General features: G+C 37.7%; 1 protein-coding gene across 1 annotated transcript; it reads right to left on the minus strand.

The window, feature by feature from the left end:
• Positions 1-39,233: 39,233 nt before the first annotated feature.
• On the minus strand, positions 39,234-102,947 carry nop53 (NOP53 ribosome biogenesis factor). Its single transcript, XM_028807652.2, has 13 exons — positions 102,688-102,947; positions 72,786-72,850; positions 60,320-60,404; positions 60,037-60,239; positions 52,556-52,617; positions 51,218-51,313; positions 51,002-51,103; positions 50,639-50,800; positions 49,194-49,369; positions 48,982-49,048; positions 42,531-42,607; positions 41,162-41,218; positions 39,234-41,063 (listed from the first exon to the last, which is right to left on the minus strand). The coding sequence occupies exons 1-13, from the start codon at positions 102,930-102,932 to the stop codon at positions 41,057-41,059; spliced, it is 1,404 nt and encodes a 467-aa protein (XP_028663485.2). The 5' UTR covers positions 102,933-102,947; the 3' UTR covers positions 39,234-41,056.
• Between the last annotated feature and the right edge of the window lie 41,232 nt (positions 102,948-144,179).

Below are 144,179 nucleotides of genomic sequence, written 5' to 3' on the forward strand. Positions count from 1 at the left end.
TTTCTGCTCTGCTAGATCTTCACTGGTCAACTGTAAATACTATTAGTGTGAAGTGGTAGAGTCTAGGAGCAACAACAACTCAGGCCACAAACTGATTGTAATCTCACAGTGCAGGGCCACCGAGTACTGAAGTGCATAGTGCATAAAAATCTCCAGTCCTCCATCACATCACCCACACTGCCTTTGGAAAGAACATCAGCATAGGAACCGTGCATCAGGAGCTTTATAAAATGGGTTTCCATGGCTGAGTAGCTGCACACAAGCCTAAGATCACAATGCATAATTCCAAGTGTTGACTGGACAACAGCTCTGGACTCTGGATCAGTGAAATGTGTTCTCTGGAATGAGGAATCATGCTTTAGTATATCTGGCAGTCTGATAATAGAATCTTAGTTTGGCAGATGCCAGGAGAACGCTACATTCTGGACTGCGTAGTATCTACTGTAAAGTTTTGTGGAGGAGGAACAATGGTCTGGGCCTGTTTTTCAGGGTTTGGGTTAGGTCCCTTGGTTCCAGGTAAGGGTACTGTTAATGCTACAATTTACAATGACTTTTTAGACAATTGTTCACCTCCAACTTTGTGGCAACAGTTTGGGGAAGGCCCTTTTCTATTTGAGCATGACTATTTCCCTGTACACAAAGCCAGTCAATAACGACATGAAGGAACTTGAGTGGCCTGCACAAAGTCCGGGCCTCAACCCTATTAAACACTGTTGAGATGAACTGAAGTGTCAGGTGCAAGTCAGGTCTTCTTGTCCAACATCAGCACAAAACCTTACAAAGGCTACTGGGGCAGCTCAATGAGCAAATATTTCCACATATACACTCCACAACATGTATCCACAAATCCACAATTCTTGTGGAAAGACTTCCCAGAAAAGCTGCAAAGGGAGATCCAACTCCATATTAATGCCCATGGTTTTGGAATTTGGGCCCAACAAGTTCATATAGGTATGATTGTCAATTGTCAACAGTTTTTTTGGCCATATAGTGTACATATTGCTAGGAAGAGTAGTACAAGAGGAAATGATGTGACAGAATAGAGAAATAATGGAAGAAGGCGCACTATAGCAAGGGAAATATGGATGGTCAGTAGCAATCAACATCATAAAAGTAAGAAGTAGTTATAATAGAAACTTGAATAGATAAAATAATTGTGGACTATCCTTCATCAGTTCCTTCATTCATTCATGTTCTAAATGTCCATTCTTTACAGGGTGTTGGGGAGCTGGAGCCTATCATAGCAACAACAAAACTAGGCTCAACCCTGAATGCAATTTTTGTCAATCAGGGTGCACATTCAATACACATACACACAAGGCGATTATGTGGTGATGTCAACCAATCTAAAATAGAAGGCAGAAAATAGCCTTAAAATTAGAAAAGTGGCTGTATGTGAAAGGCTTTGAAGTATGGTCTGGATAATAGTCTGGATGTTATTCCTGTTATAAATAGAAGCCTAATTACATTAAAAGAAAACCAAAAAAACATTTCAGGTGTTATGTAAGGTATATAAATGTAATGAATTATTATATATTATTATTATTTATATTTTTTCACAGTTGGTGAAAAAACAAATATTTTTCATAGAAATTTCTTGTCATTTAAACTTACCTGTACATTAGTTTAATACACTTCCTTTCCAACTGGATCTTCTGATAAGAGTTACATTGGTTACCAGCTGAATACTTCAGACTAGACCTTTACATCTCAAGAAAGAGCCTTTGCTTCTTCTTGTGTATACACATTTGGTAGATCTTGAGTCTGCTTCCGGGTCAGCTTTTGCTGTGCCGTGCTCAGTACACCTGACTGGAGGTCTACATAATGAGTGTTAACATTAGCCACGATGCTGAGCGGAAAAAGATGTCTTAAATCCAGGCCATGCTAATGTGACTTTTTTATTTTTATTTTTTTTATTTTTTTTTTATTTTTTATTAAATCAAAGAAAACAACAGATTCAAACATATAAAATATAAGAAAGGCTCAATACCAAAGAATAAATCCAATAATTATTATTAAGTTTGCCAAAGTCTGCAATCCAAAACTCAAAATGCAAGCAAACATGGCCCAAAAAATTCTTAACCTCAAAAACCAAAACAAAAAGGTCAAAGATGACAAAACCACAGACAAGACAGAGACAGGGCCTATCATACCATCACCATCAAAAGCAATAAAACAATTCAACAAAAGAAAAGAAATATGAAATTAAATAGCCAGAGAAAATGATTAACAATTACAAAACAATGAAGTAAAGTAAAACATTACCATGAATGCAGTGAAAACAAGACAAAGCACCCGGTGTTAGGAAATACATAGTCTCCCAGAATTATTGCAAACAAGTATTGTAAATTAAAACAACCTGACCAGGAGATGAAAATGTACAGAAAATTGTTCAGAACCAGCACGAAAGGACTGCAAAAATTGAAGGTCAAAGTACCAAAAGGATTTCAAAAACCTGATACTAAGTCCTACTTAACTATTGTAATGTACTGTATATCCATGGAGGGACAGTTTGTGTTATGACTGCCAACATTATAGTGTCACCACCACTGATGCCAGAAATCTGACAGAAACAATCATGTTGCACTACTCAGAACACTCTGTAAATAAGAAAAAGAAGGCATTAAACAAAAATAAAATATAAAGCCACAAAATTAGAATAACTAATATATAAAACACAAACAAGGCACAAATATTTATATAAAATGCTAATAATGTTACACTAATGGGCCAGGACTGCAGTTTGACAGATTTCTAGTACTAGTAATTTGGAATTTTACATCTAGTTCTCAAACTAACAATAATACAGAAAGTCTGTATACAACAACATTAACAAATATAGACTCAAAGGTTTGGTCTATTTCTGTATAATTAACTATTATGATTAAATTTCCCTCTGATATCTTGGACATAAAATCTGTTACTGAACCTACTAGTCTGGTTGCTGATGTCCAATACTCTCTGCCATGCTGTAAATGTACAGTAACAACAATTTAATGTGATTGGAGTTCTAAGAGTATAATCAAGCCAGATTTCTACTATTTTTTGCACAGATCTCATAATCTTTTCTATGGGCTTTCTGTCCAGTGTGATTGTGTTACAAGGCCAATGCTGATACTGCCAGTCAGATAAAAGATTAAAATGATTCCATGGTTCACCCTGAATTTCCTTTGGTGAGTCTCAGGAAGTCGAAGCCCTTATGCCTTTTGTAAGGTCACTCTGATACTATAGGTCCAACTCAGGTTGTTGTGTATCTATAAGCAGATTTTGTTTTTTTTTTGCCTTCTTTGATGTTAACTGGCATATGTTTCTCTCTATGTCTTCTGCAGTCTACCAGGAGTTCTTTTATCTTACTGTTGTTAAGGGTCATGTTGTTGTCTTTAAACCATTTTCTTGGATTTGTCACCACATTCATTGAACGAGCAGTGGTACCATTGCTTCTGATTGCAGCTTTCAGTATGTAATAAAAAAAAAGCATTTAACTTGGCTGGCCACACTGGGGCACACAGGCAGCAACAAGTCTGGTGCCAAGCTTTACACTATACACGGATGAGGTTTTATTTCTGATCTTTACTAATTTTCGTCTGCTGGAAAACCTCCTAGCACAAAATATGTTGGTTCACTAAGAACCTTGAGGAAAGGCACTTTAAGTTTCTGGTAAGAAAAACATGTTCAATTCATCTGGCAATTTCACTAGCATTAACTTTTGAGTTAGTGTCGGCTTACAGTTCTTTCCATATATGAACTGAATCTGTATTTTGTAGTGAAAAACTTTCAGTATGCATTGAGAGACAACAACTACAGAAAATGGATGGCCAACCTTTGAAAATCAAAAACAAATTTTGGAAAACAAGCTTCAGTGCAAAATAAATGCCCTTGTTTTTCAAAACTAGCTTGTTATTGGTATATTGGGCAAGAAAACGTTTTATCATCTAATTTTGTTGTTCCATTTGTCACAATCCTCATATGTGCCAGAAGAAAATATAAATACTGTAATTCAGCATTTGCTGTTTGAGAATGAGATTTTAGGAAACTTCCAAAAGCAATGCACAAGGCATATAGGAGAAATACAGATGAACAGACGCAGATGTTTGCAGGGCCTAGTAAACCTCTGGGAAACATGAAGATGTTGTTCTTCATGCCACTGTCATCACAAAGAAACCCCTTTCTTAACTGAGATTAGTTGCTCCGAAGTGCAACAAATCATCTGAGAGTGATGATGGTTACATGTAAAAGTAGGTTTATGCTTGTAAAACACATACGTACATATGAGAGCTAGACAAACTGTGGAATAAAATTTAAATAAAAGCATTTCATGCAATAGACTATTTTTTCTCAGCAGACATTTCTAAGCACCATTACTCTGCTACTGTGGCAAAGATCCTCTTCAGGGTCACACTATTCCAGCATAGTCCCATTTTCTTAATTTAACGTGGTCCATCACATAACATTCACATACCTGCTTAATCTAATCCAAGTGTGTTACCGGTAGAGCCTACTATGGTGCAAAATACAAACCAACTCTGGATGGGGTGACAGTCTATTAATGGCACAGTCACGCATTCACACAAGGTTCATTTACAGCCAGTCTAACATGCACATCTTTGGGATAAGGAAGGAAAACCCAGGGGGTGGGATTCGAACCCAGGACACTGGATCCATGAAGTAGGAGGGCTAATCACTGTGTCTTCCTTAATTCAATTCAGTTCTGCTTATGTAGAAAAAACTTTTCTAAGAAGGAAGGTAAAGAGTCAATGCATATGTTTGAAAGATAAAACAATAAAAAACGGCAGCCAGTAAAACAAAATGTGAAAATAATTTGTTGCTACTGCAATAACTGTGTAAGCAGAGTAATATATTAGACTGGTACACTGATAACACTCTGGAATAGGGGCTTTCGAGTGCTCAGTATAGAGTTTTTATTAGTTACTTTTTGCTATGCAACACAAATCCTTTGTCGAGGTCTTGGAACACAGAGTAAGTGACAAATATAAAAATCCTCAATTTAAAAGTGTAAATACTTTATAAGTCTTATTAATACCAAGCAAAGTCATAGTTATGGTCTTAGTACACAGCAATAAATGATTATTAGTAGTGCTATGCCTAATGTGAAAAATTGCATTTCCAGTGCACTACAAATTGGGTTAAAGACCAATTTTTTTTTAAGGGAAACCCAGAAGGCAGCAAGGCAGTCTGTGAATCACTAATATAAATGAAAACCCAAAGCATCAAAATTCAAAACAAAAGCCCAAATTCATTGTCTATGTACAATCCCACAAGGTCCTAATCCCCGTCTGTTATCCTTCCTCTATCTAATTTTCACAAAACCAACTTTTATTTAAGCTGATCCAAAGTTGGGAAACATGCTATATTATGCCACTAGCAACACATCCAAAGGGAATAAATTCAGCCAAAAGAGTAGTCAGAGAATCACTGGGGGTTCAAACCAGTTAAAAGAAGCAATGTGAAAGATCCTAGCCACCTAACATCCTTTCTCTAAATAGCTACCAATGTGAACAATTTTTTCTTTAACACTAGAATCCCTGAAGCCTACGAAAAAAGTCGTAATCCCGGGCCACCTTAAATTCCTTTGCACCTCTCCTCATCAGTGTCTTTTGTTTTGCAAATGTGTCAATCAGCGCAAGCAGCCTGCTATCCTATCCCCCACCGACGGAGCTGAAGTTCTCCCAGCTCAAGTCTGTTTATCTGGGAGTAAGGTGCCTGGAGTTGTATTGAGTTAATAATATATCGTTATTTAGAATACATACATTTCATGTGTGTTTTGTGTCCACAGCGATCTGTGTAAATGTAGGAGATCAGGAAATGCGAGGCAAGAAATGCTGAACACATACCTAAAACAGAAACTTTTTCTATGTTATACTAATAACGACGTGTGAAGACTTTAGTCCAAATATCAATTAAACATGTGCACTTTTATTCAAGACTATAACCAAAGAAAAAAAATCATTCAATTTACATGTTTTACTTTTAGCTGAAGTTTGCATTCCTAAAGTACTGTGCCGCAGTTTTAAATAATACTTGCATTGTAGATAGTGACATCGGCAGTCAGAGTGGCTGGTAACAAAGCCAGTGCTATGAACACCATGTTATATCTCAGACAGGGTTCCTCCACTGACTGTGTTTCAAATTCATGTTTATTATCTATTTTGTTCATTTCTGATTTTTTTATTTATGTTCATTATGTGCTTCAGTTTTTTTTTAATTTTGTCTATGTATATAAGCTGCCTTTGTTATGCTCCATGTGTAGGTGGTCCAAAAGAGATAGGGCCACCTGACAATCACTGCCAGCAACTGCCCTCTGCCCTATAAATCCAGTGGGTTTGCCATAGTTCCTGATGGTTTGTTTTGAATGTGGTAAGGTGTTGGTGAATTTTCTTGTTTTCTGCTGTGCTATGTCTTTTTTGTCTGGATTCCTGACCATTTTGCTCTGTTTTTGACTTTGCCTTTGGATTGTGCATTGGGATTTTTTCTTTTAGCATTTCCCTTGCGGGCAACTTCTTTTGCCTTGTGTGCTCTACAAAGCTTCATGTACTTACAGACCATTTTGCATTAAAACAATCCTTTATTCTATAAAGACTCTACATTGCCCTTTTTGTGTCTAGCCCAGGTTTTTGATGGGATATCCACCACTAGTGGGCATGTTTGGAAGTGCTTTTGGGACTTGAATCCCACTGCACGCCCAACCTACCTGGAAAGGGGTCTCTATTTGAACTACCTTTCCCAAGGTTTCTTCCATTTTTCCCTACTAGGTTTTTTTGGGAGTTTTTCATTGTCTTCTTAGAGAGTCAAGGCTGGGGGGCTGTCAAGAGGCAGGGCCTGTTAAAGCCCATTGCGGCACTTCCTGTGTGATTTTGGGCTATACAAAAATAAACTGTATTGTATTGTATTGTATTGTACTTGCGTGCCATAGACAACATATCTATGGCCATAAAAATCAAGTCTAAAATGATGACACCCGCTGGGAAAAACACAAAATAACACGGTGATGACATCGAAAACATAGTGATAAAATTTAATAAAAATGAGGAATACAAAAGAAAGAACAACAAAACCAGTATAGACTGATTGTGGGGGCTCAAAAGCAGAATTCATGGTAACTATCTTCTTTTAAAGGGTTGCTGTAATGACACTACTGCGGTGGGTTGGCACCCTGCCCAGGATTGTTTCCTGCCTTGTGCCCTGTGTTGGCTGGGATTGGCTCCAGCAGACCCCCGTGACCCTGTGTTCGGATTCAGCGGGTTGGAAAATGGATGGATGGATGGATGTAATGACACTATGAGTCACTAATCATGTGACTAGCAATGGCAATTAAAATACAGTAGAAGATGGTGGTGCATGTGAAAAAAATGTTTATTAAATGGGATGTAGTAATGTGACTAAGTAACAACAGAAATAATCAAGAACAGAAATAACATACCAATAGCAAAATAATTTGGATGTGAGCATCAGTAGGATTTGCTCCCTAGGAACCAAGTTACCCGAACTATTCTGCAACATTGCAGTAACTATTTACTGCTCTGATGCTGATCTTTAAATAAAATACGTCATTACAATAGCAATTGACAAGAAGAATTTATAATTAATTGCAGAACTGCGGTATTTGAGGGTTCCTCTTAGAGTGCCTCTTTCTCTTGCACAATTTGGCCCAAAAACTAATCAGTACACCTTCATCTGATAACAGGCTTAAGTTTCAAGTTTGCTGTTTTTCCGTCCAGCCATTTTAGCTCTAAACCTTCCTCAAGAGACAGTGACACATAGACACACAAACAGACACACACCCATTATCAAGATACCAATTTTTTTGGTATCAGGGGACCCTGATCTGTCGAAAACTGGAGATTGAAATTTTTGACGAATCTAAAGCTTTTGCTCCTCTCCCGATATGTTATGGTCGGGGAGAGCGCAAAGCAAAAAAAATTAAAAATTTAACCAGCAATAAATGATTATTGAAATTCCAAAGGTGCTTATGACAATAGATGCCCTATAGGTATCTCCCATTTTAAAGCTGTTGGAGCTTTGTAAGTTTTATAGAACCAAACAAAAGGCCCTGTTACATGGCAGTAAGTGATTAACAAATGCACTAAGGTAGCCCCTTGTAAGGTGATACCAATATATGTAAGTTTTAAATATTAAGAAAGATGAAATGAAAAATAATGAAGGAGACAAGATGCTCTTTCTAATTGAAGAAAGGAACTAAAAAGAAAACATCAGATGACAACATTCATAGTAACAAAAAACAAACCATACTCTGGTAGTTAACAGTCCTATAGCATATGACAAGTTAAAGTGTAACTGTTAAATGGCGATCCAGACCTTACTATGGCATTGTACAGTACAATACACAAGTTTGTTAGAATCAGGTGATGATCTGACACCATTTTTGTCACCCATAATGGAATTAATTTGTAGCTACTCTGTTGTTTTCTTTCAAGGCCAAGAGGAGTAGCTTGGTCAAAGTTGTAGTGGCACTGTGTGTACAGAATACTAAAGAGAGAAAAAGAGAATCGGAAAGGGATTAAAGTAGCAGGTAATGATAATTACCACAATGTTGTTTTCAACAAATAACTAGCAAGATCTTTTTCAATTTGAACATTTAAGTCAGCAGTTTGAATTAGAGTAGACTGCGGCAGCATAACATGTCTTTAGTCTGCATTTAAATGTTGGGACTGATAAAGCATCCCTTGCAATAGCAGAGGTGACCTTTTCAAGTACTGTGTGGTGGTAAAGACTTTGCCTCCTATGGTATTTGTATTCTCGTAATTGTAAGAAGGGTGGATCTTGGTATAGTAGTATATATTTTGGAGCATAACGGTGGAAAGAAGTCATTGACAGTTCACCTCTCCTCCTGGTGAAATCCCCCCTGGGAATACAGTGAAGTACAATGTATAACCATACAAACAGACAAGGGACTTCAGATACCTCAAATTGTGTTCTGCTTCTTTTCAGAGCAAAACTGGTATTCTTCAAAAAACAGCACACTCATTAAAGGGCCCTGAAAACCTTAGAAGCAGAGACCACCCACTGAGGTCACATCTAGACAGCAAAGCCGTGACCCTTTCACTCACATGTGCCAGCACCCTCTATAGCTGAAGAAGAAAGATGGGAAATCAGGAGTTCACAACTGAATTAGCAAGAAGTGGGGTCTGTGCCCAATACTATCCATCCATCCATCCATTTTTCAACCTGCTGAATCCGAACACAGGGTCACGGGGGTCTGCTGGAGCCAATCCCAGCCAACACAGGGCACAAGGCAGGAATCAATCCCGGGCAGGGTGCCAACCCACCACAGTGCCCAATACTAGACATAAGATAAGAGGATTCCTAGTCCTGATACAGTGGCTAAGCTTTGGATTAGATAAGTGGGAAGATATAACGCTATGAGATGCCCAGAAAACCAATTTGACTCTATAAGCCCAAAATATGTTTAAGGAAATAATTAAACTGGAAATTTAAACAAACATTGGCTCTTAGTGGTACTGTTATGTGTTGAAATTTCTTGTTACTTACTGGTTTTTAGTGACAATAAATGAAATCCTAATCCTTTTTGTTGGAATGGAAAATATATAATTTTGTGTTGTAGTTGTGTGAGTGACCTCTAATGATCACCTAATGATAACTTCAAAAATTAAAATGATGATTCTGAATTTGTATCCATTGTAAAGATTGAATAATTGGATTGACTTCCTAACGCTAATTATGATATCTGTGGGTGAGACAGATTGCACCAAAGGGTCTGTGGCCAATGTATTGCAGTAGTCAATTAAATTTTAATCATATGAGATAATGTTTCTGGATCCTAATATTGACAGAATCATTTACGAGTACTGCACTTTCTGCAGAACTTCCACCCACTAACATAACTTCCAAATTTTCTTGGTTTGAAGATAAGGGGTGTCCACTCATTCATTTTTGACATAACAGGAGAAATACTAATTAGGATTTAACACATAATTATGAATTGTTGCTATTTGCTTATCACTGAATATTTTAAATTTTACGTTCTAATAGTAACATACATATAGATAAAAGATATGGTGGTTATATCTAAAGAGAATTAAAATGCTAATTTTGTTAAATGATTTATTTTTAAATCTTTCTTTTTTGAAGAATAGTCAAGACATTGCAAAGGTCAGTACACTAAATGTTAGGAGCGATTTTCAAAATCTGTGTTGCTAAACAAAGCTCAGAGTTTAAAAACCAAACTAAATCAATACTCAAATGTGAACCAAAGTTAATTTGTTGCTTGAGCACATTATCTCTCCTGAAGTCTCTCCTTTATTTTCATTAAGTTCAGATGCTTCTTAATATGCATTGCCATCATTTACGGTGTAACAGTCAGGAACATGGATTCAGTAGGTTTGACAGTGTTATGGTATGTTGAATCATTTAACTGTACTGACAGCCTTTTTATGCTAACCACTCATTTTTCATTTGAGCTATTTTACTTAAATCCTGGATGGGGTTGTTGTCATTTCGAAGCTGGCCTCAAAGATATTAAGGCATTTTTTATATACTATGAGGGTAATTTGAAAATTACACGGTAGTCGCAATGGATAGAAGCTGACACAATACAAAACATTTGTGATGGCTTATGGGTAGTTTTAACATGCACAACGCAGTGATGTGGCTTTAGTCTAGTTGAACATGGACACTCCACTCTAAGGTTGCACCATTATCGAACAATGCACTGTAGTGAGATTTCTTTGGTCAGAGAGAATGACACTTGCTGAAATACACTGAAGGATGCTTGTGCAGATGAATAAGCTGTTTGGTTACCCATCTTGCGCAAACTTTACAGTACCCCAAGTCATTATGCACCATGGCATGTGCAGTTCCATAGCTGATATTGAAATGTGCAACAACATCAGATAACATACTCTGTCGGTCTTCTCTAATGAAGGTATTTGCTATGTCGGGGTGGGCTTGTGTGTGCATTACTTATGGTTGAGAAGATCAAGTTTGGTTGGTTACACTTGTTCTTACCACTTTAAGCCTTTTTACCCATTTATAAACTTGTCATTGAATCAAGTTTTTACTTCTGTATTGAATCAACATCCTTTGGTGAATTTCAGCAGGTTTCACTCCCTGTGCCTGAAAAAATCCCACTAGTGCACGTTATTCAACAATGTTGCAATCCCACAGCCTAGCCTCCATGTTTATTTGACCTTGGCTTCAACAAGACTAACAGCAGAGAGCTGCATTGTGTGTATTTGAACTACCCATAAGCTATCTCAAATGTGTTGTATTGCATTGCCTTCTATCTGTTGCGGTTACTGCATCATTTTCAAATTGCCTTTACTTTTTGATTTACCTTCGTATTATCATTTAGACGTTGCACAGATTGTCTTTATTCTGGTTATTTATTGGCAATGACAAAAGAAGATCTCATGAAATTAAATAAAAATACAAAATGGCCTCATTATGATGTGAGATAATTATGTTTTGTATTTTAACACCATAAGTATCATAATGAAAGTGTGTTGGCTTTTTGACAATTTTGAAAATAAAGACAATGCAAAAGAACTAAAAATGTACTTTGCTCAACTGGTCTATTTTATGAAAATTAAAATTATCCTTTCATGCTACAAGAACATTTCCTTCAATCCTTCAATGCTAGCATGTTTTTTAAATGTAAAATAATAAGGTGAGTTTACAGCAAAGGGAATGGTTTCCATATTAAGTAAAACTGATGGTTTACTCTAATACGTTGAAATCTTTTGTAAGTCAATTTGGAAGAAAGTACCTTCTGAATGAATAAATGTAAATATCCACTTTGTCACTATTAAGAAGTTAAGGAGATACAGGGAACTACTGACTTCTGGGAGATGAGGCTGTGATTTGTGTAAAAGTGAATTCATGGCAGTACTTTAGAGATTCACTTTGTAGTAACTTTAGCAAAACAAATTGTGTTTTGTGACCCGAGAAATTGGTGTCATTTGACACAAGAAGACAGGTGTTTAGTCCCTGTCTGGAAACATTTTTCTGCACTGGTTCCAGAGATTTTGTTGAGCTGTGGGACACACATTAAGGAAGGACTGGTAGGACAATGCATGTTGTGTCAATTATAATGTCAGTCTTGGTTATTGCAGTTTAACAATGCTTCAAAGATAGCAGTAGTCCTCAGTATATTTCTGCATGGGATTTAGAGCATGCATGTATCTGCAAGAATCAAGAAACAGTGTGGTTGCTGGGTAACAGCAACGGAGTAATGTAACACTATAATGTGTATTATGGTGTAATGTGTATCATCTTTTTGCAGAAAATTTTCAGTATGTCACATTTTTGCATTGCGCAGTCCCCCACCATAAGCTTTTGTCTATGGGGGAGGAGTGAAAGCTTTAGATTCATCAAAAATTTTGAACTTCGGTTTTCGATGGATCTCGATGTTTTAGGATCCTCTGATACCAAAAACATCGATATCTCGATGGTGTGTGTGTGTCTAGAAGAACCCTCAAATACCGTAATACTGTGATTAATTATGAATTCTTCTCATCAATTGCTATCGTAATGAACTATTCTATGATCAGAAAGATCAGCATCAGAATGGTAATTACTGAAATGTTGCAGAATATTTCAGGTAACTTGGTTCCTAGGGCGCAAAGTCTACTGACACTCGTAAAAATTTTTAAAAAATGTATATTTGTTCTTACTGGCGTGCTGTGTATTACATGTGTTAAGCTGCTGCAGAAGAAACACAAATAAAGACCAAAGTGTGAATTAGTCTTTAAGAAGCTTTGTTTAACACCTCAGAAGACTCTTAAAAATTCCACAAACAAGTCCAAACAAGTCCTTGCTTTTGTGAAATCATAAAAAAATTACATTCATTTTATGAAACTATATGCAAAACAAAACTCTGTTTTGCTCATCAGTATTGACTGTATCACCTTAAATGTCATCTTAGTTAAATGTGTCTAATACCTAATTCCTAAATTAGATATCACTAAATGCAATGTGCATAAATAAAGTTTGAATCCATTGTTGAAAGAGTGTCCAATTTCCCTACAGTTTTGGAAGTTTTGGCTGTGTGGAAGCATTTCATTTTTACTTTTGTCTTATATTGCTAGCAATAGTTACATTCCAAACTGTGCAATAGACACGTTATGAGTAGAGACATGTTGCATGTTGTTTAGCACTTGCATGCAAGAATTTCACTGTACTCTGTAGATGTGACAGTAATGACCATATAAATCTACTTTTAGCAATATCAAACATGCTGCAAAGTTTTGAGTACTTTATGTCTGAATTTCACTTCTTGGAACTGCTTCTGAATACAACCCAATTGTTCTTTGTCAAAAATAGTGCCGCTGAGACTGAGATTGAATGAGAACTGACTGAGTGATCTAAACAAAATGCAATTTCTAATTTTCCAATGGTCCTCCAATTTCATGTTCATACCAAAAATTTTATAATTAAATTGCCAAGTGATACTGGAAGCTTGGTCTTACACAGGACACATAGCCTGCAAGTCAGTGCATTGCATGTCACATCTGAAACCTTTCCCTTTGTGGTTGGAGGATTTGTTTGACTAAATTTTTGGCTGCGTGACGCTGAAGGCCTAGCAGGATCTATGCCTGGACACTGCTACCAGGGACCTCGAGTTGAATACACCACAGACCTGAGATTAAGTAGCTCCCTAGCTGGAGGTGTTGCACTGATTTGTTGGTTAATCGAGCTAAGTGAGAGTGAGTAGCTGAAGCTCTCACCTATTCCATCCCTTGCTTGTCTGCTTTTGCTCTGTCACTTGTAAGAGACTGCGTTGTTAGTGTGAGTCCATGAAATCTTCTTGCTTTAATGCTTTTTCAGCAATTGTGATTTTGCCCATATACCATCTAAAATATATTACACAGAGAATTGTCTTCATTTTCTTTCTCATTTCTCCACAAAGTTGTTATGCTTATCTTTCCTCTTTTCTTTCTGCTATCCTCCTGATGCTGTCTCATTACATTTGCATTTTTTAGACTGATATCTCCAGGGAAATGCTCAATTAAATCTCCGGTGAAAACGAAATGAAACGATCCCTTGCCAATCAAATTCACTCTACAGAGAACCTAATTACTGCATTAGATCTAATAAGCAAATTTAACAGAAATACATCTAAGAGGGACAATTAAGACTGAAATAGAAAGGAAAGCAATAGCAGAGCCTGGACTTGAAATGAGTGGCAAAGTGCTCTCTTCCAGGTAGGCGAATATCTGGTCAGCTTCAACTATTAAATAAATCAGCCTTTGACACATACAGACAATGATAATTACTAATTTGGAAACAATTTGTTTAGAAAACAAAATTGTCAAGGTTAGTATATCATTAATTTTTTTTGTGCTTCGCTAAATAGAATGGTATTTAAAAAGGTCCTGATCCTGGGTAAAAATAAATATAACAGTCATCCCTTAATCTCAAATGCCATAGCAAGACGTGAAAAGAACCAGTTCAAAAGAGTTCAAAAACATTTAATTAATATGATCACACCTCATACATACTCACTAACCTCAGCTATAACTACATTTATTTCTTGTGGTCCTGCAATTAACCATAATAGATGCACACTTGGCTTCAAAATCTGAAAAATGCAGTTCCCTTGTTGGACAATTGGTAAAGTGACTGAATACTTTGCAAGGCATTATCTATCTATCTATCTATCTATCTATCTATCTATCTATCTATCTATCTATCTATCTATCTATCTATCTATCTATCTATCTATCTATCTATCTATCTATCTATCTATCTATCTATCTATCTATCTATACAGTGCCTTTAGAAAGTATTCAGGCCCACTCACTTTTTTCACAGTTTGTTATGTTGCAGCCTTAATGGTAAAATCATTTAAACTATTTCTTTTCTCATCAAACAATACTCAACACCCAAAACGTTAAAGTGAAAATGGAATTTTAGAGGTTTTTGCAAATTTATTGAAAATAAAGAACTGAAACATCACACTGACACAAGTATTCAGACCCTTTGCTGTGAAACATGAAGTTTAGTGTAGATGCCTCCCATTCTATTGATGATTGTTTAGGTGTTTCTACAGCTTGTTTAGTGTCCCTGTAGTCAATTCATTTGGTTGCAGATGACTAAGAAAGGCATGCATCTGTCTATGTAAGGTCACACAGTTGACAATGTGTATTAGAGCAAGAACCAAGCCATGAGGCCTGCTGAGCTTACAGACAAGATTGTGTCAAGGCACACATCTGGAGAAGGCTACAAAAAATCTCGGCATCACTGAAGATTCCCAAGAGCACAGTGCCTCCATAATTCTTAAGGATTAAGTGTGGAACAACTTGACAATCCACTGCATCCATTAAATAATGTCATCTCCAGACAGAAGAGCAGCTTCAGCGACAGACTGCTGTCACTGTCCTGCTCCACAGACAGATTGAGGAGATCGTTCCTCCCCCAAACTATGTGACTCTTTAATTCCACCAGGGGGGGTAAACGTTAATATTTAACATTATACATAGTTATTGTCTGTTTTTTTTTCACCTGTATTATTATCATTCTTTAATTTAATATTATTTATTGTATCAGTATGCTGCTGCTGAAGAATGTGAATTTCCCATTGGGATTAATAAAGTATCTATCTATCTATCTATCTATCTATCTCTCTTCCAAGAGGTGGCTGCCTGGACAAATTGAGCAATTGGGTGAAATGGAACTTGGTAAGAGAGGTAACCAAAAACCTAATGACCACTTTGGCTGAGCTCCACAGAACCTGTGGGGATGAGAGCAATTTTTAGAAGAATAACCACCATTGCAATATTCCACCTATTTGGGCTTTATGGCAAAGTGGCTAATGATAACAGAAACGCCACTTGTAGTTTGCAAAAAGACACCTAAAGGACTCTCGTCATATGAGAAACCAGATTCTCTTGATTGAACTGTCTGGCCTCAATTCTAAGTGTCACATCTGGAGGAAACCAAGCACCACTCATCATATGTGCAATAGTATTACAACGGTGAACCATGGCGGCAGTAGGATCATGCTGTGCTGTGACTGGGAGACTAATCAGAGAAAAGGGAAAGATCAACAGAGCAAAGTATAGAGATATCTTTAATAAACCTGCCAGAACACCCTGGACCTCAGACTGGGTGAGGGTTCACTTTCCAACAGAACAGGTGTGCTTAGGGACAACTCTGTGACTATTCTTAAGTAGCTCTGCCAACTTGAAATAATAATAATAATAATTCATTACATTTATATAGCGCTTTTCTCAGTACTCAAAGCCCTAAATCAATCGAACATCTCTGGAGAGACCTGAAAACAGCTGTCCACCGACAGCCTCTATTCAACCTGACAGAGCTTGAGAGGATCTGCAGAGGAAAATGGCAAAAATTCCTAAAATCTAGGTATGTTAAGCTTGTTGCTTCATACCCATGAAGACTCCAGGCTGCAATGGCTGGAAAAGGTAGTTCAATAAAGTACTGAGTAAATGGTCTGAATAGTTGTGTTAAGGTGATATTTCAGTTTTTGTTTTCATTAAATTTGCAATTTTCCGAAATACTGTTTTTGTTTTGTCAATCTGGGGTATTGGTTGTTGTTTGCTGAGGGAAAAAATTAAATGATTTTGCTGTAAGGCTGCAACATAACAAAACGTGAAATAGTGAAGGGGTCTGAATTCTGTCTGAAGGCAGTGTATATACTGTATTTGGTTTTTTTTTAACAAAATAATCTGGTTTGGGGCTGACCACTGGCTGTGGACCCTGAGCCTTTGTCACTAGGCTCCCTTATAACAAGTAAATCCACCTCCCCAGCCCGATGTGTTTAATATTTCTATCTGAATCTCACCCAGTGCATTGACAGCCAGTAAGAGATGCAGCTTTTGTATTGTTCAACCTCTTTATAGCACGGTTACTTAATACGGCAAGTTATGATCCATGTCATGTGACTTGTAGTTCTCCCAGAAAATATGATAAAAATAGAAAACACAAGATGGAATATATCAGTTGTCCATTATCTGTTTTAGCATACAGATTACTACTCCTCCCAGTGGGTGAGCTCCATTAAATTATAGCCAGGCCACAGATAGAAAAAAATAATTAGAAGATATGACTTTAAGAACGGGCAGGTTTATCATACAAAAGCTCAAAGGGTAAACTTGCAGAAACGTCCTTGTAACCCAGGAGTTTTACTCTGTGCTGCATTATTGTTATTGAGGCTGCCTAAGAACAAGAATGAGTGTTCCTTTCCATGGTACACTTGTGTAAGCATATCTGGAGTTTTAATGTGTGATGTGCCTATATAGAATATTCACCTTCTCAAAAAAAAATATAATAGACACTTGAATAGATCCAATTAGGGTGTAAACTTCACATTGACAAACTTGTCCACTTACTTTGAGATTAACCAAATTAAATGCAAGGTTTATTCAAGCTTTGACAATAGTCTGTGAGAAACATCTGTGCAGGAGCTCATTCAAGTTCAGTTGACAACACCATCTATAGAAGAAAATTGTCTGGGTTGGAAAAAAGCTTTTGTCCCTACACCTTTTAATTTGAATAAAGTGTGTCCCCAAAAACCCTCTTGCAGCTTTATTATATGGGACATTAGATAGACTTGTAGCCTTTTTTTGAAATTCCTTTCAAATAGGACAGCACTGGATGGTGTGAGTGCAGACATGAGTTGTGGGTGAACCCTAGTTTTAGTATGGTGTTATATTTATTTAAAACTAGGGCCCTGCTTGCTTCGCTTGCCAACCCCTGTGTTTTTTTTACCGGATATACAATACAATTTATTTTTTGTATAGCCCAAAATCACACAAGAAGTGCCGCAATGGGCTTTAACAGGCCCTGCCTCTTGACAGCCCCCCAGCCTTGACCCTCTAAGAAGACCAGGAAAAACTCCCAAAAAAAACCCTTGTAGGGAAAAAATGGAAGAAACCTTGGGAAAGGCAGTTCAGAGAGAGACCCCTTTCCAGGTAGGTTGGGCGTGCACTGGGTGTCAAAAAGAAGGGGGGTCAATACAATACAGTACAATACATAGAACAGAATAAATCCTCAATACAGTATAAAAATAAAAATTCTAGAAGTATGGAGTAGAATTTCACATTAGATGATATCACATAATATGATTTGGATTTGTTTTAAGTCCTGGAGACCTCATTCATCAAGCTGCCTCCCCCCATTTTGCCATTCAACATCTGAAATAGCGCTAATCCGATTAAAGGACCCCTCATTCCCATGTCCCCATTCATCAGGGATGACTTTACCTTAGGCAGGCAATCTACAATTTAAAGAGATTGCTATTTTCTTGTGAATTGTTACATATGCATTATTTTCACTTTTACTTTAAAAACCTTTGTAAAAAACAATAGTTGTTTCTTTATTTCCTGCCCTGCGCGTGGTTACACTTCTTTCTTCCCAGACGTATAATACTGCTCATGTTGTGAAGGGTGTTGCGGCTAAACGTACGCTAAGGATATGCCTTTGGATCATTTGCTATCTTTTTGCTGCTTGCTAGCTGCCTCTTCTGCCTGTCACATGTCGTTGTTTTAAGAGCTCAGAGCACATGATGCTTGCCTGCCAAAAGCAATCCAACAACTGCTAGATTAGAGGTCTGTTGACTTGTTTTAAATGATGGCACACTGCCTGGTCTCGCGTGACATTGTAAAAGCAATACCTGTCTTTTATTACTGGCCCCTGGCGTGGTTGAATTCTTTCTTGCAGGATGTATAATGCTGCTCGCGTTCAGTTGGGGTAGCTGTTGTCGTGCTGCCCTTCGATCTTTTTAAAGCCTGTACAGCCGCTGTGGCCCTGGGACAATCTCTTGGCACCAAGTCTCATATTTAAGGTCCCCGCGAGACACACCGTGGCAAGACTCCTTGGTCTTGCAGGTCTTTAAAATGTCATTTGAGATTATCATGTATCGTAGCCTAGCATTTGCTTTCCATTCCAGGATTTTCTTTTATATATAGAGAGATACCTAACCACCAGGTTTTGCCGCACCACTTTTCACTGGCTTGGTAGTTCAGTTATGCTAAGAACTAGCTGTGCTACCCATCTAATATGGGTTGAAATGTAAGTAATCAACTTAAGCATCAGCACTAACATTTTCAGTAAACCATGCAATGCATTTAATCTCTGTTATATGCTGTTTGGTATGGGATTTGTAAAAGCAGTGTTAAAAGTTGTGATCCGCCATCTAGTGGAATGACAGAGACATAGCAATTGGACGGACACACAGGCAAACACTTATCCTTTTATTAAGGTGGATGTTATCTTAAATCTTGAGCAGAAAACATCTCCTTCTTTTCTACTATTTTTGTGATGTGGAGACTTTACCCAGCTTTATTAAATTATAGACTTTCCTTTTTTCACTATGTTTCCCTCCACAGTAGCCTCTTGTTCAATCCTTTCATTGCAAGGTTTCATTTTATTTTAAAACAATTAAGCTGTAATTCACATTATCTTTTTTCCAGTTATCTTTTCTAGGCTCTCATGCTCAGTTGTGGGCATCATTTTCCCCAATCTGCACCTCATATCATTATTTCTACTATCACAACCTCATATTCAATGCCTGCTACACAAGCCATTTTTGAGGACAGGATTGCTTTTCCTGATGCTTCATTCAAAGAGACCACAAAAATTAAACAAACAAAACACCAAACAGGTATAACCCTGTAGATGCTTAGGAATTTATTTGGTAAAGAGAAGAAGTTGGGAGTTAGGATCACAGAATATTTTACTGCATTTTTATTCAGCATAGCCCATTTCCCGTGTTTTGTTTTGGTTCTTTCTTTTTTTTTGTGTTTGGACACGTATGGTGTTATGGCCTGATGACATCATGAAGTGCACATTCACACTGACAACAGATTTCGCTGGGGTCATTTTGTATAAGCAGTTAAAAAGCAAAGCAGGGAAAGATGATGTCTGGGAACAGAAAAAGAAAAAAACTGCTTGGCAGATATGAAAAGCACCAAGATATACAAATACACTGAATATGAAAGGCACTATTTAACAGGTATTTTTTTAGATTTTAAACAAACCTTTATTTACAAATATATTACAATTACAGTCATTTTTGAAGACGCCAGTCTATAACATATGTAAAACCACAACTTTTAGGCTTTTCTACTTATATTTTACCATTAGACCATAATTTGCTGCAGAATATATAACATCACTTATAGTCCACATTTCTTAAAATATGTCCATTTGATTAGTTTGTTTATAATATGCAAATTCAACCATCAATCTACTATGAATACCCAACTTAGGCATCAATAGAGCATTTGGGATTAGTCCAGTTTTACTCTTATTTCTTGTAGTTTTTAAAATAGGTCTTAGGTTGACACAACAAAAAGTTGCCAAGTAAGCACTTTTTATTTATCTTAGAGAAATTATAAAAAGACAGTTCAGTAGGAAAGGCACTATATAGTATATAAGAAATAACTAATCATAGATAAATAAAAATGAAAGACACTATATAATACAGGGGCATGCAAACGTTTGGGCACCTTTGCTTAAAATGTCTGTTACTGTGAATAGTTAAGTGAGCAGAAGATGAGCTGATTACCAAAAGTCAAGTGAAGTTGGGGAGCATGCACTGGTACAGCACGTTGCCGCACACACCACACAATGGAACAACTCGGGATCCCAGTTGGCAACCCCCCAGGCAGACGTGCAGTCCAGTCCCACCCTCAGGAAATGACCCTCTATCTGCCGCAGCCAGGTGTTATGTGGGCGACCCCTTGGCCTGATCCAGCCACTCAGGTCCCCAACAATGAGGATCTTATGAGCTGGATCACCCTCGGGGAAATGCGCCACGTGGCCGTAGTACCGTAACTGACGCTCTTTTACAATACAGGTAATGTGCATCATTTGGAACTCCATGAGCAACCGCTCATTCGACACAAAGTCAAGCCAACAGTATCCTAGGATTTTCCGGAGAGACACAGTACCAAAGGAGTCCAGTCTTCGTCTCAGGTCACTGGATAGCGTCCATGTCTCACAACCATATAGCAAGACAGGAAGCACCAGGACTCTAAAGACTTGGTCCTTCGTCCTTTTGCATAGATATCGGGAGCGGCACACACCCCTTTCCAGCGACCTCATGACCCCCCATGCTCTCCCAATCCGTCTACTGACTTCATAGGAAGAGTCACCAGAGATATAAATGTCACTGCCAAGGTAGGTAAACCTCTCAACAAGGTCAACACTCTCTCCGCAAACAGACACACTGCTGACGGCTGTGCCCAAGAGGTCATTAAAGGCCTGGATCTTGGTTTTTATCCAGGACACTCGCAAGCCCAGACACTTAGACTCCTCGCTCAGTCTCTCAAGCGCCCCGATCAGAGCCTCCATTGACTCCACGAAGATCACCACATCGTCAGCAAAGTCAAGATCCGTGAATCTTTACCAAATGGCATGAAGTTAAAGATGATGTTTTTGTTTCAGCGTTCTATGCAAGATTAGTGTATTGTTTTTGTTTTGTACAACTGTAGGGTGAAAAAAGGAAAGGAGCATCATGCAAACATTTGGACACCCCAAGATATCTGAGGTCTCTGATAACTTTTACCAAGGTCTCAGACCTTAATTAGCTCGTTAGGGCTATGGCTTGTTCACAATCATCATTAGGAAATCCAAGGAAAGGCATATTGGAAAACTGTTTAAATTCTCTGACTCCTCAAACCCTGTCCCAACATTCAACTGCCATGGGTTCCTGTAAGCAGCTGCCTAGCACTCTGAAAAATAAAATAATTAATGCTCACAAAGCAGGAGAAGGCTACAAGAAGATAGCAGTTTGTAATGTTATTAAGAAATGGCAGTTAATAGGAACAGTGGAGGTCAAGTTGAGATCTGGAAGACCAAGAAAACTTCCTGAAAAAAATCCTTGTTGGATTGCTAGAAAGGCAAATAAAAACCACCATCTGACCACAAAAGACTTTCAGGAAGATATAGCAGACTCTTAAGTGGTGGTGTACTGTTCTACTATACAGCTACACCAAAACAAATATGACCTTCATGGTACAGTCAGCAGAAGAAAACCTTTCCTGAGTCCTAGCCACAAAAGCACCTAAGCACCTACAGTTTGTAACTGAACTTCTAAACAAGCTTGATGCATTTTGGAAACAAGTCCTGTGGACTGATGAAGTCAAAATAGAACTTTTTGGGCACAGTGTGCAAACGTATGTTTGGCAAAAAAAAGGTGGCTGAATTCCAGGAAAAGATCAGCCTTTCCAACTGTTAAGCATGGGGGTGGATCGATCATGCTTTGGGCTTAAGTTGCAGCCAGTGGCATAGGGAACATGTTATTGGTAGAGGCAAGAATGAATTAAAATTCAGGAAGCAAACATCATCCATCCATCCATCCATTTTCCAACCCGCTGAATCCGAACACAGGGTCACGGGGGTCCGCCGGAGCCAACCCCAGCCAACACAGGGCACAAGGCAGGAACCAATCCTGGGCAGGGTGCCAACCCACCGCAGGACACACACAAACACCAAGCACACACTAGGGCCAATTTAGAATTGCCAATCCACCTAACGTGCATGTCTTTGGACTGTGGGAGGAAACCGGAGCGCCCGGAGGAAACCCACGCAGACACGGGGAGAACATGCAAACTCCACGCAGGGAGGACCTGGGAAGCGAACCCAGGTCCCCAGATCTCCCAACTGCGAGGCAGCAGCGCTACCCACTGCGCCACCGTGCCGCCAGCAAACATCATAGTATCTGTAAAAAAAAAGTTGAAGTTAAAAAGAGGATGAGACCTACAATCCGAAACACACCTCAAAATCTACAATGGAATACCTCAAGAGGAGCAAGCTGAAAGTTTTGCCATGGCCATCAAAGTCCACCGACCTAAACATTGAAAATTGGTGGATAGATCTCAGAAGAACAGTGCCTGCAAGATGGCCCAAGATTCTTGCAGAATTAGAAGCCTTTTGCAAGGATGAATGGATGAAAAACCCCAAGTAACAACTGAAAGACTCTTAGCCAGCTGCAAAAAGTGCCTACAAGCTGTGATACTTGCCAAAGGGGGTGTTACTAAGTACTGAACATGTCGGGTGCCCACATTTTTGCTTCAGGCCCTTTTCACTTTTTTGGTATTTTGTACCTGTGAATATTTTGTACCTTGCTTAAAATATTAAAGAAATGTGTTATCTTTATCTTTATGCTTTTTGTGGATCTGTTCACATAACTATTAACAGTAACACACACTTTAAGCAAGGGTGTCCAGAGTTTTGCATGCCACTTGTGAAGTCCGGGGTGCATGCAGCTGCCTTAACCCAACACAGACAGGCAGAGCACAAGTTTCACCACACAGCACATGATTTATTTACAGTTGGGGAAGCATTTCTTCTTTGCTCTTCCATCGTGCCCTGTGGGAATCCGTGGTGCCATAGCCACCCAGGAGGGCTGTTTTCTAGTGTCCCAGGGGAGGCATTGCCTCATTGACCCTCTCTCCACCGGTCCTTCCATTCTGTTGGTGTCCCGGACAGGTAATGGCTGTGGCCGCCTGTTACACTCTGTATACAAGAAACAACTAATCATAGGTAGAGATGAAGGGCATTATATAATAGACATAAATACAAAAAGCACTGTTAGACACACATAAAATGTCTATATAATAGATAGAGTGCATCCGGAAAGTATTCACAGCGCATCAATTTTTCCACATTTTGTTATGTTACAGCCTTATTCCAAAATGGATTAAATTCATTTTTTTCCTCAGAATTCTACACACAACACCCCATAATGACAACATGAAAAAAGTTTACTTGAGATTTTTGTAGATTTATTAAAAATAAAAAAATTGAGAAAGCACATGTACATAAGTATTCACAGCCTTTGCCATGAAGCTCAAAATTGAGCTCAGGTGCATCCTGTTTCCCCTGATCATCCTTGAGATGTTTCTGCAGCTTAATTGGAGTCCACCTGTGGTAAATTCAGTTGACTGGACATGATTTGGAAAGGCACACACCTGTCTATATAAGGCCCCACAGTTGACAGTTCATGTCAGAGCACAAACCAAGCATGAAGTCAAAGGAATTGTCTGTAGACCTCCGAGACAGGATTGTCTCGAGGCACAAATCTGGGGAAGGTTACAGAAAAATTTGTGCTGCTTTGAAGGTCCCAATGAGCACAGTGGCCTCCATCATCCGTAAGTGGAAGAAGTTTGAAATCACCAGGACTCTTCGTAGAGCTGGCCAGCCATCTAAACTGAGCGATCGGGGGAGAAGGGCCTTAGTCAGGGAGGTGACCAAGAACCTGATGGTCACTCTGTCAGAGCTCCAGAGGTCCTCTGTGGAGAGAGGAGAACCTTCCAGAAGGACAACCATCTCTGCAGCAATCCACCAATCAGGCCTGTATGGTAGAGTGGCCAGACGGAAGCCACTCCTTAGTAAAAGGCACATGGCAGCCCGCCTGGAGTTTGCCAAAAGGCACCTGAAGGACTCTCAGACCATGAGAAAGAAAATTCTCTGGTCTGATGAGACAAAGATCGAACTCTTTGGTGTGAATGCCAGGCGTCACGTTTGGAGGAAATCTGACACCATCCCTACAGTGAAGCATGGTGGTGGCAGCATCATGCTGTGGGGATGTTTTTCAGCAGCAGGGACTGGCAGACTAGTCAGGATAAAGGGAAAGATGACTGCAGCAATGTACAGAGACATCCTGGATGAAAACCTGCTCCAGAGTGCTCTTGACCTCAGATTGGGACGACGGTTCATCTTTCAGCAGGACAACGACCCTAAGCACACAGCCAAGATATCAAAGGAGTGGCTTCAGGACAACTCTGTGAATGTCCTTGAGTGGCCCAGCCAGAGCCCAGACTTGAATCCGATTGAACATCTCTGGAGAGATCTTAAAATGGCTGTGCACCGACGCTTCCCATCCAACCTGATGGAGCTTGAGAGGTGCTGCAAAGAGGAATGGGCAAAACTGGCCAAGGATAGGTGTGCCAAGCTTGTGGCATCATATTCAAAAAGACTTGAGGCTGTAATTGCTGCGAAAGGTGCATTGACAAAGTATTGAGCAAAGGCTGTGAATACTTATGTACATGTGATTTCTCAGTTTTTTTATTTTTAATAAATTTGCAAAAACCTCAAGTAAACTTTTTTCACGTTGTCATTATGGAGTGTTGTGTGTAGAATTCTGAGGAAAAAAATGAATTGAATCCATTTTGGAATAAGGCTGTAACATAACAAAAGATGGATAAAGTGATGTGCTGTGAATACTTTCCGGATGCACTGTACATAGCCAATAATGGGTGGATGGATAGATAGACATGAAGGACACTATAACAAATATAACAGGCACTATATAATGCATGGATAGTCACACCTTATCTATCAACTGATGATTAGATCTTTTGGCTTGTCTTTTATCTTCAGTCTCTCCATCTTTCTCTTTCTCTTTGTTCTCTCCTACAGTATACTGTTCAGATTTCATATTTTTTTCATTTCTATTTCAAGGTCCAACATGACTTCTACTTTTACTTCTTTAGTGCCCACCTACATTCATGTTGGGAAAAAATTAAGAGCAGAAAAAGGGAAAAAAATCTCAATGGCAGATTGCTTGTTTTCATTTGGGCAAAGACTTTAAAGAGTTTAAGGATGGACATCACAGTGGTTAGCACTGCTGCCTTACTGATTCACTCCCAGTGTGTAGTTTCTCTTGGGGTCCTCCACTTTTCTGTCCACACCCCAAGATGAATTGTTTGGTTGGCCAACTCTGAACCTGCCCTGAGTCAGTGTATCTTGGGTTTGCTCCTGCCTTGGGTCTAATGCTGCCTGGACAGGCTGTGGCCCACATAACACTGAATTGGATTAAGTGAGTTAGAGTATTCTGTTGTTATTAAGGTTACAGATGGACCTCTTTAATTCTGTAAACTCATCAGGGTCTCAGAGCTCCAAGTTAGCTTAGCCTAGCGATTTAATTTTTGCTTTTGACCTTCGCCTTGTTTCTGCCATAGTTGATTGTGTACCTCTCACCTCATTTTCTATCTTGAGCTCAAAGTATGGGGTTACGACAAGTTTACAACTGATGTTGGACAGGAGGTCCTGTGGCATCTTCTTGGACCTGTATGAACTCTGTCTCACCATAAGCATTATGGAGGAATCTCCTGTCTGTCTCCATTAGTGCCCATTAGTGGTCCCTGCCTTACCACACTGTAACGCCAGATTGCTCTTTTATGGGTTCTTGTCTCTTTTTAGAGCATTCCCAAGTGGTCTTTGGAGTGTGGAAAGAAATGTTGAGTATCTAGAGGAAAAACTCTACAAGGACCATGTCAAGGAGTGAGTTTCAAACTAAGGATCTGTGAGGCACTATGCCACTCATCCTACATTTTGCAGATCTTCTCATTTCTCCATAATACTGTTATTCTAAATTGCTTTGGACCAATTATTGAATGACAATTAAGCTTTTCAAAAGTACCAGTATATGTGAAAACTCCCACTCCATTAGATGACTTGCTCACAGCAGAATAGCAGTTCTTATTGTTTTTCAAAAATTGTAAACAGTTATCAAATGATTAAATACAATTGTCTTTGAATTGGCACAATCAAAATGGATTATATGCCAGCTCATTACAATAGTCTTACTCTGAAATACATGTAGGCATCTATTCATTGAATAAATCAGCACATGCAAAAATTGTAAATATATGTGAAGCATACATATAACAAATTGTGTTGATGTGGTATTGTTGTAATGGCTATTTACCATAAATGGATACATTGCTTGTCAGGTGAACCTTGAATTTCAGTTACTAAGGGGAGTCTGTAGCATTTTAGAATAACTAACGCCAAAAATGCCATTGTCAAAACTGTGCAACAAGAGTCTCACAGCAATAATGCATGTGGTCACAGCAGACTCATGTTTCTCTTTGTTTTTTTACAAGCTGCAAATGCTGAGGCACATATGACCAACTCTAAAATGCAGTCTTCATTTGTGTTGTGTATTTCTTGTTTGACTCTAAACGGTTAGAACATTCATCAGTCAATTCAAAAACCAACTCTGTCACACTGAAATAGCAGCTCATTGCTGTAACTGACAGCATATAAAACAATTTATTTATGCAGCTTTTGTATAATCACACAGGACAAGGCTGGTGAGAAGAAGCATAGAGAAAATGTTCAAAGTAGTGTTTCCTCTTTGTCAGACATAAAACTGCCCCTTTGTGAGTTATTGCAGTGTGTAGTACTACTGTACATGGACCAGCAAACTGTTACACAAGGACAAGACATGTTGAGTAACAGGTGTCCAAGAACACTTGGGGGGAGTGGGGGACAGGGAACAGAGAGGGGAAGAACTGTTCAAAGGAACCCAAGAGTAGGCCAGGAAGAGACACAATTGTTGATCATGTAATCAACCATTGTGTAAGCATGGCTGAGAAGGGAGATGTGTGCAACATCAGGTTAGCCAGTCTACTGTGGAATCCATACTACAAATGAGGACATCCATGTTCTGTGCTACACCCAAATTATTCCATACACTACTACAGTTGCACATAATTGCTTAGATCGATTTTGACTAAAGGCAACTGTGCATTTATGAAAGAGGATGAGGAGTAAAGGCTATGTCACATTACACAATTTTTCTAACAATTTTCAGTATTAGTCTCTCTATTATAAAAAAAAATCCTGGGAGAGAGACTAGGGAGACGAGATCTTCTCGGAAGACAATTTGACATCCTGCAAGAGACACTTTAACATCACGTGAAGACAATTTGACGTCCCACGAGAGACATTTTAACGTCACGTGAAGACAATTTAACGTCCCATGAGACACTTTAACGTCACGCGAGACAAGGCAGTGAGACAACATTTAAAACAAGTTCACAGACATCTAACCTAGCAGTTGTTAAAATGCTTTTGGCAGACAGACATCATGTGCTCCCAACTCTTAAAACAACGACAAGCAGAACACGCAGCTCGCCAGGAGCAGCAGCAGGAAGCCAGCAGATGATCCGACCGCATCTCCTTGGCGTGCGTTCAGCCATCAACCCCTACCCCCCCCACCTCCTTCACAATGCAAGCAGCAGAGATGCGAAGTGGCAAAAGGACAGTTGCTGTACAGGCTTTTAAATGATCGATGTGCAGCGCGACAAAAAGAACACACAGCTCGCCAGCAGCAGAAAGACAGCAGATGATCCGACAGCATCTCCTTAGCGTGTGTTCACCCGCCCGCCCTTCATAACATGAGCAGCGTTATACATCCTGCGATAAAGATTTAACCATGCACGGGCCTGGAAATAAAGGACAAGTATTGTTTTTACAAAAGTTTTAAAGTAAAAGTGAAAATAATGCATATGTAACAATTCCCATGAAAATAACAATCTCTTTACATTGTATATCTGGTAAATCAAACCCGTGGGTGGGCGAGTGAAGTGAGCAGGGGGCAGAGCCCCCTAGTTTTCATTAAAATAATCTTGGCGAGTTAGACCAACTCTCCTGTGTGGTAGGTTATATAATGTGACATAACCATTGACTCACTTTGTCTTTAGTTGTAGGAGCAGGCTCTGTGTGTGCATGGCAGTTGACAAACAACAAATGTTCATCTGGAAGTACAATTCATAAAATGCAGTCATGGAGAATAAGGAGTGCAGATATTTTGGACCTCGCAAACAGAAGAAAAACTCATCTGTTCAATGTCTCATGCTTTTGGTACCAGAGCAGAATGGAAAAAAGAGTGTGTCTGAACCTATTGTACCTGTTAACCCCTTCTACAGCTCCAACTCTGTCATGCAGCATGCTACTGGCTGTTAGAAAAAGAGGCAAGCAAAACTGTGCTGAAAAGTCATCTCTCAGTCACTAAATGTGACAGGCCCTGTAAAAAAATCAGCTGCTGCATTCCACATGTCTGACATGAAATTCAACCCATTCCTGTGTTCTTGGATGAGGCCAGATTTAGTCTGTTCAAGCACAAGAATCTTAAGTCAGAGAGCTACAGTGGATGTCCCAGGCCAGTGTGGAGAGTGTGTAATTGTTTGCCTTTGTATCTCTGTATTATTTGGGTAAATCAATATTATTCAGGGTAAATTTCCATCCATCCATCCATTTTCCAACCCGCTGAATCCGAACACAGGGTCACGGGGGTCTGCTGGAGCCAATCCCAGCCAACACAGGGCACAAGGCAGGGAACCAATCCCGGGCAGGGTGCCAACCCACCGCAGGACACACACAAACACACCCACACACCAAGCACACACTAGGGCCAATTTAGAATTGCCAATCCACCTAACCTGCATGTCTTTGGACTGTGGGAGGAAACCGGAGCGCCCGGAGGAAACCCACGCAGACACGGGGAGAACATGCAAACTCCATGCAGGGAGGACCCGGGAAGCGAACCCAGGTTCCCAGGTCTCCCAACTGCGAGGCAGCAGCGCTACCCACTGCGCCACCGTGCCTCCCTCAGGGTAAATTTTGCAAAAAAAATTATTAAGGTTTTCTTTACACAGAGAACCATAGACACATAGAATAAATTACTAAGTAGTGTGGTAGACAGTGAGACTTTAGAGACCTTCAAAACACAAGTTGATGTTATTTTAGAACAATCAAGTGGATAGGACTGGCAAGCTTTGTTGGGCTGAACGGCCTGTTCTGATCTTACTTGTTCTAATGTTTTAATGTTGTAGTGCATTTGGTTCTGGTAAAAGAAAACCATTGTTTGTAGACCTATCGATATTTTTAGTAATACAGTGTACAGTGCTGTGTAAGCTTTTCTTTTTTTTCACTTTTTGTTTCACTTGCATTATACTGTATTGCAAGAAACTTGCTTCAAACTAAAAAAAGCCACCTTTTATGTAAAAATATCATCCCAAGGCTGGTAATAGTGCTGCGGTTTTCATATAGCAATGGAACCTTGTACTATTTACAGTACTTTGTTGTCAGTACCACAAATACCTGAAGGTTTTCATTTTGTACACAATAACATTCAGTTAGAACTGCTAGTTAACGAATTACTATAAAGTGAGAAATCACTGATAAGACTTTAATTGCTCAAAATGCATCCTGCTACACTTACATATTGACAGTAGGTCTAAACATTTGGAATGGCTTGGCTCTATGCACTAATAAAGTGAAGTCACTTTGGTGCCTTTGATACAATTATTACATTTTGACAAATGATTTAAAAGTTTAGAGTGAAATACTTTGTTTTTTAGGTGAACCCAAGTGTTGCACTGCAGCATTTCGAGAAATGCATGTACAGTTGTGAGAACTTACAGACTATTTCAGGAAAAGTGCCAAAGCAACTGAGAAAAACTGTAATGTCAGCCATTTCAAAGAAGCCCACACTCATACAGACAGTGATTAATTTGTGGTTTTTTTACAGTAAGTGCATTTTATGTTTAACACCTTCTAGAAGACATTCTATAAAGCACATACAGCATTTACAGTACTTCACACACCTTAAAAATGAGATGGACAGAAGTAGCCCTGTGTGACCAACAATGAAATATGAGAAATGCTACATCTTTTATATTTTCATTTTTTTTTTTGGTCTTCTACTTCTTGGCCAGTTGCTTTGTTTATCAAGAATACAGTACAAAGCCTTCCAGGACCTTACAAACATATTTTTGTTGTCATTTCTTTTACAAAATCAAACTTTACACTTCTCCGGCACTGCTCTTATCATATGAGGTTAACATACTGAGCTTCTGACTTTGTAGTTTGTGCCTTTAATCTTCTCTGCTTGTTTGTGCATTGCTAATATTTTTTGTTTGCATTCTGCTCCTAATTTCCCAAGTTTCATTGTGTGAGCAAGTGACAGACACTACTAATGCCATTCTAAGATGATCAGGCAGAAAAGACCTACTACAGGAGCAAACCTTGCACATCTCATATTACTTGGAGCACATATTTCAGGTGTGCCTGTTCCTTATGGAAAGCACCACAAACCTTCTGGTGCTTCAGACTTGTTAATTCTTTGTGTTGTGGTATATTTCATGCTAACCTTTACTCTTCTATCATAAGCCCATCTGAAATCTACCTCTTCAACATGACAAAGGTTGTTCCTTGTGCTGCAGAAGTCACTGTGCAGTTCTGACAGCAACTGTGAGGCTGACGTCTGCAAGTGGAAATTCATACGAAAGTGGGTCCTGGGGTGCATTGTTATCCCAACCAAGTTGACTTCCTGGTCATTGTCCACTGCTGATGGGGTCTAGTATCTCCTGGATTCAAATTAGTATTCGTACATAGTATAGTATTAGTATATAGCCACACCCCAAAAATATAATAATGGACAATGTAGATTTTGCTTCTAAAAACTCTTGGGTGTATCATATGAATTTTGGCCTGCTGATCACAAAAATCAACTTTCCTTACACATATTTTATTACAATCATTTTTTTTTTTTTTTTTTTTTTTTTTTTTTGAATCTTGGATTCCTCTCATATTATAAATATACACTACAACAACTATAATTGGAACATCTGTGGTGATCCTATGTACTGTTGTTTCTTTGGCTTATAGGACAGCCATGCTAAACAGTCTCATTAAATTAAAAAGAAATGGCTGCTCCATAAGTATTTAAATGGCTGCAGGGCATAAAAAACACTTGTCAACCCAATAAAGATCTTTTTACATTCTCCTTATATAGAACTTGGATTTATGAAAAATATAATGAAAGCAATGTACAAGGAGGGTGAAGATTTTGATATTTGAGACAGATGGTCTATGAATAATTGATGCTAGGATTAAGGAAGACATTTTTGTTGGTCCACAAATCAGACACATCATTGATAAGCAGTGGAAAGACCTACTAGTATGGCTAGATGTCATTAAGAATTTTCTTGTTAAATACGGAACACCAAACTATATCCAGCTGGATGACAACATGCCTCACGGCTACACCAGCAAGTGCACCATGTCATTAAAGATTCATTTTCTGCATTCACACTTGGATGTCTTCTCTGTTTGTCTTGATGTAGTCAGTGGCAAACATGGTGAAAGGTATCACCAGGACATTGCAACAATGGAAATGTGGTATCAGGGCAAGTGGAATCCATCAATGCTGGTCAGCTAGTGTTGAAATTGAAATGAGAAACATCAGATACTAAGTACAAACAAAAATCAGCAGCAAAACATTTTAACTCAATTGAACTAACGCAGTGTGTCAGCATCATTAAGTGGTTAAACACAAATTCATTTAAAGTTAATTTAACATTTTTTTTTAATCTGTACATGACAAAGTCAAACTTAAATTATATTTGTGTTCAGATTGAAGCTGTCTATCATAGCCTCAAAATAATGTTTCAGGAAGCAAAACGTTTTGAAAATAAAAAAATTGGTGATGGGCGGTATACCGGTTCATACCGAAAACCATTTTTTATTTTTGTTATGATATGGATTTTTCTTATAACGCAACACCGGTTTAAATTGCCTAAACGACGTTTGGAACGTGGCGCAGCGGGAAACTGTTCAAGTTGGGACCTTTTTCACTGCTACACCGCTAATCACAGAGGTGTTACGCAGGGGCTCTTTTTCACTGCTACACCGCTAAATAGGTAGTGTAGGTATTGTGTGGTGAAAGTGGACACAGAACATTCAGAAACTGAAGCTGTAGCTGACGATAAAGTTGAACATGATGACACAGAAAAACTTTTGCCGAAAAAAAGGAGTCACGTCCGTTGCCTGGAGATACTTTGGTTTTAAAAGGTCGGATGTGGACCATTCCGTCCAAATGTGTAAATACTGTTTCTATACTACTGGATAATACTGCAAGCCAAGTTGTACTTGTTTTATTTTTTTCAATACTGTGTAATGTAACTGGATACTGTGTAATAATGTGATGACATGCTGACTTTATTCTCGACATTTCTACTTTATTCTTGCCATTGTAATTTGTCATTAAACTAGAACATCGTAAACTAAACTTCATCGTAAAATGAATATTTACTAGATTTTCTCAAACCCCATTATAAGTTATGTAGCACATTAATTGCTTTGTGTTAAGTGTTCCCCGAGCCATGTTAAATCAGTACGTGCTTCTTAAACTGACTTCCTCTTGTACTGAGGAGGCGCCGGCAGCGATCGCCGGATAGAATACATTGACTTCATGATATTCCTGCTCCCTGAACATTTAGAATGCTAAGATAAATACTTGATATCATTTTCATGATGAAATGCATTAAAGCAGGTATTAATCATGTGAGGGCACGGCGGCGTGGAAATTGCACTGCTGCCTCGTGGCAAGGGTGTCTCGGATGTACCCTGACTTGAATTTGCATGTTTTTCTGGTGGGTTTACTCGGCGTGCTTCAGTTTCCTTTCAAAGTCACGTAGGATGGCTGGTTTTGTTATGCTCAATTGACCCTGCTAGTGTATGTTTTGCTCGTGTTCACTCTACGATGTGCAAGCGACTCGTTCAGGATTTCCTCCTGCCTCACACACAATGCTTACTGGGATGGGCGCAACCCTGAATGGATGGCGTAATTAAACATGTATAACGAAGATTTTTTTAAAGTTCTGAACACTCCATGGGGTAAGTTTATAACTATTTTTAATTTCACAAAGACGTTTATTGTGTGGTGATTGGTTATGTGGAGAAAGAAAAAGGAAGGATAGGAACTGGGGGAGGGCGGGTTGGTACGTCAGACAGACAGCACGCGTGCAATGAAGAAAGCCCGCTCAGAAGAACATCCATTGAATTCTGTGTTCGTGTCTTCAACCACCAGATCACAAACCCAACATTTACACAATATTTAAGTTAAACCTGTGCGATACCCATTCATAAATCCAGTTTTTTGGAGCCTCGTCACACCTGCCATAAAGTTATTGTGAGGGAGCAGCACTACCGTGCATGTTTAATACCTGCTTTAATGCATTTCATCATGAAAATGATACCAAGTATTTATCTTAGCATTCTAAATTTTCAGAGAGCAGGAATATCATGAAGTGAATGGATTCTGTGCGGTGATCGCTGCCGGCGCCTCCTCAGTGCAAGAGGAAGTCAGTTTAAGAAGCATAGTGATTAACAAGTGGGTCGGGGAACTCAACACAAAGCATTTAATGTGCTGCATTAACTTATGATGGGGTTTGAGAAAATTAAACATTGATTTTAGGATAAAGTTTAGTTTATGACATTCTACTTTAATGACAAAATAAACTATGAGAATAAAGTGGAAATGTTGACTTTATTCTCGACATATAGTTTGTTTTTTACTTCTCTGTGTCCTTTTTTTTTTCTTCACCGTGGCCCTAATACGATTCCGTAGGGCTATACCACGAATAGCATTATAAATGCAAGTTACAGTTTTATTATTTATGTATATAGCTTAGCTTGAAGCAAGGTCCATATTAATGCAGTTTGCCTAAATGATAGTTCAGTTGGTAAAGATGTCATCACCAAGTTGCACTTGTTTTATTTTTAATTTGGTGAATACTGTGTAATGCACCTGGGCTTGAAGTCTTGAAGTAATAGTGCAACTATCAGTAATAATACTATTATTTATTTTATTGTTATTATTTATTAGTGTAAATATTATGCAGTTTATTGATGGTAAAGCTGTTTAAAAAGTCACTTTAATGTTTCAGTGGACAGAGATTGTTAACATTAACAGAAAGTGTAGTTGGTTTACAAAAAATATTTACTATTTATTACTTTTCTAAGACATGTTCAGTGCAATACACCTTTTGACAAGCACCTCTGGATATTTTACTAAGTCTAAATGCCTCTTTGGATGGTTGAAAATATGTTGTCAAAATTATAGTTTGTTTTTGCAAAATTTGTTCAATAAAAAGGTTCTATATTTTGACTGCATCTGTCATGCAATGTGATTCCTCCTCTTCATTAGTGCCACCCCCTTGAAAACTATCACTTTATGGGGCCATGCAAACCTGTATTAATACTTGTGTGCACATTAAAATGTTCTTTTGTACAATGTACAATTCTCATGACAGTGGAATAGGTCATTCTTAGCCAGTCTACTGCAGTAATTGCAGTGATAAATGCGGTTAGCATCCACTCATGCATGGGGAAAAAAATACCGTCGAATACCGTGATATAGAATTTTGGTCATACCGCCCACCCCCTAGTGTCCACTGTATCATGTTCCTTCATTTCCTAATGATAAAAATATATTTATGGTGAGAACATACACAGAAGACCTGCCTTTAATATAGTGACTACAATTCCTGTTTATATTATCATTGAATATACTTTTGTTATGAAGCATATTATGCTTTGCATGTTCAGCGTTCATCTGCTGTGGCCACCCTTCACCTCTGCTCGCTGGGTGTTACTGACCTTCTTGGTTTCTTCAACTGTTTGAATGCCAGCGCGTCTTACATGAGAATTACTGAAGCATACAACCAGCACCAAACTACACTTGATTGAGCTTTTCAGCATCTTAGTAAACAGATTTAGAATTACTAATGTTAAATGAATGCAACAGGAATACACCGCTAAAGCTTAAAATTTACCTCTAAAACTAAAAATTAAAAAAGCAAAATCCTACACCCACCCAACAAGAATTTTCTGCCTTTGGTCCATTTCCTTCTTCTTTAGATTCATCTTTGGCTGCTACTGTCAATCGGGGGAAGAGTTACAGTAGAGATGGTAGTTCAGAAAGGCATCATTCCAAAATATGTTCTTCAATGGCATGTTTAGGTTAATTTCATAAAATGTAAGTGCACCATCTATGACCAAAAGGGATTTATTACCCTGATTTTTGGGAATACCATTAATTTCAGTTGTGAATGCTGAGTGCCTGTTGTTAGAACATGTCACACATCTCTCAAAAGAGAAAAGTCCCTACGTTAGATTGGGAGAGACACTAGTGTTAATTTAATTTGTAATACAGAAAGCAGAACATAAGGAGAAAAGCACATGACATTGAGAGCCAACCAGGGTTCCATATGCAAGGTTTCAGATTCACAGTTTACTGTGTGATCCACTTGTGGTCTGAAGCAGATTACATCAATACAGGTAAGCAGGAACCTGGAGCTTATCCCACACGCGTTAGGAGTAAAGCAGGAACCAAGTTTAGTAGAAATGCACATCTAAACCTGCTTAAACGTAATTCATTTTGGGACACTTTAGTTACTAAACTGCACTCCTAGACAGTATTTTTGTTACATTTTATCTGTTTTGAACTTGTTACAGATTCCAGATGTACAATTTTTGGTATAGTTGTGTTAAGACATTTTAACTGTTTTCCATACAAGTAGCAGATTACTGTATTGCTCTCAAGTGAATGAGACTACAGAAACCAACTGACTAATAAATGACTGAGAATTTTATATTACAGAGGCATAGCGAACTTCAAAACAAATTATTTTATTTTATTACAAAAGCACAGTGAACTTCAAAATACCCTTTTGCTAAGAACAAGACCAAGCCTTAACTACAATTCAACTAGATCTTTTGTACAAATTTGGTGATACTCTGATGGAATTTGAGACTCCATGGTCCTGAATTCCTGCTGATTCACTTTTGCAAATGCCTTTAAGCATGTTAAAGGATGTTGTTATATTAAGTTTTTATACATTGTAAGGTTTCAGAACTCTTTTGGGACACCGCCCAACGGGATGACACGCCGAAAAGCATCCCAAAATGCGATTGCCGCATCTGTGGAAGACATCCCATTGGTTGTAGCAGCTTGACGTGAAAACAAATCCGAAAAGATCACGGTTGTGCTACGAGCACCTGCCATCAATGTGTGATGCAAGGAACATTATAACTGCAGGGAACAGTATTACTTGGCCACGACTCTGCCTGATTGCTGTGTCTGCATATAGAAGAGTGGTAGATCCTGTTACAATAAATAACCATGCTGTTCCTGTTTCAAGTTTAATAAAGCTGGTTTTGCTAAAGTACGGAGACCTCTTGTTTCGGGGTGCAAGACAGGGACTCACACATCACAATATGTGCTTGTTTGTATTTTATTTAATGCTGGATAGAGTTTACAAGATTTATTTTTCATTTTGATTTAGTTTTGCAAAGTTGGATTTTGTTCACTTGCAGGTTTGAAGCATCACTTGGCTTGTGTTCGTTGCAAAAGGTGATGCTATAAATTTGCAAAAGTGACAACTTTTATTATTCCTCAGACAATACACAAGGTGCTGAAAGTTCTCTTAATATAGTTAGTTTCTTTTCTAAGTACACCATAATGGTAGGCTTCTGTGTTGACCTTGTTTTGTATTTTTGAGTACTAATTAATGTTCATCACTTTGGTCCTTGCTGCTTCGTCCTATTTTTTTTTTAATTTAAACCTTTGCCTTGCCTAGCTACGTTTCTGTCTTTGTTACCATCTCCTAGTTAACTTTTATTTCTCATAATCTTCAGACACATTCTTCGTCTCAGTATAGCCATTAGTTTAGTGAATACATACATAAATGCACACCAAAATGTTGTGATGAGCATGTAGCTGTAATCCAGTTTCTTTATGCATAATCCATATTTCTGAACATTTATAAATGTGTGAAAATAAAGTATGATCAAATAACAAGTGCTTTGAAACACCTTTGAATCATATTAGGCCAAACTATTTTTTTGAAGTGTGGCTTTTCACTTCCACTAAACACTCTAAAAAGAAACATGCAAGTCCCATCCTCAAGAAGCGTGCTGTGCTGCACTGAAATAAAGGCACCTTAAGATAAACTGAAATTTCACATTTTCACTGACTAATCAATGTAAGATTTAATTTATAATATATCACTCAGATCTATGAGGTGTGACAATCTAATTCTAAAAATGAACCTGTAGAAAAAAGTGTCTATCCCGTGCACTAGCTGCTACTGTCACCTTTGAGGTCATCCCTTTTTGTAGAGCTGTGCATTCACAGTAGATATGATTTACACTTATGTGTTGAACTGAACCTGTGTTATTGCTATGTCATAGCCTCCATTGCCTACAGCACAGCTGGACATGCACCTCCTCAAAAGTAAGACTACATATCTTGTCAATGCAGATCCCTGCAATTCTGATTGGTCAGTTTGGTTACTACATACTTCCTGAAACGTGTTTCCATACATCTTCTGCTATTCTACAGCAAATATCGAGGAAAGCAAGGATAGACTTATCAAAGAAGTTACACAAAGTTACTTATGATATACCTATCAACAACACCACAAAGAAATTCAGATGGCATGTAACTTGTGGCGTGAAGTATCATCTAACAATGGTTTGGAAATTGGCGAAAGCATGAAAAATGGGAAAATGGTGAGGCACAAGTACGCTCACCTATTGAAGAAATTATGTAGCAAGAGCAGTGATCCTGCCTGCATTTTAAAAGATCATTTGCTTTTCTTAATTGTTACAAACACTGCCAACTAGTGTTCAGACAAGTGACTGCTGTATGGCACATTGCAGAAATAAAAACTGGTTTTAATGGCATTGTCTACATGTCAGCTTGATGCAGAAGTACAAATCAGCATTCAGACAGAGTTGCTGGAAACATACCTGGAATACCCTTGAGTTCCTTTGTCACGTTACAGTGGATGTCAGGAATGTCTGAAAATCTTCATCCTTTTGTTTTTTTATATTTAGGAAGAGTCAGAAATCACAAGGAGCTAAGTCAGGTGGACAGGGAAGATGATCCAATTTGGTAATTGGTTTCTTAGCCTAGAAGTCGTGAACACTGAGTGCATCATAGCTTGGGGCACAGTCATGATGGGCAACCCACTTGTCAGGCCACATTTCAGGTCTTATTCTTCATAGAAAATCCGGTGATCTTTTCAGCACTTCTAAATAGCATTGTTGGTTGACTGTTTGTTCCTGTTCAATGAATTTGTGATGGACTATCTCCCTTGTGGTTGGGTGACACTACACAGCTATTTTGGTAATTAAAATGTCACACCTCTAACATTAGCTTTCTAGTATGAAACAATATTATGATGGAAAAATAACAAATACTCTACAAAGATAGAACTGTGAAAAACATTCTGGCAATGTTAAAATAATGAGCAATAAATAAAATAAGTCACTTAAATGGTCAAATTGTATAAACAAAGATTTAGCCTTTTAAAGAGTTTAGTACCTGCTTCATACAACTCTTCTACATAATACAGTTATTACTAAAATGAACTTTTCTGTTGCAGGCAATGTGTATGTGCATATTTCTAACCTAAGTCCCAATATTATGTTCTATTCTTCTGTTTCCTTTACAGTTATGATGTATTTATCACTTCATGGCTGCACTGGAGAAATATAAGAAACAACATTAATTTAATGAGTATTCTGTGTGTGTTTTGGTCTTTCAAGCATAGTTTTGAAATACTGAAAAACAAGTAATTTGTGTTTAAAGTCTGAATTGAAAATAAGATCATGGACACTTTGATTTTTTTTGTTCTTTTAATCTGAAAATTTTAATACAAGGGAACATTAAAATACATATTTTTAACCATTCCGTTGTAACAAGTACAATTGCCAAACTACACTCTTTTCCACAGTCTTCCAACTATAGTATACAACTCTTCCCAGAAGGAATGGATTACGTTTTTCCTTCGTTTTTGTTCTTTAAAAGCTTATGACCAAAGAATCTTTACAGGGATGGGCAATATACTTCATATTTAGTTAGACAAAAAGTTGTGAGTCAATCTAATAATGCTTGTTTGTAAATACCTGTGATATGCAAATCTCAAGAATGAAGTGAGTTTTCAATCAAATGAACCTGCATCAGAAGTGACTGTGGGCTTTTGAAATAAATGAAACCTTAGCTGCTGTCATGACTGAGGAAATGATCAAGACGGCACTGTTCTGACTAACAGAGGTTGTACATATTAATCCATCAAACTAAGACACTAACCAAAAATGAAAATGACAAGCAGCTGCCAAGTCTTACCCTAACTGTCACTGACATTTGTACAAAAGCTCTTGTCCGGAACAAGCCTAAGACTTTTTCTTGTTTTCACAATGGTTAATAAACACGGTGTGTGTGCATGGGTGCTAGGTTCTCCATGCAAAAAACATAACATTAAGAATTTGTTGTAAGGAAAATGAGAATAGTAATAACTTTTTAAAAATTAACAGTGTCAATCGGGACATTCTCAAATGTGATTCTAATGAGTAAAAACAAAAAATAGCTGCAGTAAAACTGTACAAAAAAATTAAGCACAGCTATCTCAGCTACACCTGTACTTGGGGAATCCTGACACAAGCATGTCCTGGAAGCCGAAATTGAAACATATAAACATAAAAATACAAAGATGTATATTTTCAAAGAAGGCAGCTGGTCTCGATTCGAGACCACTGACCGTATTATTTGGCGAGACCAGTGGCCAAGTCCAAGTACAAATACCTTAAAGTCCAAGACAAATCCGAGATGACAGAAAAAAACACTGAGTCAGGTCTCACGTATTACAGCATATAGAATGGGGATAAACAAGAACTCTTTCCATGGGAAAAATTTCCAAACAAGCATATATAATGCTACACATAAAAAAAGAAATTATACACACAGTTGCAATGAATCCTCTACAGTTGAGCTAGCCATGGCAGGTTTGTTTTTATTTTATTTTCCTGTGAGCCTAATATCTAAGGTCATAAGGGTGTCTCATTTTTTGCTCTTCCCTAACACTGAACAAGTTGTTCCAAGTCCATTATTTTCACTAAAGCTGAAGCCAGCTGGAACTGTTCCTTCCCTTAGGTAATTCCTTCTCCCAAATTCCCCTCATGTTAAAGAAACATATTTTGTCTCACTTGCATTACACCTGAAAGAAAGTTGCCTTTTGAGTTTTCCCTTTAAGCTAAAGCTGGACATCCAAAAAAAAACATAAATCACAAGTACTGGTTTCCCTAACAAGGGGCAGAGAGAGAAAGTTAATCTTTATTTTTTTTTATCATATATTACATAATATAACAAAAAACAAGAAGTTTCCTCTGGTCCCCGTGTATTCAACACAGCCACTTTCCATTCATCATTTTGTCTGAAAAAGATCATTTGTCATTGGCATGAAAAGCCAAAACTTGCAAATAAAGAAAACTGCAGGCAAGGGGTAATTATGAAATCAGCCACTTCGGGGAAAATACAAGAAGTCACGTGTGCAGAAGAACTTCTATGTTGTATGGATCAGCAAACACCTTTTTACAAAACATTTATTTCTGTGGCTGCAGGGAGTCTTTCCGGGAGTGGTAAGTCATCTGTACACAATAAAAGTTACAACCTAGGAGAAACAAAAATAATTTTTTGAGGGCAAAATGCACAGGTAAGCATCCACTGTACTATATCAATCTGGCAGGGCCATAAGCACAATATACTTACTGTACTTCTTTGAATGCTCTCTTCTCTACATACTTCAACTTGTATTTTCGTTTGAACCTTAAAACATGACAAGAAAAACTAATGTAAGCAGGGATGTACTAAAGCATTGAGAAACTTGAACAACAGGGCATTTATCTAAAAGAGAAGGCAATCACAAAAAACAAGGAAATAATGCAAAAGAGATCAGAAAATTCCAACTCTTGATTTTCCTGCAGAATTAACTAGGTGCTACACATTTCACTTTGATTTTCTAATATAGTAAGGCTACTCACCCCCACCCCAAAGAAATGAAAAATCTATTAATATTTCCATGCCATGTTACTTCTTTTTTAAAAATGTGGGAATTACATGTAATTTTGGGTGAAGACCCCCTGTAAGTTGTACATAAAACTGAGCAGGGTACCCAGGGTGTGGATTTATTCTTATGATAATAGTGTCAGATAAAGGACAGACCTTCTAGAGGGGGCTGAGTATTAAAAGATCATGGATTTCTTCAAAGGCTATTCTAAAACCACTAGAAAAGAAAGCTACACACTGGTGATCAAGCTAATGGAGAGCAGCACCCTTATGGGTTACAAAATGAAAAAGGTTGATGATGAAATGTCATTCTGGACCTGAAATGGACCTCAAAGTTTGCAAGCAACAGAAGTTAATGAAAATTACATTTAGACATTTTTGTATTAAAAACAGCGTACAAATGTTGATGAGAAATCTTTTAGATGGAACAACAGGGGTTAACTACGAGTGACTATCTAATAAAACCAAAACTGACTGTAAGATTAAACTGTCCAAACAACCACTATCCAATCTCTTTAATCTAACAGAAAACAATGAGTAAAATCAGTTTTTAGGTTTTCATTTTTATATGTGGTTTTGATCTTTGAGGAATTGGCATTAGGGGGGCATTCTGGGCAGGATAAGTGTATGTTGTCTAAGACTTGCTATTTGAGTAAGTATGTGGTACATTACAAAAGATGTTACTGACTCAAAGAACATCTTGACTAGTTTTGCGTGCCCAAATAAATCACTGCGTAATAATGGGATTTTATTGCCACAAATGCCTTGTATTTTAATTATTTTCACTAAAGGCTACACCATAAATAACAGCAGGAATGTGATTTTTGTTTTCTGGTGATGTTCTTAAGTCTTCAACAATTTAAAAAAATTAAAATAACTAGTAACTATATGGCATAGAGATGAACTGTAAACACATTTTTACAGCTAGGTGACTTCAGACAAGACCAGCATGAATGACCAACACTGTTTTAGCCAGAATCAGACTGCGTTGTGCACTACATGAATGCAGTTCCACAAGCAAGGGTACAATGTTCCCAGCCCTTAAGAATCAACACCCCTAACCAGCTCTTACTTTGCTCTCTCTCTTGGCTCTATGAGGTTTCTCTTCTGCAGGCTCTTGAATCTCTCCTTTAAGATACTGCCCTCTGGCTGTCAAATGCAACAAGAAGTGACAAAAACTGTTCAGTCAATAGAACCTGATGAGAAGCTTACATTGCTAGATATACAGTAGACTAATAAGTAAGTAAAGGTGCAGCACAAAAACATATATAATGATTATGATAAAAGAACAGTTCATCCAAATTTCATGTCATTTTCTCTCTAAGGAATTTTTTTCTTTGAGACTAGGGGGCTTCACCCCCTGCTCGCTTCGCTCACCAACCCCCGTGTTTGGTTTTCTGGATACACACTTTTAAGATTTTTTTTTCTTTGAATTGTTGCTATTTCATTAGTTTCACTTTTATTTCAGAACTTCTGTAAAAACAATATTTGTAATCTTGCGAGTCCCAATATGCTGAATCTTTTTAATGAGGTCAGGACAGGTTTCTCTGTTTAGAATTTCAGCACAGACAAAACGATCTACATCATCAGCAGTGAATATTTTTTTTTTTACAAAGTAACAAAGTAAGTAGAGTTCTGCATTGGACTCCTGTCTGTAAAGTCATGCTATTTTCCTCTCTCAGTTCCAAAAGTACATGGGGTTACCAAGGTGATACCCCAGCTTTTGTCTAGGTTTTTGTACAAGGGCTAGACAGAACGTTTTTGACTCCTGGGGTAAATTTAGCTTTTTAAATAAGCAGACAGATCAATATGTATATATACATGAACAAAGTAACCAATAAATGCATGTGTGGTAAACTCCGTTTCTGAAATTCTCAAGATTCTTTATTTGTCACATGCATAGTTATACAGGACAACACGCAGTGAAATGCATCCTGATCCGCTTATCAAAAACTGTGCAAAGTTAGAAGAATATCAGTTAAATTAACAAAAAGTCATAGATTGAAAGATAACAGTACAGTAGAACATAATAAATAAGTAAAATTATGTGAATAAAGTAGAATTAAGTGTTAAGGTGCAATAGTGTAGTAATTATTGTGCAAAACCAAAGTCAGACTGGTGCATAGTTAAATGAGGCAGTTTGTTTGTTTGCGCTACTGCGATCTTTACTTTCTTTTTTATACAGTGGTGTGAAAAACTATTTGCCCCCTTCCTGATTTCTTATTCTTTTGCATGTTTGTCACACAAAATGTTTCTGATCATCAAACACATTTAACCATTAGTCAAATATAACACAAGTAAACACAAAATGCAGTTTGTAAATGGTGGTTTTTATTATTTAGGGAGAAAAAAAAATCCAAACCTACATGGCCCTGTGTGAAAAAGTAATTGCCCCCTGAACCTAATAACTGGTTGGGCCACCCTTAGCAGCAATAACTGCAATCAAGCGTTTGCGATAACTTGCAGTGAGTCTTTTACAGCGCTCTGGAGGAATTTTGGCCCACTCATCTTTGCAAAATTGTTGTAATTCAGCTTTATTTGAGGGTTTTCTAGCATGAACCGCCTTTTTAAGGTCATGCCATAGCATCTCAATTGGATTCAGGTCAGGACTTTGACTAGGCCACTCCAAAGTCTTCATTTTGTTTTTCTTCAGCCATTCAGAGGTGGATTTGCTGGTGTGTTTTGGGTCATTGTCCTGTTGCAGCACCCAAGATCGCTTCAGCTTGAGTTGACGAACAGATGGCCGGACATTCTCCTTCAGGATTTTTTGGTAGACAGTAGAATTCATGGTTCCATCTATCACAGCAAGCCTTCCAGGTCCTGAAGCAGCAAAACAACCCCAGACCATCACACTACCACCACCATATTTCACTGTTGGTATGATGTTCTTTTTCTGAAATGCTGTGTTCCTTTTACGCCAGATGTAACGGGACATTTGCTTTCCAAAAAGTTCAACTTTTGTCTCATCAGTCCACAAGGTATTTTCCCAAAAGTCTTGGCAATCATTGAGATGTTTCTTAGCAAAATTGAGACGAGCCCTAATGTTCTTTTTGCTTAACAGTGGTTTGCGTCTTGGAAATCTGCCATGCAGGCCGTTTTTGCCCAGTCTCTTTCTTATGGTGGAGTCGTGAACACTGACCTTAATTGAGGCAAGTGAGGCCTGCAGTTCTTTAGACGTTGTCCTGGGGTCTTTTGTGACCTCTCGGATGAGTCGTCTCTGCGCTCTTGGGGTAATTTTGGTCGGCCGGCCACTCCTGGGAAGGTTCACCACTGTTCCATGTTTTTGCCATTTGTGGATAATGGCTCTCACCGTGGTTCGCTGGAGTCCCAAAGCTTTAGAAATGGCTTTATAACCTTTACCAGACTGATAGATCTCAATTACTTCTGTTCTCATTTGTTCCTGAATTTCTTTGGATCTTGGCATGATGTCTAGCTTTTGAGGTGCTTTTGGTCTACTTCTCTGTGTCAGGCAGCTCCTATTTAAGTGATTTCTTGATTGAAACAGGTGTGGCAGTAATCAGGCCTGGGGGTGGCTACGGAAATTGAACTCAGGTGTGATACACCACAGTTAGGTTATTTTTTAACAAGGGGGCAATTACTTTTTCACACAGGGCCATGTAGGTTTGGATTTTTTTTCTCCCTAAATAATAAAAACCATCATTTAAAAACTGCATTTTGTGTTTACTTGTGTTATATTTGACTAATGGTTAAATGTGTTTGATGATCAGAAACATTTTGTGTGACAAACATGCAAAAGAATAAGAAATCAGGAAGGGGGCAAATAGTTTTTCACACCACTGTATTTTCTAATTTTCCTACTTTCATATCCTTTAACTTTCTCCACATGTGTATAGCGCCAAAGTTTTTTTTTTTTTTGAGCCTTTCTAATTTCCCTGGTTTCATAGTCTCTAACCTGCTCTGCATGTGTTTAGCGCCAACGTTTGTAAACGTCTTTATGAAGTTCTACTTTGTCTTTTACTCATTGTCATTTAATTAAGAGCCGGATTGGACATGCTTTTTTTTCAATTCCACTTGTTCCTGGCTGATAATTACTTTCCTTATTTTCTGAATTTGCACCTCGATTATTCTTTTTTGCTCTTTTTTCTGTCCAACGCATTTGAGTCTCTTTTCTCCACGCTGCTTTCTTCGCTTAGATGTCGACATTTAATTTATAACGTACTGTCCTTATACGCTTTATATGCGCTGAGAGCCCTGGATCTGTGTGTGCTCAAATCCTACACAAGACTGAATGTTTTGCTGCCTATTGTCCTATTTGATAGATTGTAAGTAGGGCATGTCGTTGGTCTCGCGGGTCTTTAAAATGTCTTACGAGAAGATCACATATCGTAGACTTGCTTTTTGCTTTCCAGGACAGGATTTCTTTTTATAATAGACAGACAACTTCCATCTATCCAGATATATGTACCTTCATTTTGGAAACCCAGCTGGGAGGGGAAAAAAAAAAAGCTAACCTTTACAAGTACCATACATTTACACCGGCTGTTACAGATTCAAATCAAATGTATATTTTTATTGTGTAATAGTAACAATAAGAGCAGCTCACTACTCAAAACGTTAATTCTGGGAAGCGGCCAGCATTGAACCCGTGACCTGTTGGCTATGAGTCAGCAGTTCTTACCACTGTACTACCAAAGCAATCGTGTCAACAAAGTACACTAACCCAATTTCTTTTTCTTTGGTTATAGTCTTGAATAAAAGCTCTCTTGTTTTGTTATACTTGTAACTTTTGTGAAAGTGTTTATTTGATAGTTGAACTTCAGTCAAAACTTTGTCATTAGTACTAAAACAGGTGGAGCTGGAGCCCATTTTGGAAGTGCCAGGCACACATACACTTACACACTCCCACACCTACTGGTACAAGAAAATTCAGAGTCACCAATTAACCCAAATGCATGAATGGAAACATGGAATGAAATTGAAGCACACAGAAGGAAAGAAAAAAAATATGAAACAATGACTTGGTCTGAATTTTGATCCTGAAAGCAAGCGCATAACCTTTCATTGAGTAATTTGCTAACAAATTCTGTGTCTGTCAGTATCATTATTCTCATGCATTTATTAACAGCCTGTTTCCTCTGTGATTACAGGATAGTGGTTCTCAAGTTTAATTTTGTAAGCCCACTATGGCTGCAGGTTTTAGTTTAACCAGTTTCACAGTCAGTTCATCAATTTACCTCTAATTAATCTTATTGTATAATCAGCTGGTCTTTAGTTTTATGCTAAACTCTAAATCTCACACTACTGTGCTTTTCTAAATAAAATAAAATTCAAAAATATTATTTCCATAGCTTTAAATTCTCTTTTGAAATATTTCGGTCTATTTTACCTTTTTTCTGTTGAGTTTGCTCCTTTAACTACATTGTAATAGAGACAATTAGTGATAAGTTGAGTAGGCAAGCAGGCAAACTACACAAAATTAATTCTGTACGGATACAACTACTTTGCCGCCAGACATATTAACATTTTAAATAGTACATAACATAACTTAAATTACCAGAAAGTCTGGAAAAATGCTAATTAAAAAATATCCAAATGAAATATACATAAACCCTAAATGTATTCCAATGAAAAAAAAATCAAGGCAGTCTTTTTGGCCTTGGAACCCCTCTACATTTTATTTTTTTCTCCAGCATTACTGTGGAGTTTTTTTTTTTTTCTCCTGTCTTCCCAGCCAACTGACCTTACTTTGCATTAGTTACTTATTCATTAATTTCAATGCCTAATCCTATTTGTTTTTCCTTTCATATAACTTTCTTTTTGTCATCTTGTAAAGCACTTTGAGCTACTTTACCTGTATGAAAATGTACTATATAAATAAATGTTTTTATAACTTTTTAAACTCCCCAAAACATAAAAACTAGCGAATAACAGCTTGTCTAATTAAGGCAGATGTCCCCATAAAAGCACACAATGGCTGTGATGAAACCCTGCAGCCGCATTGGGCTCTTAAAATTGTGCCCAATTCTTCCCTGTCTCCTGCCCCTTCACCTCCATCCACTGCCTTTATCTTTACCGCATTTACCTTGAGGCTTTCAATTCCAAACCAGCTTTCCATTTCAGTATCTTCTATTTCAAATTCACTTCATTTTTTGCCATAAATATAAATCATCAGTGTACTAAGGGCCCCATACCAATTTTACACGCACTTCTCTGGTAACAATTGCTATCACGATCATGAAAAGCAACAACACTTGGAAATGATCCCAGGTGCAGCTCCATCTTAACTTTCACTATGCTGTCCTGACCCATTATTCATACCTCCTTACCACAGACACTAATCATTCATCCACACCTAGCCTAACACTCTCCCAAAAGCTTTCTCTAGATCCACAAATGCATAATATAGATTCTTTCTCAACACTAGATCATTTCCTACATTTGCCTGACAACAAAGTTTGCATCTATGTTCACTTGTCAGGCATGAAACCAAACTGCATGCCACTTTGCTTTCATCTGATCCTTGGCTCTTTCTTTTACCACTCTCTCTCCCTCCTTCATTACTATGAAATGTCTAAAATTACATTTTTTTCTCTTGACCACTCTTCTAATCCAATTAAATGTGCTGTGTCTCAATAAAGGGAAAAAAACAAATTACTTTGGTGTAGTATTACCTTAGACATTTTTGTACAAGTCCCTGATTACACAATGTACTGAATAAGGATCCGAGTACTTGCATGGATGAGAAATGTTTGCTTATGATTTTTAATAAATGTACAAACATTTCTGTCAAAAACCTATTTTCACTTTGTCATTAAGGGTTATTTAGTGTAGATTGATGGGCAAAAAGGGCACATTTACCCATTTAAAATTAAATCTGCAACACAATAAAGAGTGAAGAAAGTGAAGGGGTCTAAATAGTTTCTGAATCCTCTGTATATGGCTGAATATCTTGTTTAAAAGAAAAAAAGAAAGCTAGGAACCCACCATGGATTTGGCAATAGTTTACCACAATAGATACTCATACAATTTGAGTTTGAAATCATCAATTAAGCTAAAATGACATCTTCGGGAACTGGACAGAAAACCAGAATCCTTAATTTAAAAACCAACAAAGGTATATGAAGAAAATTTTAAAAACTTCACAGACTTCAACAGAGCATGGTGGGACAACAGCAAAACAATTATGACATTTTTAATTTTACATGAACTCTTCCATTACAAAAATGGATTTGGCTGAAGGTCTGGCAAAATATAAGTGGGTTCACAGAAGCTGCTTTGTCACAAGTCACAACAATCCTCAGCCCTCAGTTCCCAAAGCTACACCCAACATGGTCATGCTCAGGAAAACCTGTGCATTCTTCACATTCCCAGCAGGAATCCACTAGGAATACTTTGTGCGCAAGGATGAGCTCATCATTGAGCAGAAATGGATTAGGTGGCAGGACAGCAGACTAACCCAAATCTATTTTTTTTTTGTTTTAACAAGAGTGCCAGACTTTAAAAGATAAAATGGATAAAGTACAGTCAATACGTTTAATATTATAAAACTTAGATATACTCACCTTTAATTTCCTGAGTGATCCTGCAATCTCATCACTTAGCTGGACATCCAAATCAGGATCCTGATATCTTAAAACATAAAAAAGTCATAAAAATAGAAAACCAACCTCAAAACCATAGTGTAAAACATTACAAACTAGTCATTAGAGCAGAGTTGCATACACAAAACTTGACACTCTGAAAGCAATACCTCCAGACACTTCATGACACTCACTTCAGTCTGCCAAGTCTTTTGGTCTTTGTGACTTCTGCATCCTTCTTATCCCTACGCTTTTGTTGCCTCTGTGCTGTAATCTCCTCAGATTTACGCAATTCAGCCTTGATTGAGCGAAGTCGAAAAAGCTCTTGCTTGTGATCCTTGGCTTTCCGTTGGGCGATACTGTGCATTTTCTTTAAAAAAAAAAAAAAAAAACACAAAGAAAAACAATATAACTGTGACACACCTGATCATATTAATATACAGTAAACACTCATATTCTGCCACAGCAAAAGGAGCAAATTGCTTATACACTGAAATAAGTAATAAATGCAAAAATCCACTACCACCAAGAGTTAGGCAAAACAAGGCTAAAAAACAGAACTAAGATGTTATTCCCAATAAAAGAGCGCTACTTACACCAACTATGCAAAAAAAAGTCAATTGTAAGACTGATTTTCAATCATTCCCATTATTTTTATGGTATTTTATTTTAACAGCCTTCTTTAAGCTTTCTGTTCTTTCTTCTCTGTGCATCAACAGGCGGAGCACAATGCCATTTTTTTTTACATTTCATTTGTGTTCAAGTACAAATACCTCATTAATATAAAACCTATATTAAAAAAAACTCAAAATAAATTATCTGGAACTGCTTCTTTAAAATGTGTGTAGCAGAACAATACATGACATCATAAATCCATGAATTTTGATATCATAGTCCACCTATATTACAGACATTAGTTTTTGCTCCTAAAACCCCAAGGCACCCCCATCTTTGCTCATCTTTATCATATTGAAAAAACGTTATATGGCTTATGGAAAGAGTGGATTCAGTGCCACGTTAAGTCTTGAAAGAATTATTGTTGTAATGTGCAACTCCAATTTGACAGCTTTTCTGAATATGGAGCTGATCCCATTGTTTCTCATCCTAGCCTTTCAGTTCTATTGGCTTTCCATTGCTTTTCACTCAGGAATGACTTGTATCTAATATAAACACAGGCACATAAGTGATTTCTGGTTTCTTTATTACAGTTAGAAAAGACATTCATTAAATGACTACTGTTTAAATTGAAAATGTATATCCCTATTATTTATACATTTATTAGAAATATATACCCTCAGCAAAGTTACAAGTAGTTATGACATTCAACATGTAATATAAGGTCACTCCATAGGAGTTTTTAACAAGCTGCACAATTCTAGGAAAAGATGGGAAAAACCTAGATACTCCTACCATTAAGTGTGTAGCAGCATTAAATTATTGGGCTATTAAAAATAAAAAAAATCATTTGTACAAGTAAGTGTAAAACCATGTGTCAAACCATCCACCTATTTTCAAATTATAAACTAAATGAGAAACATATCAATAAAGGTATAAAAACTATTGTGCAAAGTGTGAAGTTTATTTATTATCAGTATGTATTTTCTATATCCCGAAACTGATGTGCAGCCAAACTTCTTACCATTTCTCGTATTAGTCTTTCTCGTTTCCTTTCTTTTTCAGTTTTTTTCTCTTTTGCTTCAGCTTCAGCTACTGCCCCTTTCTCTGGTGCATCATCTTTTTCTACTTCAGATTCTTCATCTTCCTCTAGCAGTCCTTCAAGTTGCTCAGTGAATTTAGTTTCCTGGACAAGAAAAGGAAAAAAGTAAACTGAAAGATCAACAAAGGATTGATGTAGCCAAATAATGTAAAGAACAACATACTCTGTATTACTCATACACAGTAATGTAATAAGAAAAAAACCTTTATAAAAAATCATCTTCTTATAACTTATATGTCAATTTAATGATAGTGGAATGTTCTATCCACAACATAAATTGCTTACTTCAGTGGCAACAGCCTCGGCTGGCACAGCCAATTGTCGCCGTAGCCTCTCTTCTTCTTTCTGCCTCTTCACTTCCACTTCATGTGCCTGAAGCAGTAAGGACTGAAAATACAAAGTAACAATCAGAGGTCAGTAATGAAAGTCAGTTCTGTCCTACCTCTAATCACTTTGGTCTGCTTTTCCCAAAGCCAAGATAAAAGAACACAAAAACATTACCTGGTGAGAATCAAAATCTGGATTGTAAGATGCTCCCGCCACAGGAATTTCCACAGGTGGCAAAGCTGAAGGTTTGATATTAAGTCGGCGTGGACGCTGTGTAGGACAAGAGAAAGTTAGTTGTTAAACAAGTGAAGTCTTTTACCTAAGACTTTAATCCAGCTTGCACTGAAGTATGCAAATTGATAACTCTGAAGACCTGGATTCAAATCCTGGCCATGAAGGTTTCTATATACAGTTTGTGTTTTCACCATGTCTGTGCAGGAGTTCTCTTGATACTCTGTATTCCTGGAGAGGAGTCTATTGCAGAATAAATAGAAACAAGGGAATGCATAACCATGAACATACCAACACTTGAACAATTTAGAATTACCAATTAATTTAATGCAAAGATCTGCCTCCAAGAAGCAGGATTCTGGGTTTGAGACCTGCAATCAGTTGCCGCTGAACTTTTATTGCTTGTCTGTGCATATTTTCCTCCAGATACGCCAGGTGAATGCAAGGTCTAAACTGACTTTATACAACCCCTGGCCAAATTTATGGAACTGGAGGATGTTCATTCAGATGTTTTATTTTGAAGGAATCTTGGAGGATGTTCATTCAGCGGTTTTATTTTGTTGGTAAAAACAAATCATAGATATGACACAAAACTATTTTATTTAACCGATTGATGAAGAATGTTGTTTTTCATTAGAGAAGTCCATGCCCCAAAGAATTCAAGCTGTCATAAAAGCCAGAGGCGGTATAACAAAGTACCAATTGTAATTTTTTGGGTTAATGATTTTATAATTTTTTACTCATCGTTGAATGATTCCAAAATTTTTCTCCTCTACCTGGCCTTAACAAAAAATGTGCCATTAATTATAACAATTTCATTCAATTTTTTGAGGTATGTTTTACAATGCCAGAATATTGATATTTGCAAGCGTGGAGTGACATGGTGGAAGTTTTAATATATACTTCAGCCTGATCACTGTCTAAGTGGATTTTTCTTTGGCTAATCTCATTCTTTTCCCAGTTTTCAAAGATGGGAAGGTTAGGTTATTAAGGAATTCTAAAAAGGTGAGTGTTGTTGTATGCTTGATTTGGCCCTGTGACAGACTACCAACCTTGTCTGTGGTTGGTTCCTAAATCACACCAGAACTGGAGCAAAATGGAAAACAACTAAGAAGAATAATGCATCAATGCATTATTTGGCTCCACTTAATTAAATTCGGAGTCAAACTTGTTAAGAATAGCAACACTTCTCATTTAAATATCTCCTTTCATGGAGTGGGTAGAGATTCAGACTTTGTAAATAAATAAAGCTCATAAATTAGTGATGTAGGAAGTACTTACTGCAACTTGCTTCCTTTTTGTCTGTTCTAAGTAAAAGGGATCTTCCTTTGGTGCTTCACCCTCTGCAAAAAGGCAAAAGGATTAAAACAACATTGCCTGTACAGACATCAGAAGTGCTGGAAGTTTGGGATGCAACATTAATTGTGAAACAGTTCAACTAATGAACAGAAACACAAATACAGAGAGGGAAAGACTACACAACCACTTAGGCAAATACATTTCCTTCTAAAGATTCCTTACTGAGGTATGTGTTTGCATTTTGTACTCTCTCTCTCTCTATATTATATATATATATATATATATATATATATATATATATATATATATATATATATATATATATATATATATAAAATCCAACGTCTGTATGTCTGTCTGCTTTTCACGAGACAACTACTTAACAGATTTAGATAGGGTTTTTTTCTATAATTTGCTTAGACATTCTCGATGATTTTGCTACTTCTCTCATTGTGCTAAGTATTATACTTCAGTTGTGGCACCGATTTATTTGCGTGAATCTGAAAAAAGGCTGCGGGCTGAGGGGAGGGGGAACTCAAGAGTAGGGAGCCAGATGGGACCATCCTCACTCATGCACCTATCTCTGTTCGAGTCGCTGTACCTCTCCCCATGTGTTGGAGCGTACCTTGCTTCCGCTTAGCTGGCAATACCTGTTTGTTCAGCAGACATTATCATCTAGAGATTGTTAAGGAGTTAATGTTTGACGTTTTTAAGAGAGAGATCACAGCTACGTGTGCTTTAGAGGGTACCTGCTCATTGGCAGCGATATCATGGCCACGTGCTCTTCTCCCCATGTGGGGGGCGCTCTCCCGTCAGAGCTGAACACGATCAGATACAGTGCCAACATTTGATGTTGGAGTGTACCTACTTTCCACTTGGCCAGAGATACCTTGCCAACTTTTTACTTTCTTGGCAAAGAGATCACAGCTACATTCTCACCCCGATAGCAAAACCAAAAATATTGTATATCAAGAGGCACTCGGACACGAAAGCTATTTATTACATTTTTTTTTTTTTTTATTTATTTTTAAAGTTTGCCTTGCTTCACTACTACGCTGGCAGAGCCGTGGGGGACAGCTAGTATATAAATAAAAGTGAGAGGGGGCATATTTTGACAAAACTGACCACAGCATTCTAGCAGAAGAAAATTAAAATGTATAAACACAGTCAATTTACTTTCAGCTTCATCAAATCATTATCATTTCAATTATATAAAATTCTAAGGCACTTCTGTGCCAGATACAAGGCAGGTAATCATTCTTTACGACTGTACTTGAAATCAGCAAGATGAAAACTCAGTTCATACCTCCACTAGTTAGTTTTGCAAAGTGGAAGTACCCAGAACTTGCAAAGTGGAAGTACCCAGAAGCAAACAAGGTAACACACATCCTTAAAAGAAAAACTGTCCCCAGCAATGTATAAGGATAGACTTTTAGTGAGGTCCAAAAAGAGACTTCTCTTCTTTTGAGCTGAAGTGAGGATGGTTTTGTAGCATAGTAGTAGCAACATGCAAAACCCTCTTCATTCACTACTGGTGTCTGTGACACTGACAAGACCAATTGTGTTTTCTTTCTATATATAGCGGTTAGGGAATCTAATTCATAAGCATTAACTTTCATTTGCGTGTCAAAGAAACTTAACCGTGTTTTCCTAGTAAAACTGAATGATACATTTATTACCTAATTAATTAACTGTTTTAATGAGATGAAACAGTGGATGAGCCATTTCTTTTTCCCTTAAACAAGAAGGGGAAAAAAAAATCTCTTAAGCCGATTGAAACTCTGCAAATAGTACAATACTGACAACTCTTCTTAAGGCATAATTATAACCTTTAGTCATAACATTTATAGACTAAAGCCTGGTTTCTACAGCTTTGAAACACTGCAATTAAGATACTTTATTAATATAACATATATTCTAAAGCAAGTTCAGGGATTTGGAGTGGTGGTGGGGGCCACACATGATGGCTCTGCTGCCTCACATCTCCCGAGTGTTGGCTTCAAATACTGGGCCTGGCTCTGTGTGGAGCATGGATGTTCTCTCAGATTCTATGTAGGTTTTTCTATAGGCATTCTGAGTTTTCTCTAACGTCCTTGAGATCTCAATGTTAGGCCATTTGACATCTCTGAATTAGCCCAGTCTGACTGAATGTGCTCCATATTGGACTGATACCTCATGCAGGGTTGGTTCTTGCCGTGAGACCAATAGTGTTGGATCTGTACTAAAATTTTGACTTCAGAATCTATACCAGCTTTTGGACCACAGTAACTGTACCAAAATAGTTCCAAAGCAAGTAATGGGTAACTCTAAAATCACCCCCCTGGTACACAGCATAATTGAGCGCCTTTCTGTTGCACCACTTGCCTTTTCATAGAATGAAAACATTAAATGTGCAATCCCTGAATCAGTTTTAAGGGGGCTTGCTGTCCCTCCATGATGTCCTGATGGTGTTGAGAGGGAAGCTGACGCTTATTTCCAGTACTGAAAGTCACAAAATGCTGGTACTGTACTTTTTTAAAATTAGTTTTTTTTTGGTACATCACTCAACCCTAGTGCCCAATGCTTCCAGTAAATGCTCCTATGATACTGAACTTGATTATGTGGGTTAGATAATGGATGTATTCAAAATTTATTTGTAAGATGCACACTTTACTACTTCAGTGCTTTACTGTTAAGGTCTTACTGTTCTACTACCAAGATGACTTGGGCGCTAAAAGGAGGGAGACTAATTTACAAAGGATCTGCACTTGTGTGATTTTGTTGGTTTTGGGGGCTGGTGATGAAGTGTGTAAAATGATGTTTAGTTTTTGGGAAAAAATGCCAATGGTTTGCATATGTGGGACTAGGGCTGGAATTTGGACTTCTGTTGATTTACTGTGGCCAAACAGAAGCAGAAAGAAAGTTGCAATATTTAATTTGGCTCATAAACTGTTTTTTAAATTTGCCAGGTGTTATTTCAACTAAAAGTAAAAATATTAATATTAATACTGACATGCTTTTTAAAATACTAAATTAAACTATACTAATTGTTTTATTCTCTTGAACATTTAAAGTTAACCTAGTAACAGCATTTACAAGCAAAAAAAATTTACACCCAACCAAAAAAGAATACAGCTTATTTTTAAAGACAGTAAATAGGATATATTAACAGATGTGCAAATGTGAAATATGGTTAGGTGATATGCACGTGCTAAAGACACAGGGGTAATCATGGATAATTTGGAGCAGGCTGCTTCCATTAATAGAACACAAGTGGAAGAGGCAGCAGATGTACAAAGAGAGAGAGAGGAAAAAAAAGAAAAAATGGGGGCCCAGGCTATAACCAATCCTGGCAAACACTAGATAAGACAAGTGCTCATTAAAAGGTCCTTTGGGTTGGAGAGCTGTCATTAATGACATAATTTAAATTTATGGGAAAATTTGCATCACTCACAAAAGATGTGGCCATTCTAACATGGAGGAAATCAGCTGCATGCTTATTTGAACATTTATAGACTACCACTACTCATTTTTCTAGTTGTACAGTGTTAGGTAAGAAATACCCTTATATTTATAATTTTATACTTTAAAAAAATCAAGATGCAAATCAAGAGATAACTTTATGTTGTTAATAAAAATATTTTGTGATATCAAGAGGGTAAAATGTAGTTTACCACGAGTTGGCACACAATGATAATGAGACACAGCACCACACTATAGATAAAAACAACTTATAGGGACAGAACACTAAAGTTGGTTTTAAAAGACTGCTCTTCATCAGGCCAGGTGTATTCCCAGTGAACATAGTGCTTGCTTTAAATGTTCTTTTCAATTCCCAATTTTACTTGGACAAAACACACACAAATAGGCCAAAGGTCATTAGCTGAAAGCAGCTGTTTCATTTTACTTGGGTAACATGACAGAAGGAGAGGGTGCCAGCAGAGCAATTTTGTCTAGTGCTGAATTTAGATAAAATACTCCTACACTGCAATACCCAGGGAAATTAAGAAATTGATTTGGGAAGTGTAATTTGTTGTGGCTAAAACAAACAACCCTGCAAAAAAAAAAAAAAAAAAAAAATGACACCTTGGTGAATTGATGATGCAAATAATGTAAAGGCAGGTGTTTCAGAAAATTTAATACCAGTGCAAATAAATCTCATACTGTGACATGATTTGGACAAAAGCCCACAACTAGGGAGGAAAAAAAAACCCCACCATGAGTCTACTAGACAAGTTGACAGATTAAAATAATGACTCTTGAGCAAGACAACTATTTGACAGAAGTAGAAAATCTTTAGCCTCGAAATCCCTTTTTGCTTAACAACTCTAATTGCAGGCAGCCAGATAATAGAATGATTTTCTTTTATTTATAAATTAATTTGAGCCTATGGTCAAAAGTGGAAGTTTTAAAATGAGGCTTTGCTATTGTCTATGGCAGTGATGAAATTAAAATAAGCACTTCTTAGAATACTAGCCAACAAACTTTAGTGCAGCATAAAGCCAGTATTGAGTTTTAGTTTATCTGTTGTTTTTTTTTTTTGTCTGACAACCATGCAGAGGAACAAATTACAGCTCTACCAAATTAAAAGCAAATCCTAATTACTAATTCTGCTGAAATGTGGTGTGTAAAAAATTGCCAGTTTAGTTGTCTGCTGCAGAGGGAGTGGCATCCATATCATCTCTGTAAGGTTTAATTCTAGAACTCAACACATGGCTTCTGCTGCACACATTTGGGTGGAAACGTAATATTCTAGGCATGTGCAAAATTCTTTGAACAAAGAAAGTGAACTTCAGTTCCAAATAGTTGTTTCGCAAAACTTAATTTTACTTGGGGGCAGGTTTTGAAGCTGTGAATATATGTTGATACATTGCATTGAGGGCTAAGATCATTTAAACGTAATGTCAGCTTGTAAGTATGAGAAGCATTTAATTTTATGTCATATACGTTGCGGATAAATATTTTTGTACATATTTTATTAGTATGCATTTCAAAGAAATGTATTTATTTTAGTATTTTTCTTGTCACTGAACAATAAGCCTACAGAATTTCATTTTGTTAGTAAAAAATGAACAGTTAACAACTATGGTCTAGAGTTTAATTAGAAAAATACCAAATACCACTTTAATATAGGACATAAGGCTATGTCCTATGTTATGCTGGAGCTAACTGTAAAAAGTATTTCTAAAAGGAATAGAGGGAAAAAATAAATAAATCTGTATCAGCCAATCCAGTAAAATGAAATCGGTGATCAATACTGGCGTTAAAAAGACCTGATCGGAGCATCCCTACTAAAAAACAATAATAGTAATGTCCTGCAGTGGCAAACTTAAGAGTCCTGATCACAATCCAACAGAGACATTGTGCCTAGATTTGAAAAAAGGTTGTTCACTGACAAGACCTTTGACATTTGATGAATGAAAGAATGGGGGCAAAACTGCAATGTCCAGATGTCCATAGCTGACCTCTTCATACTGCCTGAAGGCTGCAATAGCTGTCAAAGGTTTTTCTACTAAATACTGGCTTGAAAAGGTTTAATACTCATTCAATTCACTATTTTGTTTTTATATTTTTAATTCATTTAAAGCACTTTGCAGCGATCTGTTTTTACTTTGCTATTAAACACACTTTTTTTTTGGTTGACCAGTGTTAAAAGTCAAAAATAAATCCACTATCTTTCTATGTTGCATAACAAAATGTGAAAACTTCCAAGGGTTTAGTTTTGTTTGCTGTACTATACAGAAACCTATTCTATATTCAACTCAATCCAAATGTCACAGGAATAGTACAAAAAATGAATTTAGAAATTAATACGATAACACACACTATGTGACCTCAGTGCCTCCTGTCTAAACAGTTGTTTCTTTCTAGCTGTCAAACGTCAATCTGACAGCATTCGATTGACTATATACATGAATATAGCAGAACATTAAGATAATTCCTTTAACTTGTTAGCATATAGGGAATAAACAATCTTCCAGTATCTATGTGAAAGCTACATTCTATTTAAATTAAACAAAAATGTTGGTAAATTTAACCTTTAGCATTGACTTAAAAGAGAACGGCTCTTACACAAAAATTATGCTTAGTTAATATGCATACACTGTGTATGTTATCATTACCATTACATAATTGTTACTGTTCATATGATCCTAGTATACTGGATAGCATATAGAAACTTAAAGAAATGTTTTTAGACACTTAAGCCTTAATGGAACATCATAGACAAGAAATTTTCTTTTTTCGTATTATCACACTTTTTTTTTTTTATTTGTTTGCTTTGAAATTCACTAACTTTTAAATGAATGAGTCTTTCTTAGGAATGAGTTATAATAGCTGCTGGAATACTGGTCCTAATACTGGTATCTGCATTTGGAATCATTTCGAACCATTTCTAGTACTTGAATCAAATTTTATTGGTGCATTTCTTAAGTAGTAGTGAAAAATGTATTGCCTTTGTGGCATGTATAAAAATATTTTTAAAAAATCACTAAAGGATTGGTTTGAAAATTAATGAAAAAATTAAGCTTATGTATACACAATATCTGAATCCAACAGTCCTGAGTAGCACTAAATGTCCTGTGCACTCCAACTTACCATACAAATAATGCTCATCAACATAGAATTATGATTTAAAACATTTACTGCAAATATTGTGTAACATTTTTATTGTAACAAACACATTTTTTTAGCTTTATACTTGACACCTCTAACTACTTCTTTCTGAATTCACAGCCTGTTCTATGTATTTCAATTTCAACACACTGCTCTTTAATGTCTTAAAAAAGAATTTAACAACAATAATAAAAGAGCAGCAGTACAAAGCACTCTGGTGATGCACAGAAATATGGGGTGTGGGGGGAAGAGGGGGAACCTGAAAACAGACCGCAAACTGCATAAAGATTTGTATTACATAACTGCGTATGTGGACTGTCACACAGCCTAAGATAACTAAGAGCATTTTACAGTTTCCTCCATGGCCCTGGCCCTCATCATAACCTCAATGGTAGCTTACACAACCAACAGACATCCCCCTTTTATCAAGGATGCATATGGGAAAAGTATAACCCTAGTACATTTATTTAAAATAAAGCCTTGCTTTTTGCCAAAACAGTTCTTTTTGAACTTTTCACATAATAAAAGGCATTCAAGTTAATACCATCTTACTACTGTTGCATACAAATAAAGAGGACAGAATAGTACAAATGTCAATAAACATACAGTTTCTCTATTAGAATAACTGCTGCTGTATTTCAAAAGTAGTATCTAGATTTTCAGTACTTAGAAGTTTGGAGTAGTAAGATAAATGGACAAGTTGTGAATGTCTTTAAAGGTCACCTTGTAGTTCTCTGTAATTCTGTCACACCTCGTTATAGTAAGAAAAATATTCTGGACAGGACTTTATTTTCTACTAGGGAAAACCATTACATCTTCTATCCAATATGCTAAACAGCTTTAAAATGTAACTTGAAGGGCCTCCTTACCCGTGTCACCCCAGAGATCAAAGAAGCTCCTCCCTGGATCATTGCCAGGCAGCTGTTTTCCAGCATTTCTTGTAGGAGAACTCTTGAGCCGTGCTAGTAGTAGCCTTTTTGATCTTGGCACCACTCCTTGGGCTTCTAATTTTTTTGCACGAATAGCAATCCGACGGAGCTTTTTTGCATTGGGTTGCTGGTAAGATAAAATACTGTAGAAAATTTAATGGTAAACCATATGTGAAACTCTATTATATAAAGAGTGACACAACTTAGAAAGAAAAAAGCTCACTCTTTGGGGGCAGGAATCTGAGAAGCAGGTTGCAGGATGAGATCTATCTTCAGTGGTTTGTTCTTTCTCTTGTTCAATCTCAAATCTAGATCAAAAATAAAACAACTCTGTGAAATTCTTTACAACCAAGTTAAGCAACTAATAATGAGCATCAGTTTCTGTGGGAGATAATATAAGCACTGACATGCATTCTTTTAGAATAAGATAGCATTTCATTTGAAAGACATTTTGGCACATTATACATCATAAAACTGCAGTTGCACATCCAAATGACAATATGTTCAACAGTGTAGAAGTGGCAGGATGACTTCAGTCAGACTACTGAATATTTCAGTTAAAACCACAAAGGTTTTAAGGGTGAGAAGCTCAGTCATCCGGGAGGGGCTCAGAGTAGAGCCGCTGCTCCTCCGCATCGAGAGGAGTCAGATGAGGTGGCTTGGGCATCTGATCAGGATGCCTCCTGGACGCCTCCCTGGTGAGGTGTTCCGGGCACGTCCAACGGGGAGGAGGCCCCGGGGAAGACTCAGGACACGCTGGAGGGACTATGTCTCCCGGCTGGCCTGAGAACGCTTTGGGATTCCCCCGGAAGAGCTAGAAGAAGTGGCCGGGGAGAGGGAAGTCTGGGCATCTCTGCTCAAGCTGCTGCCCCCGCGACCCGACCTCGGATAAGCGGAAGAGGATGGATGGATGAAAACCACAGACTGTAATTCTTATATTTACTTCTTAAAATAGGTTTAGGATGTTGATAAGGACATAATGTTTCTCAACTTTTGAAATTTGATACAATTATTCTCCCTGATCTAGATTTAGGTTGTTAGTACAGAACAACTATACTATGTTTAAAAATACAAATCCATTCTTAAGCCCTTCTGATCATGGTCAAGGTTGGAAACAACCCTAGATATGGTATAAATTCACACACTATATGTCCAAAAAAAAAAAAAAAAACACCTGCTCATCTAACATTTCATCTAAGACTGAGAAAATTAATATGAAGTTGGGTTATCCCTCATCCTTTGATGCAATAACAGCCTCTGCTGGTCTGGGGAAGGCTTTCCTCTAGATGCTGGAATGCTGTCATGGAAATTTCATTCCATTCAGCCACAAGAACATTAGTTGGGTCAAAAAGTTACAGGTATACAGTAATCCCTCACTATATCGCGCTTCGCCTTTCGCGGCTTCACTCCATCGCGGATTTTATATGTAAGCATATTTAAATATATATCGCGGATTTTTCGCTGCTTCGCGGGTTTCTGCGGACAATGGGTCTTTTAATTTCTGGTACATGCTTCCTCAGTTGGTTTGCCCAGTTGATTTCATACAAGGGACGCTATTGGCAGATGGCTGAGAAGCTACCCAGCTTACTTTTCTCTTTCTTTTGCGCTGACTGATCGTAGGGGGATTGAGCAGGGGGGCTGTTCGCACACCTAGACGATACGGACGCTCGTCTAAAAATGCTGAAAGATTATCTTCATGTTGTGATCTTTTGTGCAGCTGCTTCCTGAAACGACATGCTGCACGGAGCTTCGCATACTTAAAAGCTCGAAGGGCACGTATTGATTTTTGATTGAAAAACAAACTCTGTCTCACTTTGTCTGCTCCTGACGGAGGAGGTGTGAGCTGCCGCCTTCAACAGCTTTGTGCCTCGGTGCTTCACATACTTAAAAGAAAAACAGCCCTATTGATCTGTTTGCTTTTCTCTCTATCTCTATGACAGTCACTGCTCCTGACAAGCACTCCTTTGAAGAGGAAGATATGTTTGCATTCTTTTAATTGTGAGACGGAACTGTCATCTCTGTCTTGTCATGGAGCACAGTTTAAACTTTTGAAAAAGAGACAAATGTTTGTTTGCAGTGTTTGAATAACGTTCCTGTCTCTCTACAACCTCCTGTGTTTCTGCGCAAATCTGTGACCCAAGCATGACAATATAAAAATAACCATATAAACATATGGTTTCTACTTCGCGGATTTTCTTATTTCGCGGGTGGCTCTGGAACGCAACCCCCACGATGGAGGAGGGATTACTGTATTTAGCTATATCAGGCCTGTCTTACAAACAGCACCCCAATACTTCCCAAAAGGTGCTCAACTGGGTTAAAGGTAAGGACTATGTGAAGGACACTTAAGTTCTTCCATTCCATCCTCAACATACAATTTATCTATAGACTTTGCTTTGTGCAGAGGGTCACTGTTGCCAAAAAGCAGGAAGAATCTAAATTATACTGAAAGTCATTGTATGTTTTACTGTTAAGCATTTACTTTAATGAAACTAGAGGGCCTAGGCTGAACCATGAAAGACAGCCAAATATCATTACTCCTTCTTCTACTTCATAATTTGCAGTTGATATTGTACATTACAACCACCAAACACAGACTTGACCATCAGACTGAAAGACAGTGAAGCCTGATTTAACATTCTCTTTCAAGTGCTCCAGTGCCCAATGGTGGTTAGATTTGTGCTTAATTACTTGGCCCATGACACTGAACATGACTGAACATATGCTTGTTCTCAACTGCTCACCCACGAAAACCCATATTGTTCAACTTTCAAAGAAACAGTTCTTGTGCCAATATTGCTTCCAAAGGCCTGCCACCAACACAGTTCAGACACTTCCACTTAACAGTAAAATCACTTTCAGTTAACTGGCACACCTGCAGCAGTACAGAAATTTGAAATCCTGGTAGGGAGGCATCCATTGATTCTGCCAAATTGGAAGACACTGGGCTCTTTTTCTATGATGACGAAATGGTTGTGTGCGCACGTCTAACACTTGTGTAAGCCAGGGATATAACTTAAATAACCAAATCCACTCATTAGAGGGCATTTCTGGATACTTTTAAGACTACATTGTGTATTATAATCGTTTTTAATTAGCCAATAAAAGATGTCATTTTGCTTGACTTCCAACTACATCCATAATGGCAAAAATGGTAAAACACTCTAGTACTACAGACTTACAAGACAGTGAAATGTACCACTACTACATGGAATTGAAGGCTCAGTGGAAGAAACTGGCAAACCTGGACAGCAACATCTTCTTTTTAACAAAATGCAAAAAGGAAAATCTTATTCCGAAAGGCATCATGATAAGGAACCCAACCATACACACTTATAATACTCGGTTTGCTAAGCAACTTTGTTCTAGGACATCTATGAAGATCAGAATCTATCTAATCAAAATTTTCTTTAACATTGAGAAAAACACACATGGAGAGATCCAAGACCTCATCCTGTTCCTTGAAAATGATAGGCAGGATATGGTAAACGAGCAACATCGATATTATAAAAGACTCCAGAAACTTCTTATTGTCAACAAAAAGAAAAAGCCTTCATAGATTGAGAAAAAGCTGGACACTTAATAGCAAAAAACAAACAGCAACAGACCTGCATCGTTAATCTCTCCTCATATACACCAAATGAACCAAAGATTTCAGTACTTACAAAGGGACTCTCATATTGTCCTGCAAAGCCCATTGACAAAAATCAGACTCTGCAGTCTGCAGAAAACTCAGACTTCAAGAATGTTTCCGCAAGAAAAAAAATGGTGACACAAAGGAACCAACAACAAGCTGTTACAACAACCCACTAATAAATCTACATGGGACACCAGAACCTGGCAGAAACTCCACTCTGGACAATTATATAGATTGCTTCCAACAGAGAGTCAAAACAGGGATCCTAAACAGGCAGCAATATCAGATAGAAAACATTACTATTGATGAGTGGAGAACCATACATTCACTAAGGGAAAATACAGAGATCATTATCAAACCAGCAGACAAAGGGGGTGCCTTAGTTATCATGAACACGTGATTATATACAGAAGGCACAAAGACAATTGTCCAATACTATGCATTATTACAAACTACAGGAAGACCCCACAGATGTCTGCAAGAAGAAAAAAAAAAAAAGAGTAAGTAGCTTTCCTCTTGACATCAGGGATCGTGCAAGTAGTTTAATTCCTGAGAACCCCAAAATGGGTCACTTCTACATGCTTCCTAAAATCCACAAAGATGGGAACCCAGGAAGGCCCACAATCACAGGAATTGGTTCCCTTACAGAAAATGTTTCAGGATGGGTGAAGCACGTCCTTAAACTCCTCGCCCGAAATACAACCAGCTACACCACTGACTTCCTAAAAATACTGTCTGCTATAGGCAGAGAACCTTACTAGTCACAATGGATGTTGAGGCATTTTACACATACACAAACATCTCCCATGATGACGGAATATTGGAATGTGAAACGTACCTTAAACAACATTATTTAACCGCAGAGTTAGTTAAACAAATGATAAAATTCACTCTAACACACAATTTATGCTCATTTGGATAAGACTTCTACTTGCAACAAAAGGGGATTGCAATGGGCTGTTGGTTTGCACCTCACTATGCAAACCGATTTATGGCAAATTTGGAGGAAGTCTTAAAACCAATGTATCTCCATTACATAGATGACATCTTCATAACCTGGACTGCCAGCAGAAGGACCTCCTCCATTTTCATAACGAATATAATTCTTCCCACTCCAACATAAAGCTGAAGCTAATTACTCAAAAACTCAAAAACAGAAGTTAGCTTCCTTGACACCATGGTTCAACTGAAAGATAAAACCCTTGTAACTTCAGTTTTTCACAAACCGACGGACAGACTGAACTACCTGAGAAGTGACAGATTCAACCCAAGCATATAAGGTGCTCAATTATTTTCAGCCAAGCAATACGTTACAACCATATTTGTTCAGACCCGACAGACCAGGATAAATAACTGCAGGAGCTTAGACAAGATTTCTTCAGACAAGGTTATACCACCAAAATAACAGAAGAAGAAGAGCTACTGCCATACCCAGAAACAAACTTCTGGAATATAAAACAAAGACAACAAGAACTGCATCTCCCTTGTTGTCACCTATAACCCACATCTTGAAGCACTTTGAAAAATTATAAAAGAACTTCAGCCAATGCTAAATAATGATGAAATGCTGAAAAATGTATTTCCAGAACCACCCCTTCTGGCATACAGACACCATCCAAACCTGCAGTAAATAATTGTCCAAAGCTCCCTAGGTGAACCAACAGAAAATGGCACATCTCCCTGCCTACAGAAAAGATGTAAAACATGTCCTTACAGTTATGATACAGACTGTGTAGTTATACCACACTGCTGACTAGAACATTGCATAAAAGGATTGTTTTCTTGCAGATCATCTAATGCGGTCTATCTAATTCTCTGTATGAAATGTCCCAACACTGCACTCTATGTGGGAGAAACTGGACAAACACTCTGCTAAAGAATGAACTTATTAATAACCAACCAACCAACCAACCAACCAACCAACCAACCTACCTACCTACCTCTACCTACCTACCTACCTACCTACCTACCTACCTACCTACCTACCTACCTACCTACCTACCTACCTATACCTACCTAGGTTCCACATTAATCATAGCAACAAAGATGTTCCTGTAGCAACTCATGGACACTGAGAGAAGGTCTTTAAAGTCACAGTACTTATGGGAAACCTCAGAACAAAGCAAGATAGAATAGAATGGGAAGTTAAACTTGTGCTAAAATTTAACACATTACAATATGGTTTAAATAGAGACATGAGTTTAATGGCCAGATATGAGGATTGTTTGCATCTGTCAGACTGACCCAGACAACATGATCCACAGTGTATGGAAAAAACTCAAGAAAAACTTCAAAAGACACTATTGGACAGTTGTCTTATCAAAAGAGCTTGACTATAGATTTTTCTCCTTTCTTGCTAAATGAATCTTAGCCTGGAGAGGTTTATTAATTGTCTACATCTAAGATGTCTCACTTAAAGGTTTTCCCATGCTGCATCTGTTCTAGTGTCTATATAAATACAGGGAACTCCAGTTTCTGTATTACATCTTGCCTAAAGAAGGGGCCTGAGTTGCCTCAAAAACTTGTATATTGTAATCTTTTTAGTTAGCCAATAAAAGGTGACATTTTGTTTGACTTCTCACTACATCCATAAAGGCTAACACAGTACAACACTGTAGTATTACATTCTATAATATACTGTATGTGACAAATTAACTTTTCCATATATGAGTATTGCCCTGTAGCTGAAAGGAGAGGATGTTTAGATAATCTTCACCTTGTATGATCATTAAAAATTTAAAATTTACAACTGTTATTATAAAGATTATAAAGATAAAGCCCTTTTTTTCTTTTAATGTAACTAAGTTAACCAAACAATACAGAAAAAAATTAAAGTAAAGCAAAATATTTGGAGTTTGGGATGCTAGTTCAGTGTTGCAGTTGGAAGCACTTTGTCAAGGACTGGACTGAACTAAGCCAATTCTCTCCTTTTCTCCTTTATAGCAAAATTCTAATACAGGTGACCAGAATATTTCTATTTCGTTACATTTCATGATTAAAGGAAGTGAATATACTAAAGATAATGCAAGTTATCCAATCAAAAATACAAATAAGCTGATCCTGGATGTAATTTGCAATTAACAGATTTGTAAAAAACTTCAACATTACATAGGATGTAATGTAATGCCAAAATTATTAGTGCAGAGAAAAAAAAAACACAACCATTGATTTACATTCAAATTTTTGTTTTTACCTTCAAATAAAGTTATAAAAATGCACACACAAAACACAATGACATCAAAATTATATTCCAATAGTTAAATAGGATCTGATCACCCTAGTATATAATACACATGTGATGTATACTCGTATTTATTATAGTTATTGCCTGATGTTGGCAAAGTCATCTACCCATTTTCTAAAGCTTGAAAATTTTCAGGAAATTATTTTTTGGGTTAATATCTTTAAATACTGTTGAAATAACTACTTACACTGTCTTAAAAGGAGAAATATCAAAGTTTTTCCAAATATATTATATAATACATTTCTACAAAGATAATGAATCATATACTGTATGGGATATCGGCTAGAGCAGAATCTTAAATCATTCACTCAATAAGCAATATGAAAATGAGATACATGTATGCAAACAAGTTTGCTCTCCAAGATGTTTCTCAGACTACAGTGCCCTCCATAATGTTTGGGATAGAGACACACTTTCCCTTGATTTATCCCTCCACAATTGAAAATTACAAATCAAATATTTCTGGTGTGATTAAACTATACATTGCAGACTTTCACTTAAGGGTATTTGCATACATTTCGGTTACACCGTGCAGAAATGCCAACACTTTTATACATGGTCTCCCACTTCAGGGCACCATAATGTTTGGGAAAATTGGTGTCACAAATGTGTGTGATTACTCAGGTGATGTTTCATTGCTTCATTAATGCATGCATAAGATACCTAGGCTCGCATTTACCTACAAATTACCTTTGAAGTCTGTAGTTGCCATCGTTCAACATGAGGACAAGAGCTGTGTCAATAAAAGTCAAAGAAATGATTATGAGGCAGAAAAACAAGAATAAATTATTTTACCTACTGTAGGTGCTGTGCAAGCAGTAGCCTTTTTATAGAAGCTCTGTATTTTTCACTATTTTTCTTGTTGTTTCTGGAATTATTTACTAGTTACTAGTCTTATTTAAAGTTGGTATTGATCTGGCTTGTGGCTTGTCAATGACACTAGCCACTCAAAAATCGGATAAATGGATTTTAAATTTACAGACGAATTGCAATGCACGCAAATCCAGGCGCCAGTAAACTAGATGCGAACTTGCAAGGAGTAGCAAAGAGGACCCAAAGGCTGCTTTATGTCTGTAACACCTGGAACCATAAGAGACACTGAGAAAAATAAAAGTGGAGTATATTAAATACCCATGTAATCAGCTACTAGCCCTGTGATCGTGAATCACTATACTGAAGGAATTTGTCCACAGATGGAGAGGGGGATGTGCCAGCGCAAGAGTAAAAGGAAGGCAAAAAGGTTTTAGATCTGGTCTACCATCCATTGTAAGGAGCAATATTTGATCACTGTCAAATTAGATGGATGAACCAGCTGCACGTATAGGGAGTCATGGAGCATTCAAGTACAGTGGCATTTTGTGCTTTACGGAGAGCTGGCTTAAACCTGATATACCTGACACTGTTTTTATGTTGAACGGATTTCATCTTATTTGAGCAAATGGAGACCCAGGGCAGTGTGTAAAAAAGACCAGAGGGGGACTGGTCATCTATATGAATGAGGAATGGTGTAAAAGGGAGCATATTACAGTTTAAACTAAAGTTTGTAATTCAGACATTGAAATTCTGGCTGTCAGAATTCACGCACGTGGGACTTGGCAACAGAAATGATTAATTCTGTCACTTACACTTTAAGGATGACTCACTTCGACCCTGCTGTTATAATATGGGTTGACATGAAATGTGTGAAATTGGAAGGAGCAATGACACATTTCTATCAATTTGTGACTTGTTCCACTCAAGGAAATAACAAGCTGGACCTGCTATATTTAATTGTTAAAGATGTCTTTAAATGTAAACTACTGGCACCTTCAGGAAGATTTGACCACAACCTTGTTACTCTCAGAGACAGTACCTTGCTTTCCTAACAACAGGCTCTAGATTACTAAGGACCTAAAAAGGTCCATGTCAGGTCAGGTTGGGGAGCATGCACTGGTATCACACCCACCACATGACAAAACAGCTCGGGATCCTGGTCGGCAAACCCCCAGGCAGACACGCAGTCCAGTTACACCCTTCAGAAATGGCCATCTAGGTGTTAAGTGGGTGTTCCCTTGGCCTGGTCCAGCCGCTCAGGTCCTTGGTAATGAGGATCCTCCAAGCTAGATCACTCTCAGGGAATCGTGCCACATGTCCATAGAGCTGTAACTGACGCTCCCTCGCAATGCAGGTAATGTGCCTTATTTGGGACTCCATGAGCAACCACTCATTCGATACAAAGTCAAACCAGTGGAAGGTCCCCTGAATGATAAAAAGGGAGCATTCAAACCTGGTAACAAAGACGCTCTGAAGGACATACAGTGTGTGCTAAAGAAAAAGCTAAGTGAAAGAAAGGAAACTTACAAATTTCAAATACAAAACAAACTTGCTCACAATAACACAAAGCGTGTCTGGAATGGACTGGGCATTATTACTGGACTCTAGCAATCTAGAACATGTGCCATAAGGAGATAAGGACAAAGTTAACAGCTTGAACCAATTTTTTAATAGTTTCTCTCCCACTGCCACATTCTTCCAATGACCACTCTCTCCACACCATCCCTACTACATCAACAACTCCTACAATGCCACATGAAATAGCCAGTGATACGTTCACCTCTGACCATTAGTGTGGGCTATCCATAACTGAAGACCAAGTAAGGAGACAACTGAGAAAGCTACACATAGGAAAAGCTGCAGGACCAGATGGAGTCAGTCCTTGAGTTCTTAAGGTCTGTGCTGACCAACTTTGTGGTATCCTCTGTCACCTGTTCAGTCTGTCAACTAAGGCATCATACAGTGTCGCTGCTGTGGAAAATCATCCAGTATTGTTCCTGTTCTAAAGAAGGCAGGCACCTCTTCGCCTAATGACTACATATCAGTGGCACTTACGTCTCACATCATGAAGATTGGCCCTGGATTATTTGAGTCCTCTTGTGGTAGACCACCTGGTCCCACTCCTATATGTCTATTATAGAAAGATAGGAGTGGGGGATATTATTATCTATCTGCTCCAGAAGTCTTATTTTCACCTGGACAAAGCTGGCAGCACCATGAGGATTATGTTTTTGATTTCTCCAGTGTCTTCAAAACCATCCAGCCATTCCCGTTAAGGGGTAACCTTAGAGAAATGCAGGTGGACGAGTCTATGGTGTCCTGGATAATGAACTACCTGTTGGGCAGACTGCAGTTTGAGAGACTCAAGGACTGTGTATGTGATATGGCCATGTCACCTTTCCTTTTCACTCCGTACACCTAGAAATATAACACCAGGTCATGTCACTTCCAGAAATTCTCAGAAGATTCTGCTCCTATAGAGTGTATTGATAAAGAGGAAGAGACAAAGTATAGGAGTTAAGTGAAGAACTTTGATTCTTGGTGAAAAGAAAATTGTCTGCATCTTAACATCAGCAAAACCCAGGAACTGGTTATTGACTTTCACTGCACCGAAGAGCCTCAATGTCCAGTCACTATTGAAGAAGTGAAAGCAGAGGTGATACACTCCTACAAGTACTTGGGGGTCCACATTAATGACAAGCTGGACTGGTTTCAGAACACGAAGAAACTATATAAGGGTAGAGCAGGCTATTTTTCCTTAAGAGACTGTGTTCCTTTAATGTGGGAAGAGACATCCTTCACATCTTCTATAACTCTGTAATGGCCAGTGCGATTTTCTACACTTTGGTGTACTATGCCAGTAACATCACTTCAAGAGAGGCACACCAATTCAACAAGCTAATTAAAAGGGCAAGCTCAGTTATAAGACACACTCTGGACCCCACACCAATTCAACAAGCTAATTAAAAGGGCAACCTCAGTTATAGGACACACTCTGGATCCCATGTAGTAGCAAAGGAGAGAATGAAAACAAAATTGAGTGCAATTGTGAACAAGGCTGCTCATCCTCTCTCTGACACACTGAGTAATTTCAACCAACAAATTACTCAGCAGAAGTGTGTCAAGAAATGCTACTGGGGCTTCTTTATACCAACAGCAATATGTCTCCATAATGCCTCACAGTGACTGTCAGTTTTTTTCTTTTTAATTTTCTTGCTTTGTAGTTATTCTGGTGTGTGAATATATTTATTTTCTTTCTTACTTACTTATTATCTACCTATTTATATATTTATTTAAACAGCTTCAGTAAAAAAGCCAAATTTCTAACTTGGGATAAATTAAGTTCTATTTAATTTAATCTAAGAAACAACTACTGCATAATTAAAATGGTAATTCATATATATAATTACAAGTTCAGAATTAGGAATATCTAGCTGGTACACTGGGGGGAAAAAAACTGTATAAAAATAGTAAATGTATATTTTAACAACAAAAAAGCCGTGGTGCAATTAATGATTAAAATGTTTCAAAAGTTTAACTGCATGTATATTTAAACTTAAGCAGTGTTTATCTGCTAATGTGAGATAAAATATATAATTTTTTGTTAGTGAAAGCTACTTTTATAATTAAGCTTTGTTTCTAATAAATACATTGCAGAAGAAATTAAACAATATCACAGCTTGTAATTATTTATTTTAGTATTTTACTTTATTTAGTATTTTTATGACCACTGAACAATAAGCCTACAGAATTTCATTTTTCAATAAAAATTGAAAAGACCTATGTACACCTGTGGTCTACAGTTTAATTATGCTCTATATTAAAGTTAACACTTTAATACAGAACATAAGGCTTTTCTATATCTGGTTATGTTAAAAAAAACCAGTACCGGAATGGGTCAATCCAGTATCTTGGTGCCAGTGATGCGCATCAGCCCTAAAAAAAAAACGATCAGAGCATATATACTGTATTATGATCTGTAATTAGCTTGTTACGAAGTCAACAGCATGGTCTTTCCCTATATATAAAAAATAGAGAGAGATAGAGTGTTTATCAACTGGCAGACATAGGTAGATGTCAGCATGGCAGACAAAGGTGCTGAACACAATAAATACAATGGAAACTCAATGATATAAATAAGAAACATAAAACAAAAATGATTTTTAAAAAGTGTTATCTATGCCGACTAATTCTTTCAGGCACACCTGTTCATGAGATTGTTACATTTGGCGGGGGGTGGGTACTGTTTCTTTCACTGACATTTCATAATATTCTTGTGGGAAAATGTTTCATGGTCCATACATAATGGAAATAAAGAAGTTTATGATATAACAAAAGTCCATAGTGACTGTCTCTTAAAAAAACTAGAAAAGACATGAAAAACATCCATGGAGGAAAAAAAAGCACATTTCCTGTACTGTATCTCATAATTCATGACTGTTATTCAGTCACTTCCTAAAAATGTGTTAAAATTGATTTTTTTGCAAAAAATATTGATATTTACTTATTTAATAAAGAAATTAAAACCATGCACATAAACAGGAAATCTGAAGACTCATGGGAAGGACTTGAATTGAAAGCAGGACTCTTGATCAACAAATGAATGGGAGAGATGTTACTTGCATGGGCTGTCTTAACAGCATTATAAGTCCCCAGGCAAAGTAATGCGCTGGTGCCCCTGTTTTGATAGCAAAACAGAAACATACCGTAGGCGAACAGAAACATACCATATGGTGTTAACACCCATACGCTAAAACAACCATGTGCATGAGTCCTTAGAATTCTAATTTATGGGCATGCTTTACTTACACCAAAGCTTTAAAAATGCATTATTTTTAATCTCTCAGCAATTATAGAGTGTTTCCTGTTAACAATAATAAAGGTGGTCCTGAAAAAACAAGGTTGCATATTAAAAATAACACAAAAACAGACAATTACAGAAACAGCCTTTTGTCAGCTACTCAGTGGTTGTTCAGAAGGTTATTAGTGCTTTACCTTTCTTTTCATCTCCAGTGTCTAGGAAGAACAAGCTGTCATCTGGCTTTTCTGATAGTATGCCTCTGTGGAAAAAGAGAGAAAAAAGCACAACGGTTAACAGGAGAAGAGCACACAAATCTGTACTGCTCACTGCAGTGCTAGACAGGCTGCAAATATAACATTCTTTAATTAAAAGAATTAAATTAAAATTCTGCAAATCAGAAAACCTTTCGTAAGTCATGGCCTGTTAACTAACAGGATATTCGGCTACTCTTTTATAGTACAAAACTGCTTTTGCCCTAGACACTGATACAAAGATATTGGATATTTCAATATATGTTATTTGTTTTTTACAGAAGACATAAGACACAAACAGTTATGCATTTTTTACACAAGCACTGAAAATTAGGATGTAGGCAGACGTTTTGAAGTCCAGACACTAGCTTGAGTTGGTGTTAGTCACAGAAAATGTAAAAGACAAGCATGATAGGAAAAGTTGCACATAGCATAATTGAGTGAAAATCAATAAAGGCCTTCAGACTAACTTTCTTCAATTTGCTTCATACTTTAAACAGTGGTGGCTCTGAGACTAAGGATCTGTGCCAGCAATCACAAGGTTGCCAGTTCGAATCCCATAAACACCAGATGTTACTGTACCCCATTGGGCCCTCAGCCTGCAATTTCTTTGTCCTGGGTATAACATGAATCTGCATCCAGCCCTATAACTAGGTCCACCAACTTGCAGGGAAAACTTGGGGGTTGGTGGTAGGATTGGCACTCCAACCACCGTAAAAAGACCTCACACTGTTTCAATGTGGTGCTGAGGTGTCACCCGCTGCACTTGGATCTCAATCCTGGTGGTTCATCGTGTGGTGGGTGTGGCAGTGTACTATCAGCGCATGCTCTCGAAACTCCTCCTCATCCTACTTTAAGTCAGTGTTTCCCAACCTTTTTTTCCCATGATGGCACACTTTCTGTAACCAAAAACATCCCAAGGCACACCACTATTTCACTAACCACAAACTTGTTATATCTCATACATGTGCTCAACTGTCCAAAGGGGCGGGACAAGAGAAGCAGCTCCAGGATCAGCATTCGCAGACACAGCACTTAGTGAGCACTTTCCCAGCTGCTTCATTCCTTTGCCTGCCACTCTCTGCTTCAGAGGCAACTTGTACTGTATGCCAACTGTCCATTGGCCCTGTGAGACTTATTGGTGATTACACACCAGGGCAGATGGATTCTAGCAGCTAGGAGTCACATCCAAAATGCTCTAAGTGCTATGTCTGCAACATAGTAATTGCAAAGCTGCTTTTATGCCAGCTTTTCCAGGTAGTCCTGTCCTCCTCAGACAGGTGTCGACCTCCTGCAGAGGTTGTCCCTCTCAGGTTCAGACCCAAACGCGCTACTCTGCTATTTCCACAGCATACCACTGCACAAAATGCTGCTTTAAGGAAATAATGTTTTTGTGCTCAAAAACTAGGTGCCAGATTTTAGGCTTCATTCTTCATCAGTGTGTGAAATAAGGAGGTGCGGCCCTAATTTCATTGAAAAATGAGCACTACTGAAAAAATGACAATATTCTATAATTCTGTTCTTTTAAACTGTTAATGCTAGATACATGAAACTTCCAGGGTTTGTTATTTAATAGTAGATGTCTTTAACTTTTAAAATAGTTGATCCATAATTGTATGTTTGTCAATATATAGCTTGCTAAAATTGTATAAAGAAATTCTTTTGTGCTGTAGAGCAACTTTGGTCCTCTATATTACATGTTACAGTTCTTCTTTAGTAACTAGGGCCCGGTCTGAAAGAAATCAAACTTTCTGATTTATGAGGTGTTAAATATAGCAATTTCCAAAGCATATTGGTCATACATGACAAAGTCTGCATATAAAAAGAATCATATCACGGAAGAGAGCTTTTTTTAATGCACAAAATATAAATTTGGTACCTTTAACAAAACCATATTTGATAAGGTATCAAACATACTGTTTTGCTACAAAGAGAAATGCACAGAGTACGGAGGCATGCTACAACAAACATTTATTTATACAGTAATCCCTTGCTATATCGCGATTCGACTTTCGCGGCTTCACTCTATCGTGGATTTTATATGTAAGCAAATTTAAATATATATCGCGGATTTTTTGCTGGTTCACGGATTTCTGCGGACAATGGGTCTTTTAATTTCTGGTACATGCTTCCTCAGCTGGTTTGCCCAGATGATTTCATACAAGGGACGCTATTGGCAGATGGCTGAGAAGCTACCCAACTTACTTTTCTCTCTCTTGCTCTGACATTCTCTGCTCCTGACAGAGGGGGTGTGAGCAGGGGGTCTGTTCGCACCCCTAGACGATAGGGATGCTTGTCTAAAAATGCTGAAAGATTATCTTCATGTTGCTCCCTTCTGTGCAGCTGCTTCGTGAAGCGACATGCTGCACGGTGCTTCGCATACTTAAAAGCTCGAAGGGCACGTATTAATTTTTGATTGTTTGTTTTTATCTGTCTCTCTCTCTCTGACATTCTCTGCTCCTGACGGAGGGGGTGTGAGCTGCTGCCTTCCTTGCAACTGTTTTGTGCTGAGGCGCTTCGCATACTTAAAAGCCAAACAGCCCTATTGATTTGTTTGCTTTTCTCTTTCTCTCTGACATTCTCTGCTCCTGACGCGAATTCCTTTGAAGAGGAAGAAATGTTTGCATTCTTTTAATTGTGAGACAGAACTGTCATCTCTGTCTTGTCATGGAGCACAGTTTAAACTTTTGAAAAAGAGACAAATGTTTGTTTGCAGTGTTTGAATAAAGTTCCTGTCTCTCTACAACTTCCTGTGTTTCTGTTCAAATCTGTGACCCAAGCATGACAATATAAAAATAACCATATGAACATATGGTTTCTACTTCGCGGATTTTCACCTTTTGTGGGGGGTTCTGGAACGCAACCCCCGCGATAGAGGAGGGATTACTGTATAGCATATTTTCACACAAACAATGCAACTCAAAGTGCTTTAAAAAATTGTCAAAGTTACAAGAAAAGAAAAACAAATAACATTATGCAATAATAAAAAAGGAGAAGTAACAAAGAAAAAAATGAAATCTATATAATCTTAAAAAACAGATAAATATCAAGTAGAAGAGTAGCATTCTTATATACAATATCATGATGTAAGTTGCTAAAGATGAGTTCAGTGATAAGGTCAGATGGTCAGGAGGACAAAAAAAGCAAAAACACTCCACTTAAGCTGGGAAAAAAAAAAACAAAACAAAAAAAAAAAAAACTATATCTGCAGGGGTTCCAAGGCCCTGCAAGCCTTGACTGCAAGACTGCAAGCCCCAAATGGGCATTCTGCTCAACATATTTGTTCTTAATTCATTCCTCTTTGTTTCCATGCTTCATACGAGAGAATTTGATAAAATTGGTCATGTGTATAGCTGAGGCACCTGCCTTCACTCCAGCACCACAAAAGGCTGCATGGTGCCTTGACCAGATGATGGTGGTGCAAATCCACCACAGAAAAAAAAAAAAAACAAAACCATCAGAGAAAACAAAACACTAGAAAACAGAGATTATTAAAGTTTGCATATCCCTGAAGAATATGATAATTATATCCCTATATAGTCTATTAGGAGAACAACTAAAATGTAGCTATGAAGAAGAGAAATTAAAATAATGGGTTCTTAGCAGTTTTTTTTTAATGTTCCGAAGCATTTCTATTTGTAATGAATTTCAGACATTAGTTGCATAACAGCAAAAGGCCGCCTCACCACTTCTTTTAAGCTTAGGTCTTGGAATTATAAGCAGACCACCAAAAGAAGATCTAAGGTTACGATTTGGAGTGTATGGGGAAAGGCACTCAAAATTATTGGAAGCCGCAATATTATTTAAGGCTTTACACACCTTATACATTATACATACATTTATGTATATAAATAGTTGCATTTTAAAGTCAATTCTAAATGACACGGATAACCAATGTAACAACAAAATGGTCAGATGTGCTCAAATGTTCTCTTTCTAGTTAAGATATCCCTAAATTCTTTACCTCGTCTTGACTTTTAAACTTAAGGGATCACGTTTATTTCTAATACTCTATTTTCATATTTGCCAATCACTAAGATTTGTTTTTTTCCTTATTTAGTTTGACAAAGTTACTACTCTAATTCCAATTCTAAATGTCTCCTTTCCGGTCCCGGTTGAGTGAATGCTGGCGTGTTTGTCTGCTGCTGTTCGTCAGAATTTTTAAATGTGGGAATGTTTTCGTGTTTGGAACTGTATGGAGACCTATGAATGTTGGAGATGTGTCTGTTGGTGCTTTGTTGTCTTCATTAAGATCTCGTTACCCATCAAAACAATTGCATGAGCCCTCGCTAACTATTGACACCTCGGTCTGACCTGGGATCCCATGAGTAATTTGCCACTTTCTTTTAGCATTTGTTTAATAGTCTGTCCATTATGCCTGGCTAACCTGTTTAAACCTTATGTGGCTGCGTGGTGATTTTGGGATTAGATGGCAGCACTAAGAGTGCCCAGTTTTTGTTTACACCATTTTTTCTGGATATGGCACTTTATCTTCTGTTTCTCAACTAATGGACTAAGCTTCTACATTTCCATGGCTCTCGTTTTGGAGCGTGCCTTGCCTCCGCTTAGCTAGCGATATCTGTTTGTTTACTGATTTTTTTAAAAGTTTGTCCTGTTTCACATTTACGCGGGTGAACCGCAGGGGACAGCTAGTTTTAAAATAAATTTAAGGCCACACCCTCATGTTTAAGCCTTCATATCTCAGAAAATAATGAAGATACAAGCCTATAATTGTGCACACTAATTATTGGTTACAGCAAATTTATTTTCACCAAGTATGAAGCAAACTGGTAATGTTAGTTGGGAACATTTTCTAAAATCTCCTGATTTAACACTGATTAACACAATTTGTACGTAAACATCTGAATTTAAAATCCATACTCGTATACTGCTGTCAAAGTATGAAAAAAATTATTTACTCCATAGGTTTCCAGTAATTGTTTATTGTGACTGAAAAAGTGTCATGATAAACTGTAAGCAAACTGCAATAATAGCTCAAAGTGAAGTTAAAAACTGATTTTTGTTTCATTTTTCAAGACCTGTGATAATTTCTGTTTGCAGATATGATAAGCACTGCCATGTACTTGTGTGAAGCTAAGGAAATGGAAATTGACTACAAACTCTTCAGGCTCAGGTAGATGTTTTTACATTATATACAGAGTTACAATCTAAGATGAGTCAACATGAATTGTCACCTCAATGGAAGTGTTAGTGTGATAGGGGTTAAAAGTGCAAAATGAGCTGCAGTTCCAAAGTAACATTTTAGAAACTAGGTCACCCAAAAGAACTGTAGCAGCTAAAAACACTTTCTATAGACTCATAACACATGCAAGATAACTTCCTGACACACATCTTATTTTCATTAATATTACATTAAGTGCCACGGAAATTTAGAAGTTAAAATTCCTTGTTTTACTTCAGTGTACCCGTTTAGTGAACTGTATAGAACTTTAAATATAATATTAAACACAATGAAAAATTATGTCTTCATACCTTTTTCTGTACCTTCAATTGCTTATCTGAAAAACTTTACAAAGCCCACTGCTTACTTTTTTACTAATGAATGAATGACTTTCGGAAAAGTGTAAAAAAGGAATACATCCTTATTACTATACATCTAGCAACAATTTCAGTAATTAACTACTAATTGAAAAGTAAATAAGCATCAAATTGTGATTACTAACAATATCAATCAGATAGTATTTTATAAACCAGTACCCTGTTTAGGGCCGATTCCTGACTTATGGTCCATGCTGCAAGGATATGATCCAGGCTCACAAGACTTTCAGGGCTCCAGACTAAAAAATGTACTTAGAAGAAAATAAAACATTTAAGAGCCTAATGACTCTTTAGTCACCAAATTACATAAACAATATTCTCCTTAATAACATAAAAAATTACTGCTGATTGGTATTTTGTTCGAACTTTAAAATAATGTACTTATCAATTAGAATATCCAAACTACATAAAGTAAAAATGTGGGTGTCTACACATTAGATTTTGAGCAAGTGAAGGTATCACTGACTAACAGAATACCAGTGTCACATGGCCAACATATACTCCACTTCCTCTTATTTGAGCTGAGCCAGCATCATACACAGGGCTGAGTATTATACTGTTCAAGTGAAGGGCCTTCTGTGGTAGCCCTGATCAAATCCTCCAATGCTGAGACATTAGGTAAATTATACAGTTTTTATTTTACACTGTTTAGAGCAGAAAAGCTCCATTCACATTGTACAACTGATATAGGTAGCAAAAATGTGATCTCAACTAAATACAAAACATTCCCAAAATTTGTACAGTAAGGCTCTTTTGTCAAGATGACCTCACAAAATATACCATAAGACACCTGCAAATTGTCCTTTGATGAGCAATATCCTCTCAGCCTGGACAAAGTCTGTATCATAATAGTTAAATGAAAGTACATGTTCTCCACTTGATGCACCCATTTTAATCTTGATTCTGTCTGACCCATTGCACAGATTTTATCTTGCCAGCCATTATGCTGGTGTGCATTCTTAAATAAAAATTTTATTGTGTTTAGTATTCCCTAAACAAAGCAACTTTTAAGCTCAGTTCATCCAACAAGACTATTCACAGCTAGAAAAAGAAGAAATATGCATACAACAGTCACATTATCTCTTCCAGATGCAACAGTTGCACAGTCTGTAATGAATGAGATGTAGTTTTCCTTTGTAGTCCCACTCAGTGTTTGTACTTTAAGTTCATCAGCAAAGCACCCAGTAAATTCAGAACAAGCTATGTCATTTTCATACGTTTTCTATATATCAATTCTGTTATTTTTCATTAGCAAAGTTTTCAACATTTATTTTGTGTGGACTATAATTCCTCACATGCTATTATGAAGATTACATTGCATTATTTTCAGTTCTTTATTAACGTCAGCAGCCTATTTTACAGGTCCAGACTAAAGGTGTCTCCTTCAGAACACATTTCGCAATTATACAATCGGGAGCATTTTTCTGCTACAGACACATGCCATGTGTGTCTGTATGTGTTTTGAACCATTTCTTTGTTGAAGTGATTCATTGCCTTAAAAAGTTACAGTATGTTCTCCCTGCAACTAACAAAGAAGTCAGAATGCATCAATTGTTTAACTTAATCATACCTAAGTCAAGGATGTCCCCAAAGACACGCGCTTCTAAAATGATGTTTAAAGCTGTTAAATTAATTGCTTGATTTAGATGATCATTCATATGCACTGTTGTCAATACTCACAGTAAACTGAGGATCAATTACATTGGTCAAAGAGCAACTAGATGTGCACCTAACTCTTTAAAAAAAAAGTGTTCAATTTTACATTTTGCCATTATTAAAAAATGAGCTAGCATATAAAACCTTTGCAGAACCCTGTATTGTATAATAAGTAGCCTCTACACGTATTTATTTTTCACCAATTTACATTTTCGCATGCTGTGATAAAGGGACATAAGGGTGTGTACCTTTACCTCTTTACCACAGAAAAAAACATTTTAAATTTTATTTTGTCATTATCATTTATTTAAAGAAAAATCAGGCATATGCAGCACAGTGTAATGCTCAATGAAATCAAGGAGGCAAGAATGTTTTTGTGAGTTTTCTAACTAGCAGAATTATACCACAAAGGAGCTTCACTCAAACAAACTACTGCTTCTGCCACTGCCAAACGCACATACACCAGCTTTAAATTTAGCATACTGAATTTGCAGCAGTATAACTTTGCAGTAAAACAATCCCTTCACATTATAGATTGGGGGTTTTCATGTTAAGATTTCGTTAAACACACTTCGCAATAAGCCTTAATACATACATGCAAAAAAAAGCACAAAAGAAATTTCTTTATTCAGCTTGCAACTGGATTTCAGTGTCGGGTGCGGTTTATTTCCTGTGCATGTCTGTTTGTCTTAGTCACAATTAAATCTAACATCTTGTCAGTTATGAACAGATTTAAATACTGTAAGGCATAATCTAAACTAATTATCTGCTTTACTCCCTGGAAATTCATTGAGCAGCAGTAGATCTCACTACACAAATTTAGAAGTTATATCATTAAATATAGTTTGCTATTGTCACCTTTATCTATCTTGCTGTCACTATCTGAAGAACTGCACTGTGGCTGAAGCTATAAGAACAGATGCAATGTGGAACTTGACCACATATGAGGCACCGCTTAGGAAAAACAAAAAAACATGATTTCAGTATTGCTCTAGCACTATGTACATGATTATGTGCACTAGCACTGCTTATAAAGAAATTACTTGTGTACAAACGGCATATGAAAAAATATGATTTGAGTATGCATCTGCATTTCTGTTTCATGTAGCTAGCTAACTCGTGTGCCTTTAATGAGAAAACATACAGAAACACGCGCACAAACAGAGGCACGACTGGATTTCTACAAAGAATTGTGTTTGCTTGAAAAACAACAAATTAGAAAATAGTTCCTAAATTCTGCACATTTCTGTTTTTAAATCTAAAATCTGTTTTTATGTGTTAATTTCGTATCACGTAAATCATAGTGCTCTTCAAATAAATGCTGAAGCATTATTATACAGTGCAGCTGTATGAATGCCAAACTTTCCGTTTTTATAACTGAAAGAATGCCAACACTTTAATTGGAAATAAATGCAAACAAGGTACTGTGTGCCAAGTTTTTTTTTATTTTCACTCAGAATGTAAAAAAGATACAGATGCTACTCAGTGTAGAGTAATCGTTTATAGAACCCAAAAAAATGCATGGCAGTTCCACAATTAAAGTTCCTTGGAATTATGCAAACAGGGAATAACTTAAATGAAATAATATTAATTGACTATATTATATATTCAATACTGATCACATATTAGACTAAAACAGAACATAACAGAAGGGTCGTAAATGAGTCAATACATTTAGAAAGTCTAAGCATATAGAAAGTATAACCATTAGATTAAAGCTGACTCTTTAAAATCTTTCTAAATTATTTAAAGTTGAACACAATTACACCTAATAGGTAAAGAGTTAAAGAAATAACTAAAGACACTAGTATACACTTCTAAGCATAACTGAGATGAGCACAGGACATTTAGCCAAAGAAGCACCTTTTAATCTCCATTTGCATAAACAGAAAAGAATTTCTTCAATCCTTCCTGACAGCTCTTAGAACCAGCCTAGTAGCTATTCTCTGGACTTTTATTAGGACTGCTATGTCATTTTTGCAATATGGAGACCAAAACTGCACACAATACACCCAATAAGGACTCAAAAGTAAGTTAATTAACTTAAGCATAAACTTTCTTGACTTGTACTCCACACATTGTGCAATATAATCTAACATCTGATTAGATTTCTTGATCGCTTCTGTACCATTTGTATGTAGACAATGATGACTTCAAAATAACTCCTGGGTCTGCCTTGTGTACTTTCCATTGTGTATTCAAATCTAACATTTTTACTTTATATATGTAATATTGTACATTTACTTAAATTAAATTTCATCTGAAACACATCTGCCCAAGCCTGTATGCTATTCAAGTCCTTCTTAACTATTTATGTGATTCTACATTACCTGACCTTCCATCTAGTTTGGTATCATCTAAAAACTTAACCAGCTTGTTGTTTATATTCTTCTTCAGATATTCATATGCATTAAAAAGTACAGTGGCCCTGGCCCTTGCCCTGATCCCTGATAGAAACCACTTTCAACATCACCTAATACAGTACTGAAAAATTTCCTCTCACAATATCCCTTTGCTTCCTGTGATTTAGATCACCTACATACTGTGCCTTGAATACCTATTTTTTTCATTTGATCACTAACCATTCATGTGTTACCTTATCAAAAGTCTTCTGAAAGTCAATGTAAATTACATCTTAAGCACCAGTCTGGTCATATGCTTTTGTTGCTTTCTAATAGAATTCCAGTGTACTGACTATTCACTAATATGCCTATGCGTGCAGCACAATCCTTTCCTTAATAATTTCTTCTATTAACTTATATTTGATATAATGATTTAGTCATTACTAATTCAGTCCTCATCTCAGACCTCCAAGTACTTGATCTGGGTGTTTCTGATCACAAAATTGTCTCAATGGATTTACCCACAAATTCACTATACTCTAAACCACAGTGCTGTATCCACTTCAGGAACCCGAAAAAATAAATTTGACTGATTTAAATGCTGACATTAAGATCTTCTCCATTGCTCCCCACCTTTCTTCTGTCAGTGAATTAGTCGATTACTACAACAATAGGTTCCATAACATCCTTGACACCCATGACCCAGTTAAATCACAAGTGGTCTCTTTTATAAAATCTGCCCCGTGGTTTACAAGCGAGCTTCGTCAAATGAAAACAGCTGGGCGAGCCCTCGAGTGGCGTTTTGTTGCAACCAGTTCAACAGTCCACAAATTAGCTTATTGTGAACACCAAAAAAAAACTACTCCAGGGCACTGACCACTGCCAAATCTCAATACTATTCAAATTTAATCCACAACAGTCCTGGAAATTCCAAACAACTTTTTTCCGTGATAAACCATTTACTCAATCCTCACACCTACACCTGTAATAATTTCACAGAGGAGCAGTGCAATAATTTTATTGAATATTTCACCTCTAAAGTGGACAGCATCCGCTCCTCATTGTCTGCCTCCAGCCCTCCATCGCTGGATGTTTCTACATCAAAGCCAATGGGATGCCTCTCCCAGTTCCTCTGTACCACAGTTAAAGAAGTTGAGGACATCATACAGGGCATGCAACCTTCAACATGTTCATTGGACCCTTTTCCTACTCCTCTGGTAAAAGCTAATATATCACATATAAGCCCTCTTATTGCTGACATCATTAATCACTCTCTCCAGAGCGGCTTAGTCCCACTGGCCTTGAAAACCGCAAAAATTAGACCTAATTTAAAACAATCCTCTTTGGATTCTGAAGTGATAGCATACTATCGTCCGATTTCCAACCTTCCATTATTGTCTAAGGTTTTGGAAAAGGTTGTTTTGGTTCAGCTTCAGAATCACCTCAAAAAATTCAATCTGTTTGAAAAATTTCAGTCTGGTTTCCAAACTTCTCACAGCACAGAGACAGCCCTGATTAGAGTCACCAATGACCTCCTGATGGCTGCTGACCAGGGCTCTCCATCACTCCTTATCCTCCTGGACCTTACAGCTGCATTTGATACGGTAGATCATAATATTCTCCTTCATCATCTTCACTATACAATTGGACTTTCTGGCATTGCTTTCGAGTGGTTCAAGTCTTATCTTACAGACAGGACTGAGAATGTGGCTTTGGGGGATGCTAAATCTCATACACACACTGTCACCTGTGGAGTCCCACAAGGATCAGTCCTTGGCCGACCCTCTTTAATATCTATATACTAACCCGGGGTCACATCATCCGCAAGCATGGAGTTTCATTCCATTGCTATGCTGATGATACGCAGCTCTATGTGAGACTGGATTTGACTTCTCTTACACCTCCATCAACTTTTTCCTCTTGCTTGGATGAGATTGAGGCCTTGGATGTCCAAGAACTTCCTCAAGCTGAACAGCACCAAAACTGAAGCTCTTTTAATTGGCACCTCCCATCAACTTCGTTCCTCTGTAAATTGTATTTCCTTTTCTGACCGTACCATTACCCTCTTCTGTTACAAATCTGGGTGTCAACTTAAGACTCCCATCTGTCATTTGATATACATATCCATCACCTTTGTAAAATTGCATTCCTTCATCTCTGAAACATAGCCAAACTCTGTCCCTACCTCTCCCTCTGTGATGCTGAAAAGCTGGTTCATGCCTTTGTCTCATCCAGACTGGATTATTGTAATGCACTCCTCATCGGGATACCCAACAAGAGCCTTCAAAAGCTCCAACAAATTCAAAATAGTGCTGTAAGAATCCTGATGAGGGTGCGGAAATATGAACATATCTCACCAATCCTTCGGTCACTTCATTGGCTCCCTATCCATCTCCGTATCGAATACAAACTCTGTTTGTTCACTCACCAGTGTATCCATGGAAATGCTCCACAATATCTTAAAGAACTCCTTATATTACAATCCACTACAAGAAACCTCCGTTTTACAAATACTTACCGCCTTTGACCCCCTGTGACCAAACTTCATACAATGGGTGACTGAGCCTTTGTAGCCGCTGCTCCACGGCTCTGGAATGCCCTACCAGAGGGCCTAAGAACACAGCAGATTGTGGGCTGTTTTAAAACAGCTAAAGACTTTTCCATTTAGGAAAGCTTATTAACAAGAATGCTATAATTATTGTTGTTTTATCTCCGTTTTTATCTTGCCTTGCCTTTGTTTAATCTTTTTATGTTGCACTTTCAGATTTACTGCTAATGTAAAGTGCCCTATAAATAAAATGTATTATTATTATTTATTATTATTATTATTATAAATTAAGCATATAGGCCTATAGTTACTTGAATTGGCCCAATCACATTTTTACATAATATTGTATCTGGTAGCTTCGTCCTGGGTATGACGTTAAACTGCATCCGGTCCTGCAAGCAGCCCTCCAACTTACAGGGAAATCATGGGGGTTGCTGGCAGGATTGGCACTCCAGCCACCGATAGCCGGCAATAGACCTATTCAGGTCTGTGAGAATATTTGATCCACGACAGCTACCACTCTTATCGAAGATTTTGCTGATCATGCACAATCAGTGCCAACAATGATGGCTGCAGCAGATGAATGGCAAGCTTTCTGGACATAGCATCTCGTGAAGTAATTCCAGCTGATATCACTGCTTTTTGGTGTGCCTGAGAGGACAGACTGCCTCACTTAGCAGCACTTGCTAAAGTTTACAATGCGTTGCCGATCTCTTCTGTTGATGTGGAATGTTCGTTCTCAAAATATGAATTGATGTTTTCCATCCATCCATCCATTTTCCAACCCGCTGAATCCGAACACAGGGTCACGGGGGTCTGCTGGAGCCAATCCCAGCCAACACAGGGCACAAGGCAGGAACCAATCCCGGGCAGGGTGCCAACCCACCGCAGATTGATGTTTTCACTACTGTGATATACTCTGTCACAAAAAAAACTACGAGCTTACAGTGCTATTTTCTTCAACAATAAACAAACAATAACTTTAGAAACATTATTCGATAGTTTGTTGAGAATAATATTATGCCTACATATGTTTCAGCATCATTTGCCTAAAGCAAATCTGTAGATTAAAATGTGCGGATGTGAACGCTTTGACATACCTATTTGGTTAGTATTACGAATTATGATTGATTATTATTAAGGATTAAGAATAAGAAAAATTCCATTTATTTTGCTTGGGTTACGAATTAGTCTTATGGAGTACTGGTACTGCATTTGCCGCGGAATTTATAAAAAACATGCCGCGGATTTTACGATTTCTTGCCACGGTAAAATGTGGGCTTTAGTCATGAGGTTGCTGGAAAGGGGTGTGTGGCACTCCCAATATCTATACAAAAGGATGAAAGTCCAAGTATTTAGAGTCTTGGTGCTTCCTGTCTTGCTATATGGTTGCAAGACATGGACACAATCTAGTGACCTGAGATGAAGACTGGACTCCTTTGGTACTGTGTCTCTCCGGAAAATCCTTGGGTACTGTTGGTTTGACTTTGTGTCGAAATAAGCAGTTGCTCATGAAGTCCCAAATGAGGCACATTACCTGCATTGTGAGGGAGTGTCAGTTACGGCACTACAGCCATGTAGCGCGTTTCCCTGAGGGTGATCCAGCTCGTAAGATCCTCCTTGTTGGGGACCGTGTGGCTGGACCAGGCCAAGGGGTCGCCCACGTAACACCTGGCTGCAGCAGATACAGTGTCATTTCTGGAGGGTGGGAATGGACCGCACGTCTGCCTGGGGGGTTGCCAACCAGGATCCCAAGTTGTTTTGTCATGTAGTGGGTGTGGCAACGCACTGTACCAGTGCATGCTTCCCGACTTGACTTGTAGCTTCCAGTCTTTAGGAATTTTGTGGAGAAAGTTTTGATTAATATGCATCAAGGGTGTATTTACTGTGCACTGATACTGGTGATCTGTTAGATCTCAGCCTATTTAATCTAAGCAGCAGCTCTCCTTTTACAATTTCCAAATTACTATGTACCTTCTTAACAGTCCCTGCTATCTCTGAGAGGCCATTAACTTCTTCATGCATGTACAAGCAGTCCCCGGGTTACTTACTAGATAGGGACTGTAGGTTTGTACTTAAGTTGAATTTGTATGTAAGTCGGAACAGGTATATTATTTTAATAAATGCTATTGTTGACCAACTGTAACCAAGTGCTCTGCCAATGAATGATGGAGTTTTACCTCTCTCTGACCTTTATTATTTCTAGTTTATTTTCAATGGTGATGGTTTTTCTCTTCTTTACTGTATCACCAGCACTTGCATCAGATGTGTGTTTCAGAGCCATTCTTGAAGAGTGAAGACAAAAGGTTAAGATGAGCTCTTCTGCACAGCGCTATACAGTACATGCTATCACAGCAGGAAGGCACCCGTCAACACGTCTGATGTACTGACAAGAGACAACTTCCTGCTATGTGTGTAACAGTACAAGCAGGCTTGCTATTGAGAATGACTGGGGGCGGCGAGGGGTGGTTCATCACCAGCCCACCTCACAGTCACCTCCACTACAGTATGCTACCTACAGCATCCGCTCACCAAGAACGAACACGGTGCGGCCAAAGGCGGGTGAATCGCCCAACCCCAATTCAACAGGCAGCCATCCGAGGCACACTACAATGCTACCCCTGCCGCCCCGTTCAGACACAACCGGGTCACCGCTTGCAGCATTACCAGCCGTGTGTGCTGGGCGGGCAGTGAAACGCCCCCCTCCGCTCCATCCAGCCTGCATCCAGTCAGAAGCAGTAGCTGCTGCAGCATAGTGGGCGGGCAGCAAATCATCGTCCTGCACACAAGCGATAGCTGTGGCCCCGGTGACTATGGACCACGGGTTACCGCTTGCCACCGGGAGCTGCCCGAAGGACACTACACTGCGCGAGCAGTGAAATCGCCCCCCTCCAGCCACCGCTTGCAGCATCCCCAGGCTGAAGATGATGGAGCGGCAGTTACTGAGGCGCATGCATCATAGCTGCGTCCTCGTTCGTACGTCGGATGTCCGTAACCTGGGGACTACCTGTACATGTTAGAAAAATACAAGCTCAGAGCATTTACTGTTTTACTATATTCTAGCTCCCCTACTTGACTAGTCCTGTTTGTGTCATCTTTCCCCTTTTTCTACAATGTTTCTCAAAAACTGCTTCATCTTTTATATAAAGAACTTTTAAGCTTGATGTACAACATAATCATCTTTATTTATGATCTTTATTTAGATTTGTTAAGAGGGTCACTGCATTTCAAATCAACCAATGGACCACACACACTGGACTCAAAAAATTCTGGAAAAATTGCAAGGTGTTATTCAGGAGACACCCTGTAATTTTTTTTTTGATATAAGATCAATACTTTCCAAGAAAGAGCCAGTTTACTGATGGGAGGGTGGGGTGTCGATTTTTTTCATCTAATTTCACAAGCCCATAACTCAAGAACTAAACCACGGAGCAGGCTCTGACTTTGCATGCTGGTATATGAGCTGGTATACGAGCTGGTATACTATGTGATGAAATTAAAACATTCAGTCCAGATAACTCTGCATGGTCAAAGCAGCCCCTTGAAATTGACCAAAGTTTAATCTGAGTTTTTGGATAGCCATGTTTAGGCCTCAAAAACACGTATTTGTAACCAACCAAGACTTTTGATTTTTTTTCCTTATTCAGTAACTATATAGGCTTTCTGAAAAACAAAAAAGTGAGTGTATCAGGGTTTGAACAGCAGACATCTTAAATCCAAGATGCATTTTGGATTTCATTTTCAGAGTAACCTAACAGCATGTGGGAATGTGCAGATAATTTTAAAAATATTTTTTATTTATTCTACATTATCCCTTCTTTCACAAAACACAAACCTTACTTTTGTTATGCAAATCTTTTCATGTTTATTTTCCATCCTACACATAGGCTGAAAGTGCCATGTATCAATAATAGTAATCATTGAGTTTTCAATCAGTAAATTATCAAAAAGTCAAACTTTTTTCATATAAAATGACAAAGTCCTATCTCATGTTGCTGAACAGAGAATGTGATTCTCCATGGCCAAAAGAGTACCTGGTACTTGAGAATACCACTGTTACATCCTTACAGAAGATGGCAAACTCAGAGTCAGTCGGGTGTCTGGTGAAGACAGTCAATTGACTGTCTGAATATTCACCACTGAAGCAGCAGCTGAGATCCTGCTCTCTCACAATCACACTCCTGATGGTTCTCACATTAGACCACTGTCCTATTGGAGGCTATTTTAGGTTCATGTATTATGAAATATTTTGATTTGTTGTGATTTGTGACAAGAGTGAAGTATAATCAGACATCCTGATATGTTTCATGCATCCAAACTATCCTGCAGTCTTTCCATTGGCCACCAAGACAATTGTTGGGTGCCATTATAGTGTGTTATTGCACTGCTTAGTGCATCTACAGCGGTTAGTTGGAGGCAGTACCATCTTGATCTCAGGGACACTCTGCACTACATGGACTCTGCATGGAAAAAGAAATGAAATGGGTCACATTCCTGCTTCCACAATACCAAGATGCTAACATTTCATTATAACTAGTGTTATTTTTAAAGATAAATCAAGCAGCTGTTGTTAATGTGTTGTGCTTAATGTGCCTTTGGCAATTAATTTTTTTCCATTAATCCTATACCCAAGTTAGTGATGAAGAACTTGATGATTATCATTACTGACAAATGGTGAAATGATTAGAATGGAAAGTAAAAATGAAAGATTCACATAAGAAAAGTAAGACTTGTTTTTTGAGAAAGAAGTGACCATGTAGGACACTGGAAAAATAATTTTCAAAATGTCTGGACATTCCCACAGTGCATTCAGCTGGTCTGAAAATTAGACCCAAAATGATTTTTCACATTTGAGAGGTCTGCTGGTGAAACCCTGATGCAGTTTCTTGTTTGTTTAATACCTTTTGAAAAGCCCTGTGAAGGCATTTAAATATGACAAAAACATTAGCATGCTGTATCAGTTAGAAGTAAGCTTTCTGAAAGCCTAAACATGGCAAAGCCAAAGATGCAAAATATTTTTTCCATTTTTGAAGTTCTGCTCTTACCAAGTGGACTAAACTTTTTGATATGGTTGTGAACTATATCTATAAAAGTACCAGTATGCAAAACTTGAGCCTGCTAGGTGGTTTAGTTCTTGAGATGTGGTCTTGTGAAACTGATGAAAAAATAAAACTGTCAAATTTGACACCTCTCTCCCTCTGTGGTGAACTGGCTGTGTCTTGGAAATGATTGATCTTACATCAAATTTTACAGGGTGTCTCCTGAATTACATAGGCACACCAGGTATTTTTCAGAAGTTTTTGAGACCAAAGTATGTGAGATTCATTATACATTGGTAGACACTTTCATTTTACATTTTGCAGAGTAGCTTTAGCTGGATTTGCTGCTTACTCAATATAAAAAAACTTTGACATTATGCACCTGAATTCATTAGAAAGAGCATCACAAAGTCAAACAATGGACATAGGTGCATTCTGTGTGCAAAAATCCTTGTAGCACTCACTGTGGTTCCTATTAAAGTGACTCCTTCTGCCGTTATTAATAACATATTATCTCATACTGAGGGTTTTGTTAAAGTGACACCATCTGCCATTCTTAATTTGCTCATATTTGGACCTGCGTCCATATTGCAAAAAGTGTGCAGAAACCCTTGCAGCACACACTGTGTGTATACTGAATATCCAACAGGCTCCCACTTTCCCACTCAAAAGTCTTATTCATAGGTATTATTAATTTTTTCCAAAATTTTTACCAACATGAGTAAAAAATTGTTCAGAAAACAACACCGCTCAGTTATTTCAGAAAAGAGACGCCACAAACTAATGAAGGTGCAGTGTCAACTCCTGATGTGGCAATTTCAGACAAAGACATTGCAGAGGCTGGTCCATCAGGGGAAATCTCTTCAGCGCACACTCTGCCAATTGATAAATCTAAGCACTGCTTATCCGGCATAATCAAACAATGGTTTAAAGATTTTGATTGGCCAATGGTCAAAGAAAATGGTATTTCATTGTGCATGAAATATTCAAACAAACACCCCCCAAGGAGGGAGTTACCATGGGTAAATGTGCCATGCACAAGGATTCGAAAAGAAAGCTTGCTGGACCATGAAAAAAGTAAAACGCACATTGAGTCTTCTGCTGACCTTTTAGGAAAGCATGTACTAGAGCAAACTGGAATCGGTCAAATTGAAAGATCTGTATCGGTGTTAAATAACTTTGTGGGAGCTTTAAGATCCATGTATTGGTTGGCAAAAAATGAGTTGTCACATACAACATTATTTGAAAAGCTGTTGGAACATTGTAAAGAAATGGGTTGTTCTTTTTTACAACATCTCAATGTTGGTTAAAAATGCACATTACACCTCTGAAAGAATAATGCAAAAGCTGATGGATGTCTTAGCATCAGAAATAAAGTCTAAAATACTGAAAAATATACACATTGAAAAAGTTTTCAGTTCTCTGTGTGATGAAACCACAACATCTCAGTTGTAAAACAATTAATTATTTACAATAAATGTTTGCCGGGTCACTAAAGAGGTCAGAATTAGTTTTCTATCAACCCCCAATATGATTGATGGCAAAGCGGAGATTATAACCAACACACTGAGTGAGACTATGGACACTCTAGGCTTGAAAACTGCTAATCTGGTTGGACTAGGGTCAGATGTAGTGACAGTTATGATTTGGAAACAGAAAGGTGTGGCAAAACTGTTTAAAGATAAAACATCTGGACTCATGGTCAACTGCCACTGTTTAAACCACCTATTGGCCCTTGCAAGTGCCCAAGCAGCAGCTGCTGTACCTTATTTAACAAAACTGAACAACACCTTAAGGCAGATGTGATATTTCTTCCAAAATTCTTCAGTTAGGATGGCTGGTTTAACGGAAATCCAAAATATTCTGAACATTCCCCAGATTAAGTTGAAAATGGCCAGTGACACTAGATAGCTGTATCATGACTCTGCAATACAGTCACTACGACGGTGTATGATGAGTGTCATAGCTGCGCTGGAAAGAGAAGCCACTGAACGAAATGACATCACAGCTGAAGGATTAAGCAGATGTATTAAAATGTACAATTTTGTTTCCACTCTGATGGTGCTTTCAGACATATTACCTTTGTTGTTCACCTTATCTCAATAATATCCACTTGCAGAGCCACAGTACCATACGTCACCGCATTCTAGACCCACAGCTGTAGACCCGCAAGTGACGTCTCCGTTGTTTCAGGACTGACTAAAATTACTTTTGGAAGTTTTCGGCAGGTCTCGGCAAATCCCGGAATGTAACGCTGGGTGAAGGACCCATTGAGAAATTAAGCGATAAAAATGAGAAGGAAAAAAAGTACATTAAACCAAATAATTCACATCATTGTGAAGTTCAGACGGTTTCTGCCATCACGTCGTGTCAAATATCAAACTAAACAATGCGGATCGTTTCTGTGAAATACACTACTATAAACATTTATGTTGTGTTCGGGTCTGTGGGAACCATTTAACATGTCGACAAAACTAAAATCATCAAGATCTGTGTTAATTGAAAATAGTTTTTCGTTAACATTCATGAAACGAAGTATACAATATAATTATAATGTTTACACCACGTTAAGAGTTTAGTAAAACGTTAATAATAAAAGTGATTACGTTTTTTAAAATGTACTATGCATGTGTGCAATATTGTTCTAAACCAATTTAGAATAAACATTTAAGCCAATCTAATATTTTTAAGCATGTGAAGAAAATGGCAATACATATTCTACACTGAATTATGCTATATAGTAATTGCCTTATATAGAACTGCTCTAGTTTTTGTCACTTATTATTATAAACGATGGGCCACCAAAAGAAAAAAAAAACAAAAAAAAAAACGAATAAGAACACAATTTATTTATATAGCACCCTGCCCAAAATTCATAAAGAACAACAGGACCTATATAACATTGGCTACAAATTATATCTTCACTAAATAAAGATAAATACAGGATATATAAAACATTCAAATAGAATAAAAGACAATAATGCAGACTAAAATACAACATATAATATTACAAAAAATTTTTGAACAAATAAATTGTGATAAAAATGCAAACCCTGAGTACCTGGACAGAGAGAGGGGGTAAACTGAAAGAAGGGGCAGAATGTCAGGTCTGTTTAATGTCTTCCTAAACAAATGAGTTAAAAACAAATGAATGGAGTCAGCTGATATCATTAATTTCAGGAGGTCATTCCACAGTCTGGGCGCTATACAGCTGAAGGCCCTGCTGTCACCCACAGAGTGCAGGTTAGTGTGGGGGACAGAATGAAAGGACCTTAGTGGGCAGGTTAATAACAGAATTTGATATTCAATCCTGTAAGACACAGGGATCAGTGAAGGTGCAGCAGGATGGCCGTGATGTGCTCGCTGTTGCTGGTCCGTGTCAGGACTCTTGCAGTTGAGTTTTGAATCAGCTGGAGCTGTGATACAAGATTAGATGTGGCACCTGCCAGCAGTGACTTACAATAATCAATGTGGGGTATGATAAAAACAGGGACAAGATTCTCAGCATTATTAGAAAAGGAGTGGAATGAGCAAACATAAGAAATGTGACAAAGGTGGAAGTTTCTTAATGTGGCTTACATGGGTGAAATAAGAAAAGGAGGAATCAAAGTGACACCAACATTCTTTGAAGTAAAAGAAGGTCTGATGAGATCATCACCAAGAATGGTTGAAGAGGAGCTTGTTTCCTGAAGTTGCACTTTAGTGTCACTTTGCAGGAATTCAGTTATGTTGCAATTTAATTTTAAAGAGTTTTGCTCTGTTCAAGTTTTAATTTTAATTTAATTTCACTGAGGTAAGTTGTGAGCTGATAAAGCTGTGATGAAGTGTCACTTTTAACACTGAAATAGATCTAAGCATCATCTGCATAAAAATATAACCCAGTCCAAAGCTATGAATATCATGCTCAAGGGGAAGCATTGAGATACAGAAGAGCAGAGGGTGTCATTTCATTAACAAAGGGAAGTCAGACGGAGGAACTCCTGTGAGAAATTAAGGCTTGAGGGTTGTCTTGGACACGACATAAGCTGTACACAACACCATATGCAATAACTTTTACACAAACTGGGACAGTAGCTCCTCAAGAGGAAGGTAACAATGCTTAGCACAACAAGGAAAAATAAGCCAGAGCTCCCATCTCAACTGTTGGCCACACAGAATAGGCCAGTGAAGACATTAAAGTTTGTCTAACCAAATGACACATACTTGGTGCACAATGTGATCTGCACAGGGGTAGGAGATTCCATGGCCAGAAATGATAATGGACTATAATGCTACAAAAAGAGGAGTAGAGAATTTAGACAAAACATTACACTGGATGCTGGCCACATGCAATTTTTCCAACATATTGAACATCTCAGAAAAAAATACTTTTGTCATCTCGACAACCTTGAACTGAGACTGGAACACGGAGAAGGAGACAGAGCCTTCTTGAGAAGTAGAGCAAACCATTGGTGACACCTCGCATGCTACTGGGACGACAAGTGCCAAAGACCCCAGCATGCACAGTAGTGATGGGCGGTATACCGGTTCACACCGAAAACTGTTTTTTATTTTTGTTATGATATGGATTTTTCTTATAACGCAACACCGGTTTAAATTGCCTAAACGATGTTTGGAACGTGGCGCGGCGGGAAACTGTTCAAGTTGGGACCTCTTTCACTGCTACACCGCTAATCACAGAGGTGTTACACAGGGGCTCTTTTTCACTGCTACACCGCTAAATAGGTAGTGTAGGTATTGCGTGGTGAAAGTGGACACAGAACATTCAGAAACTGAAGCTGTAGCTGACGATAAAGTTGAACATGATGACACAGAAGAACTTTTGCCGAAAAAAAGGAGTCACATCCGTTGCCCGGAGATACTTTGGTTTTAAAAGGTCGGATGTGGACCATTACGTCCAAATGTGTAAATACTGTTTCTATACTACTGGATAATACTGCAAGCCAAGTTGTACTTGTTTTATTTTTTTTCAATACTGCGTAATGTAACTGGATACTGTGTAATAATGTGATGACATGTTGACTTTATTCTCAACATTTCTACTTTATTCTCGCCATTTATGTCAAGATTAAAGTCGACATGTTGACCTCATTCTCGTAATTTGTCATTAAACTAGAACATCGTAAACTAAACTTCATCGTAAAATGAATATTTACTAGATTTTCTCAAACCCCATCATAAGTTATGTAGCACATTAATTGCTTTGTGTTAAGTGTTCCCCAAGCCATGTTAAATCAGTACGTGCTTCTTAAACTGACTTCCTCTGGTACTGAGGAGGCGCCGGCAGCGATCGCCGGATAGAATACATTGACTTCATGATATTCCTGCTCCCTGAACATTTAGAATGCTAAGATAAATACTTGATATCATTTTCATGATGAAATGCATTAAAGCAGGTATTAATCATGTGAGGGCACGGCGGCGTGGAAATTGCACTGCTGCCTCGCGGGAAAGGTGTCTCGGATGTACCCTGACTTGAATTTGTATGTTTTTCTGGTGGGTTTACTCAGCGTGCTTCAGTTTCCTTTCAAAGTCATGTAGGATGGCTGGTTTTGTTATGCTCAATTGACCCTGCTAGTGTATGTTTTGCTTGTGTTCACTCTACGATGAGCAGGCGACTCGTTCAGGATTTCCTCCTGCCTCACACACAATGCTTACTGGGATGGGCGCAACCCTGAATGGATGGCGTAATTAAACATGTATAACGAAGATTTTTTTAAAGTTCTGAACACTCCATGGGGTAAGTTTATAACTATTTTTAATTTCACAAAGACATTTATCTTGTGTTGATTGGTTATGTGGAGAAAGAAAAAGGAAGGATACAAACTTCGGGGGGCGGATTGGTACGTCAGACAGACAGCACGCGTGCAATACAGAAAGCCCGCTCAGAAGAACATCCATTGAATTCTGTGTTCGTGTCTTCAACCACCAGATCACAAACCCAACATTTACACAATATTTAAGTTAAACCTGTGCGATACCCATTCATAAATCCAGTTTTTTGGAGCCTCGTCACACCTGCCATAAAGTTATTGTGAGGAAGCAGCACTACCGCCACACTACCGTGCATGTTTAATACCTGCTTTAATGCATTTCATCATGAAAATGATACCAAGTATTTATCTTAGCATTCTAAATTTTCAGAGAGCAGGAATATCATGAAGTGAATGGATTCTGTGTGGTGATCGCTGCCGGCGCCTCCTCAATGCAAGAGGAAGTCAGTTTAAGAAGTGTAGCGGTTAACAACTGGGTTGGGGAACACTTAACACAAAGCATTTAATTTGCTGCATTAACTTATGATGGGGTTTGAGAAAATCTAGTAAATTAAACATTGATTTTAGGATGAAGATTAGTTTATGACATTCTGCTTTAATGACAAAATAAACTATGAGAATAAAGTGGAAATGTTTACTTTATTCTCGACAGTTTTTTTTTTTTTTCTCTTCACTGTGGCCCTAATTCGATTCCGCAGGGCTATACCACAAATAGCATTATAAATGCAAGTTACAGTTTTATTATTTATGTATATAGCATAGCTTGAAGCAAGGTCCATATTAATGCAGTTTGCCTAAATGATGGTTCAGTTGGTAAAGAAGTCATCACCAAGTTGCACTTGTTTTATTTTTAATTTGGTGAATACTGTGTAATGCACCTGGGCTTGAAGTCTTGAAGTAATAGTGCAACTATCCATCCATTATCCAACCCGCTATAGCCTAACTACAGGGTCACGGGGGTCTGCTGGAGCCAATCCCAGGAAGCAAACCCCGGGCAGAGCGCCAGCCCACCGCAGGTAATAGTGCAACTATCAGTAATAATACTATTATTTATTTTATTGTTATTATTTATTAGTTTAACTATTATGCAGTTTAATGATAGTAAAGCTGTTTAAAAAGTCACTTTAATGTTTCAGTGGACAGAGATGGTTAACATTAACAGAAAGTGTAGTTGGTTTACATAAAATGCTTTCTATTTATTCCTTTTCTAAGACATGTTCAGTGCAATACACATTTTGACAAGCACCTCTGGATATTTTACTAAGTCTAAATGCCTCTTTGGGATGGTTGAAAATATGTTGTCAAAATTATAGTTTAAGTTTTAGCAAAATTTGTTCAATAAAAAGGTTCTATATTTTGACTGCAACTGTCATGCAATGTGATTCCTCCTCTTCATTAGTGCCACCTGTAGTATGTATGCATGTTTGTGTGTCTCACTGTGTTATTTTAGCCTGCTGAACTGTACAGTAATTACAGTATTGTGTAGAAAATGAATATATTCAGTTCTGCTTGATAAACAAATAGAATGTGATCTGAGGGTAAAGAGTAAACAGGTTATTTACATTGATTGATAAAATAAAGTGACCATCTGATTAAAAAAAAAAGTCCCTCAATAGTACATACGTAGCAAAAATGTAATCATAAGTTGAGATGCAACACAATTACCTTTCATGCTTCTCAAAGAAAAATTAAAATACAATGTTTGTAAACTACTGCATTTGTGAAGGACTGAAGTGTGGGGCTATCCAAAACTATCATTGAGTGTATTTCAGTAATTTGTGTAGTGACTTATAAAACCACAATATTACATTAAAATATACTGCTCAAAAAAATTAAAGGAACACTTTTGAATCCGAGTATAGCATCAAGTCAGTGAAACTTGTGGGCTATTGATCTGCTCAGTTAAGTAGCAGAGGGGCTTGTTCATATCAGTTTCAGCAGCTTTGGTGCTCTAGAGGGGCAACAATGAGACGACACCCAAAACAGGAATGAATGGTTTAACAGGTGGAGGGAGGCCACTGACATTTTTCCTTCCTCATCTGTTTTTTCACTCGTTTTGCATTTGGCTACGGTCAGTGTCACTACTGGTAGCCTAAGGCGATACCTGGACCCTATAGAGTTGGCACAGGTAGTCCAACTTCTCCAGGATGGCACATCAATACGTGCCATTGCCAGAAGGTTTGCTGTGTCTCCCAGCACAGTCTCAAGGGCATTGAGGAGATTCCAGGTGACAGGCAGTTACTCTAGGAAAGCTGGACAGGGCCAGAGAAGGTCCTTATCCCATCAGGAGGACCGGAGGAACAGAATGAGCACTGGCAGAGCCCTACACAATTACCTCCAGCAGGCCACTGGTGTGAATGTCTCAGACCTCTGACAAAAAGTAACAGACTTCATGAGGGTGGCCTGAGGGCCCGAAGTTCTCTAGTGGGCCCCGTGGAGCTTGATTGGCATTTACCATATAATACCAGAATTGGCAGGTCCATCACTGGCGCCCTGTGCTTTTCACAGTTGAGAGAAGATTCACCCTGAGCAAATGTGATAGATGTGAAAGGGTCTGGAGAAGCCGTGGAGAATGTTATGCTGCCTGTAACATTGCTCAGCATGACCGGTTTGGTGGTGGGTCAGTGATGGTTAGTCTGGCGAGGCATATCCATGGAGGGACACACAGACCTCTACAGGCTAGACAACGACACCTTGACTGCCATTAGGTATCAAGATGAAATCCTTGGACCCACTGTCAGACACTATGTAGCATATGTCATGTCCAGGGCAACCCTAATAACTTAATTATTATATTATAAATTAAGGTATCTTAATTTTATAATAATATAATCTTATATCACAGCTCCAGCTGATTCAAAACTCAACTGCAAGATCCTGACACGAACCAACAACAGTGAGCACATCACAGCCACCCTGCTACACCTTCACTGCTCCCTGTGTCTTGCAGGATTGAATATCAAATTCTGTTATTAACCTGCCCACTAAGGTCCTCTGATTCTGGCCATCTTGTTGTGCCCCACACTAATCTGCACGCTCTGGGTGACAGCAGGGCCTTCAGCTGTATAGCGCCCAGACCGTGGAATGACCTCCCTAAATTAATGAGATCAGCTGACTCCATTCATTTGTTTTTAACTCATTTGTTTAGGAAGACATTAAACAGACCTGACATTCTGCCCCTTCTTTCAGTTTACCCCCTCCATCTGTCCAGGTACTCAGGGTTTGTATTTTTATCACAATTTGTTATTTGTTCAAGATTTTTTTGTAATAGTATATGTTGTATTTTAGTCTTCATTATTGTCTTTTATTCTATTTGAATGTTTTGTATATCCTGTATTTATCTTTATTTAGTGAAGATATAATTTGTAGCCAATGTCATATAGGTCCTGTTGTTCTTTCTGAATTTTGGGCATAGGAAGGGTGCTATATAAATAGTGTTCTTATTAGTATTTTTATTTTTTTTCTTTTGATGGCCCATCATTTATTATAATAAGTGACAAAAACTAGAGCAGTTCTATATAAGGCAATTAATATATAGCATAATTCAGTGTAGAATATGTACTGCCGTTTTCTTCACATACATGTTTAAAAATATTAGATTGGCTTAAATGTTTATTCTAAATTGGTTTGGAACAATATTGCACACATGCATAGTACATTTTAAAAAAACGTAATCACTTTTATTATTAATGTTTTACTAAACTCTAACGTGGTGCAAACATTGCAATTATATTGTATATTTCATTTCATGAATGTAAACAAAAAATTTTTTTCAATTAACATAGATCTTGATGATTTTAATTTTGTCGACATGTTAAATGGTTCCCACAGACACGAACACAACGTAAATGTTAACAGTGTATTTCACAGAAACGATCCGTATTGTTTAGTTTGATGTATGACATGATGTGATGGCAGAAACCCTCTGAACTTCAAAATGATGTATATTATTTGGTTTCTGAACGGGTCTTTGACCCGATGTTAGTTTCCGAGCTTTGCTGAGACCCGCCGAAACCTTCCGAAAGTAATTTTACGAAGTCAGTCCTGAAACGACGGAGATGTCACTTCCGGGTCTACAGCTGCGGTGATGTATGGTGCTGTGGCTCTGCAAGTGGATGCTACTCCCTTATCTAAGGCTTGGCAAAGGCAAGATGTCAATCTTACCAAAATTGAGGCAATTTTGCTCTCCACAAAATTGTCCATCGTGGAGTTGAAAGACACTTCTGGGAGATATTTTCAAAGCCTTCATCATTGTCTGGCAGAAAAATGGTCAGATCTCTGCATTGTTTATACACAGAATGATGCAATGTCATTCAAAACTGCAATATATGATAAATACCTAGAGACAATTGTCAAGCACCTAGATGCAAGATTCCCTGACATGCCAATTATTTCTAGCTTTTCAAAAGTTTTCAATGCAGACTCGCACGATTCAAGTGAGGCTGCTGAAATTCTTTTTGATCATTACTCCAAAAATGGTAGTCCTCCAATTTTAAAATATGAAAGTAGCAGGCAAGAATAGACAGTTGCGTCAAAAATGATCAGAATTCAATCATACAAAGACTTCAGCCCAAAACAGATTTTACTAAAAATGACAACGATATCAGAGCTCAAAGAGTTGTTTCCAAATTTAGCCAAACTAGCTAATATTGGGCTAGTGATCCCAGTGAGCACAGTTGAATGTGAAAGGGGGTTTTCTGCCCTTAAAAGGATCAAGACATGTTTGAGAAATCGCATGAATCAAAGCACGCTAAATAATCTCATGCTGATCTCCTTGGAGGGACCAGATCCTGGGGACTTTGATTATGGGAAAGCAGCAGACAACTGGGCCTCTAGGAAGAAAAGAAGAATAAATATTTAACTGAAGACACCTTCTGCATATACAAGTTGGCTTTGAAGAATATTTTTTAAATTTTTCTTCATTAGGTTTCCCATACTTTTTTTCCCCCATTGTTTTCACTTTTCTTCCCGACAGTGACAATACTAGTGCCTCTTGGTTTATGTCATAACAACAATTTTAAATAACAATTGTTAGGTTTGCAGGATCCCGAATTGGATACTTCTTAAATTTAATAAAAATATTCTGGCACAAGTGTCAAACCTTAAAAAAGGAAGTCATATTGAGCATTGGAAAATAATTAATAATAATTAACTAATAAAAATAGTGCACATTTAATTTATCCCCACCACCAAATTTCCCCGTCCCGCCCCACCCAGCTACTTTTTCATGCCACCCGGCTGGAAAAAAGTTCTGGGGAGAACACTGTATGTTGACAGATTCTACACAAGTCCGTCTTTTTTTAAAGACTTACTGAAATTCAAAATGGACACATGTGGGACAATTTATAGAAAAAGAGAAGGTGTTCCACAAACCAACCAATCTTCCAAAAAAGCAGAGAGAAGAATCATATGGTGGATCAGGGATGGGCTGCTGTTGTTTGTAAAATGAACACTAGTGAAGTAACTGTACGTTCCACCATCTAAAATACTTATGCTGGTGATACTGTATCCCAAAGAATAAAGGATAGTCTGGGTGCTTAAAACAGAGAGAGGGTATAGAGTAGCAATTCCAGTGGTTGTTGAGGACTACAACAAATATAATGGAGGTGTTGATCTTTCAGATGCACTGATTAGGTATTACAACATACTGTATAAAGCTAATAAAAAAAAGGTATAAAACATTTGTCCATCTTCTGGAAATTCCAATTGTGAACAGTTTTCTGATACACAAACAGCAAGCTAAGACAAAGCAGTAGCTACCACTTTCCCAGGGAGCAGCTGATGAAAGAATTGGTGGAGCTTGCTAAACTCCAGGGTGAATCTTTAGAGTTTTCAACCAAGTACATGCCATCATTTTAGGAGGCAACTGCAACAGAAGGTAGGAGATGTGTGAATTGTGGTACAAAGACCCCAATCTATTATACAAAATGTAGTATTTCTTTGTGTCTGGTAGTTAACAGAAATTGCTTTGGGAGCTGAAATTAAAAATGATAGGATGAGTACATAATTATAAGTACATTGTTACAAATATTTAGTTGTTGCTTCAGTGTGGTAACGAGTGTGTGTGTATATATATTTGTTTACATATTTTCGCCTGTGAAATAGTGCTTTGTGTGTTTTTTCTGATAGCCGTAACACTGCAATACTTGTTCTGAGAGAGCATTTTGGTGCACTTACCTATTTGTGCCAAATGTCCAAAAACATTCCCAAAAAGGGACACCTGTATGATATAATTTCTTAGATGTATATGGTTTAGTTACAAGCATGGGTGTTGTAGTGGGGAGAAAAGAGGGTAATAATAACCTTGGGTCCCTCAAAGCCTAGAATGAAAACTTTGTTTTCAAGGGGCCAACTGAGACTAGTTATGTATTGGACCCAGGGTTCAGTTCTACACCCCTGGGTACAAAAGGTTATTTGTTGCTAAAGTGTCCAAAATGGGACACCTTGTGCCAAATTGTGTAATTTTGCAATGATATTGGATATAAAATCAATACTTGGTACAGCGATGGCTGACAGGCTGACGCACAAAAAACAAACCGAATCTAAGGTTGTGTGCCACTTATATACTGTAAAAATCCAGACAGATGATAGGTTGCACACAGTACAACGTAAAAAGAAACTGCTTGTTGCTGCGCCACAAACCCTTAAAACTGATTTTGTATGTCCCTTTAACATCCAGTGTGTACAGGTCAGCTAGTCAGTATTTCAACAAATGCCAAAGATGTTTAAGCTTGAACAAATGCCACGCGATTATTACATACCATATGCAGAGTGTTTGTGACTTCGCATGGTCACAAGAACTCTACCTCGGCCCCTTAAATTAGCAGAAAGAGAGCGCTAGGCGGATAATCGACCTTAATTAAGATCTTTAGAAAAAAGCACCATGACAGACCCACACTTTACACGCAGGTACGAGTACATATTTACCCCAGAGTCCGTTGCTGAAGGCGCACATCATCGAGGAATTCCTCTACGTCGTTAATATCACTGTGCTTATTCCAGCTTTTCTTTTTATTTTTGTTGACTCGTTTCCTTTTCGTGCTACCTGGATTCAATCCGTTCCGTGCCCCATTAAAACTCAAAAAGTTTCCAGCCACGCTGCTTTCGCCCTGGGCCGCCATGTTGGAAATGGCAGACTGAACTTCACAAACGCACTTTCCATAGCTCAGCATCGTCAATATTCTTTTACAACGCATTTTTCTTTGATAAAATATATCAATAAATTGAAAGGTATTTTAATGTTATGAACTGTAATATGAATATTGTGTATCTTAAGAATGTTTAGATTAAAATCAAAACTCTGATTATCATCAGCAGATTCCAAACTTTGAGGAAGACGAGTACTAATAAATGACGTACGCTTCAGCCGTATAACTCGAAGTGTTTTTGCTAAACCCAGCTACTGTCACGTAAAACGGTCATTTTAAATATTATGCTGTTCGTTTTCAACTCAGTTTTTCCTTCCAAGTAAACTCTGGAAAATTATTTTTTCATTTTAACTTTCACATTTTTATTGTATCGATATTCAAAAACATTAGTAATACATTTTGTCCATTAACATAGTAGTCACAACAGCTAAACCATCGAGTAAAAGTGGGATTCAGAGATTAACATTAGAAACTATTCAGAAAAGAAAATGGACATGTTTCTCATTTTATTGCCTTGGTGTTTTTACTAGTTTTTCTTAATGCTACTTGTAATTTTAATGTCCATTCAGAAAAATGCAATGAAAGGTCTAACATTCTGAATTTTGGATTATGTGTATGGTATTTACTATATTTTCTATCACTTTATAAACAGAAAAAAGAAGTACATTTAAACAGACTGGGATTGATTTTTTGGTTATTCTAGAAAGTAATACAAAAAGTCTGAATTACCCGAAGCCTTTCTAATTAGGGTGGTCATAAGAAATGTAATGCTTTACTTCATGAGGTAGAAGTACGTAATAAACAAGAACAGTTGCATCAAATATTTGAAATATTAAAATGTGTGCTTCTGTTTACATACTTATAAAGTCTAAGTATTCCCGATTGTAATAGAAATGATCTTTTTCATCATCAGCTAGAGGTCCATAGAAGGCTAGATCCCTTGTAAAGGATTAAGAAATCTTCTTCTTTCAGCTGCTCCCGTTAGGGGTTGCCACAGCGGATCATCTTCTTCCATATCTTTCTGTCCTCTGCATCTTGCTCTGTTACACCCATCACCTGCATGTCCTTTCTCACCACATCCATAAACCTCCACTTAGGCCTTCCTCTTTTCCTCTTCCCTGGCAGCTCTATTCTTAGCATCCTTCTCCCAATATACCCAGCATCTCTCCTCTGCACATGTCCAAACCAACGCAATCTCGCCTCTCTGACTTTGTCTCCTAACCGTCCAACTTGAGATGAGCCTTTAATGTACTCATTTCTAATCCTATCCATCCTCGTCACACCCAGTGCAAATCTTAGCATCTTTAAATCTGCTACCTCCAGCTCTGTCTCCTGCTTTCTGGTCAGTGCCACCGTCTCCACCTCATATAACATAGCTGGCCTCACTACCGTCCTGTAGACCTTCCCTTTCACTCTTGCTGATACCCATCTGTCACAAATTACTCCTGACACTCTTCTCCACCCATTCTACCCTGCCTGCACTCTCTTTTTCACCTCAATAAATAAAAAAAATCATAATTGTAATCACTTACCTCGAATTAGTCTAAAGTGATATTCCACATGCTTATAGTTGAAACTGGTAATTTTTAGCCTTCTGGCAGTGGCTCTTAGAGTGCTAGGATCAATGGTAAATGATCAAGATTTTTGCACAAATTATTGAAAGAGTTAGAACCTTTTTCTCAATTTGAAAATATAAGCAATGTAGTTTTATAAATTAAAAATAACTTATGGGGAATTGCAGAAATAATCTTAATGAAATCTTTAAGATTAACTACAATATTCTGTGGTCTATACATTTTTAGAAAGGGTATAAAAGAAATTCTTTATTAAAAAAAGGTCAGACACAAAGCATATCCCATTATCATATCATTCTTTTATGAAAATAGATTTATTCCCAAATAAAATGTATTCCATTCTTCCAGTAAGATTTACTACAGGTTGTTCAGTTAACATGCACCACGATTTTCAAACAGTGTCCCATATTCTCTGTCGGATTGCGAGCAGGGCTTTACCTGGACCATCATAGGACCTTCACCTGATTGTCCTTGGGTCATTTCAAGATTGTTTTGGCCATTGTTTGGGACAACTGTCCCGTCCAAAGACAAACTTTTGCATGTGCTTAATTTTTTCAACAGAATGAAACAGATCTTCTTGTAATATATGCTTCTATTTTCCACCATCCATGACTCCTTCAATCTGGACCAGGGGTCCAATCTCTGCTGATGAAATCGAGCCCCACAAATGAAGCAGCGGTAGAGAAACTCAAGAAGAGAGTGACTGGGCTGATTCCAGGATGGAGAGGTATGAGCTATGTGGAAAGAATGGTGGAGCCAAACATTTTTATGTTAAGAAGACAGAGATTAAGAGAGGATAAGACTAGCATAGTGGGTATCAGCTGTAACCTTAAAATAAATTCTTCAACAAGAACAAAGTGACACCATTGTAAACTTTCTAAAGGCAGATTTTGTACAAATTTTAGAAAGTTTTTCTTTGCACAAAGAACCATAGACACATAGAATATTGGATTGGTGCGCCTGTTGGGCTGAATGGTGTGTTCTCATCATAATTGTTCTAATGTTCTGTTGTAGCTTAGAAGTGCATGCCAACATAATGCTACCACCACAATCTTGAAGATGAGATTAGTGTTATATTTGTGCCACACACATCAGATTGACATCCAAATGAATTATCATTTATTGTAGTGTTTTGATCTAGACAATGTGGCAGTTGTATAAACTTTAAACTTCCACAACACAGTTATTAAATTCTTGTGGAGACAGCATATTTCATTTATTCCCACTTATGATATTTTTATTACATAAACAGTGACACTCTGAAACACACTTCAGTGCTTTGAAATATAAATATCACAGAGAATAAAATGTCACAATGGGATATGGTATTCAGCAAAATTAGAGAATTGTTTGAATTACCTAGCACTTTTGCAAGGCATGGTGCCTTTGTCTCCATTACTCCATCCATTTTTGTTTCCTAGTCATTCAGCTGAACCACGAATTTCAAAAAACTCATGATGGCACAGAAATTAATGTTGTTCACTCACATCTCCAGAGACCTGGGTTTGAATGCAGATGTTGACTCTGAGACATTTGCTTGTTGATCCTGTGTCTCTGTGGATTTTTCACAGGGTACTTTATTCTTCTCCAGTATTTGACTAAAACTCTAAATTGGCTCATGGGGTGACCTATGATGGACCAATGCTATATTTTGAGTTCACTTGTGAGCAGTACTGCTGGGATAGGTACTGGTTACCCATTAACCCAGAACTGGGTAAGTGGGTCAGAGAATTGATAGATTGGTGGACTCATTGAAGTGAGCTCAATTTAGAAAATGATAGATCAACTTTATTCCTTTTCTTTGGGATATTCTTATGACTCAAGTTCAGTGTTAATGAATTTGCTTTGTGACTTTTACCCTTTTATATACCTGCAAAAACATTGAGATAATAAGTGTTTAATACTGTCTCTGAAGCATGGACTTAAAAGTATTGTTGATCTTTGCTCTTCAGTTTTACTTTGCAGACAGTCAGAGTCTACTCATATGCTGACAGATTATAAATGATTCAGTAAAAGATGTTCAAAGGATGGCCTACACAATTTCCAATGCCCCTTAGTAAGAAAGGAACTAATTTAGGATTGAATGCCATATGTGTTGGGACACCTTGATACAGAATCCAACACTCACTTTTGCATGGCTAATTTACAATTTGCAATTCAGTAGTAGTAGTAATAGTACTTGTAGTCATGTGTGAAGAATACAGTGATATTCCAGAATTCAAGAAGTGACCATCTATATATTAGGCTCTGGTCACTGTAAAAACTGAACATGGAGTAGGCAGGTTTAGAAAATGTATTAATGGGTTAATAAATAAGTGTAATTGTGGACTAGTTTGGAGCACCATCAGGATCCAGAATAATTCAGATATTTCCAAAAAATGCAATTAGCTTCAAATTAGTAAAATATGAATGTGAAGAACATGGTGAATCATTCATTCATTTTTTAAAGAATCTTAATTTCACACATGGTAGTCTGGAATTAGACAATCTTTATTTTATTTAATACTCTTCAAAATGAGCACCACAACAAATTACCTTACAAAGTTATGGTGTGAAGTTATGGTCAGAGAGCCCGGAGAACTTACTGCTTTTTTGTGCTTCTTTTTGTGTTCTTTCCCTTGTACAGTTTATCATTAATAAGTTGATTATATTGTATTATTTTCGTCATTATTCTCTCGAAGAGTGGCCCTCTTACAAAAATGTAGTACATGTGTTCAGGCAGTGTAAAATGAGAAAAGAGATGTGGAGCATAATTAATGAGGAGTGAACTGGGAAATTTTATGGTCAAAAATAACCAGAGTTAAAGTTATAAATGGAGTGCAAAATTAAGTAATACTCACTTAAAGAGGAAAGGAGCACTGTAATGTGCAAGGAATAATGAATGTAAGAAAGTGATACTAATGTATGGAATCTTCTACAAAAGTAAAGACAAGTTAAGGGATTACATGAAAAGGGGAAAAAGGAAGGTCAATCATGGGAGGTAATGTGGCCTATAAAGAAAGTGTGGTTAATGGGAAAGAGGCCACCATAAGAATGAAAAAGGCAATAAAAGATAAGACTTGGCTTTAAAAATGTGATAATTTGGGATAAGATGGTGCAAGCCTGGGAACGGGGTGTTGTATTTATTACTGTGATCTCAACAGCTTTGTGAAAATATTCCATAATTAATGAGAATACAGTATTGTATAAAAGTAAACTTCAATCTAGTGAAAGAAAACCAAACAGAACTATGTTGTGTATTAAGCAATGCTTTCAGACACAGAAGGAAAACAGTTTTGCCTCTTCATAATCAAGAAATTAATATGTCAACATGTTTCTATTATTCTGCAGCATCAGATAACCTTACAAACATTTGAAATCTTAACAAATCTGTCAGTTTCAAAGACTGGGGATTAGCTGTGGTAGGTAAATGCATCATTTGTCAAGACTAATGATCATTACTTGTTGTAGCCTAATTTCTTTAGCAATTTAATTTCAGTTTTCTTCAGTCTCTCAGAGCAATAACAAATAACATGGTGAGTAGAGGAGGGCAATAAAACTGTGGAAAATGTTTGCCTTTGGAATATTTAAAAGGAGGCAGATAGATAGATAGATAGATAGATAGATAGATAGATAGATAGATAGATAGATAGATAGATAGATAGATAGATAGATAGATAGATAGATAGATAGATAGATAGATAGATAGATAGATAGATAGATCATCCACAATCCTGCATCCTGTAGAATTCAAAAATGAGTGAATATAAATATTATTTTAATTCCCAAAATATTTATTATGACAGGCGTCATGCATGCAGGCTTCAACCTGTCAATAATCACCATAAACAAAACGTGATAACTGTTTTATAGATAGATACATAGATCATCCACAATCCTGCATCCTGTAGAATTCAAAAATGAGTGAATATAAATATTATTTTAATTCCCAAAATATTTATTATGACAGGCTTCATGCATGCAGGCTTCAACCTGTCAATAATCACCATAAACAAAATGTGATAACTGTTTTACTGTCTGCCATAGTGTTTGCTATAACCAGCAACTCTGGACAGCTTGTAGATGAGTTTCTTTTCAAGCTCACACAATCAAAAGCATCCCAGACTGAAGATCTTATTTAGATAATAACATCCTAAAATATTCTAAAAGTTTCTTTTGAAATGTTTCTAGATTTGTACCATTCACAAACTCAGGAGCTCTGTTAATGTTTCCTTAGAGAATTATTCTGTCCTGCACAAAAGCTTCTGTTCAGAGTCTTTATGCAAATTAGTAAGTAGAAAGGAATTGTGGGTCATTAGAAGCAGCACTCTAAGGATTGCTCCTTTGCTGCTTTGCAGATTTATTTTGTTGCAATGAATACTGCAGATGTTACAAGGGGAGGATTTGATTTTCAAAAACATCTTTATTTTATGCATTTCAAAGCAACATTTTGGGCTTCATACTAGCACCACTCAGAAGAGTGCCTTCCTCTATCACCAATTCTGCCTTTATTGTGTTCCTTAATCATGTGTAATGTGTGCTAAATGTAGAACGTGTGAGATTATGAAATATGTGTATCTGTAAATTAGGTATTTATGTTAGCAATTTATTCACAGAAAATGTTGCTAAAGCAACATATTACATGTAGTACAGAATTATGATGAGAAATTGGAATCTGTTAATTCACTTATGTGTATCCTGGAAACAGTTACATGAGGTAATCGTCATTATTATATTTTTGATTTAATGCTATTATTATGATGTGTTTGGTAACTCAAAATATGGAGTCCTCTACTGGTTTCAGTGTGTATTATTCTTACTCTTCTGCCTTGAATGAGGCTTTGAAGTTTCAAAGGCTTTATTTTTACAAGCAGTAATTTATCTCATAAAAGCACTAGTATTCAGAGTAATGTATGCAAAATTTGTGCGTTTACATTTTTTTCAATGAAGTAAGATTAAGCATTTCTTAAAATATATGTCAAGAGCAGAATATGCAGGCCAATTAAAACACCTTTGAGAAATGAATGACTTTTTTGGTGGCATCCAAAATGACAAGTGTTTTTGGTTAACACTATTCTACCTGGTGACAATAAGAAGAAAGAATGGTTATTCATACGGAATTCCGTTATGTTACTTCAATGACATGTAAAAATACAATTTTATTTTTGTAAAATATTGTGCTACCTGTTTTTGAAATGACAACCATTGTCCTGAGAATGAAAATAGTGGCAACAGCTATTTTATCAATTAGCATTGGTTTGTGTGGGGCAGGAACAGTGCGAGTACTAGGTTATTTTGCACCCTAGGCCAAGCTAATTAGGTCAAGCTTATTAGGGTGCCAACCAGCTGTTTGGTAGCTAACCTGTGTGGCTTGGTTTGTGCCCCCCTGTGATCTGCACCCTAGGCAAATGCCTAATTTGCCTTAATGGTGTTACCAGGCCTGGGCAGGAAATCATCTCATTGGCATTAGATGCAAAGCTGAAACCAAGACGCCCTGAATGAACACAACAGCATACATACACTCACTCACTTACTGGTATGGGGCTGATTTAAGAGTCACTAATTCACCTAATACACACACCTTTTAGGATGTGTGATGAAAACGCACACGGACGCAGGGAGAACGTGCAAACTCCACAAGGAAAGTGTCAAGGCCTGGATTTGAACAGAGCATTCTACAGCCTAAGGCTCACATTGCAAGTAACACTAATCACTGCAATGGTAACAGTAACAATAATTGTAGTGGATCTTTTTGAAGTCTCGGAATCTCTCCCCACCTTAGAAACACCTTCAACAAAAAATGCCAATCGGATAGACCCAACTATTGGGCAGCTGAGGTAGTACATTACTTCAGTTTCCTTAAGAGTTTCCATCTTTAAATCGGTATTGTGCTAACGCACGTCGTCATGGAGAAAACACATTCAACCCTGCAATGTTCTTCGTTCTGACAAATAACAACATAATCTGCAAAATCTACTCCTTTCTTACATCGTTGAGCAATGGGGGCAGGACAAAACGTTTTTCCTTTTGCTTCAGTATCACAAATCGTTGGAGCCACCTTGCGCTTAATTTGACGAATTTCAGCTTTGTGTGCACAATTTACTCTCCTTTCACCAATTTCAGTCTCCACCGACGTGTACGAACGATTGTTGTAGGTAAGTTCTTCAGTGTTGCTAACATTTTTCCGGACTGTCAGAAAGACTTGGCCTCCGAGCGTGAGACTCATTCACAACACGATCTCGTCAGTCTCTAAATGTTTTTTGGCCAACGCTGAGGCAAAACTTCTTTGCCAAATTGAGTTTTAAAGCTTGGTAAAAATGACCTTTCCTCTAAATTTTAGAATTTTTAAGATCTGCTAAACGTCTATGTACTTCTTGCTCTGATACTTTCTGATGGACTGGAAAGTTGAGGGGTCGTTATGAACGTAACGTTGTCTCTGGGAAGTAAGTTCCGTCTTCGATCTAGCGCGCCTCTACTTGTCCGTGAAAGTTGATTTGAGCTCAGTGATCTTGTTTTTATTTGAAAGTCCCCTAGGCAGGAAACGATGGGACTCTTCTCATCAACTCTGAGCAGAGTGATATCACAGTCAATGTAGCAGCAAAATGATCCGAAATTTTCAAAAGCATGTGCAGAGATTTTAGAGTTGAAATAGATTACTCACGAGAAGTATTTGTTTACAAAATATTTCGAGTCAGTATATTAAAGCTGTGACAATTCCGCGTGATGATAGAATTTCTACGGAACCAGAACTGATAAAAAGTCAGCAGAACAGTGCCATTAGAAATGACATAAAATGAAGATCTATCAACATTACTTTCTAATACAGTACAATCACAAGTGCTCAGTATGAAAAGATATCTTTACAACAATATAGAGAAAAGCCAAGCAAAATGACACCTTTTATTGGTTAACTAAAAAGATTACAATATGCAAGCTTTCGAGGCAACTCAGGCCCCTTCTTCAGGCAAGATGCTTTTCTCTACATTCATAATGGCTAACACGTACAACACCCTAGTATTACAACAATATCAAATACGCAATACCGAAAACAGAAATAGAAATGAATATTAATAAATCTAATAATGTTCCGACAGTGGTTAATTTTCGCAGTGCTGAAAAAAAACTTTCATAGTCCTAACACACAAGTTTAGTAGAAGTTTATTCGCAAGTACTTGATTTTGATATGTGCTGAAAAAAAACTTTCATAGTCCTAACACACAAGTTTAGTAGAAGTTTATTCGCAAGTACTTGATTTTGATATCTTTCTGGTGAAGTGCTTGGTGCGCGAAAACGTGCTACTAAGTTACCTGAAATTCAGAAATTAGCCAGCAGAGGGCAGTCTTGCCCTATTCAGATAGCCCAGAAGTGAACAAGGGTTGTTGGGTGGGTCGCGTTGATCGAGAAGGAACAAGCGATTGGCTAAAGGAAAATGACTGACGTGGTGTTTTGAACGTGTACTGCGCAATACAGTAGTGAACGAACGGGCTCCTGTAGGGGGCAGTACGAAATTTTACATTGCGTGTAATGGGCGGAACTGAAGAATGCCTGCATCGCGTTACAGGCATAATGATATGTACAGTTTATTTTGGATGCAGCAGCAATGGTAACTGGAAGGTCAAAAAATAAAATCAAGTTGCTAAACGACTATTTCTATCGATCAAATTTTATTTTACATAGCATATCCTCTAAAGGTTCATTACAAAGCAGACTGAATTTTAAGACGATATTTGAGTACAAAATAAGGTAATTGTTGACTACACGCATTATTTAAAATAATTTCTTAAGCAGCGTATTTTACACAATGCTTTACAAAGCAGACAACAGAATTCAACACAACACTGAAAAACTGCAACACATCAGAGACTATGTGAAATTCTTTAACAGTAAAAGGGCATTTGTGTGGTAAAAATTAGAACTTAGCACATTTTTGGAACCAGCAATGACCCAACCTCTTTACTTCAGCCGGAGCTAGCTAAGGAGCAAGGGTTCATGTGGGGTGAGCAGCAGAAGGGGGTCCTCGGCTAGGGCCAGATGGGAAAGGTGTTTTTGTGAGTAGATGTGACAGAGGACAGGCTAATTTTGCTAGTCCCAAGAATAGGTACCGTTGCCATCGCCCATTTTCCAGCCATTTAATTACTTGAGCAGCTTTATGTCAAGAGTAGTTATTGTCACCCTTTACCCTCCAGAGGATTCAGCTTTGACAAGAACAGAGGGAGGGATGGATGGACTGACCTATAACAGAAAAAAGGAGATGGACAGACTTGAATCATTATCAGGAGGACAGCGTGGCATTGGCAGTATGGGGTAATAAATGAATACATGGAACTCAGAAAGGCAATTTGCTATGATTACTCTATGACAGGTGTGGTGGGCAAATGGAGTGGTCCACGCTGGCTACAACGCAACCAAATAATTGAAGAAAATACAAGTTAGAGAATAGATGTACAGGGCCTACTGAGTGTACACATTGAAAATAAAACTGCAAAGTACAAAGAAAGATTGGTGTGAGTGGCAAGTATATTTAGTTGGCCAGACAGACAAAAAAATGTATGTGAAGTCTTAGGCAGTGAAAGACACATTTTTGAAAGAGGGTGACAATTAGGGTACAAAGAGCATAAAGTATAATGGTAAAGAATAAGAAAAAGAACAACGAAGTGGAGGAATATGATAGGGCAGGCTGTTATGCTCAACTTGTAGCAGAATACATAAGGGTCAGGTCAGCTGCTTCCTCTCTGATAGCTTGCTATGGAAGTCCTACATAAAATAGAGTGCATTGAAGTGCAGCATGGCATTTCATGCCCTTTGAACTCAGACTCATGCCATCAGAGGTTGGTGTTATGTCCTTGCTAAGATATTAAGCCCAATACAAACAAGAGCTGCTCATTATAAATTTCCCTCGGGATCAATAACGTCTATCTATCTATCTATCTATCTATCTATCTATCTATCTATCTATCTATCTATCTATCTATCTATCTATCTATCTATCTATCTATCTATCTATCTATCTATCTATCTATCTATCTATCTATCTATCTATCTCCTTTTAAATATTCCAAAGGCAAACATTTTCCACAGTTTTATTGCCCTCCTCTACTCACCATGTTATTTGTTATTGCTCTGAGAGACTGAAGAAAACTAAAATTAAATTGCTAAAGAAATTAGGCTACAACAAGTAATGATCATTAGTCTTGACAAATGATGCATTTACCTACCACAGCTAATCCCCAGTCTTTGAAACTGACAGATTTGTTAAGATTTCAAATGTTTGTAAGGTTATCTGATGCTGCAGAATAATAGAAACATGTTGACATATTCATTTCTTGATTATCTGTCTGTCTGTCTGTCTGTCTGTCTGTCTGTCTGTCTGTCTGTCTGTCTGTCTGTCTGTCTGTCTGTCTGTCTGTCTGTCTGTCTGTCTATCATGGGTGATATCTTTGTGCCCTAGGAAGTATGCATAAGCTTCAGTTTTATGGTTAGTGCTGCAATTTGCCAGAAGAAGGTAAACAATGCTACTGTGATGCTACTGACCAACTGAGTATCTCTCTTGCCCTTAACGAGTATCTGGCAAGTCTCCCTGGGTGCTAGTGGTCTGTAAGCAGGTGATTACCAGGCTGACTGATTCACTGTGACAGGAGGCATTAAATTAGAGATGCGCTGACAGCTCGTATGGCTTGTTTTAGCCTCTTCTAATCTGGATTAGAGTGCTAGTGTGTCAGCATGATACTGGCCTGCACTCACTCAAGCAAAGGTGTCCTGAAGGACATAAGAAGCCCTTCACAATTGCACCCCTTAAAGAGATATGTAACATACATCCCACCTCATTTAAATGTGACCAAGACTCCTATGGCTGCACTGTCCTCCAGTTATATTACTGTTAACCTGGGAGATGCTAGTATGTGTGTCTACACTAGCAGAATTTCCATTTACAGAATGAAAATTGTTTTTGACGTTATGGTGTAGTCAATTTGGATGATGTGCAATTTAAATGATGGTGTCCAGTTCACACCCATTCTACTCAAGAAGAATAAAATTGCATTGGGACATTGCTAAACCAGTCTGTAGTGCAGCTCAACTAAGGTGCAATGCTTCCATTTTATGTGTGAAAGTTATACAAAACTCAGACTTAGTATCTGTATAAATGTCAATGATGTGTGTTAGGTACCACATGAATTTAACCTAAAGCAAAGAATAATGGCATAAGAAACTGTATTTCACACTGGACAAGAGCACCATTACATTTTGGAGCCCTCTAAACCACTCCATTTGATTTACGTGGATGACTTCACTTAAGTCTTCCAACCCTAGTCTCCATGGACCAATTTGCTCCAAATGAGTACTTAATCATAAACAAACACCTTTAGGGCTGGAATCAGTGAGCCCTGTCTATTGCTGAATGAATGAAAATCTTTACATGTGACATCCTCATTTTGGTGTTTGAACTTTATCATTGCAGGTTGGCAGGAAGGAACTAGTCCATCACAACCATATTCAACACTCACATGGGTCCGATTTGGAATTGTCAAATGTTGCATCTGAAATCTTGAGCACTGACAGTCACATACTTAAAAGAAATGTGGGGGGACAACTAAAGCACCAGGGTAAATATTACAATGACATAACTAGAACTAGAAAGTATTAAACATAATTTTAAAATGATTAAAACGGAAATGGGGGTTGGAGTAATTGTTCAAAGAAATGCCTGATTGTAAAATGGGGTGTCAAACTCAAATCCTGGAATAACTGCAGGTTTTCAGTCCAGTCATATCCTTAACTAGTAACCCATTGCATCTGATGATGAAACACTAATTTTTGTTTTTCCTTTGAGATGCAAAATATGCCAAGAGATGACTGACTAACTCAGGGGTTGCAAAATAACCTCCTGAGCTACATTCACATTCTTACTTGATTTTATGGCTTGTTGGTGATGCCATTCTAGCACATCAGACATTTACAAAACTTTTGATTTTCTTTTTTTCTGAGAACAGCATCCAAATATTTTGTGGAGCAGTGTAGATCAACATTTTTCAGACCTTCACATTTTTTTCCTTTTAAATATTTTATGGAAACATTCATTGTATATTGAAGACATGGTTGCAAATGGAATTATAGTAATCTTGTTGTCTGTTGGCTAGATTTGCATGTCACAATTGTTTGGTTGCAGTTTATGGAAAAAGAACCAAATAAGGTTTGTGAATCTTAAAAATCATATAAGTTAAAATTAGAGCAAAAGATGCAATAGTTGATTATTACAAAGGTGAAAAGAAAATCAACAAGTACTGCAGTTCCTCCTGGTTCTGAGTTTGATCAGCTGCAGTATTGGCCTCTACCATAGAAGAAGGGCAGCAAGCCATAGAGAATGTTTAGAGCAGTGGTCCTCCGCCTTTTGGCCCCAGGACACAGTTTTATCTATTTTTGTTCAGTGTATTAAACCCTTTAATAACAGTAATTTTAATGTATATTAAGCAACCTTTTCCCCTGTATGGTGCACATTACCAAATAAGAGTAAATAAATATTTAACATTTAAATACAGTGTACATAATACAGAAGTACATAGTACAGAAGGAACTCTGAGTCCAGCTCAGAGTGGCGAAGGAGCAGTACAGGAGAAAACTGGAGCAAAAGTTGCAGAATAACAGCATGAAGGAAATGTGGGATGGGATGATGATCATCACTGGCTGCAGCTTGAAGCGGGGTGCCACCATCGAAAGACACAGGGAGAAAGCAAACCTGATGAACACCTTTTTTAGTAGGTTTGACCTCCCTAACCCACTCTCACTCTCACCTCAGAGTACTGCATCCTCCACCCATCCTTCTGCTGATACCAGCATAGGAGAGAGTTTTCTCCCACCCACAATTACAGCAGCCCAGGTAAGTAGAAAGCAGAGGAGACTTCATGCCAGCAAAGCAGTGGGTCCAGATGGAGTATCGCCATGACTGTTGAAGGCCTGTGAGTTGGAGCTGGAGAGTCCTCTACAGCGCATCTTCAATATCATGCATCACCCCAATCCCAACGGTATCACTTCCTAGTTAGCTGAATGACTTCAGGCCTGACATCACATGTGATGAAGACCATGGAGCGGCTGCTGCTTCACCACCTGAGGCCACAGGTCCGCCACGCCCTCGACCCTCTGCTGTTCACATACCAGGAGAAGGTGGGAGCGCCTGCTACACTTATCCCTCTCCCACTTGAACGGAGGCAGTGGTGCAGTAAGAATTATGTTTCTGGACTTCTCTAGCGCCTTCAACACCATCCAACCTCTGCTCCTTAGGGACAAGCTGACAGAGATGGGAATAGATTCATACCTGGTGGTGGATTTTAGGAGGCACAGGCCCCTCACGGACCCCGTGATTATCAGAGGTGACTGTGTGCAGAGTGTACAGACCTATAAATACCCGGGAGTGCAGCTGGATGATAAACTGGACTGGACTGCCAATACTGATGCTCTGTGCAAGAGAGGACAGAGCTGACTATACTTCCCTAGAAGGCTGGCGTCTTTCAACATCTGCAATAAGATGCTGCAAAACGGTTGTGGCGAGCGCCCTTTTCTACACGGTGGTGTGCTGGGGAGGCAGCATAAAGAAGAGGACGCCTCACGCCTGGACAAACTGGTGAGGAAGGCAGGCTCTATTGTAGGCACGGAGCTGGACAGTTTTACATCTGTTGTGGAGCGACAGGTGCTGAGCAGGCTCCTGTCAATCATGGAGAATCCACTGCATCCACTGAACAGTATCATCTCCAGACAGAGGAGCAGCTTCAGCGACAGACTGCTGTCACTGTCCTGCTCCACTGACAGACTGAGGAGTTCATTCCTCCCCCACACTATGCGACTCTTCAGTTCCACCTGGGGTGGTAAACGTTAACATTATACAATGTTGTTGACTGTTATACCTGCCTGGCACTCTCCACCTTGCATTTTTTATCTTGCACTGTGTTTTTATCACTCTTTAATTAATATTGTTTTTATCAGTATGCTGCTGCTGGAGTATGTGAATTTCTGCTTGGGGATTAATAAAGTATCTATCTATCTATCTATCTATCTATCTATCTATCTATCTTTCTATCTATCTATCTATCTATCTATCTATCTATCTATCTATCTATCTATCTATCTATCTATCTATCTATCTATCTATCTATCTATCTATCTATCTATCTATCTATCTATCTATCTATCTAATAGATGAAATATGCATAGTACACTTTAAAATAAAGGTTCTAAAATGGCAGCATCTTTCTTATTTTTGTGAATCTTAGTGGGAGACCTTTTCAACTGAATATGGATGTATGCCCGAGCTCAAAGCTTCATGAGGAATATTCCTTGATCGAATGTCACTGTATCACCATTAAAAAATAATGCCAGTAATAGTTTCCACTTCTAGCACTGGATATTATGTTCCTAAATCTGCATTTTGTAAAAGGCGAGGAGTTAAATATAAACTAAAGACAAGGTAGGCTTACAAATTCTTAAAATCACTTTATGAAGGGTTCACTATGAAAGCTGGTATTATGCTAAATAAAATACAGAAGGTACAATTGACTTGTTACTTAGCACATCTTCAGTTACGATTTCAGAAACTCCTGTGAGAATATTTATCTGATGTGAAAAGGAAAAGAATTCCTGAATATTGAAACATTCTGTAGTAACTAAAGTAATAATGTTAAAAAAATCATACATGTGGGGTATACCAAGGTATCAAATCTTTGTATTAATGTTGATGATGTGATTGTAAATCCTCCACAAACTGTTCTTAATGTTGGTGCATTATTGGATGCATCACTTACCTTTGTGCTTCATATAAGCTCACTTACTAAACTGCATTTTTCCATTTTGGCTATATTTCTCACCTTCATCCTTCACTAAACAAGAAAGATGCTAAAATGCTGGTTCATGCTTTTGTTACTTCCCAGTTTGATTATTGCAATTCCCTGCTCAGTGGTCTTAAAGTTGAAACACTCAATAGACTACAATTTGTTCAGAACTCATCTACAAGAGGTCTTACTTAGACTAAGCACACAGAGCCCATCACCTCTGTTCTTTTACATTGGTTACTCATTTCTTTAGGTATTCAATATAAACCACTACATACTACCTTATGAGTTTTTCATGGTCTTAACCCCACTTATCTAGCTGAGCACCTTTACCCTTACAATCTTTCCACGTTTGTTCATTTCCTTTGGCATTGGACTGCTGGTTGTCTCTCACAGCAAAATATCTTCATGATGCAGGTTATTCAATGCCATGGCCCCCAGACTTTGAAATGCATTGGCCCAATGCATTGCAACATAAGAAAACATAAGATTTTTATTATGTTATAAGAACATGAGAAATTTGACTAACGAAAGGAGACCATTCAGTGCATTTAACCTGTTTGTTTAGCTAATGAATAAGCTGTCCCAATATCTCATCTAGATATTCTTTAAAGGTTATCAAGGTTTCTGGAACTTTCTGCTTCAACTAAATGTCTCAGTAGTTTGCTCCAGAGAACCACAATTTGTGTAAAGAAGTGCATCCTGGCTTCAGTGTTAAATGTGTGTCCCCTTAGCTTCTACTGGTGTCCTTGAGTACGTGATTCACAGTTAAGCTGAAAGAATATTGTTGGATCAGCTTTATCAATGGCTTTGAGAATTTTAATTACCTGGATTAGGTCCCCATGTAGTTTCCTCTGCTCAAGACTAAACAGATTTAATTCTCTGGGTCTGTCAGAATAGGACATGTCCTTAAGTCCTGGGATGCACTTGGGTGCTCTCCTCTGCACAGCTTCAAGTGCTGCTATGTCTTTCTTGTACCATAGTGACCAGAACTACACACAATACTCCAGATGTGGTCTTAGTAGTGCAGTTTATAGATTGAGCATAACATCCCCCTATTTACATTCAGCAGTTTAACCTAAGATTTTATTCACCTTTTTAATTGTTTCTATGCATTGCTTAGTCGATGAAAATGTTGTCTCAACATATACACCTTTTCAGAGGTTGCTTCTTGTATGACAGTGTCTCTTATCTTGTATAATCCTTTTGCCCATGTGTAGCACTTTGCACTTTTCTACATTAAACTGCATTTTCCAGATGTTCTCCCTGTTCTGAAGATTGTTCAGGTCTTTTTGAATTTTTTTTGCTGCCTCCTCAATGTCTGCCATCACTCTAACATTAGTGTCATCTGCAAATTTCACAAGTTTACCCACTATACCAGAATCAATATCATTAATATAAATCAGAAAACGTAATGGTCCAAGTACATACCCCCAAGGGACTTGTCTGATGACCTTGCTCCATGTCCCCTACCAGTTATCCAACTAGAGATACAGTTTTGTAGGCTACCCCTGATGCCTTTTGAAGAATATTAGAAGTAGCAGCATGAAAACTTTAAAGTGTCTTAGGGATTTAATGCATATCAGGAAATTAATTAACAGCAGTATGTAACAGTAGAAAACTGCCAGGAATGCAGGCATTTTTAACTTTTGGTACTTTTATTTTGTTTAGATATTGTTATAATCTATAATTTCTATTTATTTTTTGTACCTGTAATTAATATATTATTAACAACATGTATATTGAACAAGGATTCTGAGTTTGAAGTCTATTTTGCTGTATATTGCTTCTGTCAGCCGATAATTTTTGTTTTCATTTTGTTGCAATACCATTTTTTTATTGGCAGTTGTCTTGAGGCATTCTGTTTCAGTCATTGACATGGAAACAACTTTCAGAATTCTCCATGATTTGCTCATTTTTGACATAATTTGAGCAATGATATAAAGATTACCCACATTAGTCTTTTAGTGTCCAAACTTGACAGATACATTTTCTAATCACTTTGTTAAAAATGCTTATTTTGATTTTGTCCCAATAAATTGTTGCTTTGAACCTTAGCATTGACATTTTGATTGCACTCTTGTTTAACGCAAAGTCGGTTTAGAATTTTGGTGTTGACCTTGGCCTGTCTCTGACCTCCACATCTCCTAGTCATATTAATATTGTTTTATTATGTCTCTTCTGAGTAAGAACAAATGTTATTTGTTGTTGTTTTGAAAGTTTTATTGTTCTCCGTGTTTTTCAATAGTACTTTGCCACACCTGAGACAGTCTGATAGGTTCAATTGTTTCACTTTTTAAAATTCCATTATTAAAAAATGTGAATTTGTCATTATCTCAAACAGTTACCATTTTGTCATTTGGTTTCATGGATACAACCATCTTCTTTAGGGTTTTCATTGCTGTTACCAATTATCTCACTGGATGTAACACCATGATGATGTCTTATCATTTGTCCTATAAAAAGATGGTGGCACCAAAGAGTCATGTCCAAGGTTTGGATTTTATAAACACATTTTGTTATGGAAAGGCGCCTTTGCTTACAGATTTTGATCTCTTGGCTCTATCTTAAAGTGATTGATTTTGTCTAATATTTTGGTTTTTGGCCTTGGGCCTTTTGTTTTTGATCAGACCCCCCCTAGTTTGTAAAAATGACAATTCTGTTGGATTTTCTCCCCTGGTCTTTTAGCTACTGTCCTGTTGGACTGGCCATTTTCCTCATCCAATATGAGCATAAAAATGATAATAGGAAAGGCCTTGCAGGAGAATAGCACTCGAGCAAATGATAAAACAAGCACTTCTTTAGGAGAGGCTTCTACTCGTAATCTACGACTTCAGTTTTGGTTAGGGTCTTTATAACTTAGACAAAAGACTAACAACTCTTGCATTTTTACATTGCTTATAACAAAGACAACTCCACTGTTTTTCTGCTCCCCTCTGCCCCACTCCCCCACAAGTAAACACATCAATAATCTCAGCTGTTCACACTTTTTAAATTCCCATTATGATGTACATATTCATTGCACAAACCATTACAAACCCTCTTGTGTGTCTCTACAACCCGAGAATAATGGCAAGAAATCATAGAGGTGTAAAAGGTGGGATGGCTGGCCCACTTGTTAAAAACTCAAGACCCAATACTAAAGGGCATTCCCTTCACATCTTACTTCCACTAGTCATCCAGCCCCTCATCTTCCCCACTACTGAGCCTTTATCTCAACACTATTCCCAACTCTAGATTCATCATTGTAATGTTTAAACCTTATACTGGGCTTATCTCTGGGCTGTGAGCTGAAACACTTTTGGGTGTCATGGATTGGGATCAGTATGCACTGCTCTGTCTTTAATGAGCCAGTTTTATAAAAGAGTTCCTGAAGTGCTCTTCCTCTGTAGGGGGATATTCTGTGGGCCTTTGCCATTTGCTTGTAGTCATCTATGCGACTTTCAACAATGGACTGTTTCTGAAAGTTTGCTATTACTGGTGGTGATTTTAAGTGACGGCATGGATAATTAGACTAGCTTGGTATTTACCAGAATGCAGAATGGGGAAAAAGAGACCATATAACAGTGTATAACTATGCAATGACATTTAATATAACTGTAAGTAGCCTATCATAGAGAGAAACCTGGCACTGTACACATGAATATTGTAGGCTCAGTGAGCAAATCCAGCAGATTTATATGACTAAAGCTCTTTTGGTGGAAGTAATTACACCGAAGTCACTCATTCATATCTGTATGTGTATTTGTTTGCATGTTGTTTTTTCTATCAGTGTTTCAGTGTTGTTTTTGTTGCCATGTTGTGTTTTTTTTTTCAAACAACAGGCACTCTAGTGTTTAATAGCCTAAGTTAGCCCCAATGGAACTGTGGGTGAATGTGTGCTCAGTGATGGCTTAGTACCCTGTGCACATTGTTTTCTACCTTGCACCAATGCCACCAGAATAGTATTTATTTAGCCTACTGACAAACGTAAATTGGACTAAGTGGGTCTGAAGATATATGGTTGTATTTCTGTGGAGTTCAGTTGCATCCAGACCTTAATGGATAAGAAACAGACCAATGAGCAGTAAAGAAAAATAGCTCTTTCACTGTTATTGTCACAATGGTGGTCATTGGCAAGTGATGACTCCATTAACCAAAATTAAAAAGGGTATCAAATTCTAATGTAAAGCATCCAAACAAATGTGTCTGGCATGGGCAAAAACACAAGTATATGTTAAAAGACTATAAAAATTAAACAAACAATGTTAGGAATTTTTGTTTTTTTTTTAAGTGAGAAAGAGCTGTATATGAAGGCAAGTTCATTTTAAAAAATAGGGTTTAATTTGAATGAAAAACTTAAGTTCCACTGGTCACTCAGGACCAATATAAAGTCTGCCAAATGTTTCACAGTAAACATAGGATTTGAAATCTCTTAATAACCAACAGTTCAGGCAACATCTGTTCAAATGTTGTGATCAACTTTACTGACACCTTTGCAACTTTTAATCACACTTTTTTGAATACACAAAGGCAAAAGAAAATCTCAGCATTTTGCTATTATGTGTTTTGCTAATAAATACTTTTGTCCAAACTGATTTTTCACACCTTCGACACACAGTATATGTATGCAAGCAGATACGTATCACAAATTAGGGCAAAAACAAACTACATGAAAATGTAGACCTCTTGGGTTTATACCAGACAAATTCCACTTCCAATGCACAGCTAATTGTACTCAAACTGCTGCAGCTTCTTTGAGGGTTTGATTGGCACAATGTGACTGGCAGTTTTGACTTTGGAGAGCTTCTTTTTGTATATTGTTGCTGTATATTTTCAGGTGTCTGATTGACCCAATGAGCTAGTGTAGCTCTGTGATACTGTCAGCAGTTTGAAACAATGCTCTTGTGTTTTTTGATGGTTTTATTTGTTCATCTTTGCTGACACATTGTGAATGTGTAGGAGTGCAGTTTATTAGACATATTAGAGTATATGGAGCAACATGGAGGAAGCCATGGAAGATTGAGATGGCAGCGGAGTGTGGCCGAGGAAGGAGACAGTTGTTTTGGCCATAGAATAACCCCTAGGGACTAACTTGCTTTCCACTCAATAAAAAATAAAAAAAACCTGAAAACCTCATTTTAGTGAATTCCACAATTGTGAAATCACAGGCAAAACTAACATTAAGGTCAAATTCATGAAACTGTATGTGAAATGAAACTTTTCTGTTTTACTTGTCACTAGTCATGAATAGCCATAGCCTATACTGGAAAAAGTGGGTGCAGAGCAGGAACTCAGTCAGAATGGGATGTCCTTCTATTGCATAGCACACTCAGGCAAACACCCACACACCCACACAAAGAGCCACTTTTCAGTCAGTAATCAGTTCAAGCAATAAATGTGACAATATCCCAATAGCATTGAAGAAACTTCACAAAGTCTGTGATTGTGGACTTTATCTTCAGCTCCTGAAGCTGTGAGACAGCAGAACTAACTACTGCTATTGAGTAATCCTTAGTAACAGACTTGTGTAATTCCTTAAAATCATTAGCAATATTAAAAGTCAAATTCACATGCACTCTAGAGTCACTGCTGGAGCAGCCAATCAGACATATCACAAGTATGAAAAAACCACACTCATGGCAGTGGCTTGAACATATGTATTCATTCAGATAGAAGAGATAAGTTCCTTGTATTTACTAGCTCATTTGACACAGCAGATTGTCATTTTGTAGTAGAGAGTTATCTTTCTGGTTATGTTTTTCATTCATGAATAACAATTGATTGTGCTAATCTTCTGGTTCCTGATCTAAGCTTGATGCTTTCACCCTATAATGAAAGAGCAAGGGAAATTAAACAAAAGAAATAAAAGCCAGTTGGATCAAGTAATAGGGATCAAGTTATACCATAGCCTCCTCCTTGACACCCCTTTGAGGGTGGTAACCCCCCTCTTTAATAGTTAATATTTTTTTAGATTTGTTAATTGAAAGAAAGCAAAACAAAATGAAGGTAAAGTATAGTAATGTTATTACAGAACTTTCAAACATTTTAAGAGCCAACCACATGAATTTCGAACCAGATAGACAACTGGCTACTAAATCTTAACCAGACACTAATGTGGAACATTTGACTAATGCAAAAGGGAGAGAAAGAAACATGTAACAATTAATTATCATATCTTCAGTAGTATCAATATGGAAGATAAAATCATTAATTGTTCACTTCTCATCTGCTCATCTAGAGGTGGTCCTTTCTATGTACTGTAAGCTGCCATGACAGATACCAGCTCCTGTAACCCTGAAGTGGATATCCAGGTGAGAAGATGAATGTATTGATAGATACATGAGTGGATGAGCAAATGGATGGAAGGATAGTGTTGCTGACTGCACTATACCATTGATTCTTACCATTAATCAAAATTTATTTGAGTTCAGATCATCTGTTATATGTTTTGGGTCCTTGCCAGGATATTTACAGGCTTTTCATTTCTTTATTTCACCTTATACAATTTCTATTAGGAATTTGTTAGTTTTCACATACCCCTTGGGGTCAGAGCACAGGGTCAGCCATTGTACAGCACCCCTGGAGCAATTACAGGTTAAGGGTCTTGCTCAAGGCCCCAGCAGAGTAGGATCTCTTTTGGCAGTGATGGGGATTCGAACCGGCAACCTTCTGGATACCAGCACAGATCCTTAGCCTCAGAGCCACCACTTAGTGATTTGCATGCTATCTAACCTGACTGATGTGTTTTTTTCTGTGTGTGGTATTCTTCTTTGTTAAGCACTACAGTAAAAGATGTTAACAGTACCTGCTTCATCAAAGCTTCATTGGCAGACACTTCCACATAATGTCATTTGCAAATGATGAGGTATTTTCAGGTAGCTGTTACCTGGGCATGAAGATAGTTTTGAAGCGAAGAAAACTCCTTGATTGCTGCACGAGGGTTTGATGCTACAAGCTTTCCTTCCTATTTGATTTAAGAAATCTGAATATTAGGGCATTTAGAGAATCTGAACATTTCACTTGGGTTTTGTTTGTATCGGAATGTAAGCAGTTTCAGCTTAACCAGTCCAAAGCAATATGAAAACACTAATAATCTGCATGTAGTTTCCACTTTCATATAATTTAGGGTCATTAGTTTGAGTGTTATATTCCTATGTAAGTGTATCAGTGCTGCTTCAATGTAGACCCAAACATCCAAAATACATGTTCATGCACTCAAGCACACAATCAGATTTAGATTTGCCACTTATCCTGACCTGCTCACCATTGGAATCAAGATAAAGCCACTTAGACACAAAGGCAGATTGGGTATCAGTCCAGGGTCCCCTGGCATTGTGAGCAGAAGGGCTAAAAATATGAAAAGCTAAAATGAAACAAACATTTGCCGATAGAACTATAGGAGCACTGCAGATTATACATCTAGACCTGGTATAAAGAGCTGTAGCAGAATATCAAGATATTCAGTATATGTTGTTTGACTTTCAAGCCATATTTCTGTATAAAGTCACATGCTGGATAGAAACCCTCATACCTTCCATTATCTTACAGTCTGAATATGTGTCAAACACAAGCAGCTGATTTTTTTAAACATTACCAGAGTTTACCTACATGCATGTAGATTTTTCATACAACAAACACTTCTGAGTGGAAAAACACTCAAGAAAGAGAAAAAATAAACACAGAGGAGTAAAGCAGTCATTATGCTTGCCGACATTATGCTTTCGTCCTGACAGTTCAAGGAGGCCAGGCTTCCTGCTTTTCAGCTAGCCTTTCATTGCAAATGGTGGACATTTCTAGTTGTGCCCACACATAGGTTCATACTGGCTGGATGGAACTAATGTAATAACTTAGTGTTATAACAAACTCTGTTTTGTTTAGTACCCTTTTGCCTAGATGCACTTAATAGAGACAAAGTTGTATGTTTTTTTTCATATTTATAGACTTAGAACCCTAGAAATATTGGGTTTAGTATTATACAGAGTCGAGCAAAACTGGTGATTTAACCAGAAATTTTGTAAATTATAATGTGAAACAAAAAGCAAGTCTACCATGAGTCTGGAGACTAGAGATTCAATTAAATGCTGGTATTATGAAGTGTTGTATGATTATGGAAAAGGGTCTGGAATTTGTTGATCAAAACTGATGTAGGAGTATCTTGTGAGGTCTAACAAAAGAAAGTCAAAAATTGAAAATGAAAGTCTAAAACCAAATACACACATGGAATTTTAGTTTTTTGTTTTCCATCATCTTATTGATAATAGGGCATTTTTGTGTTACTAGATATTTTTCAAGGCAAGTTTGATAACATTGGTCTACAAACATTTTTTTTCGCTCCCATCAAAACTTTTTGGTATTCTTTATAGATCTGAGTGTTCTATATCCAAATTGCAACAGAATTACTCTATCTCATATAGTTTTTAATGGATGAAGGTTTAAAATGAAAAATAAACCCAATTTTAGACAAAAAAATATATTTTTGAAACTAATTACTTAGATTTGAAAAAATTACAAATTATAATTGTTTTAAATATAATTATTACATACAAATAGTAGTCAGTTGGTAGTTTTTTCCTCTTATATTCTCTGAAGGTATTTGTTTCACAGTTTAATGACCAATAGATGTCCACTAACATAGACTCACTCCACTTTCCACTATCAAGTCTCTGTATTTGAATCTATTCCAAAATTCATCAAAGACCACTCCAATGTTCTTAGGGAAAAAAACTAAATAAGTGTAAGAAATGGATTTTTAAAGAAAAGTTTAAGTAACAGCTTTCTCTCTTCTGGATGATACAAAGACATCTTTCTAAACTTCTAAAGATAAATTATTGGCCATTCTGAAGGAATAAGAAGACAGAAAAAATAATACTGATAGCAAAAAATATGTAGCAAATACTTGATCCTGAATTGTTTGCACCTCAACTAGCATTAAGAATGACTTAGACTGACATTTTTCAGTTCAAAATTTACTTTGAATAATATTCTCACCATGATAAATACTTTTGCAATTAGTCAAATGTAACTTATTTAAAAAAAAAGAATACTTTTTTTCAAAACTGATTTTTTTACCGAATCTCATGTCTTGTGGAAACAGTTTATTGTAGAGAAATTCCAGTTTCAGAAATGAATTTAGCACACTGAAATCTAAATGTATAGAGCACATTGATTTTTTGTGTGAGAATATTTTAGTGCAGACCAGTATAATATGGTAATTTTTAATTGTGCTCTGTACAGTGACAATGATGATCCTATAAACCTATTTCATCTACGATCTGTGAGAATTCTGCTCTACCCACACAATTTTTGAATGTTAGTAGTTAAGCCCTTGGTCTGAAAGTACAAGTGAGTTTTCCACATTTATTCTTTTTTTCCAAAATGATCTCCAGCCCTACTTGAATTGTGTCATTACAATGCACCCTAAGGGAATAAAGACAATCCCTTCAAATATCCACGCCCGGTCTCCTCCCAAGGCATCTAAGGGAGGCCCAGACAGCTTCATGGGAGGAATGTCACTGTCTGTCAGCTGGTGAAATGTGTTTACTCATTCAATCAAAACTTCCACACCCACCAATGAAGCTAAAGGTGCATCATGACATGAATAAAAATCTTGACAAAAGTGAGACAGAGGATATTGGTGTGCTTTTGTTGGACATGGCACATTAATATGATTTGAGATCCTCCTATTTATTTATACAGCTTTACAAATGTTTGTTAGTAAATAAACTTAGTCTGAACTGCAAACTAAAGGAAAATGTAGCCCAAACTGAGCCCAAGTGAAAATATATTTAGAAATAAAATCTATAAAATTTTAGCACTTGGTATAAATAAAGTGTGCATGGTCAAATGGTTTTAAGTCATCAGTGATTGTTAGCAGGTAAATCTGCTTATTTATTCATTAAATCAATCAATAAAACAAACACACAATCCATTAAGCAACTAATCAATTAGTCAATCAATTAGCTAACTAAATTTCACTGAAGTGATTTCAGAAAATGAATTAATGAATGAATGACACCTCAAGAATTTCTTTTAAATGCTAAAGACCACATATGAAGATACAGTCATATGAAAAAGTTTGGGAAGCCCTCTTAATTCTTTGGATTTTTGTTTATCATTGGCTGAGCTTTTAAAGTAGCAACTTTCTTTTAATATATGACATGCCTTATGGAAACAGTAGTATTTCATCAGTGACATTAAGTTTATTGGATTAACAGAACATATGCAATATGCATTATAACAAAATTAGACAGGTGCATAAATGTGGGCACCCTAATAGAGATATTACATCGATACTTAGTTGAGCCTTCTTTTGCAAATATAACAGCCTCTAGATGCCTCCTATAGCCTTTGATGGGTGTCTGGATTCCTGGTGGAGGTATTTTTGACCATTCTTCCATACAAAATCTCTTCATTTCAGTTAAATTTGATGGCTGCTGAGCATGGACAGCCTTCTTCAAATCATCCCATAGATTTTCGATGATATTCAAGTCAGGGGACTGTGGTGGCCATTCCAGAACATTGTACTTCTCCCTCTACATGAATGCCTTTGTACATTTCGAACTGTGTTTTGGGTCATTGTCTGTCAATGAAAGACATACCACTATTATGTTTTTTGTTGAAAGTAGCGTAAATTATTATGCAGACTGAGAGGGGTTCACAAACTTTTTCATATGACTGTATATCCACCAATCCAACAGCTTTTCAGCAGGTCACATGCTACTTGGGGATTGATGGCTTATTCTGTAGTTATAAGCTCCAAAAACATTTTAAAATGCCTAAGAGATGAAGGGAGACCAGTTAGCTCAGACAAGCAGGGCTATGATTTCACTTGTTCCAAGGGATTATGCACCCCTATTGGGTTTATTTTCTCAAGGAATGATGCAATGCAAAACTCAGATAGCTTGATTTTGGTTCCAATTTAGGACAACTTTACATATTTTTCTAAATACAGAATGTTTGTGCTTATTACTATATGTAAATAGTAAATGGCTATGTATATTTCAATGATGCTTTGTGTATCCACTTAGAGCCTGGCTTCACTTAAGAGCACTATATACGAATTCATCAAAGTGAATTATCAATCAATTAGCTTCTTTAGAAATAATTTGGATGCATTTTTAATTAACTTCCAATTTAGGCTTTTTCAAACCCACGCAATCAAATTCAGAACCTTTTGAACTAGATCCTGCCCTGGCACCTTTAATTGGAAAGCAAGATGCAGCCCTGGATTGGGTGCCAGTAAACTCTGTTGACCAATTTAAAACTGTCCTCTACATAACAAAAAGTACCAAGAGGAAAACCGCATGCAGACACAAGGAGAAAACATTACCACCTAGAAAAAGTAGGTAGGGGATTTGAACCCAGGACTGTGTGAGAGTAACTAACCAATGCTAACCATTGCCTCACCTCCTCTGTTCTATCAATTTATTTTTACTTGTGTTGGCTTTTCCTATTTATTTCCTTGTGATTTATCAGATTTTGAATGGCCACTTACTGTACTTTATGTTATTACTTTGAGTAGTACTTTTTAATGATGGTGTGCTGTTTGAATGGCACTTCATGTAATAAATAATGATTGATTAATTGACCTAAGGTGGCACACTGGTTACATGCAGGTTAGTTGCATTGGCGATCCTAAAAATTGTCCCTAGTGTGTGTGTGTGTGTGCCCTACAGTGGGCTGGCTCCCTGCTTGGGATTTGTTCCTGCCTTGTGCCCTGTGCTGGCTCGGATTGGCTCCAGCAGACCCCTGTGACCCTGTGTTAGGATATAGCGGGTTGGCCAATGACTGACTGACTAATTGACCTAATATACACATCTCTGCAATCTTGTTTAGAGCTACACAAATGTTTTTCTCCTCTCTAAATATAGCCTGTTACATATTTCAGGATGTAAGCTATATGACCCTATTTTAATATAAGAAGTTTCAGAAAACAAATCAATAAACTAAAAAGATCCACAATGTGGTTTTGCTGGCTTAAAATTTGTAAATTATTGAAGATTTTTAAATTTCAGACTATATTAATATAGAACCCTTATCAATGACTAAATCAAAATGCTGCACATATAACTGGGCTCAATAACTATATATTTGTCAACTGAAGTTAAGTTTAGGAAATAAGGACAAGTTGTTGTCTTTATGTATAGTATGAGGAGAAGCTAATGTGGTTGTTTAGTTAGTGTAAGGTTAAAATGAGACCACTGAAGGGTTTTGCAGAGAGTGGGACTTATAGAGGAAAAAGGAGATGGTGTGGTGAATTATATGTACTGTAGCTGCTACCTTACTTTTTATTCCCATCTACTATGAATTGGCCTACCAGGACATCTCCTTGACTTAACGGAGTAAGTTTCAACATTTAGTGTTCATTTCTATTTGCATTTGGGGGCCATTTCTGGATTATCAGTATTAGCTTGACTGCCAGAAAATATAAAACAGGCCTCTCTGGAAGCAAAATGTGAACAGATTAGTTGCAGTCATGTGCAGGCAGGCTGGCAGCCAAGAAGTCCTCTCACATAAGATCCAAAAGCCACTTCTTTATTCACCCTTTTTTAAATTTTCTCCTCTTTTGCCATTTTGATTTCTTTAGTGTCCCGTTATCTCATGAAGCACAGTTGAGGAGCAAGAGGAGTAACAGGTGTCATGAGGACTCTGGGGGACAGAAAGAGAGTATTTGGAGAGAGTGCTTAACACAAATAAAGTGAAGGATGCAATGAGTGATGAAAATGATGTAGAAGTTTGTAGGGTGCAAAAAGGAAAGCGAGAACCTGGTGAAATATGAGGTAGGTCTGATTATATTCAGGTATCTCGATGGTTTGAGTGATAAAGGACACTGAGGAAGTCACTTGAGTAGTACATGAGCTATTGGAGGACTTGTTTGTTTAGAGATTACCAGGCCAATGTTAGGGACTCTGTATTATGACAATGAGGACTGATAGCAGCAGTATGAAGTACAAAAGAAACAATAAAATAGATAAATGATGATCATTTGGAGACCGCCGAAAAAGTAAGTGTCATTAGACAGGAAGAGAAGCTTGAACAGTTGTACACATTCGTTAATTGGTTCATTCATTTTAGAGAACAGGAGATGCAAAGATGAAATCCAGGTCAAATGCACAATAAATAAGGAATGAGACATGAAGGATTTGGTGGGGAGATTTTAATTACTAAGTCAGAGAACTCAAGGTCTGTGGTTGACTGATGCACTGCCCAGAGTTGGTTCCTGCCTTGTCCCAATGTCTGGATAGGATCTGGTGGTACCATGACTGGATTAAGCAGCTCTGAGAATGGTATGTCACGGAGATCTCAAAGTCATGAAAAGCAGAGTCATAAGGCCTGAGACATGGATGATGAAAAAGGAAAAACGTAGGTTTTTGTAAGGTGGGTATAAAAAATCATGCATGGAATCAAGTGGCAAGATTGTATGAGGAATTAATATATCTTGCAAAAAGTAGGAGAAAACAGAATGCTTTTAGATAGCATCCTCTAACTAAAATTTTACTTGTATGTTCATTCATTAATTAGTTGAATTGGCTTTTCCAATAAAAGGTCACAAGGCACCAAGGACCAACCTGGGAGTTGCTGTTAGGCAGTAAATACCCATGAAATGTCCATGTTAATCAGGGAGTCCCATTACTGTTCCAGTGTTGAATGAACACTGAAATTTTACTCTGGTATTTTGGAGTATACAATAAATTTGTAATGTAGAATTATCTTACCCTGGTGCTTTGGAAAAAGCAAATCAATCACATCATACTCAGATACACAATCTTTAAACAAAATCCACATCCCTTTGTATTTCTGAACAGCATCACACATAAATATAAACATGTAGACACTGTGTGTACAGCACTAAAATGGCTATTTTATTATGTAGATTAAAATAATTACATGCTACTCTACTACAGACCAGCACTCAAATTCTAGATAGTTAAGTGCATGTAAAGCTGAATCAAGCCATCATTTTGGGTAGAGCAATGGTCCCCTTCAAAATAAGCACTGCATCAGCAATCTTCATCACTCTCTTATTCACCATTACACTCTTCAATATCCTCTCTGGGACCAAAAGAAACACCATTGGCTTTGTCGAGTTTAAATATACACTTTTTGTCTAAACATCTTTACTCTGTTTAATGAATCCTCAAAGGATTGGCTTGCTGCCAGCCACAAATTGAACTCCATCCAACTTTTGAGGTGCTCACAGACAGCTGTCTTTCTGCTTAGACATCCACTGGTTACCAAAATACTTTCTTATAAATCTAGTAGTGGGCACTGAGTAATTTCTAACAACATAGCATGATTTAAAAATGTATTGGAAACCCCCGACAAATTTGGATTTTCAGGCGTTCAGGGCCTCCAAATGTTAATTAGGATGTCCCAGGTCCCAATATTTTTTACATCTTTGCATTAGATGTGTCAGGCAGCGGAAAGAGTTTTAATGCTTATTTGGAAGACAATAAATGTGACTAATACTTCTCATGATGGCATGGCCATGTGAACCAGCAACCATTTTTTCTCCAACAAATACAGGGTTGAAATCATGGAAAGATGTCAGCACTTACTAGCTTTTTAGAAAGCAAGACTCTGATATTATTTGTTGCTTTTTAGAATTGTATCCTTTATTTGCTTGTGTATTTAAACCTATATGCACTAGTTTTGATGCTTTTTTATTGTTAAATTTCAATACAATGATGTTTCTTGTGTGGGCCTTGGCAGCTAATTTAAATAGGCAGTCATTTACCTAATGATGCTGGATAATTTCAAAGTTGTGGGCTTAATAAGGATGCCATTGTTTATTGCATATTTATTTATTTGCTAGGGGGCTTTGCCCCCTGCTCACTTCGCTCACAAACAGCCACCCCCCGCCCGCCAGCCTGCACTACGCGCCAGCCTCTTTGTTTTGTGAGGAGGGGGGCTGAATGCTCCTCCAAAACCCCCAAACAACATCAAACAACAAATCTTTTAATTTTCGTGGATACGCCTCTTCATTGGGAAGAAACACTACTTTTTTTCCCCTGATGGTAACACGAATTAGACAATCTACAAATCTCTGACTTAAAGTTTAAAATCTGAACAATGTATTCGATCTCTTTTCGCTGTTCCGTTGTTTCACTGAGTAATAATTTCCATGTGTTTGCGCAAATGCAATTTTTCTATCCTTTTTTTGAGACTTTCGAATTTTCATACTTCCATAATCTCTAACCTGCTCTGCATGTGTACCATGGCAATGTTTTTGAATTCTTTACAAATTCTTTATCATCTATTCATATTTCTAGCAGCGGGCGTGGTTAAATCTCATGGCACAAAGACTCGTCTCGCGGGACGTGAAAGTGTCTCTGTGAGAAAATCACGTCTCGTCTCCTTCCTTCCAAGATTTTTTTTTACAATAGAGAGATTTATTTATTTATTTATTTCTGCCAGCCTGGTTGTGATACACTAAATACCATGATCTGCACATTTGCGGCTTGTTGAAGGAAAATGAAAAAAAATCAGAAATACTAGTGGTTTAGTTTCCTAAGATTTCCTAAACTTTCATAATTTGTTTCAACTTGAGTCACAAGGAAATTTTTCTATTAGAAATATCCCAGCTTCCTCTGACTGTTACGTGTTCTTCTTTCCTGTCATTTGAGCATTGATTAACTGAGTGGCTATAACTATTGTGAAAACAGAAACCAATGCAGCATTCAGGACACCATACTGATAGATTGGGTCAGATTTGTTTAAATGTTGTTTGAAATAAACTCCAACCACCCAAACAGATTTAAAATGAAACAGTGATCAAACTCAACCAGGTCTGAACCCACTCCATTAGAATTTGCGTCCAATGATACTCGAACATTAATTTGATCCACAATCTTTGAAACAGCATATCCAGATTTCTTGCTTTAAACCAACTAATGCACCTAATTGTATTAGACTATGTAACATATTATTCTGATAAAGCAATAGGATAAAATCTGTTAAAGTTTTCACTTTGAGATTTTTAAAACAGAAACAAGAAAAACATATAAGACTAGTCTTATCTCTCGCCATTCTTAGCCTTCCAGTTGCATCAGTTATTAGTGTCTTAAAACTGAAAATTATCCTAGCCTTTCTTTCAATAGCCTGAACAGCTTCAGCACATTTAATGTGAGCTTTCAGAAGCTTTGTTGAAGAATAAAGTTAAAGATTATGTCCAGACTATTCCTATGCTATATCAGGACTCAGTTGTTCTGTGTTGTTCCATCCTGTTTCTATAACACAACTACCACACTGAAATAGCACTCACTACTAGCACTACTGCTTGGATGTGAAGAATTGTCTTTGTACTGATGAGCTCAATAAACATTTCCTACAACTGGCTATTGCACCACTGTATTTTCTTTATTTTAAGCTTACTGTTTCATAGCCTGAAGTGATTTAACAAGGTTGCTGCTATGCTTAGTATTTTTTCCCCACTCAGTGTTGTGAAACAACCAATCAGGGCTTACCTGCAGTTAAACATCAATTATTTTAATTCAAAATATAAATGATCAATTGGTTTTCCACAATATTTCGCTTTTGGTACTTATGAATTTTTTTCTCTCTAACTGAGTTTAATAAACATTTGGGGGCACTTGTTATTTTGTTTTTAGGGTTTTTAAACTTGTTGAACTTAGTTCCACTTTTAGGTTTTACTTTTTGTTTTGAGTGGAGTCTTTTTATCATCTTTACCATTCTGTTTTGGATTTGACCCATCAATATTTTGTTTTGTTTATGGGTCCCACCATTTTGTGTACCTTTCTCCTAGACATGGCTGTCTGTCGTCAGTGCTATACTATTTAAGTTGGCTTTGCAGGTCAAACAATCTAAGATTGTAGATACTTTCTAAATACTTTAGATACCCTAGAATTTTGACATATTGCTAGGTTCTTGATTACATTTTTGAGTTTTGCTGTTTGCTCATTTGACTTCCTGGCTTTGAACCTGCTTGTGTTCCTTACTAAAGTTTTCATTTACTGGTCCTTTTCTATTGCCCAAGTGACTGCCTACCTTGCCTGGTGAAAACAAAATCCCAGCCTGCACATTCTCAACCCAATCTAAATTCTTTTTGTTTTAACAAAAGTTTGCCCAAATCATTATAAACTTTCACAAGTCTGTGGGTGTGATATGACCTGCACATCACTACTACACAAGCAGCCACAGCCCTCCAGTTTTCCAGGAAAATGGTGCTTAATATATTGTGCACAGTGTTCCTCGATTTACATTTAGTTATTTGGCTGACACCTTTACCCAAGGCGACTTCAACATTTATGACACAATTGCTTACATTTCCTTCTAGTTTTCCAAATGGATCATAGGCAGGTCAAGTGACTTGCTCATGATCACACAGTGTCAGTAGCAGGATTTGAACTAATAACCGCAGGGATTGGAGTCCAAAGCCTTAACCACTATGCCACATTGTATGCAATTAGATTGTAAACTTTGATTTGATTGTAAAAAAGTACCATTTGATCAAGCAGAATGTTTAGCAGTTACAAAAAATATGACACACATACAATGAATGAAGAAAACATGAACATCCTGTTTAGTGCTAGTTATTATTGCTTTGTACCTGATGCTGATTGAAAAAGACTATGGCCTTCTGTGAATTGGTGTGAGCAGGTTCAGAAAATGGAAAGATGTTAAATGTGACTATGGAGGCATGCCATGTAGGGCTGGTCCAGACTCAGAGCATTACCTCCAAAGGAATCCATGTCGTCTTTGGGTTTTTTAAGTTAAAAATTGTACTTTTCTGGGTGCCACAGTGGTTGAAAGTATATTTCTTGAGAGAAGACGGTGAGAGTTCAAGAATAAAGAAGTGTTCCCTACAGATTATCTCTGAAAGAGTTGCAAGGTAAAGAAGAATGAAAAAATGAAGGCAGAAAAGGGGGTTACATGAGAAATGTGTAGGTGGTAAAGAAAGCCACTGAGTTGAGTGAAGGTAAGCTGAAAAAAATGGAGAGGCAGAAAAATGAACCCCAAGTGGTATTGATGCACATTTTACACACAAACACTTTGTGTCTGTGATGTCCTGGAGAAGTTCAGCCTATTGAATCCCTTAAGAATTTGCTTGTCCATACTTTTTCACCCCAACCCTCCATCCCCCATCCAGTCATCCATACCATTCCTTCTCCATCAAGATTAGAGCTGACTCCTCAGCAACTTGCTGATTAGTACACCGTTAATTAGTGAGTCAGCTCTGGCTGGTGGGGGTCATGTGGTCAACTTGACCCCCCCCGCCCCATTGGTGAGGAGCCAGGGGCGCGTTCCCCATCACTGGTGACTTGAAACCTTGCCCCAGTCCTCTTTATATAAGCCCTTGTTAGAGAAACAACACTCTGCTTTGTTCTTTGTTGCCGAGGCTCACGGCAACGCGTTTGTGGCCATGTCACATGGCTCTAGTGGATGGGGGTGCACAGGGATTAGCACAGGGAGGATTAGCGCAATGCGCGGACGTGCGCCGGGCAGGCGGGCCTTCTTTTGTTTTGCTATTAAGGACAGTCTCTAATTGAAATTGTTCTCAAGCTGCTGGGGACCTTGCTTACCATCGATATGCCATTGCCAGTGGGGGGTGCCGGCAGAAGTTGGCCAATATGGAGACTGTAGTGCCCACCCCTTCATCTGCCACCTTCTGTGCTTAATCATGCCATATCAGTGGGCTTCTGTCTCCATGCAAAAGACTGATGCTGTTAGATGATGCCCTCGCTCACCAGCAGGGTGCTTGGTTACACTTGTCATTTTAAAAATGATGGATTTAAGCAAGAGAAAATTTAACCAAATCAAGCACAGCATAGTAAGCTAGTGAACTTCATGCAGCCCTCCCTAGCTCTTCATGTGGCCTTCCTGTCTCTATTGAGGTGGCTCATGTGCCACCAGAGGGCAAATGCTGGTAGTATAGAAATGCCAGGCATCCATCTTGAGGCTTTGTGAAACAAAATGTCACTGTTCTGATTTGTGATGGGAAACTCTAATCTGGTTCTCATGTTGTGGTAGTGAATTGCACCCAAGATGGTAACTGGCTCCTTTATCTTTTAAAGAGTGAAGCCATTTCCTTCACATACTGATGTTGGTTAAGTTTGATAGAGAAGTGACGGCTCAGGAGACAATCACTTAAGATAAAACAAGCTAAAACAAGTAGTAGGAAACCTTGGTGGCTTGGCATAGTGTTTAAAAGGTAACAGAAGTTCCAATATCTCTTTTTGGCGCGAAAGGCTATGCCTGACAGTACGTAGGCTGTGCCAGTGTGCCCAATGCGTGTTTCATTAGTTTTAGGGCTCCATTTTGGTGTTGCAGGTGTTATTGCTATAGAAGTAGCTGTGCCTTATTGTTTTGGGCATTATAAAAGTGTGGCAGAGATGTTGCTATGAAGGTTATGTCATTATGGCACAAATGTTTCTTATTGCAATGAAAGTTATGCCAGCATGAGACAGGCTTGTCTTATTGCAACAGAGGCCTTTACTGTGTGGCATGGGTGCACCTATTACCATGGAGGCTAAACATTATTCACAAAATAACAGAAGTGTGACACTGTGGTCTCATATTCTGTTGATATTAAGGTAAACTTCACAGAGTTTCTTTATTGAATCATTAAGTTTTCACATTGATAAGGAGAGGGCAAGGAGCCCTGCAAAGAAATTCTGAATTCTTAGTGGATTTTGTAATTGATACACCACAATCTTACAGCTCTGGCAGTTTGGTAACTTATTGTAAGGAACAGCTACTGTGGAACATGGCAGTATAGGTATGTATCCATGGTATGGCTCCTAGAGTTCTGCTAGTGAGTTGTGGTGGTCTATTGCTATTGCTAAAATGCCCTTTTGATCCTATTATCATGTTATGAATTTCCCATTGGGATTAATAAAGTATCTATCTATCTATCTATCTATCTATCTATCTATCTATCTATCTATCTATCTATCTATCTATCTATCTATCTATCTATCTATCTATCTATCTATCTATCTATCTATCTATCTATCTATCTATCTATCTATCTATCTATCTATCTATCTATCTATCTATTAAAGTGGGCATAAAGCTCATCAACAACAAGAACCCCTGCTAAAGAGTTAATCTTAATAGCAATATAACGGTCATATTGGGATCTCTAACTTATACCTGGTCTAAATATCTGTGTTAAATTGATACGGAAAGTATACACAGTTGTTTTACTAGTGAGGATGTGCTTATACCTAAATGGCACAGACACCTCATACAGATAGGAAGGAGATATAAAACTTACCAGTGCTGAGGTTGAAAATGAGCTCCAACAATATGGAGATCACGGAGTAGTCATAGTTATATAGAATGGTTGTCATAATGGAAAACCATCTGTGTAAGGGGCTGTGGAGAACAGTCTTGTACTGATTAGATAGATAGATAGATAGATAGATAGATAGATAGATAGATAGATAGATAGATAGATAGATAGATAGATAGATAGATAGATAGATAGATAGATAGATAGATAGATAGATAGATAGATAGATAGATAGATAGATAGATAGATAGATAGATAGATAGATTATTAATCCCAAGGGGAAATTCACATACTCCAGCAGCAGCATACAGATAAAGAAACAATATTAAATTAAAGAGTGATAAAAAATGCAGGTAAAACAGACAATAACTTTGTATAATGTTAACGTTTAACCCCCAGGTGGAATTGAAGAGTCTCATAGTGTGGGGGAGGAACGATCTCCTCAGTCTGTCAGTGGATCAGGACAGTGACAGCAGTCTATCGCTGAAGCTGCTCCTCTGTCTGGAGATGACACTGTTTAGTGGATGCAGTAGATTCTCCATGATTGACAGGATGCTAAAACAATGTACAGCCTCACCTGCGATTCTCACAGTAATAGAGGAAGGGTACTAAAACACAGGCAAATCAGAGCTCTATTCACATTGCCCTGATCCTTCTGTTGATAAGAAGGTGCCACAGAATCCTACTTGTGTCACTAATGAAGATCATATGGTTGAGGAAGTGGAAGGGAACTTGATTAGTGGACCCTTTTGATGCTTAATGGCGTAAAACTTCTTTACTGTGGTACAAGTAATGTCATTTTGGTATTAGAGTGCACATTCCTGCAGCCTTCCTCATCTCAGCATGGTTATGTGAAGGCTCCATCTCTCTGCCATGCCACATAGCAGAAGATGATACCTGATGAGGAGGATTAATGCTGCAAATAAAGCAGTGCTGTGATGCCCATACCACTAAGTTGAAGGTGAACTCTGTCCTCCATGATTTGTGTATTCATGTGTCTGAACTCCATTTACAGATCTTTAGTAATGAATTCCAGAATAAGGTGGGTATTGACACTGTCACCACAGATGTACTGCCTTACTAATCTCCAGGATCTCAATGTACAGAGGAATCCTGGGAGGTCGCTTTGATCTGTAGAAGAAACTGCATAAGCAGTATTGGCCTTCCAGCTTTTCCATCCTTTGTCCTTCTCTCCCTGACCCTTTCTGATTCTAACTGCACTGCATGCAGAAATGGTATGAAAATGCCATCAGACCTTTTCTTAAGAATCTTCCAACTTACAGTATAAAAGTGTAAAGAGGAAGACACACAGACTGTAGTGCATCTACCTGCAAGTATTTCACCTATCAAGCTCTCAGAACCCTTGGGGGAATGCTTGTTCTCCATTACAGACCTAGGTTTTAACATAATCAGTGGTGAAAGAGCCCAGTATGGCCAGCCTGCTGCCCCCAGCAGGGAGTCATGAGCTGCTGTCACTGCAGGGGGGGATTTGGTATCCTCAGCATGGATTAGTGGGGTCCTGCCAGAGGGTCATTATTCTGCCATCATACTAACAGTAGACAACCCCTGAGACTCAGAATCATAAGACTTAAGGATGTTTATAAATCCACCCTGAAGTAGCTCACCAACACTCCAAAGGTAAGCAATGCAGCAGAGTAGTCATTGGACGCACTGTGCCAAGATATTTATGTCCAGCTGTAGAACAAGTGGCTATGAGCTGTGGGTGTGTCTGGTGTGCCATATACTGTTTGCACAGCTTATAAGGGCAGATCCCAGGCCACCACACCTCCAGGATAGTGTTTCTATAATCCCGGGCCGAAATGAGGAGTACAAAAGATTGACGCAGGCCAAGAAGCAAAGGCTTCAGTACTTTAGTGAGAAGTTGAATTGTTCAGGATGGCCTGTTCTCCCCAAATGAGTCAAATAAGTGTAGCCTGTTTTCTTAAAAGTGTGTGTGGGGGGGGTGAATGGGCTGGAATGGCGTATTTCCCAATGACGGGTGCACATGATCTTTTAGAGCACTCAGTAAACCTATGGGATGTTTACCATTAGGGCACCTCTGAGCTCACTGCCTGGCACTGTACTTTTTGAACTCTCTTAGTAGGGATTACTGGGAAGGTGCTACATCAAATAAAGACAACTGTACTTCATTTCAAGCTTTATCTTGAACCCGCACTTTGTGGAATGCAGGAGGCTTTGCAAGTGTAGCTTTCTATTTCCTTTCTTTTCCTCCCTGCTTCCGAGCATGTCGCTTGCTCACCAACATAAGATTTGCCACGTAACAGCCCGGCACGTGGCCCTGCTTGCTGAGTGCCCAGGATTAGTGCAGCCTGATGTCTTTGTTTGTTCCACTTTGATTAATTATGATTCCCCCTCCATTCCTACCATATGTGCCTTGATTTGACTTTCTTCAGCACTGAAGCAGGACATTCCTGTGGAGTATGATGGCAGCATTTTGGGGTGTCCACGTTATTGGGGGTGGCAAGTAAACTGGTGGAGATATGATTGTATTTACTAATACAAACTAAACTGAGTGGATAATTGTGCGAGAAGCAAGAGAACTCTGGAGGGGCTAACATTGTGAAATAGATGGGGGGCCCAGTAGTAGGGGAAAAAACACTAGCTAATTATCTGGAGTGATTACCAAGTACAGGTGGCATCTTGAAGATGACTCCTTCTGCTTAAATGTAATACATTAGTTATTTGGGTCCATGGTTGACTGACTGTCTAACACAAAATGCTGTTTGTGAACTATGGGAAGGAGTCAGGTGAGCTGAAGGTGGGATTGTAGAGAGTGGCATTGAACAGGGGAGAAGGAATGACTAGTAGAACTGATTCTCTATAACCTTGAAACCGTTGTCTTAGCATCTGTCATAATCCATATCTTTTACTTAGATTAACGTCACTGAAGTTATATGCTGGCATATAGGCACTTAAAGAATGTGCTAATTATCATTCAACACATCACCAGTCTCCACCTTCATGATTAGAGAAGTAGAACTACCTTATCTCAAAATGTATTATTTAGCTGCAAAATCGCAGAATACAGTTTAAAACAATACCTACAATCAGGAAACATAATAAATCAACATGTTTTAGAGAATTGTTATAATAGTGATAAAGGTAAATCTGCTCATTGACATCTCAAACATAATAAATTGTTAAAGGTTGCAAATTAGTTTCATACTACATCCTCAATTACAAGAGTATATCTTTGACATTTCTTTATTTTTTTCTTTTGTTGAACTCTGTGTAGTGATTCATATCTTTCTTGTCTGGAGTGAAGTCCCATTGTGCTATGAGATGCAAATGTCTACCCCAGTGAAATAACCACTGTATCCACCAGCAAACTTATTCTATAACGGTCATTCAATCAGTGTGTCATTTTTGCTTTAATTCAAGGGTCAGAAAAATCAGTCTTGAGGGCTATAGTGGCTGTAGGTTTTTGTTCCAGCTTGCTTTCTTAATTAGAAAAAAATATCTTTGCCAGTAACCAATCTAATTTAATTTAGTGGCTTGTTAGTGTTAGTTCATTCTGCCATGTCAGGTCATTTTTTATATCGTAGATTTTTTTCCTTTCCAAGGATATCATTGAATTGATTTGTAGCTTGAAGCTGAGGAGTAATTCTCAGTCTTTCACTTTTTTCTTTGTTAATTTTCCTCACAAATATTTTATTGAACCAGAAAGTTCATGATGAATACACAAAGATGTAAATGGAAACTATTTAGATGGAGAAGTTCTGATTCTTTTGTCATTTGCATCTTATTGCTAATAAGGAGCAATTAAAAACAATGAATGAGCTGTTCAAGACTACAATAAGAAATTAAGGGTGGAGAAATGTTAAAAAAGCAAGACAACTTAAATAAAATTATTGCTTGCAATAAAAGCTATATTCAACTTGCCATTAAGAAATGAATTTGGAACAAAAACCTACAGCCACTACGGCTCCCCAAAATCAACGTTTTAGACCTTCTGCATTAGTTGGTCTTATCATTTAATTCTTAGGCCTACAAATCCACCTTAATAAAAGGATAAGTGTCTGCCTGTCAGTGTGTCCATCTGGTTGCTAAGGCTCTGTCATTCCAAAAGATGGTACATCACAAACATTTTTTAATAATAAATTGCATTGCATGTGTCATTCCAACATATAGTGCATCACAAATATTAACTCCGCTTTTACGAATCTCATACCAAATGGCATAAAACAGAGACATATGCATTGCATAGTGCACTATAATGCTGAGGTCTATGTTGATTACTTAGAGTTCAACCCATTTTAGACAGGTAGCACAGATGGTATTTGTAAGAAATTCTTAAGTATTTAGATTATTTGCAATGAGTACAATTGCTTATGCTTCATTTACTAGTTTTTTTCTAAATTACCCTTTTCTGTAGAGTTTGCTCTTTAATTGTATTCAAATGCTGATGACTAACAATGAGCAGTGCAGGCACAGCTACAAACATGGAATGATAAAAGGGAAGCAATGGCTTTACTGCCATGTTCACTTGGGTATTTATTAAGAAATGGTACTTACAAATAAGCAGACAATTGAATATGACACTGAAGTAATTGGTCACATTTAGCATGCCATGTTATCAGCATTTTATACCATTATGGGAGCAAATTCTGTAGAAGAAGTTAATTAAAAACGGCAAAGAAACTTAAGCTTTGGCAAAAACAAAATTCTGAATTTCTTAGAATAAGAGAATAAATAGAACAGTTCGCTAAAGGTCAATTAAAAGTAAGAATGATAGACTGTGAAATGGGTTACAATAAAAATACGCAGCCATAGGAGTCCCTTAGGACTTGCCAACTCCTGTTGTACAATTACAGTTGGGTGTTATGTGTAGCCTAGTGTTGGGCGCAATAAAACTAATAGTCCTAGGTCCAATTCCCAGAATAACTTGTTGATTGTGCCCAGGTTCATGATGCACAAAACCTGTGAATTGCTTGTGCTGGCAATGTTTCTTTTTTTTTGTTTGCAATGGGAAAAGCTGTGTAAGCAAAGAAATGAGTGAAATCCACAAGTTTGCAGATTCAACCTGACCCCAAAACCCAACATGACATCCTAAGTTCTTTAATTCTTTAATTTAATATTATTTATTGTATCAGTATGCTGCTGCTGGAGAATGTGAATTTCCCATTGGGATTAATAAAGTATCTATCTATCTATCTATCTATCTATCTATCTATCTATCTATCTATCTATCTATCTATCTATCTATCTATCTATCTATCTATCTATCTATCTATCTATCTATCTATCTATCTAAGTAATCCCAAATTTGTTACTCTATCTGTCACAGATTTATTTGTTTAGAACATTATGTATCATTGTCCAGATTTTGCTGTCAGCTGGTTTGGGAAGGCATTTTAAGACTGGACTGGAATGTTGCAGGTGCCACTCCCAACACAAACAACTTGTGTAATCCTGAGCAAGTCATCTGTGCTTAATGGAGTTCAGATGTTTCACCACTCTGTATCTCTTTACATCACAGTGTGGGATATGTTTTATATGAAAATACTATATACAATAATCCATTATTTATTTTAATTTAATATTTGATTACATTTTGACTCCGTAGTCAATGGAGGCTCTGATCAGGGCTTTCAAGAGACTGAGCGAGGAGTCTGAGCATCTGGGCTTGCACATGTCCTGGATA

This window comes from Erpetoichthys calabaricus, chromosome 1, assembly GCF_900747795.2.
Source record: "Erpetoichthys calabaricus chromosome 1, fErpCal1.3, whole genome shotgun sequence".
Classification (NCBI taxonomy): Eukaryota; Metazoa; Chordata; class Cladistia; order Polypteriformes; family Polypteridae; genus Erpetoichthys; species Erpetoichthys calabaricus.

Bases quoted from the DNA above. Each gene is read 5' to 3' on its own strand.
- nop53 (XM_028807652.2), bottom strand. From the start codon at position 102,932: ATGCTGAGCTATGGAAAGTGCGTTTGTGAAGTTCAGTCTGCCATTTCC. The intron at 52,618-60,036 runs GTAAGGAGGCCC...GCCTTTTTGCAG, and splicing joins TGATCTCTGGGGTGACACGG to AGGGTGAAGCACCAAAGGAA. The intron at 50,801-51,001 runs GTAAGCAATTTA...TTTCTTGTCCAG, and splicing joins CCGAGGCTGTTGCCACTGAA to GAAACTAAATTCACTGAGCA.